The sequence below is a fragment of the Mustela nivalis genome (genome assembly GCF_964662115.1).
Source record: "Mustela nivalis genome assembly, chromosome: 11".
Lineage (NCBI taxonomy): Eukaryota > Metazoa > Chordata > Mammalia > Carnivora > Mustelidae > Mustela > Mustela nivalis.
Window position 1 is genome coordinate 55,152,918 of NC_139030.1, and position 144,179 is coordinate 55,297,096.

Below are 144,179 nucleotides of genomic sequence, written 5' to 3' on the forward strand. Positions count from 1 at the left end.
AAAGGAAAATAACATGTGATCTTCTTTAAGAGAACCTATAATAAGATAAGCAAATAAATAAAAGTTAGAATTAAAAAGGAAAAATTAAAATTATTTACTTGTTGGAGGCATGGTTATATATCCAAAAATTTTAAAATAAGTGTATATGGAAGCAAACCACATGTCCGTTAACTGATGAATGGATAAACAAATTCATGTGAAAAATACATACAATGGAATATTTTTCAGCCTGAAAAGGAAAGAAATTTTGACACTTGCTACAACGTGGATGAACCTTGAAGACATTATACTAGGCAAAATAAGCCATTCACAAAAAGACAAATACTCTATGATTCCAATTATATTAGGTACTTAGAGTAGTCAAATTCATGGAGAATGTGCAAAGGTAGTAGCCAAGGGCTAGGGGAAGGATAAATGAGGAGTTGTATACAGTTTTCATTTTGAAAGATGAGGAGTTCTGGAGACTGGTTGCACAACAGTGTGAAGGTACTTTTTAGTACTAAACTATACTAAACTGTATACTTTAAAAAGATTATAAATTGTATATTGTATTTTACTACAGTAAAAAATAAATGTACAGTTAAACTATTAGAATCGTAAGTGAATTTAATAAGTTCACTTTAATTGCTATGTACCACCACTACTACACACACAAAAAGCAAATACCTAATCTAACAAATGGTGTGCAATACCTCTACATGAGAACCTTTAAAACATTAGTATAGTAGGTTTAAAAGAATCTAATCAGTGGGATATACACTGTTTTTGTACCAGAGGTTCAGTAATGTAAATATATTTATTTTTTCCAAATATATTCTTGGAGTTAATAAAATCCTAAGCAAAATCCCAACAGCGTTTTTGTGTGTATGAGAGTATGGTATTGACAAAGGGATAGACAACTTACACAAATGTAACAATAGAATCCAGAAACAGATTCACATGTATATGAAAACTTGAGTTATGGTAAAGCACTACATACTACTTTAGAAAAGAATGACTTCTCAATACACGGTGTTTAATATATCCACAAATAAGTGTATTTTGATTGACATCTTATATAATATTTATAATTAAATTCAAGGATGCCAGATGGATTAAAGGCTTTAATATAAAGTAAGAAAGCCTTTAGAATATTATATAGAAACATATCTTTATGAACTTCTGCTAGGTTAATTTTAAAAATGCAACACAAAAAGTAATAATTATTAAAACTACAAATTTCTAGTCAACTAAACACAGTATTAAAAGATTTAAAAACAATAAGGATATTATGTGCTTTTTACCACAGTCTAAAAAAAATAGAGTAAAAAGACAACCCAGAGAGTGGGAAAATCTATAACTGGCAAAGGCCTCATTGAATAATATATAAAGAACACTTAGAAATCCGTAACAAAAAGAGATAAAGCCAATATGAAACTGAGCAATAGACTTGCACAGGCACTGTGAAGAAAAAAAATCCAAGTAGCCAGAAAATGTATAATGACTTGTTCAATTATGTTATCCATGAGGAAAATATAAGTTAAATCTGTAATGAGATACCAAACATACATGAAAATGACTAAAATTAAAAACACTGGAAATTTTAAATGTTGATGCAGATTCAGAGCAATTGAAGAATCCAAAGCCAAAAATATATTCAATATGATTCCATTATATAAAGCTCATAAAAATGCAAAACTAAATTTGAGGTTAGGTATTAGAATAATGATTGACTTTGGCAACATGGGTGGGAGCAATGATTTGGATACGAAGTAGGATTACAGGGTCTTGGTGCTATTCTAGTTCTTGCTATACAGCTTGCTTAAATCATCGTCAATTTGGTGCTTATTCTTCAAGCCATACAAATAATTTATATATATATTGCTTTAAGTATAACATTGTTCAATAAAAATATTTGTTAGTATAATAAGAATTCATTGCTGGAGTACAGATAATGTATATGCTGAGGATAGTAGTTAGGAGAAAATTGAGCTGGAAACATCAAGAAAGGCTGAAATTGGAAAGAAAAAATGAGTTTGATGGTTGTAGATTGGTCAAGTGTACATTTCAGGCAAGGGAAAAGCATGAGCAAAACCATGGAGGTAAGAAAATACAGAGAACATAGACTAGCAATTCTTCAGCTTCATCATAGGTGATGTATAGGGATTTCAAGAAAAATAAGAATGGAAAAATAGGTAGGGATTAGCTTGGGGAGGACTGGTACACTATTATATGAATAGCAGTCTTTCCTTTGGTCAGTTCAGGACACAAATCTCAGGAAAGAATTTAAAATGAAAAATATTAATTCCATAATATTTCCTTAACTGGCCTATTAAATTTACAACCTAAATATAAATTTAAATGTGTGTAAATGGTGACCTCAGGTTTCTTATGAAATTTCTCTAATTATAAGGAGTTCATCCAGGAGTCACAATGCAACAAAGTCCAACTTTCTGGAAAATAGATGTGAATGGAGAAATTAAACATTGTTCTGAGGTGCTGGAGCTTTTCCAGTGAGGCAGTGTGGACCAATGGCCAGAACTCACCATCATCTGTGATGCCTTGGTTAATCTCACCGTTTTCAGCCAGTTCACCACGTAAAATTGTAAATTTGAGGAAGAGCACAGATTTTAAAATAATTGAGAATTTTTACCCAATTAACCATCTTAACTGATACTTACACAAAAGACAATATACTGGGAAGTCCTCAAGCTGGAATCCTTCAGTTGACAAAAAAATTTATATCTTCCAACCACCTTGGAGTTTGTTATAAGAGTTCAAAATGTTGTCATCTGGTATATGGATGAGATAGTTGAAACAATGGAATTAAAGGTGATTCTAATGAAGTAAAGGAGAAGATACAGAAGAGAGAGGGAGAAGGATGGGGAAAGAGACTGAAATCAATGTCTTGGAAAATATGGACCATACAAATCTAAGGATCACATCAGATGTCATCAGGGAAATGCAAGTTAAAACAACGAGATACCACTATGGCCCAAATACAGAACACTGATAACACTAGATGCTTGTGAGGATGTGGAGCAACTATGTGAATGGATCAATAAACTGTGGTATGTCCAGACAATGGAATATTATTGGGCGATAAAAATAAATGAGTTATCAAGCCATGAAAAGACATGGAGGAAACTAAAATACATATTACTAACTGAAATAGGCCAATATGAAAAAGTAAACATGCTGTTTGATTTCAACTATAGGATGTTCTGGAAAAGGTAAGACTGTGGAGAGAGTAAAAAAAAAAAAAAATTAATGGTCGACAGGGGATGGAGAGGGAAGGGTGAATGTGTGGAATATGGATGCTTTTTAGGGCAGTGAAAATATACTCCGTGATACCATAATAGTGGATACATATCATTATCCATTTTTCCAAATTCATAGAATGTACAATGCCAAGAGTGAATTGTAATGTAAACTATGGGCTTTGGATAATTATAGTCTGTTAATATAGTTTCATCAGTTATAAAGAATATACCTCTCTGGTGTAAGAATGTTAATAATGTGAGGCTGTGCAGGTGTGGGGGCAGGTAATATACGGGAAATCTCCATACCTTTCTTTCAATTTGTCTGTGAATCTAAAACTACTCTAAAAAAATGGAGTCTTCAAAATTGTCTAGGGAAAGTCTATATATCAGACTTCTATATTTTAGATATCTTGGAATCTGTTAATTGCTTATTATAGTGATTGTCCACAGAATTCTGCTTAACAGTATTTATTACATTTATGTAAAATTCAAACAGATTTATTCTGATTCCTCAGTGTGTAGCAACATAACATATGGAACTGAGGAGAGAGACATTTCTAGAGGCACACTGAGAAAAGTGATAGTATCAAAATAACAAGAAATAGAGTAACTATGAAAAAGCAGTAATACTTTACAAGCCAAAGCAACTCTATAGTCTTAAGTGTAAGGAGTAAATGGTCATCCCAACAACCTAATAGTTCAAAAATGGATGACTAGGTTCTAGTATGGAACATGGTTGATAGTGAAAACTATACCCAGAAATCATTAAGAAATCAATGCCATTTAGAGGCCTTTCTCTTTATTTGTAGTTTAGGGAGATCACTTCATAACAGAATTCATTACAAACATATCCAACAAAGTTGTCAGCATTTATTCAGACTGAGGTGGAAGTAGAGTGAGAAGAGGATTGAGAGAGAAAAGACTGACCAGGATTGATATTGATATATTGAGATATATATATATATTTCTCTAATATATATTATTCCTAATATATCTTTTATATATTCATCAGTTACAATGTCTATTTTTAAAAACTCCTTTTATGATGGCTTTTATCATTTTTAAAGTAGAGTCAACTGACTAGCATACCAGAGTTGGACCTTGGGAATAATTCTTCAATGGCCTATTTTTATCTCTCAATGTCCAAACAGGGGTGACACCAAAGGCTTTAGACCAAAACAAGAATATGTGTAATATATTTGAGACAATCCCAGTAAATACACACACACACACACACACACACACACACACACACACACACACATTCATTCCTGCCTACCCCCCCCCACACACCCACATTGTTTTGGCACTTAGCAAATGAAACTTTATACAAATTCATTTTTAGAAAATACTACATTCCCCTGCTACTACAATAGTAGAAAAATAAGATCTTATTGTATATATTATCAGTTCTTCAAATAGCTAAACTACTAAAACTTGAGAATATTTATTTATCATAAAAGTTATATCAACTTAAGGCTTAAAATATGATGTTTTAAAATATATACACTAAGGAAATGATTACTACAGTCAATCTAATTATCAAATCCATCACCTCATGTACTTAACGTGTGTGTGTGTGTGTGTGTGTGTGTGTAGTAAGAACACCTAAGATCTACTCTCTTAGAAAATTTTGAGTATATAACATGGTATTATTAGCCATAGTCAGCACAATGTGCATTAGATTTCCAAAACCACCTCATGCCCCATACCTGAAGCTTTGTACCCTTTGATCAGTATCTCCCCATGGGTTTGATCTTTTTGATAAGTGAAAACTGCATAGTTAAAAATATTTTCTATCCTAAAGCATTGTTTTAGTTTATATTTTATTATATATATAATATGCATCAATAATATAAATTATATATAAGGTTTTATGTATTGTATATGATATTGTAAAGTGTTTGCAAATGGCTTAAATATGACTAACTTCCTCTCCTTCTTATTTGGCTTTTTGATCATTAACCAAATAATCTCAAAGCCTAATAAAGTTAAAATTACACAAGAATTTGAACATTATTTTTTCTGCTTTCAAGGTGATATGATTCATAAGTATGAGTCATATCTATCATTTCAGGTATTTCCCCCTAATTTATTATTCTACCCTTAATATTTTAAGAAAAGCTCCAATCTATATCTCTCCTATCATCTCATCCTCTTCCTGCCTCCAAATTTCTTTATTTGAGAAAATAAGTACAATGTATTTGAAATTATAAGGAAAAAAATCATGATTATGGAAAAACTGCGAAGTCATACAGGCAGATTTCTCTGAGAACATATCTTTGAGCTAGACTGAAAGTTTGCTGTATAAAGAAATGTGCCCACATTCTTGTGCTCTGCTAACACTGCATTGCTATAAAAAGTCAGACTAACAAAATCCCAGCAGAATATGTACATTATAGCAGTTGCTAAGGTAACCCCTTTAAGATGCTCTAAATAGAAAAAAGAATTAAAAATACATTGTTTGAGGGCAGATAAGTTAAAGCTATCCCAAGGCTTTCTAAGAGTGTTTCTGTGGCAGCAGTAAGTGACTGTAAAGAAAAATAGTTGGGATCTAAGCTGAGACTGAGTCATGGGTAAATAATTAACTAACCAGTATAAATTAAGATAAAACAGCAGAGGATAAAGCCCTCCTGAAGTTCCCTTTAGGTACCCACAAGGAAAAGTAGCCCCAAGGAGAACTAAAAATGAGGAAATTAAACTACATTGTCATGTTGCTCCCTTAGGGTGAATTCACGATGAAGATGGAACGAAGCTGGGAATAATTTGCTCACTATACAACTCTTCCTATTCAAACTCTATCTTTCCTGTGGGGTGACCTTTCAAACCAGATTTCTTATATAAGAGCCTGGAAATGCACAGAGAACAAGTTTCAGAATGAGATTAAATTACCCTCTTTTCAAAAAGTATGAAGTATCTAAACGCATATTATTTAAAGAGCCTGCCACTGGATGTCATTGTAATGCCATGAAAATAAGTTTCAGAAGTAAACCTTTTATTCCCTAAGTTTGACAGTGTTATTATATTTATATTATCTAAGTAGCATAATTTATATTCAATTTATTTTATATTTTCTATTTATTATATATTTATATATTTTCTAAATTTCAATTTAGATATTTATATCTAAATATATTTATATTATATTAATTATTAATATTACCTAAAACACCAATTTATATTATTCAAAACATCATCAAACATATGTTTTCCAAATTTGTTTTTGGTGGAGACAGTGATGAGGTATTCATTAAAAAGCATAAATACCTTATTTTTTTTTTCTGTTTTGTTGTTGTTGTTACTGTTTATGTAGCCTCCATGCCCTATATGGAGCCCAACACAGGGCTTGAACTCACAACCTTGAGATCAAGACCTGAACTGAAATCAAAAGTAAGATATTTAACCGACTGAGCCACCCAGGCACACTTTTTTTTTTTTTCTGTTTTATTAGTCAATGGAGAAGTAGACTGAAAAAAATTTTTTTTATGATTTTTCTGCTGCAACAATTTGATTAAGTTAGATTAGTTTGTGTTACTAATTAATAAACAAACATATTATTAACGAAGACATTATCATGGTTCAGTTGAACCAGAGATACGATGGGGTTCTGAGGCTCAGCCCCACAGGGTACTTTAGTTTTTTTGAGGCTACTGGGAAAAAAATGATTTATGAGGTATTCTGGGCACTTGTGTAGATGGGACATTGGATTACTGTACCTGCCAAGGATCTTTGCCCCTTCTACTACTTAGGATACCTTGTTCAGTGTACCAGTAGCCCAGAGAAGCTCCGGCTAGGATCCCACAGTTTAAGCACAAATAGTCAAATGGACAGATACACCAAAAGATGGTTTAGATGAAGTTGTTATTATTCTATTTGAAGTCAGACCAAAAACTTAGGTAATTAGGAAAATGCCTAACCTCCATTTTTGGCATTCCTCTCTCTCTTAATGACCCATGATAAATCTGTTGCTTATTTATCTAAGCAAATTTACTAAAGTAAATTCAATAAAACCAGTATTTCAACAAAATCCTATGTCAGCCAAAGAGCACAGTGGTCAAGAATTTTAAAAATCAAGGTAGTTTGTGCACCTCTTGGAACTTTATAATGATTTTTATGATATCAAAGGCCCGGAGAATTCTTTCAGTAAAAACTCTATATAAGTTTAATACAGATTTGTTGCTTTTTGAATCCTATTATAATTCATCAATCTAGTATTTTGTCTCTTTTGACATACTTATAATGTGTGAATAGATTTTCTAGAGAAAAAGAAAGACCCATATGAAATGTACATGCACTATTATTAATCAGTGCCTTAATCACTATTATTAATTAATTATTAAATATAACTGATATTTAATTATTCCTAGACTTAACTCCTGCCTTCTTGAGTAGAAGCATCTAGGTTTCAGTCTAGACCTTCTTCACATTCTGATTAAGATGCTTCTGAATCACTCTGGTGTCAGAGTTGTACTGTTCTTCCTATAATGTGATTTTGCTTTGCCATGTTTGGTTTGGATGCACCATTTCAAATATTGATGTTTTTCCGTTGTTTAGGGCATTCTATTTCCTCCAGGCTCACATCCTGCAAGCTCTGGGGCAGATGTCCTGTTACTCATAACCACAAAGCAGCTGAAGAAAAAATTTCGTGCACTGTGGGCATCATATTCTTTTCTTAGATATCTCGTTCTAAATTTCATCAAGCATCTAATACACTTGGAGCATTGTTAAAACACAGATTGGTAGGCCCACTTTCAGAGTTCCTGATTTAATATCTGGGATGGACCTCAAGAATTTATATTGAACAAGTTCCTCTGTGGTGCTGATACGGCAGCCCAGGGACCACACCTGGAGAACCACTGACTTAGATTTTTCTCTAAAACGATTTGTTCAAACATCAAGCGCTGGAGATATACTATCAGGAATAAAGACTATGTCATAGCATAGACTGTGAAATTTATTCTCAGCTGACTGGATGAGTTAATTGTTCATATAACCTATTAAAAATATGTGGGCCTGTCATGTTAACTAAAGATCTCTTGAGTGAATATTCAAGAAAAAATTTCCCAGTCTTGTACCACTTTAAAGGCAAGTATAATTATATATTTGAGAAAGAAAATATATGTACATCCTTATGTAACTTTGTCTTTTAAAATGATACAAGATGGTAGGAGTAGTAATAAATAGCATCAAAGTGAAGTATTTCATTTCAAAACTGGTGCTTTTGAAATTAACACCTGAGCTTTAGGATTGGAAATGTAATTTGCAGTATATTTGATACAGTATTTATCTATTTTTTAATTGGTTTAACTTGAGATTTAATTTTTTCTTCATTGAATCACAGAAATTCACCCGTGTCTTCTGAAAGTCAAATGTGGGGTGATGGAAATTTGTCATCTGATTGATATTACTTAATGAGACACAAAATAGATCATAAGTTCTTTTAACTTTGAGACGTTCATTATCTTGTTATAAAAATTCATCAGTATGTATGGTCTTTAATTGTATTACCTCATATGTAACAAACAATTATTTTGAATAAGTCTCAATGACAAAATTAAACACAACTTTTTATATGAGTATCTTGCATCTTGAAGTTTGAAAGCTTTTTGGTTGTTCCTTCACAATAAAACATCAAAATGTCTTCAGGGATAGGTATTTAAATCTCATAACTGTATTTCTATGTTCTTTTTGTTTCAAAATCTTATTACAGTGAAAAGTTATAAAAGATATTTTTGACGATCTTTAAGTTCACAAATATAAATATGAACAGTATGTGATTTTTTCAATGCTAATAACTGAGGTGACAATCTTCTCAGATTCTTTATATGCACGTCTAACATAGATATAAGCCAAGGCAACATGCTTCCGTCTTCTGCAAAGAGGTTATTCATAAAGATGTGAAAAAATATATTTGCATTTATTATTTGAAAGCAAAAAAAACCCCCATTAATTATTACATTTATTCAAAAATATTAATCGAATGCTTAATATGTGCCTAGCGGGTACTGTGCTTGATTCCCAATTTGCAAAGATGTTACTTCCTCTTCTGCATCCTCCAATGGTACCACTAATGAAGATCCTGCAGCTGTTAAGGAAGATGAAGATAATGATCGCTAACGTCTGTTGAGTACTCACTATCTCCTAGGCATTGCTCTGAGGGCTTCACTCATTTAATCATTAGAGCAAATGTAGGATGTAGGTACTCTTATCCTCATTTTACAGCTGAGGCAACTAGAGCAGCTTGTCTAGAAGCCAGGGCTACTAGCTGAAGCATCTAGGATTAGGTGATGCATCTGGGACTAGGCAAGTCATCTAGGGCCTGGACCCCAAGCAATCCAGCTCCAGAGCCACTTATGCTAGAACGAGTGTCTCTATCCATCCAGAAGCTCACAGTCTGAAGAAGGAGCTGGATAGGAGTGAACATGAGAAGTGCCAGTTATGAATTGCAAATGCATTGCAGTGAATGCACAAAGACCGATGTGCTGAGCTCTCCTTGGAGATGTGGTGGAGGCTTCACAGAACAGGAAGTATGATACAGGTCTAACAGGAAATCTTAGCATATTTTTATGCTCTGGCAGTCTGATAAAATTTTCGCAGAATAATATTTTTAAACATTTAAATACATAGAAATGTAAGTGAAACAAACTATATGGAAATAGTTATTTAAAATATTTTTTTTGCAAACTAATACATGTACTTCTTTACTGATGCACTAAATAGCAAGATTTAATGGCAGTTCTAGTCATCACCCAAATTAAAAGAAGTGAAAAATCTAAATGTTACTTGAGACATCTGTAGAAACTCTAACCTGTTATGAAAATATCCGTGATATTGGTAGAGTCATAGGTTCTGCTAATACTGAGGTTTACAGCCCACATTTATTTTTAAAAGGTATGCTAAATTTCAGGAAGGTTAGTAAAATCAAAGATATAATTTTTTTCATCCACATTCATAAACACATTGAATTCTATCCATGGTCTACCTGGGGTCCATGGACCCCTGGAAGAATGAAGAAGCATTTATGGTGCGGACAAGACAAGCATAACCTGCTATTATGATTTAGGAAATACTGTATTAAGGGCTATCTTGAGTTTTATCAAAAGCAAAAGTCCTTCCCCACAGGAAAAACAGATCATTGCTTTCACATTCTGGACTGCAAGAATGGCCTGCTGAGAAACACAGTTAATTAGGACTGAATAGTAAGCTGTTTACTCTCTGCAAACTTTGTTCCTCTCTCACTGCCGCCAATTTAGGATATACGTGCTCTTGCCAGCACTCTCCTGAAGATTTCAGTGTCTGAGTCATTTTATTACAAGGTAAATATTTGATTCCAATGAAGGCCTAGTTTTTACCTGTGCAGCAGCCATAGTGTGGAAAGAAAGACCCAAAATGGGATAACAAAAGGAGTCCCCAGTCACCCTGGGATCAGAATCTGGCAGCCAGCTGAGAGGAAGAATTTACTGAATGTCCAGTTTGGGACCCACAAGCCATGGATCCCATGGAAGGACAGATAGAAGGGTCATCACTGGAATGTGACAGCCATCGCTGAGACTGGAGACTCAGATGTCTGTTTACCTCCTAGTCCTCTGCTGCCAGGTTGCAGTGAGTGCTGGGAAGTTTTCCTCAGCACATGCAAAGGCTCCAAGTAGTTCATTAAGGCTTCTCACCTCTTCCTTGCTCACCCTCGTTTTTGGAGGTGTAAATTAGAGAGACAGATGTACAATCTGGGAAGTTTTCCAGCTACATATTTAGAACATCGAGTGTTCGGCACCGTGGGCGTTGAGCAGGGTTTTTCAGTCTGTCACACATCCAGCCTCAGTGCCAAGGAAACCTCCCAAATGGCCCCCAAATGCTTTGTTCTAGAATAAAATAGTAACCTTTCTCAGGACAGGCTAGAGTTTGCTTTTTAATTTTTATTGTATAATGAATAATTATTGAGCATGGCTGGAGAGAAGGATTTTGACTGAAGTCTGGGAAGCCCCGAGTTTTCTCAGTGATATCTGCTAGGTGAAAGCCTTAAAAGGTCCTTTTATTGCACTTTTCAGAAAGTGCTGGTGCACCAAGAATCATATTAAATACCAGAAAGCTCAAATAGCATAAGAGCATACTTACTTATATTTGAAAAGTACTTTTCAGTTTGAAGAGTACTTTTATATATTTTCCCTCATGTTATCCTGACTAAACCTCAAATCTGCAGGGCAGAATTATATTTTTCCAAAATTTAATAGGAAACCAGATTCAGGTTAAGTAGGTCAGCCAATGTCATAAAGATATGCTTTAGTGGAATTAGGTATTAATCCCTTCATTCATGAAACTCTTCACTAACTGTCATTTACCAGGCAAATACAGAGAGTAATAAAATAATATAGAACTCTATACTCATCTAATTTCCTCCACTATCTCCCAAATAACCTGATATGGAGAGCAGTCATCTGAGAAACAGAAATAGTTGACTATAAATGGAGATTAAAGGCAGCCAATAAAGAACACGGAGGGTGGGAAGAATTGTTCCTCTGGGTGGTTATAGTACATACAGATCTGTTTCTACTTTTTTTTTCTAGCTTAATTCAGTTTTTGAGTCCTCCCTACTCTAAATTTCTCTTGCTTCCTTTACTCTAAATTGAAAAGAGTTTGACTCCATTCATGGTGAAAGTCTTCATTTGTCCCTCAGGTGGACAATTTTGAGATGGATTCTATGTGGCTCTTCGGAAGCTCCCAGTAGGACCGAGGGCCAGCTGCCGACAGGGGTAACCATCTCAAGAACGCCTGCTTGTAAGGACTTCTCTTATATTTTGTTTTTCCTTCTTTCCTGCCTCTCACTTCTGCTCTCTGGGATGGCTTCCGAAATAAGCCACTGGTACACAAGCCCTGGTTTCAGACTTTGCTTTCTGGGGAAAGTGTAGGTGAACACAGAAGACAATTATAGGTTTTTGGTCCTGTGTAACCTAAGTTCCTCAGCTGGCTCTATGTTAGAAAAGAATTCTGTTACTGTGTACTATCAACTCCAAAAATTAATAGTTGAACCAAAACCCCCTATGAAAGAAAGTGAATGCCAGATGCCTCTAACTTTGAAGGAAGCCAAAATGAGTAGAGCCCAAGTTTCAACTGTTCACAGCCCACACCACAAAGTTGCAAGACCATCTTCGTATTCTGTTCTTTTCATTTTCCCTAATTAGAGCTCTAAGCAGAAAAAAGAGAAAATACCTCCTGCCCTACACGTTGTACCCAGCACAGACTCAGCTCTAAGGCCGATTCCCCTTTCAATTATGTAAGCCCCCAACTGATGTGCTCCATTCTATTTTCATCATAAAATTCAGCTTACCTCTCTTAGCAAGATCCATTCCAAGTGAATGTGCTAGGAATTCCCCCATCTTCTTTGACTTTCCTATGGCAGTAGAACACACGTGGCATTATTGCCACAGGTACCTCCTCTTCACCACACACTCTGCATGTATCAGGAAGCAATGCCTTCTGCTTTCTTTGCCAGTACATCATGCACTGGCTTTGGGAATGATGGCTGCAGTCCATGATCTGGACACTTCCCCCTCAAATTAACCTAAGGAAAAAAAAAAATCCCAAACCCTTCATTTTGTATTTAAATGATTAGCAGTTAATTTATTTTTTCCAAAAATACAGAGATAAACCATATGACTGACCTGCATAGTGACATCACTCACAAGAAGTTGAAGAGCTGCTCATTTGGCCTCGGTCTCCGTTCATGTGCTCCAGACAAAATTATTATGTGACTGTATTTATTTTCCACATGATCCCAATCTTCAGAAAGAGCATAAAAGCTTTGACTGTGGGTGCCTGGGTGGCTCAGTGGGTTAAAGCCTCTGCCTTAGGCTCAGGTCATGATCCCAGGGTCCTGGGATTGAGCAGAGAGCCTGCTTCCCTTCTTCTCTCTCTCTGCCTGCTTCTCTGCCTACTTGAGATCTCTGTCAAATAAATAAATAAAATATTAAAAAAAAAAAAAAGCTTTGACTGTTATATTTTGCTGTTCACTGGAAGGGAAAAAAATGAGTTTTCACTTAAACATTTTAATTCGGCATAAGGACAATTCCCTTTAATGACGTGGTGGAGCACAAGAACACACATATATATCGGGCAAAATGATGGAGCAATTGCAAAGTTACAATATTTGATACATTTTAAAATATTAGAAAGATATGAAATAGTTATTTGGACGTGATGGTAGTGTAGTTTGGGGTGTGTCAAGAATAAGCAAAACCACTCTTCACCTTAGTTTTTGAACATGTGAAATGACAAGTTTTGAGTCTCTATTTGGGATAAATATAATCATATACACTATTTCTATTGAAAGAAAAAAATTCTGGAAAAACGTTTGCTATTTTTTAAAACTACCACTAGATGGTATGCAAATACTCTTTCTCCAATGCTGGTTCTATTATTTTTCAATTGTTAGAATATGAGATGTATCTGTGTATGTGATGTTCTCATTTAAGTTTATTTTTGAATTTGAGTTGGGGAGTAGGAAGAAGGGATGCTGCTCAGATCAGGAACTGCTCAGTCACTACTGTCAACTCCACAGGACCATGTTTCCCCTTACATGTTAATGTGATATTTTGAAATTTTAAACTTTAAAATTTTCCATACCATTTCCCCAGCATACCCACAAACCAATAATAATATTTAAGGATTGCTTGCAATTAGCAGTTATATTTTGTATCTAGAAGTCTTTGGACTAGAAGACTAATGATATTTTTTAGTGATTTTTTAAAAATTACTTAAAGGTTTAAAAACCTACATAGTTACCAAATATAAATATGACTTCCTGGTCTACAAAAAGAAAAAAATGTTTTTAAGGTGAGTTATCTCATACTCTTAATTGCTAAAATTAATTCCCAATTTGGCCTATTCAAATATCTGTGTTTTTCAATATATGTGCAAATATTTAATGTGTCTGTCCAACTGAGATTCTTATTTATTTTCTTCTAACTCATAAAGAAAATTAATGGACTACAGTTCCCAATGAGGTAATGACATCCATCATTATATAACAAATCTATGATGAGTCCAAATCTTTCCAAAACCAATTATTATTTGGAGTATCAATCAACTCTAACTCCCAGTATTAGGTAGTATGTTCACCATTCCAAATTCTTTATTCCCACTGTAATGTAGGACATCTTCTGTGCAAAGTTACTTACTAGTTATTCCAATCTGTAGCCTCCAATTAGCCATTGTGGTCTCCTTGCCATTCTTCTGAATGGGGGATTAAGAGAAGAACACGAAAGAGTGGAGAGGAAAGGGAAGATGAAGAGGGATAGTCATAAGAGTCATTGACTCAACTATCCATGCTTAAAATTACCCTTCTCTCTGAATGTGTAGTACAGTTGTATGCATTAGCACAATTTCATAGATAAAGAACATCTTATGTCATTACATCATTTAGTTGTTTATATAACTACATATCCCTACACAACCATACACACTACAAATGTAAAAAGCCATCTGCAGCATAACCACATAAATAGTAAGGAATTGCCTCATATCTCAATTTATTTAGATTTTCCCGATTACTCATTCTCTAATTAAGACTTCATCACCACCCTGAACTTCATGTTGATCTTATTCCTCTTCTTGCCATATTTTTTCCTAAATCCTTGGCCTTCTAATCTCGTACTTGTTTTCTCTGTTCTTGTTCTGAATCACACAATAATCCCAAAGGAAGATAGATAACCACTCAGATTTCACACATTACAGAGGCCGGCTCAGCAGCAACTCTCCTGCCTGCTAATTTACTACTGAAGACCCCGAAGTAATTATTTCCTTTGTTCAATTTCCAGCCTCACTGTTTCAACACACACTATTTATGGATAAACTCACCTTTGGCTTCACTGAAAGGATGGATACCCTTGGATTTATTCTCCTTAACCCAATTTTATAATTTTGCAGAAAAATAGCTGTGAGGAAAGGTGTAACGATCTTTGTAATCCATAATCAGTTGCTTTTGATGCCATTCTTTCCTAACTTGTGAGGACTTTTTTTCTATACCCAGCCCTGCACAGTTGTTTATTTCGTGCAACTTCTTCTCCTACTTGAATACACAGTATTCCTTTCCTCTTTTAAAATAAAAACAAACAAAATGAATGACTCCTTCTTTTGCCATTCCACGCAAAAGTTACCAAATTTAATTTTTTATCTCACTGAAAACATGTCAATATTTCAGCATTTTCATTCTTGTCCTTATCAGCTGTAACCTCTGCAATTTTGCATCTGACCCTACTGTTCTAAAAAATTCCCACTTTCCAAAACAGTTGACCCTTGAACAGCACACAGGTTAGGGGTGCCAACCCCACAAAGTCAGATACCTATCTTAAATTTTCAACTCCCTAAAAACTTAACTACTAATAGCTTATTGTTGACCAGAAGCCTTACTGGTAACATAAACAGTTTAATTAACACATTTTTTGAATGTTATATACCTTTTATTCTGTATTCTTACAATAAAGTAAGCTAGAGAAAGAAAATTGTTATTAAGAAAGTCACAAGGAAGACAAAAAACATTTACAGTACTATACAGTATTTATAAAAAAATCCACTTGCAAGTGTACCCTCACAATTCAAACCCATTTTGTTCAAGGGTCAACTGTATTCCATTGATCACCACTTCTAATGACATTTCTTATTTCCCTGGTCCCGAGAACTATATTTATTTTGTTGACCAAACTTTCCTTCATGAACTTTCCTTGGTGTTTGTTGACCAAACTTTCCTTCATGAACTTTCCTTGGTGTTATGAATTCTGTAATCACTACCTTGATTCTCCTCCTAGCATTCTGACAGCATATTCTGAAATCTCCTGCACTTTCTCTTTCTTCTTAATTATAAACACTTTCAGGGACAACTGCATCTTGACCTTCACTTTCCTGTTTGTTCTTCATTTATCTACTTTCTCATTTACCCATTCCTTTCTACAGCTCTCCTATCAGTCTACCTGAACTACTGCCAAACCTGCTACATCTTTTGGTGTGATGGCTCTACATGGAAAAGATCATTAGAGATGGGCTGATTAGAGAATGCAGAGAGAATGCTGGTGTTAGGAAACCATCATTCCGTAACTGCATAAAGTGAAGCATATAAACCACACAATCATTGCAAAGATTAGTTCAGGCAAGAATCATCAATAGATGCCAAATCTAGAAGAAAATTTTGATGTGATATAAGATATTTACATTGTTTTGCATTGTCTTCCCAAATATTAGTAGTTTCAAAAGGAATTATAGGAACTGTACAGTGGAGAAAGTAAGCATCATCTTGGCTAGGTGATAAAACTGACATCACAAAATGAAAGTATGGTGGACATTGTCTGCCTCCAGATGTTACACCCTGACCTATCCACACCTTAGCTTCCTTAGTGGTGTTTTGAAGATATATCTTGTGATTTTAAGAACTTAGCACTGTGCCTGAATTCTTATAAGTATTCAATAAATGTTAATTTCTTTTTTAAAAATTTTCCACAGTATGTCTTCATACATTTCTTACCTTTTACCTCATTGCTCTTCATTATGCTTTCTTTAACCAAGTCATAAGTGGGTCTCTTTTCTCCAACTAGACTGACAGGTAGTGTTCACTATTGCCTGTTACACAGAGTAGATGCTGCTACGTATTTGTTGTTGCCATTGGTATTTAATTACTGTGTGTACTGTTTTGCTTGATGAATTGGAGGTGAATGGATTTTTTCTAATTTATACTAAGTCTGTTGCTATAGACACCACATTTTCCTCTGGGTTTTCATTTTTTTAATTCTCTCTTTGGTACCAGCAAGTTATTTTTTTTCCAGCAGAGTATTTTGATCACATAGCTTTTTAATTAGATTTAGCTACTCAAATAACAAATAAGAAACGTAATAATTTAATTTAAAAGACAAGCTAAATTCAAAGCTTATAAATAACGTCTCTTAATAAAATTTATTTTCTAAAACTAAAATTGGAAGACATATTTATTGATTATGCTGTGAAACATAAGGTAACACTAAATTTTAAAGTAAAGCTCTTATCTAATTGTGGCTAAAGAAGCAAGTCAAAACTAAGTACATGTTGCAATTTAATTAAATGGTTTAAATTTCATCTGTTACATAAAAATTGTGTTGGAAAATCACATTTATTGATTATACAGTTAACTATTGATTTTAAACTAAAACAATCTTCTAATTGAGTGTAAGAAATAATTAAGGTGTTAAGGTCTAAGGAATAATTCGTTTTTATTAAGCCGCCCTGGAAATTCATCTTTTAAATTAAAATGTGCTTGTCAAAATTAGATGTTTGATTCAGAGCCCAACAAGAAATGTTGTTTTAATTCTTGCTATTTATAATATGGAGTATAGAGTTTGTATTCATTAAAACATGTGATTTGTCTATATTGTAGCATAAAATGAGGAGAAAGAATATCCATGCACTCAACACAAATAAAATGGATGAGTTGCAGTGAGTTTAATATTTTGTGTAATTTTCTCAAATGCTTGCTTAGTAATTTAGCAATCTTATAATGATCTAATTTTTTAGCTGAGAAAAGGATATTTCAAGCTTTCTTTTTAGACAAACAGTGAATATATTAAGGTAATAAATGTTTCAGAAATTAAGTTCATATTCTTCAATTTGAAAATCAAATGCTAAATTATCTGCATATACATAATCAGAGAAGCCACCTGATTTGGTTAAGAAAGTCAGAAAAATAAGTAAGCTTTATGATATTCTAGACCACAGTATTTTGTAGCTTTTTCAAAGTACAGAGTAGTGTTGAATCCTTGAGATAAAAAACACTGGATAGCAAATAGAATATTTTTTCTTTTTTTAATGGTATTTAAAGATACAATGCTATAAAAAACAAGAAAATGATGGAAATCTTTTTTTAAAATCTAATTTGTAATTTTCAAGACCTATCAAGTAATGCATGAGAGGATGTGTAAGTACATACATAGCACATTCACCGATCCTGGGGAATAAGGGAAGCACTCCTTACCATAATTCTATATCAATAATATTATTAACTTCTTTTATCAATTTTTCAAATATAAATGGCAACTTGCATACATTAATTTCCACCTCAAATCTATTAGATCTATTTGACAAATGAGAAAAATGACCTATATCATCTTTACTTGATAAATGAGAAAATACAGACTTCCAGAGGTTAAGTCATCTGGCCAAGATCATGAAGCAAGTATAAGTAGAACCAGAATTCAAAAATAGTTGTCTATACTTAAGTCTGTACTTTTAACCAGTATTTGTACTGCTTTCATGGTTATCCTTATATGTGAAGTATGGAGGTTAAATAAGTTTTAGCTTCTATTGTTCTCCTTTGATTATCTCTCCAGAAAACTGGTAAAGAAAAACATGAGACTTTTCATATCATGTGCCATTTTTCTCAACTTTCATTTCATAAAAAGAAACTATTTGGAGGACAAGCTTAAGATAGCAATTGCTATATCCTGATAACTACTTTTTCTTTCCTATTTTCAAGTGAGGAAAATTATATATACCATCAAAAATTGTTTTAAAGAGGGGCACCTGGGTGGCTCCATTGGTTAAGCAACTGCCTTCAGCTCAGGTCATGATCCCAGGGTCCTGGGATCTACCCCAAGTCTGGATCCCTGTTCAGTGGGGAGCCTGCTTCTTACTCTCCCTCTGTTCCTCCCTGCTGCTTGTCCTCTCTCTCTCAAATAAATCAAATCTTTAAAAAAAGGAAAGTTATATGTAAGAGAACTGAAGTGTGCTCCTAAAATGTGAACAGTATTTTTATTTTTCTCTATGTTTTCTTATCAATGCTTGACATCATGAGGTAGTTATGACTTGAAAAAGGAGCTTCAATTTTTGGATAAATAATGTCATAAATAAATTCATAAGTATGGTACACTAAAAAATATTCTGATTTGCCCCTAGAGTATAGGGCAGATATGAGTAATTTAAAGAATCCCAACTGGTACTCTGATAATGTGATACTGGCTGGTTTAAATTATCTGGGGAAACTAAAAATATTTCATAAAATATTTGAGTAGAAAAAGTTTGCATGTCTATATCCCTTGTTTTAAAAATTGTCAAATATATATATATATATGTATATATATATATGTATATTTCTTTTTAAAAAATATTTTATTTATTTATTTCACAGAGAGAGAGAGGTCACAAGTAGGCAGAGAGGCAGGCAGGGGTGGGGGGAAGCAGGCTCCCCACTGAGCAGAGAGCCTGATTTGGGGCTCAATCCCAGGACCCTGAAATCATGACCTGAGCCGAAGGCAGAGGCTTAACCCGCTGAGCCACCCAGACGGCCACATGTATATATTTCTATACAGACACACACACACACACACACATTATATATAATGTGTGTGTGTGTACGTGTGTGTGTGTTTAGGGATATGAGATAAATTGGCTGATGCTCATCTGCTGTAATAAGATCTTCCAAGATGACTAGATCATGCATACTTTTTCTGTTATGTATATACTGACAATCTGTCCAGTTAGAAGGGACCCTCAAAACAGGGATAAAGATCATACTTTAACATTTTTCTCAACAGAGTGTTATTTCTACCACCTGCACATCTAGTATTTAAAGCATATGAATTTCTCTAATTACAAGAAATACTGGCACTCAAATATTGTCACAGAATCCAATCATGATTGTCTGTGATTTATACTTGCCACAAGTTCACTTGAGATAGCTAATATTTTAGAAGTAGTACAGGCATGCATTAAGTATCCATTCCTCTGCATCCTCTCACTTCCCCGTTTTTTCTTGTACTGAGTTAGGCCATTCAGAAAACAATATAGAGTTTTCATAGGTTCTTGTGAAAGACTTTCAAGGTCAGCAAATGGAGCAATATCCCTCTGGCCACATATGACCACTTCCATATTCCTCTTGCTTGATTAAAAACAAACAAACAAACGAAAACAAAAAAACAATAGTTTTCTACCGTGACATGTAAAGAGCTTGGCAGTTGTCACTCCCATGCTCACAACGAGGGAAAAAAAATGAAAAAATTGAAAATCAAAAATGAATGAATCAAAAATTTAGGTTACTATGTAAATTGCTTCCCCAAAACTGGAGAGACAGGCTAATACAGAGAATCAGGATTTACTGGAAGCAGAAGCTGCCGGAGCCAGAGACTGGTGGGAGCATTTACATAGTAACTGGTAAAATGCTGGAGGCTGAGTGTGGGCTAGCTTCAGAGTTGAAACTAGTGGGGCCCAACCATTATCCTAATCACCACTCCCCTTTCATTAATTTTACCTCCAGGAACCCTACCAGGTTCTCATGCTGAAGAACGGAGAAAACTCCTCTTGTGCTTTAGGTAGGGAAAAGTAACCATTTTGAAATACATAGAACATTCTGTTTTCCTTAACAAAGATCTGTCTTCAAAGGAAACTGCTTTATCAAAGCCTCATCTGACCTGGTGGCAGGGGGAGAGCAATAAACCAACTCTTGCCCCACTCTGGTCTTCCTGTCTCATGTAAGTGGAGAAAGAAAAAGTCTAGGAAGCTCTTCTGAAGGTCACAATCTAGGGATTTTGCCCTTCCTTTCCCTGAAAATGGAGACTTAATTGCAGGATTATAATTATAGAATGTTTCCTCTCCGTAATACCTCACACACATCATCAGGGCTCTTGTATATTTGCAGTGCATTACATCTAAGATACTTGTGAGACATGAACTCTCCTTAAGGAGTTTCTGGGGAAATCAAACACAACAGAGTAAACAAAAAATAAGGACACCAGAGGAAATTGAAACCTCTGACACCACTACAGTAAATGTTAAACACAGCCTAACTCCTAGCCGGACAAAACATGGACCACTCACTTAAATCCTATTTCCTTCAGTTACTATTACGCAATATATTATTTCCATCGTTCAACAAAAAAAGTATAAACATGCTAACAGGTAAGGAAAGCACAGTCTGAGGAAACAAAGCAAACATCAAAACCAGACTCAGATGTGGGAGAGATTTTGGAATTATCAGAATAGGACTTTAAAACAACTATGTTTAATATGCTAAGGGCTGTAATAGAAAAAAAAAAAAAGGACAACATGCAAGAACAGATAGGTAATGTTAGCAAAGAAACTCTAAGAAAGAATAAAAAGGGAATTTTGGAAATAAAGAACACTAAGAGAAATGAATAATACTTTTGACCAGCTAAGCAACAGGCTGGACATGACAAAGACCCAATCAGTAAAGTTGAAGATACGTCAATAGATATTTCTTAAACTGAATGCAAACAGAAAAAAAATATTTTAAATAGGAGGAAATAAAATATCCAAGAATACTGATTACAAAAATTACAAAAAGAATAACATGAATGGGAATACCAGAAGGAAGAGAAAGAGGGAAAAGAACAAGAGAAATATTTGATGTAATAATGGCTAAGAATTTTCCAAAACTAATGACAGACCACAAAACACAGATCCAGGTACTCAGAGAACCCCAAGCAGGGCAACAACAACAATATACTGTAAGCCTAGACATATCATACTCAAACTGCAGAAAAGCAAATACAAAGAGAAAATCTTGAAAGAAGGTAGGGTGGGGGGAACACTACCTATAGAGGAAGAGGAATATGAATTACCCTGAACTTCTCTTCAGAAAATATGCAAGCAAGGAGAGGATACAGTGAAATATTTAAAGATTTAAAAGGAAAAACAAAATCACACCTATCTAGAATTCTGTATCCGTGAAATTAGTTTTCAAAACTGAAGGAGAAGTACTGTCTTACACAAACAAAAGCTAGGAATTTGTCATTGTAAACCTGCCTTGTAAAGAACATTAAAAGAAGTTCTTTGATCAGTTAGGTCAGAGAATCAGATTTAGATAAAGAAAAGAAAGTATTAGAGAAGGAATAAATGAAGATAAAATATTTTTTATTCTTAATTGATCTAAAAAATAACTGCTCAAAATAATAGTAAAAATACATTGAGTAATTATATTTATGAATAAACTCAATAAATGACAGCAATGTTAAAAGAGATGGAATAGAGGAATTGGTAATATCCTATTAGATTATGCATTACCCATGGAATGGTAGAGTGTTATTTGAAAGTGTATTAGATTAGTTAGTATACTTCAAACCCCAGGGCAGACACTAAAAAGTGAAAATGAAAGTATAACATCAAAATTTGTGGACTAAAGCAAAAGCAGTGCTTAGAGATAAGATTATTCTTTTATTTTCTTTTAAGATTTTATTTTATTTGTTTATTTATCAGAGAGAGAGAGAGCACAAACAGGCTGAGCTGCAAGAAGAAGGAGAAGTAGGCTGTCCGCTGAGGAGGAAGGCTGATGTGGGGCTCAATCCCAGTACTCTGGGATCATGACCTGGTCATGACTGAACCACCCAAGTGCACCTAGAGGGAAGTTTAAAACATCAAATGCATGCATTAGAAATGAAATAAGACCTAAAGTTCATAATCTAAATTACTGCCTTAAGAAACTAGAGAAAGAAGACCAATGTCTTCTAAAGCCTGAAATGAAAAGAAATAATAAAAATTAAGGCATACATCAATGGACTAGAAAACAGGAATATGATAAAGAAAATTGATAAAACCAAAAGATTTTTTTAACAATATAATTAATACATCCCTATCCAGGCTAACCAAGAAAAGGAGAGAGAAGATAAATTACTAATATTAAGAACTGTGGGAGGATCCATTACTATTGATTCCACAGATACTAAAATAGAACAAAGAAATATAATAGATGATTATATGCCCACAAATTTGATAACTTGGATGAAATGAGCCAATTCTTTGATAGCCAAAATTTACCAAAACTCACACAAAGAGGTAGACCATATGAACAGGCGCATATCATTTAAAGGATCTGAATTGACAACCAATAATCTTACCAAAAAAAAAAAAAAAAAAAAGGTATAGGACCCAGGTGGTGGCATTGGGAAACTGACCAAGCATTTAAGAAATGACACCACTTATCTACAACCTCAGCAAAAAGTTGAAACAGAGGGAATACTTCCTGGCTTATTCTGTGAGGCTAGCATTGTGCTAATACCAAAACTAGACAAAGACATCGCAAGAAACTACAAACCAGTATCTTTCATAAATATAGATGCAAAAATTCTTAACAAAATAACAAATCAAATCCAATAATGTATAAAAAGAAATATATAGGAGTACCAGGATGAGACTTCTGTTTTCCCCCATTTTGCTTCCACAATTAATACATATTCTTTTCAGAAAAGTTAAAAAATATTCAAAAGTAAAAGCATTTTAATTATGCATATCACCATTTAAAAATAATCACTGTTAATATTTTATGGATATACTTCCTTTTTCTTGTGAAATTTATAAATGTCTATTTGTTTACAAAATCTGTTCACACTGTGTATTTTACAACTTACTTTGCACTAACACTATCTTATGCACTATCTTATGAATATACTTCCATGTCAAATATAGACCTCGTCATTTTAATAAATATATAATATCCCATCATATGGATGAAATAATGTGTTTAGCTGTTAATGCCAGACATTTAAATTATTTACTATTATCTGTTTTTACATAAACAATGAAATATATTCTCATATTTTTAAAAAATAAATAATATACCATGCCCAAATAGGATTGATTACAAATACTCAAGTCCTGTTCAACATTCAAAAATCAATCAATGTAATTCATCTAGTCAACAAGCTAGAAAAGAAAAATCACATGACCATATTAATAGATGCAGAAATAACATTTGATAAAATCTAACATCCATTTTGATAAAACTCTCAGGAAATTAGGAATAAAGGAGAATGTTACCAACTTAGTAAAAAATACTATAAAACCCTTTAAGGGTGAGAATCTTCCCTCCCTATAATGCAGCTATGAAAAGTTGGGGTTTGAAATTAGAAACACAGTATCAATTATATTAACACCTTATCCCCAAAAAGAAAGAAATAATTTAGAATAAATGTAACAGAATACACAGAAAATCTATAAGACAAAAGTTACAAATTCTGATTAAATGAATAAAAAAACTAAATGGAGAAATATTCCATGTTCATGGATAGGAAATCCAACATTGTTAAAATGTCAGTTCTTTCTAAACTGCTCTATAGATTGAATTCAATCAATCCCAATCAAAAGCTATTTTGTGGATATCAGCAAAATTATTCTAAAATGTGTAAGGAAAGTCAAAAGGGGCCAAATGCCCAAGACTATATTGAAGAATAACAGAGTTGGAAGATGAACATAAGCTGACTTCAAGACATATTATTAAGTGATAATAGCTAAGACAAATGGGTCAATGGAACATAATAGAGGACCTAGAAATAAACTCCATACAAATATAGTCAGCTGTTGTCTGATAAAGAAGTGTCAAAAAGCAAAATGGAACAAAGAGTTTTTCAACATGTGGAGTTGGGACAGTTGGACATCTACATGCAAAGAAGGAAAATGAATCTAGACACAAATTTTATATCATTTACAAAAATTAACCCCAAATGGATCACATAAGAAAATTTAATATAAAAAACTAAAACTACTAGATGATAACACAGAAAATTTAGAAGACCTTGGGTATGATGGTGATTTTTTAGATATAACACCAAAGCCATGATCTATGAAAGAAATTCTTGATAAGATAGACTTCATTAAAAATAAAAACTGCACTGTGTAAGAGAATGAGAAGACATCCACAGACTGGGAGAAAATATTTACAAAAAACACATCAAATAAAGTACTTTTATTCAAAATGAATAAAATTCAACAATAAGATAACCAACAACTCGATTTAAAAAATGGGCCAACGACCTGAACAGATATCTCACTGAAAAAAATAAACAGATGGTTAAAAAGTCTATAAAAAGATGCTCAATGTCATATGACATTAGGGAATGGCAAATTAAAACAATAATGAGGAAGGACATGGTTAGGAGCTATGAACAGGTGAAGCACAGATTTATAGCTTTGTGAAAGTATTCTGTATTATACCAAAATGTAGGATATATGACATGATGCATTTGGCAAAACCCATGGAATTGTCCAACACAAAAAATAAATCCTAATGTAGGGGTGCCTGGGTTCTCAGTCAGGTAAGCATCTGCCTTTGGCTCAGGTCATGATCCCAGGGTTCTGGAATGGAGCCCTGTGTCAGGCTCCCTGCTTAGCCAGGAGTCTGCTTCTCCTCTCTCTGCCCTTCCTGAGCTCCACTTGTGCTCTCTCTCTCACTCTCTTTCTCTCTCTCTCTGTCTCAAATAAATAAATAAAATATTTCAAAAAAAATTCTAATGTGGGGACGCCTGGGTGGCTCAGTTGGTTGGACGACTGCCTTTGGCTCAGGTCATGATCCTGGAGTCCCGGGATGGAGTCCCCCATCGGACTCCCAGCTCCATTGGGAGTCTGCTTTTCTCTCTGACCTTCTCCTCGTTCATGCTCTCTCTCACTGTCTCTCTCTCAAGTAAATAAATAAAATCTTTAAAAAAAAATTCTAATGTGAACTATGGACTTCAGTGAATGAAAGAAAAATAACTTGATCCTTTGAGTCACTTCTCATCTGACTTATGAAGTTTTACATGCCCTTCTAACTACCAGTTTTCAGCACATCACTCATAGACTTCTTCTACCCCAAGTTCTACTTTTATCCTTCGGAACAGAACAAATTATTCAATAATATGGCTTCTCAGTTCCTGGATCTTCTTGTCATTAGTGTTATTTCATACACCTAAGCTTATGGGTATACCTTGATCATACCATTAGCTGAAAATAAAAGTTATGTCTTTTGAAAGAATTAATTCAAGTATTCCTCTCTCACACCGAAATTTAATTTGCTATTTGCTCTTTCATTTCTTCTATTATACCACAGTTTGATTTCTGGGTCTTTGTATCTTCTATGATGTCTCTACCTACATTTTTCTATCTTCATTCCCTTCCTTATCCAGTCCAATTTTACTGGTTGTGAGGTGAAGAAATTCTTTCTAGTAGTCATCAGAAAGGTTGCATTGATGCTGTGTGATACCAAATAAATGATAAATCACACAACCAGATTCGAATATCCAAACAACTCCCAGAGTTTGTGCCACTGAATTATTCTATACCTGTCAAAATCCCTGTTATAACTTGTAAGCCAGACAAACTTCCATTATTCAAATGACAATATGAATATACCATATTTATTGGCTCAAAGACAGCAGATTCATACTGCTATGGTCACACACAGTTTCACCTGTTACCTGACAAATTAAAAATGGAAAGGCTTTTTGAAATGGAACTGTGTTGATCAGATAGAAGTTATTTTTAGAGCTAATGCTATTGCAAACCTCTTTGCTTGGACTGGAGCACAAGCTCTGTATCAAGGATTTTGGAGTGAAGCAGATATTACTCGGCCTTTTGTCCCTCATGGCATGATCACAGATGGAAAATACTTTTCCTTTTTCTGCTACCAGTTAAATACTTTGGCACTGACTACACAAGGGGATCAAAATAACCCTCCTAAAAATATATGTTGGGGGACACAAAGTAAGCCTCTTTATGAAACAACTGAAGATAATGTGAAAGGTTTTAATGATGATGTCCTCCAGATATTTCATTTTCTACTGAACAGACCAAAAAGAAGACAAATGACAGCTGTTGGAAAACTAGGAAGAAATAATTGATTCAGGACTTTGGGAATACTTCAATTTCACTGAAGGGAAAACAAAAGGAATTTTAATAATGGTAAAATTTCTTGACCACATCTTTATGGCCTATTTTTTTTTTTTTTTTAGTCATATTTACTTCACAACCTCTCCCACTCTCATGCTTTCTCGCTCTCAAATAAATAAGCAAATCTTTAAAAAAATAAAAATGCAAAATTATCATATCATATTATTCGTTAAAAATCCTCTAGTGGTTGCCAATGAATCTTTAGACAAATTTCAAATCCTTTTCAGTAACTTCATGGGTCTTTATGACTTAGGCCCAAGGCACCATTTTCCTTGTCTTTCATGATTTACCTAGTAGAATATTTTGTCCTGGAGTCAAGATGGTGGAGAAGTAGCAGGCTGAGATGACATCAGGTAGCAGGAGATCAGCTAGATAGCTTATCAAACCATTGCGAACACCTACAAATCCAACAAAAGATCAAAGAGAAGAGCAACAATTCTAGAAACAGAAAATTAACCACTTTCTGAAAGGTAGGACTGGTGGAGAAGTGAATCCAAAGCGACGGGAAGATAGACCACGGGGGGGGGGGAGGGGCTCCCGGCAAGCGGCAGAACAATGGAGCACAAAATCAGGACTTTTAAAAGTCTGCTCCACTGAGGAACATCACTCCAGAGGCTAAACCAGGGTGAAGCCCACATGGGGATCACAGAAGGCTCGGGGGTGTCTGAGTGTCGCAGAGCTCACAGGTATTAGAGCAAGGAAGCTGGCTACAGAGACAGAGCCAAGGAGTGAGCGATCAACTTGGGGTTACTTTAAAACAGTCACAGGCTGGGTGAGCGTGGGGCGTGGCCAGAGGCCAGGAGATGGGAGTGATTGAGCACTTTTCTCTTGAGGGCACACTGAGGGGTGGGGCCCCGAGCTCTTGGCTCCTCTGTGCCAGAGATTGGGAGGCCATCATTTTCATTCCCATCCTCCAAAACTCTATGGAATGCGTTCAGGGAACAAAAGCTCCCGAAAGTGAACCTGAGCGGATTACTTAGCCTGGACCCTGGTAAGGGTGGTGCAATTCTGCCTCAGGCAAAGATACTTGAGAAACACTACAACAGGCTCCTCCCCCAGAAGACCAACAAGAAATCCAGCCAAGACCAAGTTCACTTACATAGAACAGCGGAATTCAAGAGGAGGAGAAAGCAAAGCATGGAATTCACAGCTTTCTCCGTGTAATTCTTTAGTACTGCAGTTAATTAATTTTTTTCGATTTTATTTTTATTTCTTCTGATAATTTTTGTTTACTTTTACCCCTTCCTCTTTCAACATTTTTTTAACTAGCTATCTTAACAATACCTTTCATTTAAAAAAATAATCTTTATTGAACCTTCATTATTATAGTCCTATTTTATCCTTCATTGTATCTAACTTTATTTTTTGTATACACATAGGGTTTTTTCTTCTAAAAAATTTGGGAGTACAACTTCTTTTAATAGATCAAAATATACCCTAAATCTAGCTCTGGGCTTGTTCTAGTCTCCAGCCCGAGCAAATTCTTTCTACTTTCTTTTTCTTTATTCTTCCAAACAACTTACTTTATCAACTCCATTTTTATAAATTAAAAAAAATTTTTTTTCATCTTTATAGACATATTCCATCCCTTCATTGTGTTTACCCTTATATATGTTTTTCATTCTTTAAAATTTGGGGAAGTATTTTCTTTTAAGAGACCAAATACTCCCAAAATTGAGAGGGTGACCCTGTTCTAGTCACCAGTCTAATATATATATAAATATTTTTTCTCTTTTATATTTTTTCTTTATTTGTTTTCTTTAAAAAAAAATTTTTTTTCAGAACTTCTTTTTATCCCCTTTCTCCCTCCCACAATTTGGGGTCTCTTCTGATTTGGTTAAAGCACATTTTCCTGGGGTCTTTGCCACACATTCAGTATTTTATTCTCTCATTCATGTATTCTTATCTGGACAAAATGACAAGGCAGAAAAACTCAACATAAAAAAAAGAACAAAGGCTAGGGATCTAATCAATATGGATGTTGGTAATATGTCAGATCTAGAGTTCAGAATGATGATTCTCAAGGTTCTAGCCAGGCTCCCAAAGGCATGGAAGATATTAGAAAAACCCTCTCAGGAGAGATAAAAGCCCTTTCTGGAGAAATAAAAGAACTAAAATCTAACCAAGTTGAACTAAAAAAGGCTATTAATGAGGTGCAATAAAAAATGGAGGCCTTACTGCTAGGATAAATGAGGCAGAAGAAAGAATTAGTGATAAAGAAGACCAAATGACAGAGAATAAAGAAGCTGAGCAAAAGAGAGACAAACAACTACTGGGCCATGAGGGGGAATTCAAGAGATAAGTGACACCATAAGAAAAAACAACATTAGAATAATTGGGATTCCAGAAGAAGAAGAGAGAGAGAGGAGAGCAGAAGGTATATTGGAGAGAATTATTGTAGAGAACTTCCCTAATATGGCAAAGGAAACAAGCATCAAACTCCAGGAGGTGCAGAGAACTCCCCTCAAAATCAATAAGAATAGGTCCATACCTTGTCATCTAATAGTAAAATTTATAAATCTTAGCGACAAAGAAAAAATCATGAAAGCAGTCCAGGACAAGATGTTCGTAACATACAATGGTAAAAATATTAGGCTGGCAGCGGACTTATTCACAGAGACCTGGCAGGCCAGAAAAAAAATAGTGTGATATATTCAGAGCAGTAAATGAGAAAAACATGCAGCCAAGAATACTGTATTCAACTAGGCTATCACTGAAAATAGAAGGAGAGATAAAAAGCTTCCAGGACAAACAAAAACTGAAAGAATTTGCGAACACCAAAACAGATCTACAGGAAATATTGAAAGGGGTCCTCTAAGCAAAGAGAGACCCTAAAAGTAGTAGATCAGAAAGGAACAGAGACATTATATATTATACAGTAACAGTCACCTTACAACGGTAATACAATGGCACTAAATTCATATCTCTCAATAGTTACCCTAAATGTAAATGGGCTAAATGCCCCAATCAAAAGACACAGGGTATCAGAATGGATAAAAAAACAAAACCCATCAATATGCTGCCTATAAGAAACTCATTTTAGACCCAAAGACACCTACAGATTTAAAGTGAAGGAGTGGAAAACAATTTACCATGCTAATGGACATCAGAAGAAAGCTGGGGTGGCAATCCTTATATCAGATCAATTGGATTTTAAGCCAAAGACTATAATAAGAGATGAGGAAGGACACTAGATCATACTCAAAGTGTCTGTCCAACAAGAAGATCTAACAATTTTAAATATTTATGCCCCTAATGTAGGAGCAGCCAACTATATAAACAAATTAATAACAAAATCAAAGAAACACATGGACCATAATACAATAGTAATAGGGGACTTTAATACTCCCTTCACTGAAATGGACAGATCATCCAAGAAAAGATCAACAAGGAAATAAAGGCCTTAAATGACACACTGGACCAGATGGACATCACAGATATATTCAGAACATTCCATCCCAAAGCAACAGAATACACATTCTTCTCTAGTGCACATGGAACATTCTCCAGAATAGATCACATCCTAGGTCACAAATTAGGTCTCAACTGGTATCAAAAGATTAGGATCGTTCTCTGCATATTTTCAGACCACAATGCTCTGCAGCTAGAACTCAATCACAAGAGGAAATTTGGGAAGAACCCAAAAACATGGAGACTAAACAGCATCCTTCTAAAGAATGAATGGGTCAACCAGGAAATTAAAGAAGAGTTGAAAAAAAAAATGGAAACAAATGATAATGAAAACACAATGGTTCAAAATCTGTGGGACACAGCAAAGGCAGTCCTGAGAGGAAAGTACATAGCAGTACAAGTCTTTCTCAAGAAACAAGAAAGGCCTCAAATACACAACCTAACCATATACCTAACGGATCTGGAGAAAGAACAACAACGAAAGCCTAAACCCAGCAGGAGAAGAGAAATAATAAAGATCAGAGCAGAAATCAATGAAATTGAAACCAAAAAAACAATAGAACAAATCAACGAAAATAGGACCTGGTTCTTTGAAAGAATTAATAAGATTGATAAACTCCTGGCCAGACTTATCCAAAAGAAAGGAGAAAGGACCCAAATAAATAAAATCATGAATGAAAGAGGAGAGATCACAACTAACACCAAAGAAATACAAACAGTTATAAGAACATACTATGAGCAACTCTACGCCAACAAATTTGACAATCTGGAAGAAATGGATGCATTCCTAAAGACATATAAATTACCACAACTGAACCAGGAAGAAATAGAAAACCTGAACAGACCCATAACCAGTAAGATCAGAAGCAGTCATCAAAAATTTCCAAAAAAACAAAAGCCCAGGGCCAGACAGCTTCCCAGGGGACTTTTACCAAACATTTAAAGAATTAATTCCTATTCTCAGAAACTCTTCCAAAAAATAGAAATGGAAGGAGAACTTCCAAACTCATTTTATGAGGCCAGTATCACCTTGATCCCCAAACCAGACAAGGATCCCATCAAAAAAGAGAATTACAGACCAATATTCTTGATGAACACAGATGTGAAAATTCTCACCAAAATACTAGCCAATAGGATCCAACAGTACATTAAAAGGATTATTCACCACAACCCAGTGGGATTTACTCCAGGGCTGCAACTTTGGTTCAACATCTGCAAATCAATCAATGTGATACAATACATTAATAAAATAAAGAACAAGAACCATATGATACTCTCAAAAGATGCTGAAAAAGCATTTGACAAAGTGCAGCATCCCTTCCTGATCAAACCTCTTCAAAGTGTAGGGATAGAGAGCACATACCTTAATATCATCAAAGCCATCTATTAAAAACCCACCACAAATATCATTCTCAATGCAGAAAAACTGAAAGCTTTTCTGCTAAGGTCAGGAACACAGCAGGGATGTCCATTATCACCAATGCTATTCAACACAGTACTAGAAGTCCTAGCCTCAGCAATCAGACAACAAAAAGAAACCAAAGGCATCCAAATCAGCAAAGAAGAAGTCAAACTATCACGCTTTGCAGATGATATGATACTATATGTGGAAAACCCAAAAGACTCCACTCCAAAACTGCTAGAACTTTACAGGAATTCAGTGAAATGTCAGGATATAAAATAAATACACAGAAATCAGTTACATTTCTTTACAACAACAACAAGACAGAAGAAAGAGAAATTAAGGAGTCAATCCCATTTATAAGTGCACCCAAAACCATAAGATACCTAGGAATAAACCTGACCAAAGAGGCAAAGAATCTATACTCAGAAAACTATAAAGTACTCATGAAAGAAATTGAGGAAGACGCAAAGAAATGGAAAAATGTTCCATGCTCCTCGATTGGAAGAAAAATATTAAGAAAATGTCTATGCTACCTAAAACAATCTACACATTTAATGCAATCCCTATCAAAATCCCACCCATTTTTTTCAAAGAAATGAAACAAAGGATCCTAAAATTTTTATGGAACCAGAAAAGACCTCGAATAGCCAATGGAATATTGAAAAAGAAAGCCAAAGTTGGTGGCATCACAGTTCTGGACTTTAAGCTCTATTACAAAGCTGTTGTCATCAAGACAGTATGGTACTGGCACAAAAACAGACACATAGATCAATGGAACAGAATAGAGAGCCCAGAAATAGACTCTCAACTCTATGGTCAACTAATCTTCAACAAAGCACGAAAGAATGTCCAATGGAAGAAAGACAGCCTCTTCAACAAATGGTGTAGTGAAACTTGAACAGCCACATGCAGAAAAATGAAACTGGACCATTTCCTTAAACCACATACAATAATAGACTCCAAATGGATAAAAGGAATCCATCAAAATCCTTAAGGAGAACACTGACAGCAACCTCTTTGACCTCAGCCACAGCAACTTCTTCCTAGGCACATTGCCAAAGGCAAGGGAAGCAAGGGCAATATTGAGCTATTGGGACTTCATCAAGATCAAAAGCTTTTGCACAGCAAAGGAAACAGTTAACAAAACCAAAAGACAGCTGACAGAATGGGAGGAGATATTTGCAAACAACATATCAGATAAAGGGCTAGTATCCAAAATCTATAAAGAGCTTAGAAAACTCAACACCCAAAGAACAAATAATCCAATCAAGAAATGGGCAGAGGACATGAACAGACATTTCTGCAAAGAAGACATCCAGATGGCCAACAGACACATGAAAAAGTGCTCCGCATCACTTGGCATCAGGGAAATACAAATCAAAACAACAATGAGATACCACCTCACACCAGTCAGAATGGCTAAAATTAACACTGTTGGTGGAAATGCAAGCTGGTGCAGCCACTCTGGAAAACAGCATAGAGGTTCCTCAAAAAGTTGAAAATAGAGCTACCCTATGACCCAGCAATTGCACTACAGGGTATTTACCTTAAAGATACAAACGTAGTGATCTGAAGGGGCACATGCACCCAAATGTTTACAGCAGCAATGTCCACAGTAGCTAAACTATGGAAAGAACCTAGATGTCCATCAACAGATGAATGAATAAAGAAGCTGTTGTATATATATATATAATGCAATATTATGTAGCCATCAAAAGAAATGAAATCTTGCCATTTGCAATGATGTGGATGGAACTAGAGGGTATCATGCTTAGTAAAATAAGTCAATCGGAGAAAGACAACTATCATGTGATCTCCCTGATACGAGAAAGTGGAGATGCAATGTGGGGGGTTTGGAGAGTAGGAAAAGGATAAATGAAAGAAGATGGGATTGGGAGGGAGACAAACCATAAGAAACTCTTAATCTTACAAAACAAACTGAGGGTTGCTGGGGGGAACGGGGTAGGGAAGGGGTGGTGGGGTTATGGACATTGGGGAGGGTATGTGCTATGGTGAGTGCTGTGAAGTGTGTAAACCTGTCAATTCACAGACCTGTACCCCTGGGGCTAAAAATACATTATATGTTTTTAAAAATTTAAAAGAAAAATTTTTTAATAGTTAAATTAAAAAAATTAAGAATATTTTGTCCCAGACATTACAAATGTTTTAGCTTAATTCAACCCTTTCTCTCGATTTTAGGTCTTCATACATAATTTTCCTATGATGTGAAGCAATTCTAATGTCCTCTTACTTGACTAATTCTTATTCAATCATCTGCTTTCAATGTAAACTTTTGTTCTACAAGCTATTCCAACCACATATTCTGTTAAGGGCATAAAAGTTATAATATTCCACTCCTCTTACACTATACTTAATTACTTGTTTATTTTTCTGTATTTCTTTCTAGAGTTAAACATGTGATCTGAAAGATCATATGTTTCTTGTTTATAATAATACCCACAACATCTACAACAATCCATGGTCCATTTTAGGGTCTCAATAAATGTGATTATTATTACTAAGTCAATGAATAATTGAATGAATAAATTGAATGATAAATGAAATAATGGGTGAATACTATATTCCTGGCCTTTAAAAAAAAAAAGTCATTTATAAAACAACCATTTAAAGAATAGTTGGATACCATTCACAAACCTGGAACTCAGAGTCTTATCCATAAAAGTTTCACATATGATGATATTTGTCCCCTTTGTGACAGTTGGTTTTAAAAACTTCTGACCAACACAAGGCAAGAGAGTCTTATAACAATTTCTACTAATGATTTCTGGCACAATAAGCAAATACATTGTGAGAAGGTTAAGACTAATTCTGTCCCTGTATAACTAAGGCATAGGTTCTCCTGTAATAATAGCTACTAAGTAGTTAAAAATAAAAATAAACAGTTTATAAGTCAACTTCCCAAAGGGAAACTCAGAGGAAGCAACATAGTTAAATTAATATCCTTTCACAAACCATCTCAATTTCTAATTAAAACAAAATCCCCAGTAGAAAATTTGAGATGCAATTCATGGCACCTATCAGGTAATAGAAGAAAGCACAACCTTTATTTCTTATAATAAATAAATTATTTCTTATAATTTTATTGCCATGTTACGCCCTCTCTTTATTTGTTAAAGCCTGTCTTTTCTGAGTCTAAACCTGGTGAACCCATCAGATGTAAAAACATTTGAGTGATAAATAAAACTTTTAAATAATTGCATCATTATTTTTTCCAATCTAAAACATTTTTAGATCATTTTAGTTCATTTCCTTTAGTTACAGGTTATAATGCTATTAGTCAGCCTTTGCCAAGTCGTTATTATACATCAGGCAATGTTCAGTTACTGATTTACTTACAGGTAGAAATATATCTGTAACATATTACTGGGAAATATAACACTATTAAAAAACTTACTGAGTAATATTCTGGTTATTTAAAATTATAAATACACTGTGTATATGTGTGTGCATGTAAAAAAGCCTAAACGGATTTCCCACCAAAATGTTGGCAATGATTTTGTCTGTGTGGTGGGATTTAGGGTGATACTTAATTTAAAAAATTATTTACTGTATTGTAAAAAGGCATCTTAAAATGAGCACATATTACTTCAATTATCATCAAGCTCAACTCTGCCCTTACATACATGTTCACTTTGAAGAGATTAAGATTAGAATTTTCACCATATTTAAAATTTTCCTTCTATTTCATGTCCAAAAAGAGAAGCTTCCTATTTAAAGATTTAAAGATTCAGAGTTTTTGTTGTTGTTTGTGTTTTTTCCTCTATTCCTTATGTTTTAACTATAATATTCTGCCAGAATTAGAGGGGGTAGAAATGGCTCATTGAACAATAAATGAATCATTTTAAATGGAATAAATAGTAATTGTGTCTTAACTCTTTTTCTCTTCTTCTTGGTATAAAGATAAACAAATTAGTTTAGTTTTAAAGTATATTGAATTAAGACCACCAAAGACTAAGAATATAAACAATAATCACTTTTCTTTGCTCTTAAATGGTAGAATGCACTTAAGAAATTATTTGAAAAAAATATTTACACATCAACTACGACAAAAGCTGAGTATTTTCAGAACAATTTTCCACTGTTCAGACAGACAATATAAAATTATTCCATCCAGAGTTTACTCAACAATTATGAAGCTGCAACTTGAGACTACAGCTTGCAGCTAACGTTTTCTAGCAGGCTCAACAAAATCTGTGAACTTCAAAATCAGACATTCTACTAGAGCTATCTAGAGATTTTCTTATTGCTTATATTTGCACCTAAAATTCTGTAGGTTTTAAACTCCTACTTCTCAAGCCTTTGGGGCAATTTTTAGAAATTATTTTGAGAAAATATTTGGAACTTGTTCCTACAGTCTGTCTTCCCACATGAGTACCAGGGCACCATGCCTTCAAAAACATAATGTTGACACAATTACTTAATGAAATGGTATCTAAAGCAAGAGTCTCTGTCCAACGATTTAAATACTTCTGCTCTTTCGACACTGACCAGAGCACTTCATCCTTAACTGACTCTTCCAATTCTTGTCAAATATTTGAGACAAGTGTTCCTCAGGAGAGAACATCCAAAAAAGATCCTATTTCTACTATCAGTAAATAACTATACTCACTTTCTCATGAAGGGCCTCGTCTATAACCAAATCACTTGGAGATATTTTTCTACTTCTGATGGGAAACTTTACTGAATATAACCTAGTGAAGATCATGTCTTAGCTCCGGATGACTAGAGCAAGTAAAAAACTGTAAATCCATCATGGCTATTTTCTTGATTCTTTAAGACCTGGTTCTATTCTTTAACCTTGAGTTTTGAATTAGCAACTGGTGCTCAAGACAAAGAGGTACTATGTCTCATCCTTTATCCATATGTAGAATATCTTATCTTAAAATTAAAGATGGTCTAAGAAAATACCTTGTTTACAACCGAGGGTGAGAAACGGGAAGAGATGTTTGTGAGGCATGATTCACATTCTTTATAACATCCAACAAACAGGCTCACTTTTTGAAGATTTTGAATTTACTTATTTTAGCATTAACAATTGGTTATTTCATAAAATTTGCACAAAATATTGGGTTCTAGACCATTGTGATAGATAGATTCTTATTTCACCCTTTATGCTTTGGACTGGCATGGAGAACTTCTTCAGAAATGTCTACTGATAGGAAGAAAAAAATTTTCCTTGACTTTTATCAATGATCAACTGAATAAATAAAATTTTAAAAAACCTAGTTTTTTCCATCATATATAAATATTTGATGCCCCTTAAATAAACTGTTATTTTTCCTAAAAGGAATAAGATAAGGAGGAATGATAAATTACTTTTACAATTTAGGGTAAGAAAATGTGTCTCTCTTGACAACCTCTTTCCAAATTGCTCTACGGACTACAATGTGCATTCTTTACTAATGATACTATATCATGGATTAATATTTAATCATTACATAAATAATTTAAGAGACTTATTACAGTATAATTCCATTTATAGCTCTCTTATTCATTGTGCTATTTTGTCATGTTTTAACACATATGTTTTAAACACTCCATATATTATTATTATTTGTAATTAAGTAATCTACTTTTTATTTTATTTTAGAGAGAGTGTAAGTCAGGGGAGAAGAGAGGCAGAGGGAGAGAGGGACTCTTAAGTGAGTTTTATGCCCAGCATGGAGCCTGAAGCAGGGCTTGGTTTTAAAACCTGAGATCATGACCTGAGTCAAAATTGAGAGTCAAAAACTTAGCTGACTGAGCCACCTAGGCACCCCTAGAATAATCTACTTTTAGTGAATTTAAGAAAAGATATACACATATCCTTTGGTGTTTATCTACACATTTACCAATTCTAATGTTCATCATTTCTTCCTATATATAAAAAATTTCCATCTGGAGTCATTTACCATAAGTCTGAGAACTTTAATTAGCAATATTTCAGTGTATACCTTCTGTGACAAGTTCTAGCAGCTTTTGTTTACATGAAAATGTCTTTTTTTTTTTTTTTGCCTTAAGTTTTTAAAGATATTTTTCCTGGATATAGCTTTTTTTTCTTTTGCAATTTTTAGAGAGTATTATATTCTCTTTTGATTTATATTGTGAAAAGAATATAAAGAGAAATAAGAGAAATAAGCAGTATTTTTATGGAAGTTCCACTGTATTTAATTTTTCTTTGCCTTTGGCTGCTCTTAGGATTTTTCTCTGGTTATTAACAATTTGACTATTATGTGTCTAGGTGCCTTTTCCTCTTCATTTATGCTGCCATGGGTTCGCTGATCTTCCTGCATTTGTAGGTTGCTTTTTCGGTCAAATTTGAAAATTTTTCAGTCAACATTTTTTTAATTATTTTTTTCCCTATACTTTCCTTCTTCTCTTTCTGGGACCCGAATTACATGCATGTGTTACTGTTTGATACTGTCATATTTGCCTCCGAGCCTCTATTCATACTTCTCAGTCATCTTTCCCTCTATATTTTAGTTTGGATAATTTCTGTTGACTCGCTTTCATGCTTACTTATCCCTCTTTTGTGCAATTTGTCGTTAATTACATGCAATGAATGTTTAATTTAAGACATTGTGTCTTTTCATGTCTTTTCAGTTTTATATTTTCCATTTGTCTCTTCTTCACAATTCTATAGCTCTTCTGAAATTTTCTACTTGCACCAATTTTATCAGACTTCTCTATATTTCCTTTAATGTATTTGTCATAGCTGTATTACAATCCTGACTACTAATTGCAATATCTGGGTCATATGTAATTTTATTTTAATGAATTACATTTCCTATTATCTCTACATATCTGGGATTTTTTTTTGTTTTTGGAGCTGGCATTATGTATTGTAGAGACTCTAAAATCTGCTATTGATTTTAAAACCCTGAGATCATAATCTGAGCCGAAATCAAGAGTCATACACTTAGCTGAAAAGTGCTGCATTTTATACAAGTATGAAAGTAAATTATAACCAGTTTACTTGATCTTTGAAGACTTTTTTTTTTTTTTTTTTTTTTTAGGAATTCTTAAGAGTGTTCAGTTTTGGGGTTTTGTGTGTGTTTTGCTTCTTATTTTTGTTTGTTGGTTTTTGAGTTTTATGACAAACTCCTTACTCTTTGGATGTAGTCTTTACTCCTAAAGATGTGACCCTTATGTTGTCAGTTAAGACCTTGAGGTATTTATCAAATGGTGAGATTCACACTCCAATCCATTTCTTCAAATAGTGAAATTCATACTCTAATCCTGTTTCTCTAGTAGTGGGCAGCTATTAATATCTCAGTTCAACTTTTTCAGCTTTCCAGATGTTGTTTTTCCAGAAAGATTCATTGTTGTCTTACTCTATGCATATACAGTTTAGGAGTCAATGATTTGAGAATCTCTGTGGTTCTCTCTTTTTTGGGATTCTCCCTTCATATTCTGTCTACTCCTAGATCCATAAATGTAATTTGGATCTACAGTTTGACTCCTTAAGCCAATAAGATAGTAGCTTTTTTTCTTGAGTTCTATCACAGTCATGTCATGGGAACTTGAAACTTCCCTTAAGAGAAGACTCCGTAAATGAAAATCTTACTCAGAGTCTTTCTATTCTTTCAGGGAAAACCTCTTCCGGTTTGTACTTGTTTTTGTCACTCTCCAGTAATCTTAAATATTTATATTTTATATTTTGTCCATGGTTTTATTGTTGTTAATAGATAAATTAGTCCACTATGCATTTACCCATCATTGATGAGATAAGAATTTTCCATTACTTTTATTTGCTTGATTTGCAAATGATTAGTAAGCTAGTAGGCTTTTGAAATATTTTTACTAAAATTAAATTTATTTACATGCAAATTACTTCATAGTTGTGTGCAGTTGGTACAACATATGAAGAAGAGCCTCAGAAATTAGATATGCATTATTTTAAAGTGTAAGTCATTATGCAATGAGAATACTAAAGTTCACACAAACAGATACTTGAAAGATGCCAATCAGAACTCTCAAGTCATCTTTATCCAAGTATTTATTGAGGTTGCTGACATGTTTTTCTAATGTCTATTGATATTACTCTTGCATTTTAGCTCAAAAATTGTTCAGGTAAATTTTCTTGTTTAAGTCAGAGCTAAATGACTTGGGAAAGCACTTATGAGTTTGTTCAACATAAATGATTTTACCTAAGGATATCTTACATTCATAAATACTCCAGAGTTGGAAAACAAAATTCACATACGTTTACCTGGTTTAACTTTCTTAACTACCCTCTGAGGTAGTATGCCAAGATTTCCATTTTATAGATTACAAAATCAGAGTTTTAGAAGAATTTCGGTGACTTTCTAAATAGAACACAGATAGGTGATGAAGTCAGGTCCTTGACACAATTATTCTGCCTTTCAGTAAAGTTTTGTTTCCACTAATCCATAGCTATGTCCTTAACAGGGAAAATGCTCTTAACGGATCTCAACGCTCTTTTTTTGGACAAGTCAAATACTTTATGTTATCCTTGATATTATACAGAGTAACATGGGATTTTTGATGGCAACTTTGAGACAGACTGCCTTGATGAGACAATAAAATTCAGAAAAGGTTAAGTAGTATATAAAGATCACATAAATTGATAAAGCCTAGATTAGGATTTGGGTATTCTGTCACATTGCTTCATGCTTGACATAGTTAAAGAAATGCTTTCTGGCTCACTGTTTTCCAGTGTTTATATTTTTAAATCTTGATCAACTTCAAGTTTAACACAAACAATACATTTGTACTTGAGCTGAGAAAACCTTATAGGAAAAAAATTAGTAAGTGCAATTTCTGAAGTGAATGTTAGACTCGAACCTCTTTCTTAGTATCTGATGGTTTCTATCAGGTCTGAGGACAAAGTTTTAAAAATTTACTTGCAAATGACCTTCTATCTCTGCAACCTATAGTTAGTCTATTTTAACCTCTTGAAAACAATGGAAGATGAACATAATTTAATTTTTAATCTATAAATCCCATTTATTTAATCACACTTTTAAATTATTATTATTTTTTAACTTCTAGATCTGAAAAATAAGACTTCAGTGTCTGAAGTCCTACACAATGTATAGCATTTTGGTAATGCTGTTGATTATTAAGGGAGTTTTCTTCTATGTGACTTTTTAAAATTGAATCAGACCTAAAGAAATCTGCTGGCTGAGTAACTATTTGTCTTCTCCTTCTTCTATACTGTAATAGCACCTCACCTTTGATTGTTAGATGTCCTATGCAGAAAACAAAACAACTTCTGGAAAGTTCTTGCCTTACTAATACACTGAAGACATATGATTGCCGAGATGGAGCTCCTGAAGAACTGGTATGTGATTCTTGTTACTAGGAAACCATATTCCTAGATTAAATATCTCTTTCATGCAGCCACTGCTTAATATAGATATATATATAGACATATTATACATGCATATGTATATGCATATCCAAAACTTAGCACATACATAAAAATCAAGTTAAAATAGGAAATAGCCTTATAGAGATATGATTTCTACAAATCTGATTGTACTGAAAACAGGTCATTTTTGAGATGCCAAATAAGCATATGATTGATCCTAGATCTTATGTTCTTGACTTTAGATATATGCAGGATGGAAATTTAGAAAATAAAACAAGCTAAGTTAAAATCTTTCCAGTTTCTTATTTTTCTATAATGAAAATATGTGTGAATGGTAGTGAAAAGAGGCATTTGGTTAAATTGTTAGAGCTGACTTTATATTACAGGATTTATAAATGTACTTTCTCTTAAAAGAGTGAGAAAGAGATATGTATATCAACATAGTGATTTTCCTGGGTCTAAAAGAGTGTTATAGCCCATTCAATCACATTTTACTTCTATTTCTACATTATTTGGTAAAACTACAGAAAACTGCCTTTTGCAAATTGGTATTAACGGTAAAGTGCATCCTCCCAAGTACTATTGCTCAGAAAACTTCTCCTTAGTGGACATTTGTCTAAAATTAAGCCTGATATGGAGAAATATAAAAAGGAGAATTATTTTGACCCAGTGGCCACAATGACCACTAAGCTTCTTAGGACATAAGGAAAGCTCCACTAATGGGAGCTATTTCGGAAAGCAAAATAATGATTAGCTCAACTCTATTTGAAGTAAGTATATTAGACTGGTGGCAATGTTTAACCCCTCCAGATTTGTAGGTCAGGTCACACACACCCTCCCAACCCTTAAGGAAATTAAGAGACTTCATCTTCATCATAGTGTATTTTTGAGTAATAGGGAGTTCACATGATATTGCATACGTATTTGTGCCTTCAACTATTTGTGTAATGCACTTGAGTGAATGTACACACACACACACACACATACCCACACGCATTCACACATTTAACCAGAAATGCCAAGGCTTGTAGTTGACCTAGAAAAGTTGGTTCTATAAAAGTCAGTATGCAGTTAATACAGACTAGTGCATAAAACCAAAGTATTGTGGGATTTGAAAACTTGTGTCCATTATACAAGTATTTCTGTGGCCTTGAACGAGAGTCAAGGGAAGAGTTTTCTCAGAAAAGGGAGCCGGGCTTATGACTTCAAGAAGTACAGGTAGCTGAGGAGATTCAAGTGGCAGTAAGGCCAGACTTGTGAAGATACCTGCTTGAGGAGGACTGACAACTGCCAAATTGTGAAGTTTCCAGTTTGGAAGATATTTAATCAATCACAATTCTTAGATTTCACAAATGTGCCTGTTGAATACCAGAGTGATTGCCAAAGCTCTTAAGATGTAATGACAGAACCACAACTATATCTCTACTCTCTTGATTCTTCTTCCAGAGTTTTCCCATTATACTGTGCTGTATTCACATATGAGCTCTCCATAGGCTCTCATGCAATTGCATTTTTATTGCTCCTATTACTTGGAAGCAAAATAGTGCCCCTTGATTGAAGGTCTGGTCATATACTAATAAAAGCAACCAGGGACGCCTGGGTGGCTCAGTTGGTTAAGCAGCTGCCTTTGGCTCAGGTCATGATCCCAGCATCCTGGGATCGAGTCCCACATTGGGCTCCTTGCTCTGCAGGGAGCCTGCTTCTCCCTCTGACTCTGCCTTCCACTCTGTCTGCCTGTGCTCATGCTCACTCACTCTCTGACAAATAAATAAATAAAATCTTTAAAAAAAAAAAAAAAACAACCAGATCCAGAGGAAAAAGCCTTTACCTAAGAGAATGGGAGGACCATGAGGGATCATGGGAATAGAAGAATCTCTGGCCATAAAATTGTGAGGTTAAACATATCTACGGGAGTACCTGGGTGGCTCAGTGGGTTAAGCCTCTGCCTTTGGCTCGGGTCATGGTCTCAGGATCCTGGGATCAAGCCCTGCATCGGGCTTTCTGCTCTGCGGGGAGCCTGCTTCCCCCTCTCCCTCTGCCTGCCTCTCTGCCTACTTGTGATCTCTGTGTATCAAATAAAAAACTAAAATCTTTAAAAAAAAAATGAAAAGCTAAGTAATTTAACAATTTTAAAATATTCAATCATTGAATATAACTCAAATGCTCATTTTTTCCTTTTTAGGCTAAAAAGTGAACTGAAGGAATTGAGACTTGGCAAATTGACAAAAGCAAAATTAAATCATCTGCTAAGACTAAGATACCTTTTAAGTATTTCTAAAATCTTTTTAAGTATAAATGATCTCATTGGACTAAATGGTCGAAAACTGCAGAAATAAGCTTGCTATAAATACACACACACACACACATACATGCACACACACAATGTATACATAATGTACACATATAAAATCAGTCAGGAAATGTATACATAATGTACACATATAAAATCAGGCAGGAAAGGTAATTATGTTGTCTTTGCTCTGGAATTTGATTGGTTTCAGCACTGTTTCTGCATTAATCATGGGTGACTCACAGGGACTGAGGAGACAATTCCTTTTTGGAAAAACTTGTCTTAAACAAACATTGCTTGGGTCAAAACTTATTTGGCTTAAATAACCATTGCAGCACTTTGAAATTAATGAAAAGCACATATAGTAGGCCCATTTTATGAGTTTTGCATTTTTAATACTAATTTTCTTTTGATATAAATTAGGTATGAAACAGAACTGAGAGACAAGAGAAAAGATTGATAACTTCAACAACAAAAAAATAAAATTGCAAAACATAAGAAGGACCATAGACAAAGAAAAAAAGGACAATTTTCCAAAAATGGGAGGAAATGTTTGTGACATGCATTATAGATTAGTGTATCTTATATGTAATGTGTGAAGGATGCTTCAAAAGTGAGGCTAGATCAGAAATTTATTAGACAAATGAGCAATTGGAGCACGTGAGTGGCTTAGTAGGTTAAGCATCTGACTCTGGATCTCAGCTCAGGCCTTGATCTCAGGGTTGTGAAATAGAGCTTAAAATTCTCTCCCTCTGCCTCTATCCCTTATCCCCCTTTTTGTCCTTCTCCAAAAAAAAAAAAAAAAAAGTAAACAAATGACATGAACAAAGATTTCCCACAGGAAATATGCAAATGGCCTTTGAACTTACAAAAAGAATTCAACATCACTCATAATAAGAACAACACTAAATAAAATTACCTCATGATACCATTTTTCATCTGTCAGATCAGCAAAAATTGGAGAGTTTGACAAAATACTCTGTTGCTGATATTGTATGCCAACTGCTGATAGAATATAAAAATGTAAAACCATTGTAAAGAAGAATTTCCCATTAGCTAAAGAATAATTACATGAAATTACTCTTTAACCCAGTAATCTCACTTCTAGAAATTTACCCTTTTTTTAATATAATTTTTTATTTTTTATAAACATATATTTTTATCCCCAGGGGTACAGGTCTGTGAATCACCAGGTTTACATACTTCACAGCACTCACCAAAGCACATACCCTCCCCAATGTCCATAATCCCACCCCCTTCTCCCAAACCCCCTCCCCCCAGCAACCCTCAGTTTGTTTTGTGAGATTAAGAGTCACTGATGGTTTGTCTCCCTCCCAATCCCATCTTGTTTCATTTATTCTTCTCGTACCCACTTAAGCCCCCATCTTGCCTTAAAGTTCATCTCCAAAAAGAACAAAACAAAGCTAATATTCACAGAGATACTTATTGCAGCAATATTTCTAATAGCAAAATATTTGAAATAAAATATTGAAACAAGTAATTTATAGAAAATTGGTTGAATAAACTCTGTGAAATCCACATGATACAAAAAAAAATTATCTCTATGCATTACATCCAGGATATATTATGAAGTGAAAAAAACAGGTGAGGAAAATATATTTAGGCTTCATTTAAGAGTAAAGGGTGGGGGGCACCTGGGTGGCTCAGCGGGTTAAAGCCTCTGCCTTCAGCTCAGGTCATGATCCCAAGGTCCTGGGATCAAGCCCCATGTTGGGCTCCCTGCTTGGCAGGGAGCCTGCCTCCCCCTCTCTCTCTGCCTGCCTCTCTGCCTAATTGTGATCTCTGCCTGTCAAATAAATTTTTAAAAATTTAAACAAAAGAGTAAAGGGGGAATAAAATATTTATTAGTACATATTTTTATGATATCTATTTTTTAAGAAGGAAATTCAGAAAAGATCAACCAGGTGCAAAAGAAGATGGTTACACAGAGGGAATGGTGGGATTGAGTGGAAGGGAAAGGGTAGAGTGAGACTCTTCTAACTTCATGTTTTACTTTGGATCTATGTAAATAATTTACTCTAAACTGTGTAAATAATTTCCATGTTTAAAAGTAAATTAGGGGGGTCTTCAGTCAGTGGAGCATAAAACTCAGGGTTGTGTAGAGATTACTTAAAAGTAAAGTCCTTAGAGATTCTTGGGTGGCTTAGTGGGTTAATCACATCTTTTGACTCAGGTCACATCTTTTGTCTCAAGTCCCACATTAAGCTCCCTGCTCAGTGGGGAGCCTGCTTCTCCCTCTGCTTGCTGCTCCCCTTGCCTGTGTTCTCTCTCTCGCTCTCTCTCTCTCTGACAAATAAATAAATTAAATCTTTTTAAAATCTGATTTATATAAGGAAAATGGAAAAGAAGCAAACACCAACATGAAAAACAAACGGAAACAAAAGAATGTAACACTAAAATGTTGACAACATAATCATACAGAAGAATTATTTCCCTGCTTGTGCTTTCTCTTTCCCTAACAAATAAATAAGCAAAATCTTTTTTAAAAAATTGGGGGGGGGGGTGTGGAGGGGATGCCCGAATGGCTCAGTTGGTTAAGTGTCTACCTTCAGTGCAGGTCATGATCCTAAGGTCCTGTGATTGAGTCCTGTATTGGGCTTCCTGCTCAGTGGGGTGCCTGCATCTCCCTCAGATGCTGCTTCCTCTGGTTGTGCTCTTGCTCTCTCTCTGTCTTTCTAACAAAGAAACAAAATATTTTAATCAGACAAAAATCATATAAAATCAATACAATAATCATACAAAAGAATTACTTACATAGTTAGAAGTGGAATTAATAAACTTTTTTCTTCCAAATTTTTATTTAAATTCTAGTTAGTTAACATATAGTGAATATTAGTAGAAAAAATATATTATATATATTAGAATATTAGTAGAATTTAGTGATTCATCACTTATATATACCACCAATGTTCATCCCAACAAGTGTCTTCCTTAATCCTCATCACCCATTGAACTCATCTCCCACCCACCTCCCTCCATCAACCCTCAGTTTTTTCTTTGTTGTTAAGAGTCTCTTATGGTTTGCTTCCCTGACTCTCTCTTTCCCCCCTTCCCATATGCTCAACCTTTTTTATTCCCCAAATTCAACATACAAGTGAAATCATATAGTATTTGTCTTTCTCTTACTAATTTTGTTTAACATAATACACTCTACCTCCATCCATGTCATTGCAAATGACAAGATTTCATTCTTTTTGATGCCTGAGTAATATTCCACTGTATATACATACACCATATCTTCTTTAACCATTTATCATTCGTTGGACTCGAGCTCTTTCCATAGTTTGGCTTTTATTGATAATGCTGCTAAAAACATTGGGGTGCATGTGTCCCTTCAAATCAATATTTTTGTATCCTTTGTAAATACTTAGTAATGTAACTGCTGGGTCATGAGGTATTCTATTTTTAACTTTTTGAGGAACCTCCATACTGTTTTCCAGAATGGTTTTACTGCTTTGCATTCCCACCAACAGTTTGAGGGGTTCTCTTTTTTCCACATCATCACCAACATATGTTGTTTCCTGTGTTGTTAATTTTAGCTACTCTAACAGGTATGAGATGGTATCTTATTGTGGGTTTGATTTGTTTTCTCTGATGAGTGATGTTGGACATTTTTTCATGTGTTTGCTAGCCATCTGGCTATCTTTTTTGGAAAAATATCTATTCACATCTTCTTCCCATTTCTTGACTGGATTATTTGGTTTTATGGGTGTTGAGTTTGAGGAATTATTTCTAGATTTTGGATACAAACCCTTTATCTGATATGTCATTTGCAAATATCTTCTCTCATTCTTTAGGCTGTTTTTAGTTTTGTTGACTATTTCCTTTGCAATGCAGATGCTTTTTCTCTTGATGAAGTTATTCATTTTTGCTTTTGTTTCCCTTACCTCCAGAGATGTGTCTCATAAGAAGTTGCTGCAGCCAAGGTCAAAGTGGTTGCTGCCTGTGTTCTCCCCTAGGATTTTGATGGAATCCTGCCTCACATTTAGGTCTTTCATCCATTTATTTTTGTGTAGGTATAAGAGGTGGTCCAATTTTATTCTTCCCAGGACCATTTGTTGACGATTGTCTTTTTCCATTGGATATTCTTTTCTGCTTTGTCAAAGATTAGTTGACTATATAGTTGTGGGTCCATTTCTGGGTTTTCTTTTCTGTTCCATTGGTCTATGTGTATGTTTTTGCCAGTATTATACAGTCCTGATGACTAAAGCTTTGTCATATAGTCTGAAATCCAAAATTGTGATGTCTCTAGCTTTGCTTTTCTTTTTCAATATTGCTTTGCATATTTGGGTTCTTCTGTGGTCACATACAAATTTTAAGATTGTTTATTCTAGCTCTGTGAAAAATGCTGTTGTTTTGATAAGGCCTGCATTAAATGTATGGATTGCATTGGGTAGTATAGGCATTTTAATGATGTTTGCTCTTCCAATATCTGAGCATGCATTTTTTCCCTATTTTTTTTTTTGTGTGTGTCTTCTTCAATTTCATTTATAAGTGCTATAGTTTCTGGAATACAGATCCTTCACCTCTTTGGTTAGGTTTATTTCTAAATGATTTATTGTTTTGGGTGCAATTATAAATGGGACTGAATCCTTGATTTATTTTTCCTGCTGCTTCATTATTGGTGTATAGAAATGCTACAGATTTCTGTACCTTGATTTTATACACTATAATGTTGCTGAATTCATGTATTAGTTCTAGCAAATTTCTGGTGGAGTCTTTGGGTTTCTACATAAAACACCATGTTGTCTGCAAGTAGGGAAAGTTTGATTTCTTCCTTGCTGATTTGGGTGTCTTTTATTACTTTTTAGTGTCTGATTGCTGAGACTAGAATTAGTGCACTTTTAAACATAGCTCTCTGATGGTACCTCCTTGGTGGATATAGTCTAAAGACCCTCCCCCAAAAAATACCCAGTAAAAACTGCAGAGAAAACAGAACATAGTAGGTTTGATATTTGTAGTAGTTGGAATGTAGCAATTGTAAATTTATCTAGGTGTATTTTAAGATTGAGCAAACAGATAATGATACTATTGATAACGAGGTTCTTACTATAGAAGAAGTGAGTACAAATATGGAATAGAAAAGGAGACAAAGAACCTGGTGGGTGGGAATAGAGGTGTCAGTATAGCTGTTTAAAAAAAAAAATCTATCTATCTAGATGCTAGATAGAAATGCATTTCTTAACAGTGCCTTTGACAGAAACTAGAATTCTAGTAGCTATCTAGTACCCAGATCTTGTTTTGTTTTGTTTCAATATTATTCTCCACTAAAAGAAACAGGGCTTCCTAAAGAAGTGACTGGGTGGAACAGGAAAACTACCAATTTGGAACATTCCACACAGAAAGTAAAGAAATTCTTCAAGACACAGAGAGATGTGGAAAGCACATAGGAACCAGCTTAAAGGAGTGGTCATTGGATAAATTTAACACAAGTTGAGTATCAAAATAAATAGCGACCTAAATAGTTTCATAGCACATTGAATAAAAAGGAATTCATGGGTTTGTATGGATACATTAAAAAGAAATATTTCAGGGAGTAGAAAAGAGAAAGTTCTTTACAGAAAGATGCTGACCTATAAATATAGAAAGTTTGATGGAATTGTGACATCATCACCATAGTAATAATTGACTCAGGCAAGAATCACCAATGGATTTTAAAACTATTACATGAAAGTTTTTTTGTGGAACATGATTTTCATGCTGTGTTGCTACTTAAGAATTTCAAAAAATAAAATACACTTTAGGAATCACAAAATCTGACAGATACCACCTTGACCAAGGCCTCAAAGTTAGCATTGCCAATAATAGGATATACTGACTTATAAGCTTCCCAATACAAGGTACTAAGAAGGACCAATATGGTCTGTAAGGTATTCCTTCAAAGTGTTTACCTGAATCTGACCAGGAGGAAATAATCAGAAAATTAAAATCAAAAGACATTTTCCAAAACAACTGTCACAGATGTGAAAATGTCATGTTAGAAAACATTGTAAAAAAACAAACGAAAAGCAAAAAACAAAAAAAAGAAAACAAACATAAAACAACCCTGGAGAAATGGCTTAAGTTATATACAACTAAATAGCTGTAATGACTAAATGCAATGTGTGATCCTTAATTGGATCATGGATTGGAAAAAAAAAAAAAAAAGAAAGAAAATGGGCATTATTGGAACACTAGGGAAAATTTGAATATGGAATGTTTTCATTTGGCAGAATGAAGTTTGTATAAATTGAAATTAATTTAAATGAGCTATCTAAGAAGTAAAATTACTCAGGAAAGGTGATCTACTTTGGCATTATTGACAATAGAACACATCCAATATAAAACTCATTATGAGAACACAATTAGTTAAATAAAAGTAAAAATATATTAAATGAATATGTGATAAGGAATAGTAAGTATTTACTTTGGAAAGTACAAAAGAATACAAAGATGGAAAGTACAAAAGAATACAAAGAATAAAATGAAAACCACCATCAATTTCTTTCCCATGATAACTCTTCTTAATGTTTTAGTATATGTTCTTCCAATTTTTTTTCTGTTTTTTGTTCTTTTCTTTTCTTTTTTTTTTTTTTTTAACACAGTTTGGCCTCTTTTTTGTATACTACTTTTCTTTTAACACAATACCATTTCCACGTATCCCTGCGTATTATGCAATAACTTTGTTTTTACAAACAGGATAGTATACTGTGATGTAGCTCTACATCTGTGTGGTTTTCATTCCTTCCAAGATGGAATAAGACAATAGTCTTACTATTGTCAGCCTAAGTTTACTTTTTCAGTAGATATGTTTTTTTCCTGGGGTCTGGTGTGCACATTTGTAAATAAAAGTGGGCATTAGTTAGACAAAATAATTTAAAATTTAGAAAAAGTCCATTTATTTAATAAGTGAAACCAGCAGCCATATCACACTAACAATTTCACATTTGATTGCTTTTCTTTGTAAATACTTAAGTCTGGGGCTCATTAGCAGAAGACACACAGCATCAGATAGAAATACTACTTGAAATAACAAGAATATTAGTGCTGGAACTTTCTTTGCTACTCTCTGTGCTGCTTCTGTTAAAAGAAATAAGGAAGATTCTTTTTTTTTTTTTTTTTAAGATTCTATTTATCTATTAGACACACAGAGAGAGATCACAAGTAGGCAGAGGGGCAGGTGTGGGGTGGGGCGGGGGGAAGCAGGCTCTGCTCTGAGCAGAGAGGCTGATGCAAGGCTGGATCCCAGGACTCTTGAGATCATGACCTGAGCCGAAGGCAGAGGCCCAAACCATTGAGCCGCCCAGGCATCCCAGGAAGATTCTTAACCTATATAATTGGAGGCATGGTTTAGGGACTGCATAGAAGTAGGGTAACTGGCAAAGATTCTCTCTCAGACTCAGTTTTAAACTGAACTTATGCATAAAATATACCTCTTGCCCTGGGCGTGTGGTCTGACAGGGCCCTCTCTCTCTCACCTCTGGAACATTCCCATCATAACTTGTTCCCTAGTTTCCGAAATGAGATTCTGTTTCCTCACACCTCATCCACACTGTGCTCACGCACTCCCACAGTTCATGCTGTGCTGAGCGCTTCTGGCCATGAAGTGTTTATTTCCCCAATGAACAGGTAAGCATAATTTATATGTGCTTACTTATAAACTTATAATCAATACAAATCCAGATTGCTAATTCACCCCCCCAAAAACAGAAAACCACTCTTTAAAATGTTCCATACACAAATTAAAGTAAGAACCTACCTTTACTACAAACATAACAAATTTACTTGGATAATATTTAGACATTAAAATCCGTTTCTTTCTGTATATGTGTAAAAACAACATGCTCTCTCCACATATTATAGGAAACTCAGAGCAGGGCTTTCTATTTGTGTTCACGAAGCCAGCAAGACAGAATTCGAGCATTAATACGTTTTAATTTTTTTTTTCATTTAAATTAAATTAAGTGTGAGAGAAGCAAAAAAGTAACTCTATTTTCCCCATATTTTCCTCCCATATGCCTCACACCCCTCCAACAGGAGGATAATCAGTCTGTCCAATAAAGTTGGCTGCATTAATTATTGCTGCATCACTCTGGCTGCTCCAAGAGGCCCAATGCAGTGATAGCTGGCTGCCTGCTTTCTTCTCAGCCTTTCTCATTCTTCTCTCATTATCCGCATGTGAAATTGTCACATATATTTTCATGAGAAGTCTTTTCTGAGAACCTAATCCATTCAATATTATATCCAGCTTGAAATTCTAGGCATCACATGCTTCTCTGTATTTCAAGAAACTTTATTTTTAGCTGGTCCCTTTTTGTGCCCTGTCAGCACTTCCGGCTTTCCTCCCTCTGTAGCTAGGCATTTAGTAAAGGCTAATAGCGGAAAAGATATATCCGTTCAGAAAAAGAAGGGCCTCATGAATCCTTGCGATGACTATACCCATCCTGCTATGCCAAATATTTCGACAGCGGCCTGTAAATGACCATCATTCTGTTGGGGTTATTGCCATTGTTACTAAAGGTCAACACTTCCTTTTACAGATTCTGTTCAAATCCATGTTGACACTCCTAAAGCTCTGATTTTGTTCTCTACCCCTTGAGTATTCAAAATGATCCAGGAACAATGTAGTTTTAAAATTTTGGTAGAAAAGTCCTGATAGACTTTAGCCATAGCGCAGTCCATAAAATTGGCAGGTTTTCTTGTGTCAGCCTCTGTGACTCTTACTCCTTGAAAGTAATTTGTCAAACTGATCCACACACTCAGAAAATGGGTGTAGGGGGAAGGAGAAGAATTTACCACAGTCAGTGTGTAAGGGCCTATTTAGCCAGAGCAATTCCATCTGGTTAAACAGTGATTTTGTTGTTTATGTAGTAAAACTTAAACTTATCCTGACCCCTCCTCAGGGAACTTACTTAAAAGCAAGTACCGGAAGCCAGTCCCAGGTAACAAAGCCCAAATACAAGGGTGGGTCAGGCCAGGTGGAGACGTCCAATCAGTGGGGCGTGCATACTGTCTCCCTAGCTACCAAGGAATGTGGGTCCTGTCTTTTGGGTGCCAATTCTGACCAAGGTGATAGGTTAGTTCAAATATCTACTAAGGTAAGTTGTAATTCAATTGGTCACTTGTGTGTGACCTAGCATGACTGGGCAGCTTTCTCTGTGTGTTACAATTTCATTGGTCACCTGTGCGTGGCCAGGCCCAACCACATAGCCTTTGCCCTTAAAAGCTAGTCTGTAGGGGCGCCTGGGTGGCTCACTGGGTTAAGCCTCTGCCTTCGGCTCAGGTCATGATCCCAGGGACCTAGGATCGAGCCCAGCATCGGGCTCTCTGCTCAGCAGGGAGCCTGCTTCCTCCTCTCTCTCTTTGCCTGCCTCTTTGCCTACTTGTGATCTCTCTCTGTCAAATTAAAAAACAAAACAAAACAAAAAAAAAACTTAAAAAAAAAAAAAAAAGCTAGTCTGTAAGGCAGAGAGGGATTGCCTCTTTGTAAGAGACAGTCCTGACCTGTCGGTTTGATTCTCGATGCCTGGCGCGAAATAAAGCTTTGCTTGACCTTTGCTTTGTATCACTCTCGCTCCTTTGATCACGAACCCATTATTGGGGGACCTTTCAAGTGAAAACTAGTGTTGTTATTACTTTGGGGAATTGATTTGATTTGAGCCTCATCCTTAATTTTTAAGAAGAAGCAGATTTTCTCACTTCATTTTCTTTGTATCTTCCTTGGTCTGAAGGACAAAGCCTAAAGGCCCTGATTAGTAACTTTGCAAACACAAGATTTGAGATAATCACTGGCAGTGCTCTTTGGTGAAAATAATTGAGAGGAAATGAGTGGGTATGCTCACTCGTTTCCCAGTTCCAGCCTACCACAAATCACAATAAAGAACCAAGTATTTGTCTAAAAATAGTTTTCTTTCTCATAAATTGAATTGGTTTTTAAACCAAGAAAATCAAAACTAGCTAATTACTCTCTTCCTTTGTTGTCTATAACTATACACCAGAAGTAAAATTTTCCATCAAAACTAAATGCTATGAAATTCTAAAAGGCAGTGAGAAGGAAGTCTCGAATAATCTTTGTTTTTCATTGGCTGTTGAAGTGGTCAACAGAGCAAGTTCTGGAGGTAATCACTGGTCGCCAATGAAAGGAGGAGCAGATGATTTCTTTCAGCATAGAGGCAAAATGCTGATCTTATCAACACTTTTTGCTGTGCAAAAAGGGGTGCGAATAAGGAAATTTCATTAGAACACTTAGCAATAATAAATCTCCCAGTGGTCTATGTTTGGTGAGCTTGTTTCCCTTGTGCTTTTTCCTTCCAGCCATTTCTGATAAAATGGTATATTCTTTCTGTTCTTTGCGTGGTTATCCTTAACATTTTAACAGGTATACTAAAATAAATTTAAAGTTAATCATTATTTCTATCCTAAACACCCACCCAACAACAAAAAACATAGAATTATTTAACCTGAATATTTCCTTTTACCTTATAAGGTATTTTTTTCTGGTATTTTTCTCTTTTTTTAATACCACAAATAAATCATTATTATTTTTATAGAGTCACTGTTAATATAAACCTAACCACATATTACCAATAATTATGCACATTCTTCTATTCTACATCTTTTACTTTCCTTAAATAATTTTTCAAAATTTTTCTTAAAATACATCTTTATAAGTTTCTTTAATGAAGTTCTATTGAAGGTGGGCTCCTTTCATTTTATCTAAATATGTATCTTACTCTTAAATGTAAGTTAAAATGGGTTTACAGTCTTAAATTATAGTTATTTTCTTTTAGCAGAATGAAGCTATTTTCCCATTAACGTCTGGCTTCTGTTCTTATTAGAAGGTTGCCTTCAATCTAATTATTAATTGCAGATAATCTGTCTTTATTTTTAACAACTTCTAAGATATTCTCTTTGTCTTCGGAGTTCTACAGCTTCACTATGATATATCTAATATTTTTTCCCCTATTTCGATTTTGTTAAGATTCCCAAGTCTGAGAATTCATGTCTTCAGGTGTTAAAAATATTCAGCCATTTTCTCTTCACTACTGCCTCTCTTGCATTATATTTTCTCATTTTAGAAGTTTAAAATGTATTAGATGTTTTTATTTTTGTCTAACATCTCATGTTTTCTATCCCTTTACTTCCTTAGACTTTAGATTAATAGCTCAGTTTACTCATTATCTTCAGTTGTGTCCATACCTGATGCTTCTGTGATCCACTGAATTCAATAATTTTATGTCTATTATAGACATTCTATATATGATTTTGTTTTGCTTTTTGTTTGTTTTTAATATATGACTACTTGTAAAAGTTTCTTGTCCCTTGAACTCAATCTTTTTTTTTTTTTTTGAAGATTTTATTTATTTATTTGACAGACAGAGACCACAAGTAGGCAGGCAGAGAGAGAGACGGGGAAGCAGGCTGAGCAGAGAGCCCGATGTGGGGCTCAATCCCAGGACCCTGAGATCATGACCTGAGCCGAAGGCAGAGGCTTAACCCACTGAGCCACCCAGGTGCCCCACTCCCTTGAATTCAATCTTAAGTACAATTTCTTCATAAGCTTTATTTGATTTTTCTAAAATCAGAAATATTTATGAATCTAATTCTGCTGATGGTAGTTTCTGCTGAGTCTTACTCATGGTGATCTACTTAGCATATTTGATAATTTTGGATTATGACTTCATATTCAGTTATTCTTTATTGAACTTCTGTAAGACTAGATTGAGGTGCATTCTTCTAAAAATAATTTGTGTTTGATACTTCCATATACTTGAGATATCACAGTATGTTTTCAGCTGGGGGTTTCTTAACCCTAACACCGATACTCTAAATGTTGATGTTTAAACATTGAGCATATGAACAATGAGCAATATATCTCTTTCAAGAATTTGGTTTTCATATAGGGAAAGCAGTCTTACTGGATTCTCAGGTCCAGATTTTGAGGCATTATAATATGCTTTAAATATCCATGTCTGATCACTACTATGAATTATTTGAGGTAGACTTTAGATAGCTCATTTGTATTTGTATATATTTAACACTTTTCACTACTTATAAATCTTCCTTTTTATCAAAGAGAAAGCAAGTCCCAGGCTTAAAGCCTAATGTATCAGACAGCATTATCCAATTAGACTTAAAAGCATTATGATTGTGTTATTAGATTTATTTTAAAATTATCTTCTATTTATGACAATGCTATTTTCTTTTTATAGTAGTAGATATAAGGTTTCCTTATATATCTGAGTTTACAAAGTGAATCAATTTAAAAATAGTAAGTAAACAGTAATATTTGTGAGATGTGAACATGGTAAGACTTTAAAGATGGCACTCAGAAGACAGAGATGATAATCCTGGATCAAACATGTGCTCTTAGCCACTAGTCCATCAGTAACCATGGATTTGACTTGATCCTGACCTCTCTAGTGTGTTTTCTAGGAGACAATAATAGTAAATAAGCCACATACTTATAGACTCTTGGTAAAAAATTGAGGGGCAGTATATGGTGACAGAATAGGATTCTAATTTAACTTACACTTTTTTTGGTAAAGATTTTTTTTATTTATTTGACAGAGAGATATAGTGAGAGAGGAACACAAGCAGGGGGAATGGGAGAGGGAGAAGCAGGCTTCCTTTTGAGCAAGGAGCCCAAAGCAGGCTCAATCGCAGGACTCTGGGATCATGACTTGAGTGGAAGGCATGTGCTTAATGACTGAGCCACCCAGGCACCCCTATAGCTTACACTTTAATATTGTGATTATCTACCCAGCCAAAGTAATCAGATTATAATTAGTTGGTAACCCACATAATTAAAAAACACCCCTAAATCCATAAAAAATTAAATTAGAAGTCAGCCATAGAGCACAGGAGGAAAGTTAAATTATCTTAAGAAGTAGTTGCTAAATCATCACATTAGAATCATCTGGGGAACTTGTTTGAAAATTCATGCCTAAGGCCCACTCTGAAGAATGAATTAGAATTTTTCATGGTGGATCTTCTTAAAAGGGATTGTATACAAATTACCATAGTCAGATTATTTTGACAATATATTCCTGAAATCCATTGGGATAAATACAATATATAGTTTATCCCAGAGGGATAAAAAGATGTGTCACAGAGGAAGAAGGAGGAGGAGGTGAAGAAGGAGGAAGGGAAAGAGAAGAAGAAAACAAAGGAATAGGAAATTAAGAAATGAATTTTAGATTTAACACACATAAATAAGTCATAAAACACTTGGTCTTTTTCTTGGTTAGTATTATTAGGATACTCTATGGCTAGGAAATAGAATGATTTCTATTTCTAGAATGGTTTTGCCATCCTTATTGACTAAAGATAAAAATTTTAAATTCTGAACCAGACTGATGTATCTTCTAAGTTTTCTTTGAAAAAGTTCAGTCATATGGAATATTTCTAGTCATCCCTATTCAATGAAAGACTTATTTACTAAAAATAGTTTCAAATGATTGAAAGACTGGAAACGTTGAGAATAGGTTGTCATTAGGTAAGAGTAACCAGCTCCATACTACTGATGTATAAAAAAATTTTAATATATTGACAAATATATAAGAATATAAATCATATGAAATCTACAGCTTTCTAAGAAACCCACATGAAATTATCCTCTGGTGTTTTTCCAAGGCAAATTGTCTCATTTTTTTTCCCCACTATTAGTGGCACATTTTGGTTACACCATGTACAATTAAGTTATTTTCTCTAGGCCTCAGTTTTAAAAATCATCTATAAAATAAAATAAAATATAGATAAAAAATCTTATATAGTTTTTAAAAAGATTGGATATCATAATGAATGTCAGATTTTTAGTCCTGATTCAGAGTTAGCAAGAGATCTCTTACTTTGGGGAGATTTGAATTTAGACTGTAAACAAACCTAGGTTTTGATGTGAAAATTTTTTTAGCTCTAAAACATGATAGATCACTGGGGCACCTGGGTGGCTCAGTGGGTTAAACCTCTGCCTTCAGCTCAGGTCATGATCCTAGGGTCCTGGGATCGAGCCCCACATTGGGCTCTCTGCTCAGCGGGGGGCCTGCACCCCTCCTCTCTCTGTCTGCCTCTCTGCCTTCTTGTGAATTCTGTCTGTCAAATAAATAAATAAATTCTTAAAAAAAACATGTTAGATCACAGTTTTCAGGACCAAATAAGTTAAATTTCAAAACCGTAAGAAAAAAAGTTTCTTTCACTTTCTTGGAAGGAACAAAATTGTTAAAATTACCATCCATGAAAAATCTGATATTTGATTTAAAATATTTTGAGCAGTGCCTTGGGGATATGTAAGCATAATATAGCCCTATTTTTACCATGCTAATATTCTGTCCTAATATTGTAAGATCCTTATAATTCTTCCCAGGTATTAGATGAGCTGATTTCAGTTTATGGTAACTATTGAGTATTAGTATTATTTCAAGTTGACCATTTGAATACATTATATCTGGAGCATCACAGGTAAACATGATAATACCATCACATACAAATAAAGGCAAATGAAGTCATTTTGAAATGAACACTATGTTGAGATGGCAGTGAAAGAAGATAGGATGAATAAAATAATATATATCATCTGGAGAATATTATGCATTTACACATTATGAAAAATCATGCTTGTTTTAGATTTATCAAATGTCATGAACTCATTTTAAAATGGTAAGTTTGGGGCACCTAGGTGGCTCAGTGGGTTAAGCCTCTGCCTTGGTCTCACTCAGGTCATGATCTCAGGGTCCTGGGATGGAGCCCCACATCAGGCTCTCTGCTCAACAGGGAACTTGCTTCCCCCTCTCTCTCTCTGCCGGCTGCTCTGCCTACTTGTGGTCTCTCTGTCAAATAAATAAATAACATCTTTTAAACAATAAAATAAATAAAATGATAAGTTTGATAAAATACTCAATACTTATAAAAACTCAATACTTTTAGGTTGTGCAAAGGTTATTTTTTTTACAAATTATTTGAACTTCTTTTTAAGATGCCATCAAGTGTTCCTGAGATACTTTCAAAGAAACCATTGAATCTATCAAGAACTTTTTTTCTTTAAGAATTTTTAATGAAGTTCTTTTAGGCCAATTTAAAAAACAATCACACACACACAGAGCAACAACAGATCCTGAATGCAACTTTTTGCTATTGCCACGAATTTCTTTGGAAAGCCAGTAGTCATTATTTTGTAAGGTCCCCAGATCCTAAGGAGATATTCTCTTACTACTAATTCTTGTGCTATTTCGGGTCCTCAGCTACTTCTAAATATTCTTGAACAAATATTATTGTTAGGAAGACAAGGAAACGAAGGCATATGCAATGGTATTAGGTTCTTTTTTCACACCACCTGGGATGAGAACCTTGGCACATAGTAACAGGAACACATAATAACCTTGACACATGATAACAGGAATGACACCAGGAAATCCCATTGACATTAGAGTCAGGGATTAAATGTTAAACATATTAGAAGCAAGCAGGCAAGCCTGTATGTTTAGTTAGGACTGCAGAAGCAAAGTGGATGTGATGTAAATAGGATCAATGGTCAAGGAGTCTGTGAGTTTTCTTACTTCAGCAGCAAGAGAACTAGTGACAAGTTTGAACGGTTGTCTTTGATAGTCATTAAGAAATCATAAACAACATGCAGGAAGGCCAGCTTGCTAAAACTGTTCTGCTGGCCTTAGCTGAATCAGGAGACATTCAGCTGTTGGGTCCCCCAAAAATGGTTAAAGGAGTGAAACTGATACAAAGCGAAGCTTTATTTCACGCCAAGCATCAAGAATCAAACCGACCGTCAAACAGACGGGTCAGGGCCACCCCTTACAGAGAGGGTGACCCCACCCTGCCTCACAGACTGACTTTTATAGAGCAAAGGCCATGTGGTTGGGCCTGGCCACACACAGGTGGCGAACAAGATTATAACACACAGAGAAATCGGCACAGTTATGTTAGGTCACACATAAGTGACCAACTGAATTACAATTTACCCCATAGTAGCTATTTGGACTAGCCTATCACCTTGGTCAGAATTGGTGCGCAAAAGTCTCCCAAAGGGTGGGGCCCATTCTCCTTGGTAGCTAGGGAGATAGCATACACGCTTTACTGATTGGATGTCTCCACCTGACCGGACTCATCCCTGCTTTCAGGCCGTTATCTCCACTTGACCTGACCCACCCTTGTATTTGGGCTTTGTTACCTGGGACTGGTTTCCCCAACTTGCTTTTAAGTAAGTTCCCCTAAGGGGGAGGGCAGGGTCAGTTTAAGTTTTACTGTGAAAACAACAAAATGGCTGTTCAACCAAGGTGGGACCACTCGGGCTAAATAGGCCCTTACACAGCACTCCTTTGAAACCTATCAGAATCAGGGATATAAAGGACCTAAAACAATGTTTCCTGCAACATAGAATACCTGTCCACCTAGAACCAAATTTTGGTTGAATCTACCTTGCAAAACCTTATTCTCTGACCATATAATACATACACATATAAAATATTTTTAATATAGCCTACATGCAAAACAGGAAGGTTGTTCAGAATCAAAATAATTTTAAGAGGATTGGTTCAGAAATTAGGCTGTGTTAACATAGAAGGCAAATTACGGCTTCGTTACTAGTACTGTCTACATCTACTAAAACTGGAAAAACTTGGCATTACATGTTTAATTTCATGGATAGAAGCCTTGCACTTGATCTAATGATTTTCTCTAACTTATCTCTCATAAGAAAGAAAATAGAAAAGATAGAAAAGAGACATTAAACTTTAGTATTCCTTTCCACTCAAATAAATCTCATGATGTTACAACTGGTGTATATATTCCAGAATTGCATATATTTTGGGGAATCTTAGAATTATAAAATAGAATATAATAGAGTCATCCTGCCACCAGCCAACTATTGAACACTTCTACATTTTCTTTTACTTCTTCTTTTGTAAGAAACAATGAAGAAATAGATCTTAGATAACTAACATGAAAGGTGAACCTCCCTACTATAGATTTTTTGTTTATTGTCTGTTCATTTATTTTGGGTTCTTGGGTGATAGAAAGCAAATCAAAAAAGGTGGTGATTACTCGTGCTGCCATGAAACTGTAGAAGCAATAGAAGTTCTCTAATATTGATTGAGTGCAGCAATAACTGTATCTTGAAAGCCCTACCTGCAGACACACATTCTGAAAATATATCCCTTGATATATCCCTTGATAGTGTTTTCAGACAATATCTTTTGTTTCAGTCAGCTGCAGGAGGATCCGAGCTCTTACGTTCATATTTTTGATTTGTTAAAAGAAATGAACTATATCCAAGATGAATTTTAGTTGAATTCTACCAAATCCAGGGTTTTTCAACCTTAAAACATTTTGCATTGAAGTTAATTGGGTATTAGAGAATAAAATGAGGCATCAGTTTTTATTATCTCCCTTCAGTCACCCTTGATATGAAACCAGGGCTTAAGAACACTCTCCCAGTTATTTTCACTCTTTACTTGCACTGCCTGCATTTTTCAAGGAATGGACAATACTCAAGCTAACTTTAGGGGACTTTGAGACCCACCAGGAAAAGGAGATTATAGCAGTTAGGTAAGCAAGAACACTGAGACAGATGCACATTAGTGCTAACTCTTACAGGTGTTAAGAAAAGGAAAATGATTTGAGTGGTTTGGAAAAGGTGAAATATAGACTCCCTTATGGTGACATAATTTAAGGATGGGTGAGGAAAGGACTTTATGGTCAGAGGAATGGAGATGAGCATTTAGACGGAGGAAACCAAACTCATTGGCCAGTATCAAAAGCCCTATTTAGAGGTTGAAAAAATGGAAGTAGGGAGAATGTAGGAAATTTGCCTGGGGTCACACATCTAAGTGACACTACCTGAATTTCAAACACTGACACCCTGCTTTTCCAATGAGGAGCCGTGTGCCCTGGCAAGCAAGGAGAGATATTACCATAGGTGGGAGGGGTAGGGCTCCTACTTAAAATCCATTCCTCCAATAGAGTCATAATCTGGTCCTTTAGTTCCACTTTTCAATATTCATCGTTTTCTGTTTTATTTATTTATTTATTTATTTTTTAAGGTTTTATTTATTTATTTGACAGAGAGAGATCACAAGTAGACAGAGAGGCAGGCAGAGAGAGAGAGAGAGAGAGAGGAGGAAGCAGGCTCCCTGCTGAGCAGAGAGCCCGATGCGGGACTCGATCCCAGGACCCTGAGATCATGACCTGAGCCGAAGGCAGCGGCTTAACCCACTGAGCCACCCAGGCGCCCCTCTGTTTTATTTTTTATTCTCAAATTTTCTCAAAATAAAATTCTCATCCTTAATTTGATCTTGGGCCACTGCCTCAGAAACACAAAAATTTTTCTCCTACTGAGCTTTTTGGGTGTGCCTCATTCAGAGATTTTCTCTGGGAATGAATGACAAAGAGCAAGGGAAGGGCTGTAGACAAAGCTGGACTGGCAAATTACCATTTCAAAGGAATCTGATGAGAGCCCCCCTGGACAGAGCTGAGCTTTAACCTCTAAGTAATTTTACACACATTCAGTGCCAAAGAAACAGCTCCCCCTAGATTTCCCACTTCCTGTTCACCTTCTCCGCCTTCTCTTACACTTCCCTAATCTTTAAATTTTTTTTCCTCCACCTCTTATCTTTTTTTTTCTCCACCTCTTATCTTGATAGATTTACCTTTCTTTCTTATTTTTTCCTACTTTCCTTCTCCCTCAAAAGTCTGAAATGCTATTTATTTATGTATTGTTAATGTAAAATACTTTTTGCATTTATTTAAAAAGATCTTTTAAAATTTTAAGCATGGCTTTCTTTACCCTTTTACCTCTCAGAAAGAATTGATCTTCTGTGGGTGTATCTTGGAACTTTGTTAAAAGATAAACTGAGGCATATTAAAATTCTTAAGAGTTTATTTGAACAAAAATTGATTTGAATTGGACAGCACCCAATCTAGTTGGTTGAAAGGTGCTCCAAGGAGCCATACGACATGAAAAACTTTTACTGGAAGAAGGAAGTGGGAGCAAGGAAGTTATACAAGGCAAAAAAATGGGTTGGTTATTATAAGGTCACTGTTCTGCGGGGTACTACGGGGACCTATCAGGCAGATTGCCTAACTAGTGCTAATCAGATAATTCCTGAGTGACTGGTTTAAGATTCCGTTTCTGGGAAAGCTAAAACTATAACTAATCTCAGTGTGGTGACCTAGGGCTTAGCCTAAGGGTTTTTAGTTGGGGCCTGTTTTGTTTTTAACAACCAATCCCCTGTTCTTCAGTATTTTAATTCCCTACAAATAAAAAAAAAAATTTATTTGCAACTTTTTTGGATAAATAAATACATAGATGCTAAAAAGTAGTATCCTTTCCATATCCTCTTGAAAGTTTATTTTTTTTTTTAAGATTTTACTTATTTATTTGACAGAGATCATAAGAAGGCAGCGAGAAAGCAGGAAAAGCAGGCTCCCTGCAGAGCAGAGATCCTGATGCAGGGCTTGATCCCAGGACCCTGAGATCATGACCTGAGCCGAAGGCAGCGGCTTAACCCACTGAGCCACCCAGGTGCCCCCTGAAAGTTTCTTCTTAACTTCTACTCCTATTTTTAAACACTGTTTTATCTACATATCTTTCCATCCTAAATAATTATTTTATTTGGCCTTCAGTTTTTCTCCAAGCATGTATCATTGAGTCCATGTTAAACACACACACACACACACACACACACACACTTTCACAAAATAATCATGTAATTTGTAAAGTTATACAGGAGGAAGCGCTGCAGACTGATTCATTTTAAGACTTCTCCAAGCCTTTAATGTGTTCATGTGAATTTGTTCTTTAATATGTTCAATGTGAATTTAATTCTTCATTTTCTTTTTCTCACATTTCATGATAGAGCTAATGCCCCACAAATGTGCTGTGGGAAATATCACTGTGGTGTATATATTATGAAATATAAGCAAATTTCTCTCTGTAAACTGCATTTGTTTTCTTTGACTGCATAATAATAACAAAAGATTCCATTAAAGATCTGTCAGGAAAAAAATTGAATCTAAACCAAGAAGTGCTGTATTGATATTCTAGTGTGACCTAGAAGTACCTTAGAGAATCTATTCTAGGTTTCATGCTCCCTTGGTTCTTATGTTAAGAGTTAAAATATAGATTTGAGTTATAAACAGAGCTGACACACTAACAAAAATAGAACTTAAAATGGTCCATACCTATTTTTCCAAGACACCTTGAGAGGAAATTTTACACAGTAAAGATTTTGAGTTTGATTTTGAGATTTGATTTTGAGATTTAAAAAATGGTAACATTTATCTATTAATAATTGGTACATCTGACTCTCAACGTTTGGTAGTTATCTTTATAGCACCTGATGTCTTTTTCCCAAAATGGAATTAAAATCTGACGACCATGGGTTCTCAGTATAAACACAGATATACACAGACATACACAAGGGTTGTAGCAAGATTGCTTTACTGCCTTCTGCTATCTCTGTATCAACTGGAATCTAAATTTTTTGAAATTGTTAAATTGAAAAGCCAGATAATTATGTGGAAAATAGTATTTTTCTAATCTATGCACTGTTGATAAAACAGCATTTCTTTTAGGCATTCTTTTGTTAATACACATCCACATTTCCTCCTCCTTGAAGGAAATTAAGTGTTTATTTGTTTTCAGTGATAGACTCAGGTTGTGTGTTTGCTAAGGGTTAAGCAGATCTTTAATAAATGTGCCATCTTCAAAATTTGTTATCTTTCAAATCAATTTAAGCCTCTCCTTGAAAGTGGAGGTCTGCTCCTGGTTTCCCAGTTTTGGATTCTTAATCTACATTACAATTGACCCTTGCCAAAGCTGGTTAAGGAATTGTAACCTTCAGAAAGAAATATCAAGCATGGTGCAGGAGGGATGTTGACCTAATTTTTGAAACTTCAACAACACCAGTGACATCTTTGCAATTAATACAGCATCAAGCTTCTTTCAAAGGGCTTCAAAGGGACATGATGCTAAAATCTGCAAAGACCTTCCAAAGTGGAAATTAGAAAATTAATAGAGGTGACCATGGGTTCAAGAGATTTTTTTTTTTTTTTTTTTTTTTTTTTTGCTCCTCTCCCAGGTCCTATTGGGAAGTCCCACACAGAGATGTTAATCAAAATTCCACCAGAACTTGCCTCAATATTTTCACGATGACTCATCAACGAAAAGTCTGTACAGTATAAGGTTTGAAAGTTAGAGTGGTTATCTTAGAGCTGGAACAAAGGGTAGAACATTTCCTTAACATTACTCTATCCTTTGATACTGATACTTCAGATTTTCATCACAGTTTTATATCCAGGGAACCCAGTGTATTTCAAATGTTTTATGTCTTTTTTCCCCCTTCTTCACAGCATCATTTCAACAAGGGCATGAAGTATTATTTCTGTTGTAAGAGAGGTCACATTGCACCAGGGAGTTTATAGAAAAGCTGGTCCTGTGCCATTCTAAATTTAGCAAGAAGATCCCACTGTGCACAGACATTTGGTCTATATAATTGCCAGAGAGTCTCCAGCTTTGTTACAAAAGCTTGTGAAAACAAACATGACCCTTCACCACAGCAACAACGGAGAACTCTAGAGCATCTCTAGACTGTTTAATGGAAGCTTTTCCCAGCAAGGCAACTGCCTTAAACATGCAAAATTCTAGCCGTATCTACACGTAGTAATCAGGCTGCAGAGGGAAGAAGGGGTGGAGGCAGTCCTTAAAGCAGCATGAGTCCTGTACAGAACCTAAAAGCTGGTACTTCTCCTGGAACCAGAAATAAAGTATTCCTTTGACAGTAATAACTGGGAATAGCTGCTGAACTGTGTCCTCCTGAAAATGTATTTCAAGGTTGCCTTCAGCAGCAAGAAATACATGATGTTAATAAGTACCAAATGATAATGAGACAACATTTTATAAGTAATATAAAGACATAGCATAAAAGACAGATATAGAAATTATGAATCAGGAGACTAAAAAATGATTCCCATAAGCAGAATTATTTTGTCCATCTAACTTACCTTATTTTAATTTTGAGCTAGTTTCTAACTTCTAAAAATTGGGAGAATTTCACCCAAAGACCCATTTTCTGTCATTTCTTTAAAAATTGGGGGACCTGGGCACCTGGGTGGCTCTGTTGTTAGGCGTCTGCCTTCAGCACTGGTAGTGATCCCAGGGTCCTGAGATTGAGCTGTGCTTTGGGCTCTCTGCTCAGTGGGAAGCCTACCTTTCCCTCTCCCACTCCCCCTGCTTGTGTTCCCTCTCTCACTGTGTCTCTCTCTGTCAAATAAAAAAAATTAAAATCTTTAAAAAAACAGAACAAAACTGGATGACCTGAACAAGTGTCTGTTAATGGATGAGTAGATGAAGAAAATATGGTGTGTATATGTGTATATGTGTACACACTCATTTCAGATATGAAAAAGAAGGAAACCTTGCCATTTGTGACAGTGGATGGACCTTGAGGACATTATAAGTGAGATAAATCAGACAGACAAATGAATACTGTATGACCTCACATGATCAATCTCATAGGGAAGGAGACTGGACCGGTGGCTACCAGAAGCTAATTGTTTGAGGAAATGAGTTGTTGGTCAAAGAGTATGAAATTTCAATTATAAAATGATTAAGTTCTGGGTCTTCAGTCAACACAACTCTATTGCTGAAAGTTGCTGTGAGAGTAGAACCTTAATGTTCTTATCATGACAATAACAAAATGGTAATGAAGTAATGTGAAGAATGGGTTAACTGTTATTATAGTAAAACTTTTGTCGTAGATATGTATATCAAGTTGCCACATTGTATATTCCTAAACTTACACAATGCTGTATGTCAATTTTATCTCCATAAAGTTGGAAAAATATTAAAAAAAATCAAATTGGAGAGCCTGGAAATAGTGGACCCACATTACCTAATGTCAACAATCTGCTAAAGTCTACTTCCATCACCCTACTCCCTATACTTGGTCTGTTGTGCATGTTATTTGGACATCTGAATTTGCAAATTCTGCTCTAAGAGATGTTTGAGACATAAAAACTGCCCTGGAAGTCACCTAGAGGCTCCAAATGGTATAGATAGTGACTTCTAGAAGATGGCATCTAGAAATACCAGTTTTTCAGTAATTGTAATTTGTCATATAAAGAGCTGAAAAAGAGGTAATATAATATAATATGAGCATATAAGTACTGCAAAGCCTACACTCAGGAAAGACCAAAGCCCTGTGAATCCATATTCCTCACCAGGAACACTGAAGATTGTCATATCCACTCATCTGTTCCGACTTTTTGAAAAGCCCTAGGATTTATGGAAGGCTCCTGTGCAATATAATGATCTGTCTGCATTATAGTTTGTGTCCTGAAAAAGGCAGGAACTTCTCTTCATGAAGAATTTAAACCAATAACTACTTCCAATGACATAGAAGCACTTAATCTGTGAAATTATACACATTATATTTTCATAATACTTTACACTTAATGTGTTCTTACCTGAATTAACTCCTTCATTTCTGAGAACAACTCTGAAAAGTAGGAAAAGCAGATCGTCTTGATCCTTTCAATAGTTTTGACAATAGAAATGACTTTTGTCAAAGAACAACAACAACAAAATTATTTGAAAAGCTATTTTCTGCCAGTAATAAAATTTTGGAATGTGTTCTTTAAATATCTAAATTATCTGCAACTGAGTAAATGTTATAAAGAGGTGTAGTTTGTTAAGAATGCAGTCTCTTAACATTCTTACTCTGGATGCTACTACCCCAGGTGTGTTGCTTAATAGTCCAGACCTTGCCAAGTTAGTATATATTAAGTTTTATTTTTCTCATTTGTATAATGCACATAATTGTGGTTCCCTTACACAATTATTGTGAAAAAAATAAGATACCGCCCATTAAGTACTTGTAACCATGGCTGGCACATAATAGGAATTCAGTAAATAATACTTAAAAGAATTCTATTAAGATTCATGAGAAAATAGAGAATTCAAATTTACCTGCCTGGCTGGAACACTGATTTAGGTTATTTTAATGTGACTTTCTCAATAGCATATATGGGGGGGGGGGGAATATGCTCAATGTGAAATTTAACTTAGATAACTAAATATGTATGTGCCAAGACTCCTATAAAGATGCCAGAATGGTACTTGGAAAAAAAAAAAGCTGTTGGATTCTATTACTCTTTTCTGTACTGTGAAAAATTTTAAATCGTTTTATTTTTATTGACAGGATATTTTTAATACTTGACGTGCTCTCAAGCATGACTTTTAACAGTTTATTTCACATTTGCATTAACAAGTAGAAACATTCTAAACTGATGCTTTCTCCATTACAATTGTGAGATAGTCTGCAAAGCTCTTAGAGAGTTGCAATCTTCTTTTTAGCTCACAACAAAGTTGATTTTTTTTTCTTTCTGTCCTTCTCAATTGCTATAATTCTCTTACTGCGTAATGAGAAACAGGTGTACATGAGTCAAAACTCATTAAGATGAAAACCAGCCCCGGCTCCTATTTCTCTGGGTACTATGTTACAGATACAGTGTTCTCATGTTCAAATCAGTATAAATGCATAATTTGTTCCCTGACTATTGTTAATTAGAAATGGATCTTGACAACATTGCACTATTATTGACTTTTAATCTATGAACTACATTCTTACAAAACACAACCATTTTCTTTATACTGCATATTTCAAATTTCACAAACTTCCAAAATCACAATGGTAATAATGCAGGCACCTCTAAATCATACTCACAGCCCTGGGTTGACTATCATGTATTTTGTTATCTTCGGTATCCTAAGACTTCACGCAAAATTCTACTGTTGAGTATTTAAAGCATCTAAATAAAATTGGTAATGGTTTTGGGTCTTGGCTCAATTAAAGAACCAAAGGTTTAGGTAAACCCATCCGGTTTGCAAGGTCTTCACTTGTGGTATGCTGATATTTTGCGTGCATTTTTTTTTTTTTGCAAAAGAAAAATACCAACTTTCAAGACTTGATAGTTTTAAGAATTATTTATAAGGGTAAAACCAATATGTTATTCTCCATTAAAAATGTTCATTTTTAGCTAGGAAATAGATTTTGACTCTGTAGTCTCCTTCAAATTCAGACTGTAATTACACAGCAAAAGAAAAGAGAAACTATAAAATCCTCTTTCAAGCTGGTGCTAATGTTTTAATTGCCCTTTTAACTTAGCTCAATAATTTATACTTCATTGCATCACATTTTTAATATGGCAATTTTTATATAAGATTTGATTGCTATATCTATCTATTTTATTGACTCAAGTCATTTTGCAGTTACTAACATATGCAAATTAGTTACATAAATACATATTTGGTCTTCTCCTATGTATGCAGATGTCGTGTTCTTATCAATAGTTTATATTAAATCTGTGGTCATAATATATTTTCTGAAAAAGGATAACATATTAAGTAAGTTCTTAGGATCTTTAATCTTGCTCAAGCAATTTTTGAAATTTATCATTAGCTATAAGATATTTATGCATATTACCAGAGGAAAAAATATTTCATTGTATACAAAATTTACCCAATGGGACAGCATTAAATTACTGTTTATTCTAATACATTGCAGAGTTTGCTTATAAACATTTTTCACTTCATGGCTAGTAAATGGGGACTAAACTAAAAGTTACATAGAGAAAAATTAGTAGTCAGAGATTGAAATTAGCCAGAAGTAAAAGAAATAAGCAATGGATCCTTATTGACAGATGCCTATGAATATATAATACAAGTCACTAGAAGAGAAAGAAAACCTTTATGAATATTAAGTATGCACATTATTTTGTCAAAAATATGTTTTTTAACAGTTCAGTTCATTACAGTGATTACCTCACTATCTGTGATAGAAAGTGTAAGTAAAAAATAATCAAAGTGCAAATCACTGACATATTATAATCTAACTTCATTTTTATATACATGGCATTCATTTTTATAGAAGTTATATAACTAACATTTCTAATTGTCATTTCAAACTTGTTTATAAATAAAAAACTACCCACTTCTTTGCTTGGATGATAGGAAATTTGCCCCTGTGCCCGCTATGGACAAAGAACTCAGGAAGGCTCAATATCTGTTCTTCACAGAGTCTTTAGGATAGTGTAAACTCCTAACTTAATTGCTTCTTTTAAAAATAATTTTTTGTAGTACCCAATTTTAAGTCTGGAAACCTTTAAATTCAGATTCTAATAAGAAAACATAGCCATGTATTTGAATCCCCAGCCCATCTCAAAAACTTAGGCGTCTGGATATTTGTTTTCTGTCTCACAATTCTCCATTGCCAGTTACTTTTTACAGTCTTTGCTCCAAAAAAGACAATGCATATTATTGACTAAGTTAGAATAAGTCAAATTTCTTGAATTTCAGGAGATAATTTGGGCTTCAAATTTTCACTAGTGGAGATACTTTAAATGATACTGGTATGATTTTCTTAATCATTAGCATTTATGCACTGGAACAGGGTAAGTTGTTAATCGTTACCAACAAATGTATGATCGTTAACAATACTATCATTGCAACAGCTAGTATTTACAAAGCACTTTCTATATGTTCACCTTACATCTTACAACAGTTACTTAATTTAATCCTTGCAACATTACCACCATATTTTACTTGATATATGATGTCAACAATTATAAGAAGCATCATTGCTTTTGGTGTCACTAACAGAAAATGATGCTTCTGATCAAGTTCTGTGCAAATGCTAAAACGTCATGGGCTGTATGATACCTCCTAGTTTTGGAGATGATGAAATACAGGAGGAATATGCATTTAAAAATCTATCCAACTATTTTATAGAAACAAGGATGCTTCCATAATTATTTCAGAAAACACACACTCATAAGCACATCTCTTACAGCATTTATGAAATGAATTATAGCCCTCTATCTAGTTGACTTTCCAGTTATCTAGCAGTTTGATGACTCTGTGTATCATGACATCATAGGCATCTGTTGCTTTGCCACCCACTTTCTATTCCTTTTTCTTGTGCTAATGGCATCCTAAATTTACCTTGGGGATCTAAATGATTAGATGAAATCTACTTGGCATTGGAAGTATGAACAATGTCAAAGACACTGACCATGATAGCACCCTGAAGAAATGGTCAGTTCTTTTCCTCCCAGATGCTGAGAGCTGCCTTGGACCTGGCATTTCCAGACCCAGTGATTCAATCATTAGGTTTTTCCTTACATTCTATGCGCTATTTTACTCCTTTCCAAATGATTCCCTTTCTGCTTCACTTGTTTGCAGCTAATGGACCTTGAATGACAGCTACCATGACAGCCAAATGATCTTTCATGCAACATGGTTCCAGGGCCATTTAGATGTTACAACACCAGAGGAAATATCCCAATAAAACTAACAAATATGGGGTGCCTGGGTAGTTCAGTCAGTTAAGCATCTGCCTTCGGCTCAGGTCATGATCTTGGGGTCCTGGGATGAGCCTTAACGTTGGGCTCCCTACTCAGTGGGGAGTCTGCTTCTCCCTCTCCTACCCCCCCCCCCCCGGCTTGTGTGCGCTCTCTCTGTTTCTCTCTGTCTCTCTCTCCCTTACTCTCTCTCTCTCTCTCTCTCAAATAAGTAAAAAAAAAAAAAAAAAAAAAAAAAAAAAACCTTTAAAAAAAAGAAACTAACAAACTTAATCTACCTGCAAATGTGTATCTATCAGCTTGTTAACTTTTAATTAACTAATCACATTTTAAACATTTATATTTGGAGTATTTTGTTGTTTTTAGGAGTCCTTAGAAGCAAACGGGCATCTGGGAGCTTGTCAAAAATACAGATTCTCAAGCTTCACTCCACATATATTTAATCAGAATCTGCATATTTTTTTAAAGGCCACCATTCTCAAACATTAAAGTTTGAGAAATATTGCTTTAAATCTTATTCTGTTTCAAACACATGAAAATTGGAACTCTGCTAACACAGATAAAGGTCATTCTCAAAGCTATTATGTCTGTTACAGTGAGAAACATCCATGATTATTGTACAGTGCACTTGGAAAACCTACAACCACAAGTGGCTAACATTCAATGAAAAATATCTTGTCTGCTCATGATTTTTTAATCATAAAATTTACTTAACCTTAGAGAACAATGTATCATAAATTATACATTTGAGATGGTGACTATTTTAAACTTATTTTTATACAAGTCAAACATGAATATTCATTCTTATATCCCAATGATAAAAATAAATTTAGCAAAAAACTCTAGGTTCTTTGCATACTGCCTAGCTCAACAATTCTTTATTTCTCCTAGAGTTAATAAATAGTTAAAGAACCTTCCAGATATTTTTATTCTTGTGTGTGTGTGTGTGTGTGTGCAGTCTATCTACACCTAGATAGATGAATGTTCTATCTATAATTTTATTTAGAAAGATAGGAACTAAAATAGGTAGTATGTATAAATCTATAAAATGTGTCATACACTTTGTTTTAGAGAATGTTTACTTTTTTATATCTGGACTCTAATTTTATCTCCATTTTCTCCAGTAATGGGAAGCTTATTTTTTTTCCAATTTTTGGTAAACACAGTCAAATCAGGCACTCCACAGTTTATACAGAGATAACTTTAAATTTCAAGGGCTTACATAACATAATAATATCAGCAGGGGGACTCCGGTCCTTTTCACCACTGCTCCAGGTAGTGTTTACTGAGATGCTCATGCTCCCATTAGGTATGAGGTCATACCCAGGACTGATGGCTTTCGTTGCTATCCATTCTCTTTTCTGCACTGGGGTTTATGAGGTCTCTGAGATTGGAATAGATCTGCTCGCCAAGGCACCCTCAGTTAGCCATTTCTACTGTTCTAAATGGTAACATGGAAAACTTTAAGGGCACATGCCGCTCCACAGGTCCCAAGGCAGGGGCTGGAACTTGGACCTTTTCTAATATCAGGTCTTAAAGCTTATCCAGGAGTTTTGCTGATCATCTCTAGTCTGCCCAAGGGGGAGGCATAGGGTCCTATCTCAGCAGATTTGCCAGAGTTTAACATTCTTGCAACTTTCTCTAGTGCAGTAAATTTTATCTCGAGAGGTTCTCTCCTAGGTTCTATTCTCTTTTTGTTATCTTATGGGATCAGCTACAGCCTCTCATATATATTGAATATAGTGGTGATAGTATCATTTTGCTTTCACAAGTCAGTATATGGGGTTCTCTATCTTTTAAGAAGATGCCGCTTTATCAAGTTAAGAAAATTTCCTCCTATTTCTGACTTACTTTTTTTTTTTTTTAAAGAGCGAGACCACAATTCTGCATGCTTGCAGTGGGTGTGTGTGGGAGGGGCAGAGGGGGAGAGAGAATCTTAAGCAGATTCTACCGCAGCACACAGACGGATAAGGGACTTCATCTCACACCCTGATATCATGACCTGAGCTGAAATCAGGAGCTTAACCCACTGACACCCAGGTGCCCCTGGCTTACCATTTTTTAATATCTGCCAAATCCCTTAGGCTGGTTTTCTCTTAAACAAGTAGGTTCCCTAATGACGAGTTATATTTTTAGGACAAATCCTACCTGGTTACAATTCCAAGCCTGTTAGTACACTGTTGGAGTCAGTTTATAATATTTTATCCAGAAATTTTACATCTATGTTCATAATTAAGATTGGCCTACTTTTCTCCCTCTTTCAACTTTATGTTTTTATTTCAGTATTTCAGCCTTTTTATCAATGTTCTTCATGTAAGAAACATGTCACTATTGAAGGACTAATGAACAATTGTCTTTTTTTAAATTCTTATAGTCTTACTCAGTTGTCCAGATATTTACGACTCTTATTTGCTCTATATTTGATCACAATTAACTGAGCTTAGTATATTATTACCTTGTGCTAAAACTCCATATTATTTAAGTAATAGGTAGGCCATCAATGCCACTAAAATCTCAAACATTTTACATATAATTGCTAAAGTAATTTTCTCAAATCTTTTCATTGCCACATATTCTTCCCTTTTCAAAAATCCATTCCAATATGAATTCACTTATGAAAATTGTGCCTTGGGGCATCTGGGTGGCTCAGTGGGTTAAAGCCTCTGCCTTTGGCTCACATCATGATCCCAGGGTCCTAGGATAGAGCCCCGCATCGGGCTTTCTGCTCAGCGGGGAGCCCGCCTCCTCCTCTCTCTCTGCCTGCCTCTCTGCCTACTTGTGATTTCTGTCAAGTAAATAAATAATATCTTAAAAAAAAAAAAAAGGAAAAGAAAATTGTGCCTTAATCAGGAAAAGGCTGAATAAATTTATTTTCTGATGTTGACAATTACAACAAAATATGGTTAAAATATACATATTAAATAATATAAATAAATAAGGTATTAGTGATACTTTAATATTTAATTCTGAATGTACTTTGGAATCTGTTAGAATAGTATAGGAATCTTCTTGAAATAGTTTATCTTTGTGTGATGCTATAAAATAGGAGGAGGACTCTTATGGTTTGGGTTTTTAGAGAAAACAGTTTTCTCTCAGAATTCAAGGGGGAAAAAATTACAAATGTTTAGAAAACACCAACAGTATATTCGTTACTCTACGTGAACATATGTGGTATTTGTGTTTATGATTTAAAGAAGCAAATATTGTCATCTATAATTTATAAAAGAAAATGTGTATGATTGTCAATCATCAAAAATTTGGAATGTTTTAGTTTATATATCATCTTGAGAAAATTAAATGAATCTTAGCTAAAGATAGATCTCAAGTTTCATTGATTCTTCTGTGTCTCATCTGTCTTTGCCGAATGCACAGCTTTCACTCATCCTTGGAATAGATGCCTATCATATATATATATATATATATATATATATATATATGCACAGAGAAATGGATCAAGTTTCTCATATATATGTGTGTATATATATATATATATATATATCCCATGTACTATATATTGTCACATAAATCAACCAAATAGAAACTGATGTGGCAAACATCATTCAGCTTTAGGGTGAGACCAGAACCCATGAAAACGTAGAGTGGTGGAAACAGGGTGACTCAAATTTCTGAAATGAATATTGGACAATGTAAATTGAAATAGCACTTATTTCCAACATCAGAAAAATATACACAAAGCTGTCTGGTTGGATCTATTTTGGTCTATAGGCTGCATTCTTATTTATATGCCAATGTAGCTAAGTTTAGTAATCCTGTCTTCTCTGTTACCAGCTGTAAAACAACACTTTTGGAGTAAAAATATGTTTTTACTGTAACCTGTTTAATATGCATTTTTCTTAAGTTTAGTTCTATCATGATTCAGATGTATAATTTCTTTCAGGCAATAACTAGATTATCAACCCTACTATCTCCTTATGCCATTGTATTGTGTACTAACTCCAACAATTTACATACATTCTCAGCTTAGGGGGTGGGACCCTGAAATTAAATATCATATAGTTTTTGGAATAGGGGCTTGATATAATAATTAAGTCGATTTATAGAAATAAAATATAATTCTTATAGACATAAATTTTTACACTGAAATTCATGTTTTATATATACAGGTTGTTATTGTTTTGAAAAGGGGAATGCAAAAGAAAAAACGTTCCAAGTGGGAAGATCAGCCTATGGAAAGGTGAAAAAGTTAAACTGAATGTCTCATATTGTGCCTAGAGAATGCAGGGCTCCTGATACAAAGTAGCAACAAAATTTGAACATGCCAAATTAAGAGCTGACACTCATAGCTAAAGAAAAATTTTGTTTTTCTTCATAAAGAAATTGTATCTTTGGGATGCCTAAGTGTCACAGTCCCTTAGGCATCTGATTCTTGGTTTCTGCCCAGGTCATGATCTCAGGGTTGTGAGATGGGCCCTGTGTCCAGCTATGTGCTGAGCACAGAGTCTGAAATTCTCTCTTCCTCTACTCTTCCAGCTCCTGCTCTCTCTCTCTTTCTCAAATAAATTAATAAATCTTAAACAAACAGAAACAGAGCTTATATCATTAAGTCCAGTGTATGTAAACACACTTCAGAGGCCTACCTGCTGAATTTCCCCATACCTTTCATATATTCTCACTTGTGTTTCATACCCCAAATATAAAATCTAAACATCGCAAATGAAATCATTTACTTTTACCTCATGCGGTCCAAATTAACTGCAATCTCTCACTCTTTCTGCATCAGTTTAATTATAGGATACCAGGTCCAGATGTATCTGCAACCCCTTGGGACTCCTAATCCAAGTGTGTCTCTATTTCTGTAGCCATCCATCTACCAGGACGGACCTTCATTGGCTCATTGTCAGATATGTATGATTCCAATCAGCTGATTTTGTTTGTGAGTTTTTTCCCCATCTGGTGCATCTACAGTATTTCTGTTATATAATATATGTATTTCTCAAGAATCTTGTCAGTAGTGTAAATACATTCAAGGCTTAATAAACAGTTTCAGTAGCAGTGCCTGGGTGGCTCAGTTGTTTAAGCAACTGTTTTCTGATCAGGTCATGATCCCAGGGTCCTGGGACTTAGCTCCACGTTGGGCTCCCTGCTCAGTGGAATGTCTTCTTCTCCCTCTCCCTCTTCCTGCTGCTCCCTCTGCTTGTGCACGCTCTCTCTCTCTCTCTCTCTCTCTCTGTGTGTGTGTGTCAAATAAATAAATAAAGTCTTTAAAAATAACTAACTAACTGAATAAATAAATAGGTTCAATGTTATAGACCTTTCACATTTTTCTCATAATTTTAGTTTCAAAAAATTTTTTAAATCATGTAACCTCTAAATTGGTCCTCTTTTTTTTGTTCTTTTTTAAAGATTTTATTTATTTATTTGACACAGAGAGAGAGACAGATAGTGAGAGAGGGAACACAAGCAGGGGGAGTGGAAGGGGAGAAGCAGGCTCCCCACTGATCAGGGAGCCAGATGGCAAGGCTCTATCCAAAGACCCTGGAAACATGACCTGAGTGGAAGGCAGATGTTTAATGAATGAGCCACCCAGGTGCTCCTAAATAGGTCCTTTTTCCTATTTTCTACACACTTACATAGAACTGACCACAATCTCTTTACCTTTATAAAAATGTGTTGAGATTTCTATTTTCATATTTGAACTTCACTGACTTTTTGGAAACTATTATTTTGTATTAGTGACTCAAACCTAGTTAGCTCTATGACCTCCTAACACTCCTAATAAAAGCAAATCGCTTTTCTCAACACATAATTATGTGTCCTAATTAATTAACTCAGTAATTTTTTTTATGGTAGTTGGAATAACTTTGCCCTTCACATTTTACTTTTTATTACTAAGACTTTAAACAAAATGTTTCAATGGAAGTTCAAATGTACAGCAAGTACATTGTGAATCTTGTGATGCCACAGTAAGGAATTGAAGCAGGAACTACCTCCATGGTAAATGAAGGAAGTGATGTTTAGCAAAGTTGGGCAATTTGTCAAAAGCCATTTAACTAATGGCATATTCAAAAAGAATATATAGTTTATTCTGAACATTTGTTGTCCAAACTTCTGTTTCTCAACTACAACAATATCACACCACATGAATAGAAAATTAATCATAAATTCAGATTGAAGAGGATTTACATCTTAAAATAACCCAAGTGGAATTCTACTTAAGTAGCATCTGTTCCCGCCCACCTCCTTTTCTGATTTTTTCCCCCAAAGTGCAAGGAAGTGGTGATTGAGAATATTCAGCAGTGTTCTTATGTGCTTTACCTCCAAACTCAAGGCTTAAATTGACCTTGTGATGTGAGCTACATTGTCCTATAAGGAATTGATTGTATGTTCTAAAGTTAAAATTTCTTTAAACCAAAATAGACCTCATATTATGTTTTTAAAAGTGGAATTTTAAATTCAGCTAATAATTTCTTATGGTAACATTATAACAAGGTTTTACTGAACATGGATTTGTATATTCGTATTTATGTCACAAATCTGGTTTGTTTGCCAAATACATGATCTATTAAGTTTTGTTTTCCATTGCAAGGTTTTCTTTTATTTGAATTTTGCACAGTATGATGATCCAAATTTAGGCATATTTATCACCTACTAAGCAGTAAGTACCAAAGCCTTTAGCTCATAATATCACACACAATTTCCATTCTTTTTAATATTTATTACCATTTATCCCCTGTCATTAAGCTCAATAGCACTCATAGATGTTAGGAAGCACCTAGAAATGTATAAACTATGGCCAGCGATGCAAGTAATGAAAATAAGCCACCATATGGCGTCTGCTGTGTTCATCTCTGTCTGATACAAATTCTTGCTTTCTCCTGCCAACAAAGGAAGCAGATTTGGATATTCATGGATAGTTTCTTGGGGTTTCATGGAGGTAGAAAGTGGAGGGTTGTGTTCTTTTAATTTCTGTATGAGTAGCACAAGCTTACCCAAGACTGCAAGGTCTATGCTTCTGTACCCAAAAAAAGAAAAAAAATGTTCTTAGTTCTTGGTGTTCCCTCGATGGTTTACAAACACACTTATGTAACCTAAAGAATAGGGCATTGCTTCCCAGTAGCCAGCATCCTATTCTAGACAGAAATAGAGATGGAGTCCCAATCCAGACTATGGGCCATAGAACTGTCCTCCTTGTTTCTCTTTCTTCTATTTATTTCTTACTTCTATCTCTATTTCCAGCATCTTCTCCCAAAACATTTAAAAGGTAACAGCTATTTTCAAGTAGGAACTTATATGATATGTGTATCTCTAATTGAAGCATGTTGGAGTCATATTTGGCCTAAAGGGCTTTTATGTTAAACACAGCTTCTGAGGCCTCTCAGAGTTCAAAGTTTCCAGTTTTTCTGGTGATATTATTAGAATCACTGAGTCAATCTCATTAAACACATTATAGCCAAGATTTAGATTACTTATTGTACTTGACCCCTTCCAAGAGTGGTATGCATGTGTGTGTATGTCTGTGGGTGAGTGTGGGTGTACCCACAGTAGCTTTTAAGAAAGCATTAAGTCCTGACAGGGTATACATGGCAAAGATCCAGGACTGACTGATTTAAGTAGCCATAAAAATGTAACCATTAAGTCAAATATTTACCAAGAAAACCTTTTTGTATTTGTGATTATATAGCAGAAAAAATAAGATCTCAATAATTAATTCAATGGGCTAAGAAACATACCACTATAAAATTCAAGTAAAGAGCTATGAAATGGTGTAAGATTTAGAAGCATTTGTATGTTTCTCTTTTGTAGTAAATATTTATAGTCTTTTGTTGTCATAATCTGTGTTCACAATAGGTTTCTTATTTCTAAAAAAAAAAAGCACGAATGCTTCAATAAATGTCTCCCTGTTTCAGATTCTAAATATCGGAGAGGTTTCAGAAATTATTTTTGGCGCTCTTGACCACAAGAAAGAAGGACCTATAAAAATAGTTTTTACCCTCATTTGTGCTATTACCTCTGTCCAAAACAAGAGCTGTGTAAACAAAATCAAGGTTAGTACAGCATATGTCCCAACAATAGCTAATACTTATTAAGTAGTTAACAGTGTGCTAGATATAATTCCAAGCATTTTACGCTTATTAATTTTATCATCCTCACAATAACTCTAGTAGGTTATTATAATTCTCCAAGTGGTTCATTTTGGTGGCAGTTTATATTAATTCCTGTTCAGTCCAAATCAGCTTACTTTTACCATAGCAAAGCTCCATTATGCCTTATGTCTTTAAGTGCTATAACCATTGAATTATAAACAAAAATAAAATCAGTTCAATTCAATTAAACCAAATTAATTGAATCAAAACAAATCTGTTAAAAGTGATAATATCAAGTGAAATTTGGCATCATTAATCAAGTGATGATGATATTATGGTATTATAACCCTTTTCAACAGTGCTTCCTTTAGAATTTCCCTGAAGGTCAGGCTATTTTATTCCATAAACTGATTATTTTGCTTTTAATGAATTGAAAATTTCGTCCATATGCAACAATTTTTTTTCTGTAAGACACAATTTATTTAAGAAATTGATAGTCCTTATCACCTTGAGTGCAACTTGAATATATCTTCACCTTGAAATTTCACTGCAATTTCTTTGTTGTGAGTCACTTCACTAACTGGAACAATTATTGCTGCCTCCCTAATTCCACTAATTCCACTCTTACAGCCCTTTAGTAGTGCCTCCTTTCAATTTCTAAAGTTGACCTTTTTTGTTAATAACCTTCCTGGAAAATTGTCCAAGTATAGAGAATAATGGTGACTTCTTAAATCTGAATCTCTTCCAACAACCTTCTGAAAAAACCCACAAGATCAACAATGATAAAATGATGTAAGTGAACAAAAAAACAAAAATAAAATTATAATTGGCCATAGTTTAGACATTACTAGGGGACACAAATGCCACAAAGTTCTAATTCCTATAAACAGAGAAATAAAAACAAAATTCCAGCAAGCTCTCATAGCTGGTGAAAGTCTACAGGTACAAGGAGTGAAGGATGGAGAACTTTAAAGATTTTGTAAGAAAGAAGAGTAGAAAAGAACATATACCTAAAAGATAGATGAATCACTTTGAGAAAGAAATTATAAAAGTATGTACCAAAATACCAGAAACCAGACAAGAAATTGGTAGTTCCCCACACCAGCTACAAGAATAGGCCTTGAAAATAGGCAGAAATTGAGGAATTAGACTTGGGGAGCATTGCCTCTTATGGGGAGAATCTACAAAATAGAGAAAGGAAAAGAAAGGAGAGGGAGAAATTGAAAGCTAAAGATCCTAGAGAAACAAAAGTGAGCCACCATTCATCCCTTCTTCTTGACATCAACTCCATTATAAATGACACAACCAATTTTTTTAAAAAAGATTTTATTTATTTATTCATGAGAGACAGAGAGAGGGACAGAGGCAGAGGGGGAAGCAGGCTCCCCTCTGACAAGGAGCCCAATGGGGAATTCTGTGGGACTCAGTCCCAGGACCCAGGGATTATGATCTTAGCCAAAGGCAGATGCTTAATCACTGAGTCACCCAGGTGCCCCATAACCAATTCTTAAGAATTTTTACTTTATCATACTGGTAGAAAAGGGCATTCTTGAGCTAGGAGATTATCAACAAAATGCCAAGGATTAAAAAAAAAAAACACAAAAACAAAGCAAAAAACAACCAAAATCAACACAAAAGTACCCCAAAAAGTAAACAGAAAATTCAAATTAAAATATTTCCTGTAATAATTTTTTTCCAAAATTCAATAAAGAAACAGAAGAACACTGTGTGAAACACTCTAAATTTTATTAAATAGTCTTAAACAAGCATTTAGTTATAATTCTAGAAAAGCATTAAACTAGTAAGTTCAAAAATGGAAAAAAAAGGACACAACACAGGAAAAATTTCAATGAAAGTCTAACTCACAAAAGAAGTTGAGGATAAAAAGGAACTAGGAAATAAAGAAGAAATTAGAAGCTACCAGAGGAATATAGATTGGAATAAAAACTTAGTAAGGGGGGCGCCTGGGTGGCTCAGTGGGTTAAGCCGCTGCCTTCGGCTCAGGTCATGATCTCAGGGTACTGGGATTGAGCCCCACATGGGGCTCTCTGCTCAGTAGGGAGCTTGCTTCCCCCTCTTTCTCTGCCTGCCTCTCTGACTACTTGTGATATCTCTCTCTGTCAAATAAATTAATAAATAAAATCTTAAAAAAAAAACCAACTTAGTAAGGGACTTTGAAGAAAGGCAGGAAAACAACTGAGGGGGTACTTTTTTTTTTTTTAAGAATAAAAAGTTTAAGAGGAAAGTGGATGAAATGCCAGGTAGACAAGGAAAAAAATTCTGTTCTTAATATGATTAAAGTCACTGCAATATAAAAAGAATGATCAGAAATGAACATTGGAACTGTAAGCCAAGAAAACTATCCAGAAATTAAAAACAAACAAACAAACAAAAAACCCAGCTTAAATCTTCATTTTGAAAGGACCTATCTTGTACCTGGGAAAATGGTCTGAAACAAATGATTTGGAGAAATATGCTAGGAAAACTATCTACTTTAATACAGGGGCCGGAGGGGGGGGGGGAATCATCAATTCCTCCAAACAAACTAAATGAAATTATCTGTAATGGAAAGTGTATCAGCCTAACATCAGCCTCTCAAGAGCAATATACAACAGAAAGCAACAGTGGTGCAACACTTTCAAAATGTTCAGTAAGAGAAAAGTTAAGGGGCTTCTGTGGGGCTCAGTCCTTTGGGCATCTGCTTCAGCTCAGGTCCTGATCCCAGGATCCTGAGGTTGAGCCCTGACTTGGGCTTCCTGCCCAGAGGAGAGTCTGCCCTTCTTCCTCTCCCTCTGTTGCTCTCCCTGCTTGTGTGTTCCCTTTCTTTCTGCTAAATAAATAAAATATTTTCAAAAAAAGGGAAACAAGCTAAACAAAATTTTTATATTCAGCTAAGTTGTCTCTAAAATTTTAAACTATAGAAAAATAGTTTCAACTGTGCAAGAACCCAGGGTCCATTGTATGGGTGAGTCAAGTAAGAGGAATCGACTACAGGATGAGTTTGTGTAACCAAGACATAGTGCGCATTCCTTAGTAAATGAATTTATAATGATTTCATATATTTGTTTGAAAATCACAGACTACCACAAGAGTAGGTTAAATGATAAGAGGGTAATATTTAAACATAAATGTTCTATGTAGAAAGAATTCCATTAAAAATGGAAGAAAGGAGAAAGAAGTGCAAAATCTGAAAAAAGTAATTGACTATTTGCATATGTGAGTGTCAGTGACAACCACATAAAGCTGACAGACTAGGGGTGTCTGGGTGGCTAGGTCAGTTAAGTGTCTAACTCTTAATCTCAGCTTAGGTCTTGATCTCAGGGTTGTGAGTCCAACTAAGCCCTGCACTGGGTTCCAAACAGGGCATGGAACCTACCTATAAACAGAACAAAACAAAACAAAAACCTGACAGAGCAGTGAAAGATTTTTTTCTTTTTTAAGATTTTATTTATTTATTTGACAGACAGAGATCACAAGTAGGCAGAGAGACAGCAAAGGAAACAGGCAAAAAAACAAAGAGGCATGGAATGGGAGAAGATATTTGCAAATAACAGTACAGACAAAAGGTTGATATCCAGGATCTATAAAGAACTCCTTGAACTCAACATATACAAAACAGACAATCATATCAAAAAATGGGCAGAAGATATGAACAGACACTTCTCCAATGAAGACATACAAATGGCTATCAGACACATGAAAAAATGTTCATTATCACTAGCCCTCAGGGAGATTCAAATTAAAACCACATTGAGATATCACCTTACACCAGTTAGATTGGCCAAAATGAGCAAGACAGAAAACAACATGTGTTGGAGGGGATGTGGAGAAAGGGGAACCCTCTTCCACTGTTGGTGGGAATGCAAGTTGGTGCAGCCTCTTTGGAGAATAGTGTGGAGATTCCTCAAGAAATTAAAAATAGAACTTCCCTATGACCCTGCAATTGCACTCCTGGGTATTTACCCCAAAGATACAGATGTCGTGAAAAGAAGGGCCATCTGTACCCCAATGTTTATAGCAGCAATGGCCACGGTCACTTCCCTATGACCCTGCAATTGCACTCCTGGGTATTTACCCCAAAGATACAGATGTCGTGAAAAGAAGGGCCATCTGTACCCCAATGTTTATAGCAGCAATGGCCACAGTCACTTCCCTATGACCCTGCAATTGCACTCCTGGGTATTTACCCCAAAGATACAGATGTCGTGAAAAGAAGGGCCATCTGTACCCCAATGTTTATAGCAGCAATGGCCACGGTCACCAAACTGTGGGAAGAACCAAGATGCTCTTCAACGAACGAATGGATAAGGAAAATGTGGTCCATATACACTATGGAGTATTATGCCTCCATCAGAAAGGATGAATACCCAACTTTGTAGCAACATGGACGGGACTAGAAGAGATTATGCTGAGTGAAATAAGTCAAGCAGAGACAGTCAATTACCATATGGTTTCACTTATTTGTGGAGCATAACAAATAGCATGGAGGACATGGGGAGTTAGAGAGGAGAAGGGAGCTGGGGGAAATTGGAAGGGGAGGTGAATCATGAGAGACTATGGACTCTGAAAAACAATCTGAGGGGTTTGAAGTGGCGGGGGGGTGGGAGGTTGGGGTACCAGGTGGTGGGTATTATAGAGGGCACGGATTGCATGGAGCACTGGGTGTAGTGAAAAATAATGAATAGTGTTATGCTGAAAAAAAAAAAGAGAAAGAGTACATATTTTTCCATAAATACAAAAATCAAGCCAAAAAAAAAAAAAAAAAACCCACAAGTAGGCAGAAAGGCAGGCAGAAAGAGGAGAAGGGAAGCAGGCTCCCCGCTGAGCAGAGAGCCCGATGTGGGACTTGATCCCAGGACCCTGAGATCATGACAGGAGCCGAAGGCAGTGGCTTAACCCACTGAGTCACCCAGGAGCCCCTAGTGAAAGATATTTTAAAGAAAAATTAGAATTACGGGAACTATAATATAAAAAGTAGTTACTAGACTTATCAGAAAATTTTACAAAACCCAAATGAAATAATAAAAAAATAGTTTGTTATATTTGTTGTAAATAGAAAATGATACACATTATCAATTATAGCATAAATAATATACCAGAATTGAAATAATGTCACTCATAACATTAAAAAGTGTGTGGGCAAGAATGTCCTCTCTCACCACTTCTATTTCACATTATACTGAAAGTACTAGCTAGTGCAACAAGACAAGAAAAAGAGACAAAAGGTACACAGAATAGACAGAAGAAAATAAAACTGTTTTTATTATATATTTATTATTATGATTATGATATCTATGTAGAAAATGCCAATGAATCTTCAAAATAACCTACTAAAGCTAAGCTATTAGAATATGGTAAGTAGCAGATATAAAGTCAATATATAAAAATCAATTGCTTTTCTAGGTACCATTATGAAAAATTGGAATAAAAATTATAATAGCATCCAAAAAATCAAACACTTGGCCATAAATTTAGCAAAAAATACACAGAATCTGTATAGAGAAAACTGCAAAACACTGCTGAGACAAATTAAGAATGGTATAAAGGAATGGATAGATATTCCACGTTAATAGATTGAAAGACTCAATATAGTTAAAATGTCAGCTGTTTCCACTTGATCTACAGTTTCATGCTATCCCAATCTAAGTTCTAGGGAACTGTTTTGTCAAAATTGATAAACTGATTCTAACATTTATATGGAAAGGCAAAAGACATGCAATTCTATTCAACATAATATTTTTTCTTCATCACATACCATGTTTCCTTTTAAAATAAATTGTTTTTATTCTTAATGCCAGACTTCCATATTAGTAAAAACATGTTGTTAATATCTCTGCAAAAGTAGACTGGTTATTGGAAAATTCCCTTGGAAACAAACTCAAGCGTGTCACCATGGGATGTACTTTTGCCACGCTCAAGGAAATTGACAGTTGTTTATTTGGGTTACTCAGGGATTCTATGTTAAACTCTCCATCATCATATACCCTACAGGATTTCACATACCTGGTGGCAAGCATGCTGAGTATGTAGAGTATGTACTATTTGATTCACTTCACTGCTCAATGAACAATGAACATTGCTCAGATGTTTGGTACACATCATGGTAATGTGCAAACTGAAAATCGTAATTCTCCTCTTGCTGAACATAAGCGACTTATCAATACAGATGATTCTTCTTACGCAGGCTTCTGTCCCTGCTGAAATCTTTGAGACAGCTGATCAATGGCTAGGCGCCATTTAAAAATTCATTATGATCCCCAAGGAAGATGTGATGTTGTGTTTTCTTTTTATAGCTCAGGAAACGTCTAAAAGCCTGAACCTACTCCTCCCTTTCATTTCTTGAGTGAAGGGTGGCCTATTTAGAAAATATGGACTACAAAGCTGGAGAGAAAGAAAACGAAAGAAAAAAGAAGGTTCTTTCCTACATGACAAAATTTTCCAAAGTTGTAATAGATTTCCACAGAACAAAGCTAGAAAGTTAAATATCATGATGGAACTAAGTAATCAGGTAAAAACTTATTAAATAAAAACAAAATGCAAGCAATTCACTAGTTTAGTCTGGTGAGTCTGTAAAAATCAGATGACTGAAATTCTGTCCTTATCTAATTTTGTACATGTGCTGATTAATTAAAATGTATGGAATCTGCTATTACTGATCGTTATACTTTCCTAGCAGAGTGGTTCTTAAATTTTGATTGACAATATAATCCCCTGCAGAATTTGACAAACTGATAGATGCTCAAGTCCCTCTTCTCCAAGATTTATTCCAGAGAATCTCTGGGGGTTGGTCATTTGCATTTTTAACTAGTTCCCCCGGTAATTGTGATGCACATCAATAAGAGAATGAATCATCGTCTTAGCACATAGTAGGTCTTCTAATATGTTGTATAAAAGGAATTTGCTATTGATTATTTTTATCAGTGCCCAGTATTTAAAAGACCGATTTCTTTTGTTGCAATCATTCTTCTCTGTCACCATTTTCTTGGTATTTTACTTTACATTAATATATCTATCCTGTAGTTGTAAGGAAGAGGAAAAAAGAGATGAAAGAAAAATTTGTCAATTTTTCTTCTTGAAGGTTGTAGTAAAAGGTGGTGTGAGAAATAGATTAAAATTGATTTTAAGATTATTCTGGGGGACGTTTCTATCTATATTTTCCATGTTTTTGTTGTTGTTCTCAAAGATTAACAGAGGTGATTATATTATCTTTGATCCTAAATAAATCCTAAAACAGATTCAAGAATCACAAAAGTAAAGAATTAATAAAGGCCTCAGAGATTATCTAAGTCATCTCACTTTCTTGATATTGAACTTGAATGATTTTATTTATTTATTTATTTTTACTTTCAAACAAGCTTTCACTTCGCTGATATTTGCAAATCAGCAATATAGTATAGGGCCATTAACTTATAACAAACAACCATAATGTGTCCATGAAATCAACCTTATAAAATGTGTGTAGTCTTGAGCCAACTAGTTTGAGATAAAGGGAAAATCGGAAGAACAATTTACAAAAAAGGATATGTTTTAAAAAAAATAAGAAAAAAGAGGAATCTAAAGGACTTATAAGGACTACCATGCAGAGAGTAAAACTGTGTTTTCTATTTCAGTGGAGAATAAAAGGAATGTTTTAAATTTCTTCAGGAAATATAGGTCCTAACTTCTACCTGTACTTTCCTTAATCTAAGCACACTAGGTCATGCCTATTGCACATGCTATTTGTGCTACTTGTAATATTCTTGTCTTGCAAAATTTTCTTGACATCACCTACCATAAAGTTTTTCTTCTCTTGGCTTCTAATAGGGTGTAGTACCCTTGTTCCTGTGCTTGGCTGCTACATCTCCTCCCAGGCAGAGGTCATATTTTATTCACCTTGAATTCTCCATTTCCATTGCCTTGTATATATTGTACTGGTACTACACTGATGCTGGATAAATGTTGAATAAATGAAAAGTTAAAAGGAAAAAAAGTCTCTTGCTTAAAGAGTTATGGGTTAATCTAGGAAAAAGTCATTTGGGGGAGTTATGGTGAAATTGTCTTCTATCAGAATTTGTCAGAGGGTAAATGTGTGAAGCCTCTGTTTTTATTCTTCAAACCCATTCTCTCTAAGGCTACGGGGGAGACAAGTGAACAAGGCATCTCTGGTGGCTTCTGAGAAGCTTCTGCTTTAGCTAGACCTACAACTTGAAAAACCTGAGCACAGAATTTGGGGCCAGAATGCTTGCAATGATACTTTACATTGAAATGGCTGAATGACATGAGCTATAAGGTACAACCTTCTATACCTGAGCAGCAACTTTATAGCCTGCAACCAGAAAGCCTAAAAGCCTAATTGCTGGTTGTAACCAGGAAAAAGGGTCAACTTGCATCACAATAGATAGATAAAAAGGTATCTTGCATTTTGTTTTAACCAGAGCGTCACAAAATTAAAGTGTATAAGATTCATTTGGGAAGCTTGTAAACCCACATTCCCATGGGCAATTGATTCTGTATGAGTAGGAAGTTGCCCAGAATTTAAAATGTAAGTAATGCTCTGTGGTTCTAATGCAACTGGCCTCGGAAAATCACTGTTTCATATTAGCCACAGAAAAAGTTTTCGGCTAATGACATGACAAAACCCTAAAAACTTGCCCAAATGAATTAAAGTGATTTTTAAAATACTTAGCCTTTATGGAATTAATAAAAAAATGTAGGAAGTTTATTTAGTTCCTATTCTCTGCAAGACAGAGACAGATAGTATAGTAGTTCAGGGCGTGTGCTGTATGTTCTTATTGTGCCATTGGGTAACAGGGCATTTGTGGGAAAGATACTTAAATGTTTTGGATCTTAATACCTTCCTTTTTTAGGAATGGAGAAAATGAAAGTCTCACAGAGTAGCTGTAAGACTAAAATAAAATAATATGAAGTGCTTAGTACTATGTACTACTTTTAGGGAAAGCTAAATTCAAGTTTTCTGTTGTGATGATGGTGCAACTTAAGAGTGGTTGGGCAAGGTATGAAATAGTTAATCCCATAACACAAGTAAAGATAAATTCTGTGGAATCTAGAAGACAGAAATAGTATCTTCTACCATGGACAGGCATTGTGGATGGAATGGCAGTTGGTTTGGGATTGAAGAATCTGTAGCCTGTAAACATATGGACAAGAGCATCTCGAATACAGAAAGCTTTGAGCAATTTTTGGAAGCACTGAGGCACAGTGTGTATGGGTAAGAGAAGGCTTCTATTTTGTTTTATCATGGGAGAAATGAGAAATAAGATTGAAATGTTACATAAGTCTGAAAAAAGCCCTAGCAATTGAAGGCCTTTGCTTATTTGATAGCTTTTTCTATACAGGTGTGTCTAACATGAATAGAGCAGCAGACACTTTTATTTCCAGCTTGAGAAGCAGTCCCAGAGGTGGTAACTGGGATGTCAATATGACTGCCTTTTCAAAATGCAATGAGTCAACTGGAGTCTAGAAGAAAGGTCTCTATTAGTCACAGATAAATATTCAACCGAGCCTGTCACATGAACCTAACAAGTAAGGAGGTGCCAACAATATTGAACAGATGCAGCTTTTTCACACAAAGGTCACCAGGCTTTTCCTAAAGGGGATGTAAGGAAATAACAGTATTCAGAACTGAAGAGGACACCACAGCCTTTGGTAATGAGCCCCACAGTGTAAGGAGGAGCGTCTGAGTCCAGTCTTCACTCCAGTATTAACCCTCTCTGTGGTCTGGGGTAGATTCTAAAGCAGCGAGGGCGTTCCCTTTCCAAGGCTGCGATTCCTGACTAAATTGAAAGGAAAATCATGATCTTCAGATCTTGCATTAGGCCAGCAAGTAAGAGGTGCTATTTTCAAGAAAGAAATATTAAATTAATACTATCTTTTTAAACATAGAGTAAAAAAAGGAGTGTTATATACTCTCTTAATTCCAGCTGTGCTGTAAAAATTGAAACTGAGTTTTTTTGAACTTTGCAAATAAACAATAACATGAAATCTATATGTTAGCCATTCAATTGTCTTTTGAATATCAAGTTTCTAGAAGATAGAGTCATACCTACAATAAAGATTTTCTAATAGTATAATGTACTTACTTCTTTCTTCAAAGAAAGTATATAACCAAAAAAAAAAAAAATCAATAATTATGGACCTGAATTCAGATATTGTAAAATATCTGTGTTGCCTGTGTTTTTCTACATTAAAAACTCATACACTTGAAATATATGTACATAAGCATATATGTATATATGCTTAAGACATATATACGTACATACAAGTGTGTGCTTAAAATAAGAAGACAAATGTTCATAGGATCCCTCTAAAAAGATTTTCATTAATGTATGCTAATATGAAATGGAAAGAAAACCTGACCCCATTAAATATCCAGAATTGCACAAGCTGTCCATATACCAAAAAAGATATTATTCAGGATGTCTCTTTGAGTAGACAAACCTAGATCATTTCTACCACATGATAGGAATGAGCTGGCCTCATGTGAAGTGTAGGCCACATTATTGCTCCTGAAGGTAATATTAACATGTTGAATGCAAGGAACATGGCTTGTTAAATGACCTCTAAAATTCAATATGGCAGTTGCTCTGACAATTTTGCTAACTGACATGCTAGATACCATTATTGGCTTTTCTGACAACACATCATTTATACTTTCAAAGTGTATACATCTATTATTGACAATATCATCAGAATGACAATATACCAATACAATTTCACTATCTAGGTGCCACATAAAAAAATAACAACCTACTTATACCAAAATTATCATTAGAAGAAGGTATTAATCTGAAGAATGATAATAACATGAACCTACAGACAAATGGAAGGGTGATTTCTGTAAACATTTAACTTAATCATTAGTATAAAAGAATGAGGGAACTGGCTAAGCAGCTCAGAAATGAGAAATCCCAAATAACCTTTGATTTAAAGTATTTAATGAATTCTTTGATTTTGCTCTTGTTAATGTTTACGTATATAGAATAGGCTTGTCGTATTAAGTAGCTGGGCACTCTATATACTAGTGATATTTTTAAAATCATCACTTATGTTCTAGAATGTAAATGAATGAATATTTTATTTCAGAACATTTTATGTGCAGAAGTGATTCCAAATCTTCTTATCTTAATTGATGAAATATACTGCCTGTAGAAACATGAGCCTCTTTAAAATAAGATTAGGAAAATCACAACCTGTTTTGTTTTTAAGTAATACACTTCTGGTCATGATTTTGGCTAGCATTTCCCAATGAATAAATTATATTCTGAGGCAAATTCTCACGCTTTGGGATTCTGCCTGAGTAAACTTACGTAATGTGGCTCTTGGTTCCTCCTAGAATTTGATCCTCAGACTTGCAGGCCATACTAAAATGGTTAGTTTTTAATGATGTACCACCTATGTCATTTTATTGTTTTACTCTCTAGGTGTACATGCTCTCTATAGAGTTTATAGGGAGAAATGATTTACTACGGCTTAGAGAAATCCTCTTCGACCATAATGGGCTACATACCTACTGTGTGTCAAGAATTACTCACTTGAATTTTTGATGATTTGTAGGATTCAAGAGTTTTAAGCAGAGAAATTAATCTAGATGCTGTAAGGAAGATGATTTTGGGGCAATCATCCTATTAGCAAGATGATGCTAGAGTTCAGGCTGGAGATGTTCACATTTTATTCAGGCTGTGAGAGAGATAGATGATGTAGACAGAAGTAGAGAAGAATCCATGGAATATGAAAACGTAAATTGGTTCCTTCTCGTGATTAATTGTATGTGGAAAACCACCAAGGGAAAGAAACGAGTTGAGGGTGTTTCTAAGATTTTTCGCATATGTGGGATGATTAATGACATCACCAGATACAAGAAAGAACACAGGAGAAACGATTGATTGGAGGCAAAGGAATGCGAGGGGTTAAGCTTTGGCTATATTCATTTGGAGGTTCTTCAAGGCATGCCAGTAGAGCTTTCTATCTGAGATAGGAGAGTCTGAATGAAGCTCAAGAAAATGTCAGAGCTGAATATAGACATTGAGTCAGGATCAGCAAATGATAGAGCCCATGAAATCTCATTAGCAGAGAACAGAAGACAGTATCAAGAGTTCCATGGCAAAACTTTATTAATGTCAATGTTTAAGGCACTGATAGAATAAACAATTGCTATAAAAGAAACTAAAAGGGAAAGTCAGAAATGTAGAAGAACCAAAAGAATGGTTTTCCTGAAGCAGAGGAGTTTTATGAATAACCAAACTTTGTATTCACTTAAAACATCAGCTTCATTACAGTAAGGAACCCTTCTGACTTGTTCACGGATGCATCCCCTGCACTGGGAGCAAGGTCTTCACGTTCATGGACACTCGGAAAAACTGTTAAATTAATGAATCACCAGTGGTGTGAAATATGCCACAAAGGTTTATTCAAATAAACACTAGAAATTTCTCATATGTATGTATATGTATATACATGGAAAGGTAAAAAGAAGCAGTTCTTAAGATGACAAAAACAGTGATAGAAGTGAAAGCTTGGGAAACAGAAGATTATCAAGAGAAAAACTTCCTCCAGACCTCAGCATACAAAGGATTGGAATCAAGTCATCTCACAGTGGAACACAGAAAGGAGAATCCCATCACCAGATTGCAATTTCTTAGTAAGAGATGGTATCTCACTCTTTGTTATTACCATAGTTTCCGATGTATGCTTGTTGAACCAACTACATCTAAACCAGTTTTACTCCAGGATGAAACCTCTATTAGTTTGCATTTCTGTTCTTGTCCGTCTCCTCTTTTCCTCCCACTCCGCTCCCAGCTTGGCCACAGAGATAGTGTCTCAGGAGTTTAGCCCGCACTCGAGGGTAAAATGATTGGAAATGGTCAGAGGAGCACTATTTGCGAATGGGCTTAATTATGCTCTAGCCCTGGCAGCTCTGAGGAAATAAGATGAAACCATTGCTCCTTATCATGAAATTAATTTTCACTCTTCTAGACATCAGATTTGCTATACAGTATTTGAAATTTTTTTTGCAAGATTCAAAGGCTTTGAATCAGATACAAATACTGTAGAATATTGGTGATATATATATTTTATAGCTATTTGTTAGCTCAAATAGCTAAATAGATAAATATCTATTCCTGTAGATACAATTAAATTTCTTTCATATATTCACCTGAATATTGGAAAATAATGATATTATTATTATTTTTTAAAGATTTTATTTATTTATTTGACAGAGAGAGATCACAGGTAGGCAGAGAGGCAGGCAGAGAGAGAGGAGGAAGCAGGCTCCCTGCTGAGCAGAGAGCCCAATGCGGGACTCGATCCCAGGACCCTGAGATCATGACCTGAGCCGAAGGCAGCGGCTTAACCCACTGAGCCACCCAGGCACCCAATGATATTATTTTAAACTTGGAATTTGTCCTTGTCCTTCCTTGCTTCCTCCCTCCCTTCATTCCTTCCCTCCATCTTTCTCTTAGAATGAATATATGTGGAAGCTGCAATATTTCTGATTTAGGTGATTATATTTGTTTTGTTCCATGTGTCTCTCTTACCACTACGCAGCTAGTTTACAGTGTTTGGATACATTCTTTGGTATCCATAGTGATTTGCCAAAATACTAGTTGTAGGTAGACTGTTGTGTAAGTTCCTGCTGCTCTGCAGACTCTCAGCATTTGGAGCTCTGTCATTGACAGTTGCACTTATTGGGAGCTGTTTTATCTAGACTTGCAGGATGTCTCGGCGGATCTTTAATCTGATGTGATCGTGCCAAAATAACCTGGTGCCATGCATGCACAATATGTCTGTGCTAAAAATTCCCACAGAAATTTTGGATGAGTAACCTCCCAGGCAAAGTAACTGGGATCTGCTATTTTAAAAACAGAATTAATGTGATTATGTTTGTTGTTTTCAAATAGCGAGGAGTATATTATCACTAGCTGTGCTCAATCGCTCAACATCCCTTGCGTCAATGTGTGTTATGCTAGGTCTCCTCTAGAAAATATCGATTTAGCATACAGCTTCAAGGGCTTGTTTGTTTTTCCTCATGGGCATTACAGTAGAGCCCCTATTGCCAAAATCAAAGTTCATATGTGAGGGGAAACTCAACTATCTCTTTTTTTTTTTTTTAAAGATTTTATTTATTTATCAGAGAGAGAGAGGGAGAGCGAGCACAGGCAGACAGAATAACAGGCAGAGGCAGAGGGAGAAGCAGGCTCCCCGCTGAGCAAGGAGCCCGATGTGGGACTCGATCCCAGGACGCTGGGATCATGACCTGAGCCAAAGGCAGCTGCTTAACCAACTGAGCCACCCAGGCGTCCCTCAACCATCTCTTAAGACTATTTTTGACTCCAAAACTTTGTGATATAATCAGCTTCAGAATCAGCAGTAAAGATCAAATAATTATAGAAAGGGGTGGAAAAGCACAAGAGTCAACTCATGTTACTGTTTCTCAAACTTTCATATACTTAAAAGCCACTTGGGAGATTTAATAAAATTGTAGGTTCATGGGCTCTGTTTCAGGTCTACTGAACAGGAATCTATAGGTGTGAAGCCTGAGCTAAAGAATTTAATAACTACCCTCGGTGAATTTTTTGTCCATGGTCCTAAATACATACTGTGTCCAGGTAGTTTTAAGATTTTCTGGGATTAAATATTAGATTTTTAAAACTCTTAGCTGGTTTCATATTTCCTTTCAGTCTTTCTTTATATGTGAATTTATATTTTTTATTTATATTTAATATTATATTTTATATATTTATTTATATTATTTATAGTTGCTGTGGGATTAGCAATATACCATCATGAGTCTGGCAACCCAGAGAGGGTGAAGGTCAAGAGAAGAGAAAGTACTGTGCCTCCTCATCCTCTTTGTATGAGACATAGTGATAAGGCATCCCTACTCATACAGCAACACACTTAAAGGAGGTAACTGACCAGTGAAGTGAAGGGAATCAGGTCAGTCCCCGAGCAGGTAAATTTGCTATTAGAATAATCTGGGGAACTGACCTGATTTTCAACTTTTTCTTGTCAATGGAGACGTGGACTAAATTTGTCCTTCACTGCGTGCGTATCAAGAATGATATATAGTCAGACAAATCCAAACGGTCTATGTGCTTTTAATACATTTGCGTTAGACTTTCATTAGCATTGACACCATAGCCAATTGAATTTTGATAACCCTTTGGATATCATAAAGTCTTTTTTATGTATGCTATATCATTTGAGCTTAAAAAACTACAGGACAGGATTTCAGTTCTATGTTACTCCTTAAAAGATAAAAAGCCTAGAAAAATCCAACAGCTTGTTATTTGAAAATAAGAGATAACAACTCTGTTTCCCTGACATATTGTTCAGTATTATATCCTTGGTTGCCTTTGATTTCTTTTTTAAATTATTAGTAAGTAATTGCTGCTAGATATTAATATGAATCTATTAGTATATTTTAAGTTGCAAGTCACAAAAAGTCCTCTCAGTTTGGTTGAAACATTAAAAGCGATTTATTGATTCTTCAAAACAAATGCTTGTGTAATTAATATTGCGTCAAGAGAGGTTTGATCCTTGAACTTACATAAGGAACTCCTTGCTTTTTTACCCACCTTAACCACCGTTGACACCATTTTCCAGCATGATCTTTCCTTATAGCCATAAAGCAACGGACAGTGGTAGCAAAGCATTCTCTCTCTCTCTCTCTCTCTTTTTTTGAAATTTGATGGTACTCAAATCTATTAAATATTTATTATAGCTTCACAACCATAATATTATAAGAAACATGGGTTTTTAAAATGCTAAAATCATTTTTTTGTTTCTTCCAGAAATTGTTGAAAGTCTTTGGCCACAGCGTTTTTCAGATAGACAGTTTTGGAGAGGAGCCTGTAGGTTCATTCGTCAAAGTACGTTGTTTTAAAAACATATTTTGATAGTCTTATTTGTTTCTTATCCTTGTCTGCACACTTAATTTATTATCTTTCTTCCATTTATTTATTTATTTATTTATATTTAAGAATGTCGACACACAATGTTACATTAGTCTCAGATGTGAACATAGTGATTCCAGAGCTCTATACTCTATGCTATGCTCACCACAAGTGTAGCTAGCATCTGTTATCAAACAAAGTTATTACAGTATCATTGACTATTTTCCCTGTGCTGTGCACTTTATTCCTGGGACTTAGGCAAAGCTTCCCTCCTTATCTGCCAGGAGAAAGTTTTTGCTCTTCTGGTGGATTAAAATATCACCAGTCTGATTTAGATCATATGCTCAGTTCTTCAGGCAGAAGAGATGGTATCATGATTGGCTTAAGCCAAACACAGGTCATACTTGAAGGTAGGTATACTTGAATTCCGATTTCAAATTCCGATTTTCAAAAAATCAAAAACTACTGATTTTTAAAATATTTGCCTGGTCAGTTGGACATTTGTGATAATAAAGTAATCAACTGGATAATAAAGTAATTTGACTAGCTTTATAGAGGAAAAATCCCATTATTCTCCTAATTCTGATCAGTATTTTGGCAAAGCTTTACTTCTGATAACAAAAAGAACCAAGAGAGTAGGCATGATTCAGTATAATTTTTTTCTTCCATTAATATATAAAATAATATTACCATTTACAATTAACATGTACAACCATTAATATACAATAATACAATATATGTAGTATGTATATACTGTACCAGTAAGTTTTTAAATCATTGATCTTTTGATAAACATAGTGGGGAACTTCTATGGCTTTATTCTAACCCTGCCCTCTAAACCATACTGGAACAAGGAAGTTAGTATTGGCATTAATTACCAGAAATACAACAAGAATATATCAGTGGAAGAAAAATATGAAAGCAAAAGGCAAATAATTAAGGAGAAATTTTCATAGTTCTCCGTTAGAAATCTCCAGAGCCAGAAGAACTTTTTAAAGTTTAAGAAGATTAGCTTATCTTGAGAGAAACCGTTTCAGTTTTAACAGTAACATGACTTTACACGAAAAAGTGTTCAAGTACTTCATTCCATGAACAAATATTTCTTAAGCAACAACTCTGCAAAGGATTTATTTAAGCATCCTATTCAATTACTATGGAGGATAGATTGTGTTTGTTGGATTTTAGTTCTGTTTGTTACATTTGTGGATTGACTAGCCTCTAATCCCAAACTTTCCTTAGAAGGATATTGATTTACTTTTTGAAAATCACAGCTCTCTAACACTCAGATCATCTAGTTGTGACATATTAACCATACCACAATTCTAGCAATGACCACATGAATTTCCCCTTGGCCAGGAATAGATTTTTTTTTTTCCCCTCTCCACGGTAATTGGTTCAGAGATTTACCCAAGCCAGATCGATGGCAGTCATTTCAGGGAATTTTGCTCGAACTATTAAGAAAGAGAAACTGGTATACTTTTTACATGAACTACCCAGATATAGACATCAGTCTTCTGGGGGCCACCACAGGGAGAGAACTGTCTGGGAAATAATAATAATGTGGAAGAGAGCTGGGCTGAGAGATGCAGATGGATATCTAGTCTTGATGATAATATTTGAATGACTATTGTTATCATTTTTGAAACTATACTATATGCTTTTCAGTTAACTGAGCCAATAATTATTTTTTCTTTAAACCAGTTTGATTTGTGATTCTTCACAACTACATTATGGACTAACATAGTTGCCAATGCTAACAGGTTTATAAATGTAAACTCTTACTTTTAAACTAACAAAGAATTAAATAATTGAAAATATATTCAATATACATTGTGTATATATATATATATATATATATATATAGAGAGAGAGAGAGAGAGAGAGAGAGAGAATGTAGCAGGTTATAGTGGACATTTGTTAAATAAGAGTTTGTAGAAATGATCAAAATCTTCTAAGGGTGGACCCAATTTAATTGCAGTTTCCAAATAGATACCAAGCCCCTCTTTTACCGCAAATGGTGTGAGGCTTCATCCAGTTCACAGAAAGACTAAGGCAGAAACAATATTTCTGCATATTTATGTTGTTTTCAAATAGGATGTGCCTAGTTCTCAGAGAAGACCACTCCAGGGTCAGGGAAATTTTAGAATAAGAGGACCTCGGGTACACTTACAGTTTAATTTTACCTTAGGAGTTAAAAAAGGAATTTGAAAGTTGTAGATTTTTGGTCTAGCATGTTCATCTAGGTGACTTTCTTTTTGCGACATCTGGAAGTGCAAAGCATGAAATAACTGAGTGTTTTGATAACTCCTGAAATAAATGGCATGGTAAGAAACCATAAGAATGTGCCAAATTTCACACTTTATTTTCAGTCCAAATGGGGGAAATCATTCTTTCTTTCTTACTGAGGAAAAATTTACATACAACAACAAATTTTTTAAAGTGAATAATTTGATGAGTTATGATAAATATATACACCATAGTAACTACCACATGAGTAAAAATACAAAAAAAATTCCTATCACCCCAGAAAATACTTTGGTATAGGACTCCAGTCAATTAATGTCCCCATAAATAGTCATTTTTTTATTAATTTTTTATTTTTTATAAACATATATTTTTATCCCCAGGGGTACAGGTCTGTGAATCACCAGGTTTACACACTTCACAGCACTCATCAAAGCACATACCCTCCCCAATGTCCATAATCCCACCCCCTTCTCCCAAACCCCCTCCCCCCAGCAACCCTCAGTTTGTTTTGTGAGATTAAGAGTCACTTATGGTTTGTCTCCCTCCCAATCCCATCTTGTTTCATTTATTTTTCTCCTACCCACTTAAGCCCCCATGTTGCATCACCACTTCCTCATATCAGGGAGATCATATGATAGTTGTCTTTCTCTGCTTGACTTATTTCGCTAAGCATGATACGCTCTAGTTCCATCCATGTTGTCCCAAATGGCAAGATTTCATTTCTTTTGATGGCTGCATAGTATTCCATTGTGTATATATACCACATCTTCTTGATCCATTCATCTGTGGATGGACATCTAGGTTCTTTCCATAGTTTGGCTATTGTGGACATTGCTGCTATAAACATTCGGGTGCACGTGCCCCTTTGGATCACTACTTTTGTATCTTTAGGGTAAATACCCAATAGTGCAATTGCTGGGTCATAGGGCAGTTCTATTTTCAACATTTTGAGTAACCTCCATGCTGTTTTCCAGAGTGGCTGCACCAGCTTGCATTCCCACCAACAGTGGAGGAGGGTTCCCCTTTCTCTGCATCCTCGCCAGCATCTGTCATTTCCTGACTTGTTGATTTTAGCCATTCTGACTGGTATGAGGTGATACCTCATTGTGGTTTTGATTTGTATTTCCCTGATGCCAAGTGATATGGAGCACTTTTTCACGACCTCTGCCGCAGCAACATCTTCCTAGGAACAACGCAAAAGGCAAAGGAAGCAAGGGAAAAAATGAACTATTGGGATTTCATCAAGATCAAAAGCTTTTGCACAGCAAAGGAAACAGTTAACAAAATCAAAAGACAACTGACAGAATGGGAGAAGATATTTGCAAATGACATATCAGATAAAGGACTAGTGTCCAGAATCTATAAAGAACTTAGCAAACTCAACACCCAAAGAACAAATAATCTAATCAAGAAATGGGCAGAGGACATGAACAGACATTTCTGCAAAGAAGACATCCAGATGGCCAACAGACACATGAAATAGTCATTTTTTTAAAACTATAAGTCATTAGCCTTTCTTTTTGAACACCACATAAATAGAATTTATAGAGGATATACTCTTTTGTGTTTGATTTTCATTTGTTCAACATATTTTAGAGATTTATTTGTGTTGTTGAGTGTGTTAGTTGTTGAGTATGTAGTTCAATGAGTTTTAGCAAATATATGCAATCACGTAACCATCACCCAAACCATGATATGGAATATGTCCATCATCCCAAACATCTCCCACATGTCCCTTTTATGGTAACACTTCTCCCTACCCAGAGTCTCTGCCAAACCCTGATCTGCTTTCTGTTATAATAGCTTTGCCTATTCTAAAATTTTATATAAACGAAGTTACAAATTGTGTAGTGTTTCATATCTGGCATCTTTTACTTAAAATAATGCTTTCAAAATTCATTCATTTTGAAATTCATAGTTTATTCATTTTCATTGCTGAATAATATTCATTGCATCTCATTATATGGATATTTTATGATTTGTTTGACTATGGGCCAGTTAATGGATATCTTAGGTTTTTTTTCCCCCCTCACTTTGGAACCATTAGAAATAAGGTTGTTTTAAACATTCAAGTGCAAATATTTGACGCATAATTATTTTCATTTTCCAAATGACACAATTAGCTAGGGTTTGCATTGATGAATTGTATAAGTGCACAAATAACTTTATAAGAAACAAAGCAAACTGTTTACTAAGGTAGCTGTACCATTTTGTACTCCTGTTGGAGAAGGTCATCAAGAGAATGTGACACTGGTTGAACTGAGAGCTGGACTCTGGCAACTAAAGGCTCTTCACCTCCTCCTGTGTCCTTCAAATGTATGTTCTGCCCACCATTCCCAGACTAGCAGCTGTTCCGAGGACATAGCCTTGAGACAGTGCGGTGGTGTTAAGATACTCTGGACAGATTGTGTGACTCAATCCAGCTAAGGCCCTTATATAAATCTCTAAGATTTTAATAGGTAGGTGAGAACATCTACTTTTTTCACATCTTCTCAAGACAAGTTTCATATATAAGGCCCCTTGCTTATTAAAACTGTCACCTACCACTGTAGAGTGGCTTACCTCTCTTTGGTCTCTCTTTGCCCTCCTTGTGTAGGGACCAGTTTCAAACCAAGAATGGGTAAGCTAGCTACTAAGACTGAAGAAAAAGATCACGGGGGAGAGGCATCCTTGGGTAAATCCCAAATTAGCCACTTACCTCTATATAGGGAGGGGTGGCCCATATGTTAGATGCTTGTGGACCATGGCACGAGTATGTGATGCCTGAAAAAGCCAGCTGTTTTAAATGTATTTGTTCGAGGACCTAGACGTAGCACACTGTGACAGAGAAGAAAAAGCAAATGGCTGCTGAAGTGGGCAGCACTTCTCCTATGGGCAGTTTGGCCACTGATACCCAACTAGAAGCTGAAGTTTGAGTTAGAAAGTTGAAAGAAGAGCTGAGGTTAGAGAAGTGTGGTATTCACTACTCTGCTAGCCTTGGGGTTGGCTGACAAGGTGGGAGAACAGAATAATAAGTTAAAGATCTTAACCTGCCATTTTGCAAAGCTCGGAGAACAAACCGCCCAGGATTAACATCCAGGTTCTTGGGCCAAAGCCCAAAGGGATGCTATGAAGTGGAATTCCTGGGAAAGGGTAGATGTGAAGAGGATGTTGTGATTGTCAGTGAGACACATGAAATGCCCTGCACTGTCTGACCTCTAATACAAAGGAAAGTAAAGGTACAGCAGTAGCAGCACTAGCCAGTGGAGCAGCCCCTAATTTAGGACACATTTATGAGAGAATGTACTTTCACTGAGCTTACTGAGCTAGCTCTCACATTCTGGCAAAAGGCCAAGTAAAGTAGCCACACGTGGTTAGTGGGGCTGCAGGATGGGGGTGGGGAACAGGGAGTGAGGGAGGTGGCACTGGTATTTCTCCGAGTGACAGCAGGCAGAGAAAATGAATAACATCACCACACACCTGGACCGCTGGCAGCATTTGTGTGGCACTAAAGGGGTTCAAAGCACTCACTACCTTATAGATCGGATCATTCTAACCTGCGGGGAGGCTTGAGCCAATAAAGGAGATGTCTATGGGCATTCGTGTCCCTGGAGATCTAGAAAGAAGATACAACAAGGGAGTTGGAAATGATCTATGCCCCAGTCTTGGAAGGTCCTGATGGGTCCACAGTCACTGTAAGATACTCTAGTCCACCCCAGCAATTACTAACCAGTGCCAATATCCATGCTGAGCTCAATCATGAGACAAGACATTTATGACATTGAACAATCTATTTCTGATTTGGGGGAAACTGACAAATCTCAGGAATGAGAATGGGTTGTGGAAAATACTTGAGACAGAGAGGGAGCTCTGAAAGCCAAAAAGTTATCCCAGTGAGCTGTAAAGTGTCCAATAAAAATAACCTGGAAGCAGGTTACAAAGTGGTTTGACCTCATTGCAGTTGAGATCCCACCTGAACATATAGACCGATAAACCAGCACTGTGTCAGTCGTCCTGTTGAAAACCTTAAAGCCTGAACAACAGTTCATAGCTGCTTCACCTGTTTCTGTCATACCTGAGCCCTGCTAAAACCAGCAAGGCCTCAGGGATATTGTCTTGTTTGGGGTGGGTTCCTCTCATGTCCCAAGTATAGGATACAAGCCAAGATTACCTCCAGGTGAGGGCCATTGGAGTCTCTTGGTGTCCTCATATTGACCTATTTACTGGTCCTGTAGAAACATTTTCAAGACCCCAAGGGGACAGTACTGAGACCACAGATAGTACTGAACCACCTATATACTATTTTCCTATACATACATACATACATACCGATGATCAAGTATAATTTATAAATTAGGCACAGTAAGAGATTGACAATAAGAACGACTGCAAAAATAGAATAATTACAGCAATATACTGTAATAAAAGCTATGTAAGACTTCCCTTTCAAAATACCTTACTATACTCTACTCACCCTTTTTCTTCTTCTCCTCCTCCTTCTTCTTCCTCCTCCTCCTCCTCTTCCTCTTCTTCTTCTTCTTCTTCATGTGATGATATAAGATGATAAAATGCCTAAGTGAAAAGATGAAGTGGGATGAATAATGTAGGCATTGTGACATGACCTAGTGTGAGGTCACCTATTGACCTGGCAATTCCTCAGGAGTAGCCCTTGCTTCTAGTTCATGGTTGACCACAGATACCTGAAACCACAGAAAGCAAAACCATGGATAAGGGAGGACTACTATACTGACTTCCATGGTAACTCTCAGAAGTTTTCTCCCCTCCTCAGAACCATTGGTGGTTACAGAGGGCAAAAGGTTATGATCAGGAAGTTTTCTCTGGCACTTCATATTGGGTGTTCTCCCCCCACAAGAATGTGTTTTTAATTTTTCTGATACCTGAGAATATATTGGGCACTGATATTCCACAAGATCAAACTCTGGAAAATTCTAGCAGTGAATTCTACCTCCAGGTTAAAATAACCAGACCAGACATAAGGTAAAATGCCAACTGGGGATCAGTATGCATGTGACCCACACAGAGTAGTAACTGTTAAATGATATAAATTGTCTGGGGGGGCATAAGGAAATAGGAGAAACTATCTAAGAACTGCACCAAGTGGGTATTGTACACCCTGCCCATAATGCTTTCAACAGCCGGGTATGGCCAAAAAAGCTAGATGGCTCATGGTAGTTGATCGTGGATTACTGAGAACTGGATAAGGTATGCCACCATCCATGTGGTTGTGCCCCACGTTGCCACCATCTTAGACATCTTCGCTACAGTCCTGGGAGTATATCATGCTGTACTATTCAGATGCATTTTTCGGTATACTTCCAGGCGCTGAGTCACAAGATCAGTTTTCCTTCATGTGGGAAGGGCAGCAAAGGATCTTTCAAGTCCATAGCCAAGGTTACTGCACAGCCCCATAATATGTCACATGATGGTAGCTCTCGATCGGTCACCATTCTCCTTTCCTCTATCAAAAATGGGCTTATTACCTTGATGATACAGTGTTAACATGTGAAGACTTGCCTCTAATGTGGGATACTCTGTAGGTTTTGCTGGAACATCTACAAGGGATTTCTGTGGTGAACCTACAGAGAATTGAAGGCTTAGGGACTGCTGTAAAGTTTTTAGGAGTCACTTGGTCAGGTAGGATGTGCATTATTCTAGAATCTGTGATTGATAAGGTATGAGCCTATCCAATCCTTAAGAAAACGAAAGAGGTGTTAAGTCTTTGTAGGGTTTGGGAAGGATGAATGGCCCACCTGGCAAAGTGCCTCTATTCCTTATCCCAGCTGGTAAAAGGGACATGTGGGACTGGGGATCAGAGCAGCAAGCCACCTTTGAAAATATAAATATATTAGCAAAGTAGACTAAAACTCTAGGCATTTTCCAAGAAGGGCTACAGTTTGAATTAGGTGTATCTGTAATTCCGTAAGATATGGGTTGGACACTGTGGCAGAGAAAACAAAAGGGAAAAGTATTGGTGGGATGTGGGCTCTAGTTCAAAAAAGGGACAGCACCCCAATATACCCCCGCAGAGCAATGGTTTCTGGCAATCTACATAACAACACTCCTCCAAGTAGAGCATCTCGGGAAGGAATAGCATTTCACAGTAAAAACTCTCTATCAAAAGGTGCATTGAGAATATGTTCTGTTGACCCACCCTGAAGTGAGTGTTCCAAGAATGCCTGGTTTGTGGGGTCACCGTACCTGGCCAAACCCAAGCTTTCCTCTGTTACTCCACAAACCAAGCTGCCACCATGAGGGGTTTAGAGAAGCTGAGTACCATGTCTGGGTACTCTCATTGAACAGACAATAGACAGGGACTGGGAATCACATTTCAAAGGTCGGGAACTGCCGGACTAAAATACATAACACTGAATGGAGCTTCTAGTTGCACTATAACTCACAAGTAGGAGAGCTGGTCGAGAGGAAGAATGAAATATTAAGGCAGCAGATTACATTACTAACAGATAAAACCAGCTCTAGTGGGTAGACTAAGGAACTATTCCAGGCTTTCGTACATTTCAGTGATCAACCAATAGGGCCTGTGGTCCCACATGTTTGGATTGGGGACCCCTGCCGAGACACCGAATACCACGAAGGTACAGAAGTCACAGGAAAAAGTCATTTCCCCGACTCTCAATGTGGATCACGTGCTGTGCTGCTGAGAATGCTAAAGCCTGTCACACTCGAAAACAGCATTTTCTACTGGTATTTGCAACCGGATGTCCCATTTGGGTGGGTGAGTTACTCTACGGCTCTGGGTGAGGGGGTAGCTACCCAATCTCCATTGGTGTCCTATTGCCCTGCTGCAAGCCAGACCTGATGAAAACCTACATCTGGAATGGAACATGCATTGAAAAGGGAGAATTGGGGGATTCTGGTCTGACATTACCAACCCCCAGTGCATTTCCTCATGGCTGACCGTGCTGCCTCCCTCAGTGAACATATATATGGGTTGCACATGCAGTTCAAATTGCTACAGCTGCCAACCTCTGTCTCCTTAAGGCCAAGTGGGCACATTCTGTTTTCCACTGATAGATCATTTGGCCAGCATCTTTATTCTCTCCATTGGTCTGGCGGACCTTATACATGGGAGTCCTTACTAAATGCATCCAGAAAGCCTTAAATCATAGCCAACAAAACTTAACTTTACTGAACACTGGAATCTTCCTAATGAGAAAAGCTGTCCTTCCAAAATAGAATTGAACTGCATTTCTGTCTTGCTAGGAAGCACCTGTGCCATTATTCAGATAAAAATCTGTGTGTTCATAATGATGAGTCTGCTAAGGTGTCAACTTAATTAAATCACTTAAGACACACGTGACCACCTTGAGGGATCCCACCCCCAGTCTGGAGGAACTTAATAACTCAATGGTTCATATCATGGGGCTCTTGGTAGAAAAAATGTTACTTATTTTGGGAATGATTATCTTAATCCATGTTTTCTCTTGCATGTGCCTGTATTACTACTGTGGTGTCTGCTTCCAATTAGCCCCCTTCCTGCTAAGGAAACCCCTTGCTGACTGCTCCAGGCACATTTCAGAGGAGGGGCATCTCAGACTGTCAGAGCCAGTCACGGGCCGTTGTCTTCCAGGAGGTCACTGAAAGGACATCACCACCAACTGACCCGCCGGTTAGATCTGGGCACCGGGAAGCTCCTCAGGCCCCCACCCTACCTCACTCCTCCAGCTTTGGAATGTTCTGTCCACCCACCATTTCTGCATAAGGAGCTGTTCCAAGGACGCATCCTTGAGAGAGTAAGGTGTTGCTGAGACCATCTGGATGGGATACGTTACTCAACCCAGTTAAGGCCTCTATATAAACTTTGAAGATTCTGGCGGCGGGTGCAGAGACCCACTCGTCTTGCGGCGGCCGTCCTAGACAAGCCTGGTAGGTAAGCTCCCTGTTGGTGAGACGGGCCCCCTCCGAGCTGGGGTGGCCGGCCTCTTCCCTTGCTCTCTTCCTGCCTTCTGTGTAAGGGAGCCACTTTGGGAACCAAGGATTCCCATCAACAGCATGGAAGAGCTGCTTTGCTCTGCCTCGTGCCTCATGACTCGTGCTTGGTACCGTCCCTTCTGTGCGTGCAATGTTTGTGTGCGCCTACGCATGTGGCTTTGGTTTGTTTGATCAGTTCTCCTATCTGGGGTGTGCTAATGTTTTTATCTTGTATTTCCCTAGTAATGTGGTGTTCAGCATTTTTTTTTCATGTGATTATTTGCTATTACATTTCATCCTTCTTTGGTAAAGTATCTGTTAAAAGATTTTGCCTATCTGTATATTGTTAAGTGAGTCTGTCTACTCAATATGTTGTAAATCCAAGTTATTTATGAGATATATGTTTTGTAGGTATCTTCTGCAAATCTGTGGATTGCTGTTTCATTTCTTAAACAGTATATTTTAAAGAGCAAAATATGTTGGAGAAGCCCGGTTTATGTATATATACATATGTTTTGGTTCATAATTTTATTTATTTTTGAGAAAGAGAGAGCAGAAGTGTTGGGGGGGGCAGCAGACTCCCCGCAGAGCAGGGAACTCAATGCAGGATCCATCCCAGGACCCCAGAGATCATGATCTGAGCTGAAGGCAGATGCTAAACTGACTGAGCCACCCAGGCGCCCCTGGTTCATAATTTTGTAAGAAATATTTGCCTAATGCAATTTTCTCCTGGCTTTTGTTTTTCCTCCAGAAGTATGGCTTTAGCTCTTACATTTAACTTTATTATTCATTCATATCCAGTGTTTATAATGGTGTGGGATAAGATATGAGGTTTGCTTTTTGCATATGGTTATACAACTCAGCACCATTAGTTGAAAAGTTTGCTAACCTCGTTAGTTTCCTATTAGTGCTATAATATATTATCAGAAATTTAGTAGCCGATAATAACACAAATTTATTATTTTATAATTTTGGAGGTCAGCATTCCAAGGATGGTGTCACTGTGCTAAAGTCAAGATGTTGACAATGTCGGTTCCTTCTGGAGGTTCTAGTGTAGCATCCTTTCCTTACCTTGTCCAGATTCTAGAGGTTCCCTGTATTCCTTGCTCAAGCCACTTCCTCCGTCTTCAAACCTAGCAGTATACCCCTGTAGAATCTAGTTTACTGATTTCTGTCTTAGTCATCACATTGCCTTCTCTCACTGTGAACCTCATGCCTTCCTCTCAAAAGGACTCTTGTAATTCCATTGGGCCCACCGAGAAAATAAAGATCCTTAACTTAATAACATCAGCAAAGTCCCTTTTGCCATATAAGGCAATATCTTCATAGGTTTAGAGATTAAGACCTATGGACATCAGTTAATGTGTGCGGTAAAGTCCCTATTTCATTCCTGATATCAGTAATTTGTATTTTTTAATCAATTTATTTTATTCACTATTGTATTTTTCAAAGAACCAGCTTTTGAATTCATTGGTTTTCTTTATTTTTTTTTGTTTGTTTGTTTTCCACTTCATTTTATATTTCATTGATTTTTGCTCATGTCATTATTATTTCCTTACTTCTAGTTACTTTGGATTTTGTTTGATTTTTATTTTTCAATTTTTTTAAGTTGAAACTTAAATTACTGCTTTGAAATATTTCTTCTTTCTTAAATAATCATTTAATTTAATGCTGTAAATGTCCCTGTAAGGAACAATGTAATTGTGTACCTCATATCTTTGTATGTGGTGTTTTTTTTTTCATTCAGTTCAAAGTGTTTTATAATTTGCTTTATGATTTATCATTAAACTATGAGTTCTTTCAAAGTATATGTTTTAATTTCCAAATATTTGAGAATGTTCCAGGTATCTTTAAGTTTACTTTTGTTTTGTTCAGATAACATACTTTGTATTTATTTAATCTTCTCAAATTTATTTTGATTTTTTTATAAGCCAGAATATGGTCGATTTTGATGAATGTTCTGTGTATACTTTAAAAGAATACTTGTTTACCTAGTATTGAATAGTGTTCTCTAAATGTCAGTTTGGCAAAGTTGGTAGCATTGTTCCACTTCATCTGGATCTTTGTATTTTTCTATTAATTTTTGAGAAATTGATAGTGTATTACACAAGTGAATTAATTACACATAATCAACTTAATTGTTCAATTGTTACAAGGACTCACAGGTCTCAAACACTTTTTGTTCACAAAAAAATCTTATTATTGCAGGTCTCAGTGAGATATGAAGTTCTAGGTATTCTTTGTGAAGATAGGGTCCTCAGCACACAGGATTAAAACAAGATGGGTTTCAAATGGAAGGAGGCTCTTAAGAGAGGCTTCTAACTATCTCGTGGGTGTATTCATGTAAAATTTAAAATTTGTCTATACTTACAAATTGTACAATTGGGTTGTCTTATTCTGATCTATGATATTGCCAGAGATGTTAACAAGACTGACATAAAATATACTCCCCATTTGGAAACTTATATTATTTAAGGGGATCTGTATACTTTCCATAAATGAACTAGTGTTTTGGCAGTTGTATGCCAGGCCAATGGGATTGCTTATGTTTGTGTCTGTTTAAGTAATATATCCAAAATTCCTGCCTGTGTTATGATATAAAGCTTTTTCTAACTGTTGTGTATGAGCATGCTGTCTTAACTTTGTTTCCTTTGCAAAAACTATTTAATTAAAACTGTATTATCAGAACAAACAGCTTGCAGTCAGTCTTGTGTCTGCTTCATGGAATTTGAATATTCCCCCAGCCACCTTTTTTTCCAAGATCTTTTTTTCTCTGGTAACTCTCTTAATTAAAGCAAATTCCATTTATCTAAATATTCTAGGCTCGTTCTTTATCTCCCTAAAGCTCTGTTGATATGGAACTACGTGTTTTTTACATCATGTTTGTTGTGCCCACTGTGTGCTAATTGTTCATGTGTAATTGGGAAACATATCTTATAACCAGAAGTGCCATATTTTCCAGGACAAGGTCATATGGAAAATTAGTGTGTGTATATGTGTTCTTGCATATAAATATACATGTATATTCATACACTATGTACATACCAGAATGTCCTTCATAACTAGTCTCCAAATTTCCAGGTATTGCATCTCTGGTATCTCATACCAATAGGCTAGACTGATTGATCTCAAGAACCCACATGTTCTTTCAGTTTTTCTTTAAAAGTGTAACACTATGAGACACTAGACAAGTAGTAGAAGACATCCTGTCATTCTGCCTTTTCTAAGCAGTTCATTAAAATTGATGGTTACACAATAATCTTCAGTTTTAATACAGAATAAAGTGCATGAGTTTTGGCCTATGGAAAGAAATTCACATAGATATAGTCCCATTTGGGGTCACAGTAGTAAATATAGCCTGTTAATTGAGAGCCAAGTGACATACCGTGTTAGTGTTGTTCCATTTAAATGCCATGAGGATTTCTGTTCTTTCATGGCATAAGATGGTATGACATAAGCCTTTCCATTAACCGCTTTGCATGATGCTATCTTCCCGTCATGGTGTTTTGTTTTAGTAATGATGGAGCTCAGCAGGAAAAAGTATATCCTTACAGGCATCTGAGCCAAAGCTAAGAGAGAAAATTACTTTTTTGCTGTTTTCTTTTTCAGGGTACCAAAGTAGTGTTTAGTTTTCCCGTATGAGTAAGTCCTTTGTTAATTCCTTTACCCTCAATGATTAGTTTACATTCTTTCCACTTATTTCAACAGAAACTTCTCCTCCCCAAGTGTGCACCCAGGTTTAGCCAATGTGTTGCTCCACATTGGTAGAAGAAATAAGAACCTCACGAATGACTCCTCCTCTAGCCATTCCTATTCATTTAAGGTAGGTGTTAGAAAAATACAGATTTATGGATCATCCAGTAGGTAATAAGGCACGTGACACTGTTGAAGCTAGTTTTGACTTTAGATATTTGACTTACTGCATATACATTTAGGATCTTATGTCTCCTTGAAATATTAACCTTTTCCCCCAGTTTGATTGAAATATAATTGACACACAGCAAAATGTAAAAATTTAAGGTAGATGTAGCCTAATGATTTGATTTGCATGTGTTGTGAAATGATTACCACAATGAGTCTAGTTAACATTCATCATTTCATATATAAAAGAAAAAAATTATGTTTTCCTTGTGATGAGAACTTTTAGGATCTACTGTCTTAGCGACTTTCAGATATACTACACATCAGTGTTCACTCTTAGTCATCATGCTGTACATTATATCTTCAGGCTTATTTATCTTATAACTGGATGTTTGTGCCTTTTGACCACCTTCATCTAATTCAATTATGAATATGGACCTTTAACATTATAAGACATTAGTATTCATCCTTTATATAATACTCTTTTCTCTGAAATAAATTTTATCTAGTAATTCTTAAAGCCATTCTAACTTTGTTTTGATTTGTGCTTATATGATATATCACTTATGTCCTTTTGCTTTTAGCATATCTTTGTATATACATTTAAAGTAGATTTTTATAGACAACATAAAGTGGTCTTACTCTGCTCCATTTTACATTTGGAGTGCTTAGGCCTTATGCATTTGATGTAATTATCAACAGTCTTGCTCTTTGTTTTCCATTTTGTCAAGTGTTTCTTTTTCTAATAGTAGGCAAAATAATTTTTTTGCTTATTCAAAGTTATATATATATGTGTGTAAATATATATATAATGTGTGTGTATGTATATATATAGAGAGAATAGTTTTCCAAATGACGGTTTTTGGCAGCAAGTAAAGGTTACAAGTAAAAACAATAAGCCCTAATTTTCCATAGCAGCTTTCATCTTTTCCTGAAAAGAAAGTCCATTTTTCTGATCGCCATTTAGATGTATATTCTTAAATACATGGGATTTTTTTCAAAGTGTCAAAATATATGTAATCCCCATTTTTTCAGAGGAGAATTACAATGACCAGAAGAATGCATGAACTTAGATTCTCAAGGTCATCTCAAATCCTGAAGTCCCTGGTTTCTGTGATAGGGTAAGAGTTTTGCTAGCAAATAGTTGAACTAAATTCCAGTAAAAAAATACTGTAAATCTTTATCTTCTTATACTTGATTTTTTTAAATATATTGAAACAGATTATTTAATTAAAGCTAAATATGTGGAGTAAGACCCGAGAATGTTACCTAAAAATTTATTTTAAAAATATCCTAGATAAACTTCATTTATCCATTTCATATTCTACTATTCATATTTTTTTTTTTTTTTGTTTTGTCTGTCTTTTCTTCCCACAAATTGCCATGGACAATGTGTAAAAACTGTTCATCCTATTATTTGGTTGGAAGAAGGTTAATCTCCACTAGTGGATACCTAGAGTATAAATCCAATGCACCTAGATGGTCTCCTGTGGCTAGAGCAATGTATTAGCAAGTGGTCTGGTTCTGACCAGAACCCTACCAGATACAGTGCCTCCAGGATCATGACACCGAATCCACCAAGCCACTGTTTGGTGTTTCTGTTGAGCCACAGTGCTGTGGACTTCAGACTGTCTCTTTTATCTGGATGAACATGGATAGTATCATATATTATTGTTGTCACAATTCTAGAAAATAAAGCATCAGATAAATAGCTGGATTACAGGAGCCCTTGGTAGCAGACCATCCAAGTAACAATCCCCAGTTAAAAGTCAGCTCCAAGACTAATTGAGGCCTTGTATATAATTCTTTTTGTTCATGAGTAGGTGATCACATGAAGTAGGGGTGCTGCTCCCAGAGCTATGCTTTTTATTGTCATCACTGCCTCACATGTCCCGAGTAGTTCAGCTTGCTCCAATAGCAAAGAGTTATTCTATGTATGAATCTGAAAAACGTCCTGGTTCACAGGCCAATTCTGTGCTCCAGATTCCACTGGACTTGTCCAACTACATGAGGACTATGAAGCATTGTAGAGGGTGGGGTGCCAAACCCATAACCCCCAAAGCCATGGGCTGAGAGACTGCTGGGCCTAATGGCTACCTTAGTGCCTGGATACCCCTGAGGGTGCCAGGGTCAGGGAGCAACCCTGAGAGTCCTACAGCCATGCCTGCTTCATGCTCACAGACTCACATGAGTCTGCACTGAGGAGCCTAGGAGACATGGTGCCCTTATCATGTGTTCTTTGTTCCTCTTTTTCTCATTCCCTGCCTTCTTTGGGTTATTCAGTACTTTTTATGATCCCACTATATCACCATTATTATTTTATTAGATATATATATAGTAAGAACCAGAGAAGCAGAACCAATAGGATATACAAAAAGATTGATTCTTATGTGGTTGGGAGGGCTAATTAGTAGGAAATCTGGATGCTCAGGCAGGAGTTGATGTAGCCTTGAATCTAAAATCTGTAGTATAAAAGGCACCTGACTAGCTCAGTTGGTAAAGCATGTGACTCTTCATAAAATCCATAGTATAGATCAACAAGCTGGAAATTCAGGCAATATTTCTATGTCACAATCTTGAGACAGATTCCTGCTTCTCTAGGAAACCTCAGATTTTGTCTTAATGCCTCCCACTGACTCAGAACATATTCATCATTACAAGAATCCCTCATTCTGCCATTTTATAGCCATACCCACTTCTCTCCTGGCCTTACTCTCTTCTTAACCCCCTATAACAACCATAGACCTGTTCTTTATTCCTATCTTTGTCTTTTCAAGAATGTTATATAAATGGAATCATACTCTATGTACCTTTTGATATTGCCCCCCCCCCCCCGACCATCCAGGTTTCATTATGTCAGGTAATTCTAACATTTCTGTCATTTAGATCTGAGTATCCATTGATTTTTTTTTTTTTTAATTCAGCCTGGGATCTTCTTGGTCTTTGATATGAGGAGATTTTCAGTTGAAATCTGTACATTTCATGTTATGTTCTGAGACTTCAGATTTCATGTAAAATTCTGATTTGGTTGACTTTTTTCTGATACTGCTGCATCAGGGAATGGGAAGGGGACGTTGCCTCAGTACTTCCAGATGGAAGCAGAAGTTCAGGTTCCCCACTTGGTCTTTGTTGATACCCAAGAGAGTGGGGGCTTTGTTGCTTTTTGCTGAACATTCAGCTCTTAGCTCCCCATGTGGAGTCCACTGATTTTGTGGTGGGAATGGCCGTATTAGCCACGAGTGAGAGACCTGACTGTAATCTAGACCTGCAATGGCACCTGGGAGGAGCAGTGCTTTGTTACTGCTGGGTGGGTGTGGGATCTAGGCTGTGTGGTCTTCATTAACTCTTCGGTCAGGGGACTCATTACCCGCTGGTGGAGATGAAAATCCCAACTCTTACTTGATCTTGTCTGACACCACACCTCAAGGGTAATGACAAGTGGAATAAGGGGAAATTTAGCATTCCATTCAGGCTTTGCTGGTGGAGAGAGTGTGTGGCCATAGTTTTTCTTTGTTTTTTTATTGGAGTAGATGGGTTGTTGTCTAAAAATTATTTGTCTTACTAGATTGCCTATTCCCTGTCCTTTGACTAGAGAGATGTTCATGGTTTGTTTTTTTGTTTTTGTTTTTGTTTTTTGTTTTGTTTTTTTTGGACTGTACTTCCTGACATTTCTTGGCTATCATCTTCTTCAGCAACAAGTCTGCGATTAAAAAAAAAAAGAAAAATTCCCAGAGAACTCCCACTATGTTGTCCCTTGGGTCCTGAGGTTGACCTTCTTGCTGCCTTTCAGAGTCTTCTTAGAATTTTACATGTACATGCACACACAACTCTTTTTGTCTTTCTGTATGTCCATCTACTATATCTGTTTATCGTCTTAGTTTTCTAGGGCTGTACTACACACTGGATGGCTTAAACAATGGAAATTGATTTTCTTAAATTTGTGGAGCCTAGAAATTTATGATCAAGGTGTCAGCAGATTTGGTTTCTTCTGAGAGCTCTCTTTAAGTTGTTGATGGCTGTCTTAATCATTGTCTTTCCTCTGTGTATGCATATGTCTGGTGTGTGTGTGTCCAAATTTTCTCTTCTCATAATGGTACCAGTCAGATTAAATTAAGAGCTCCTCAAATATATATGTATTTAGTTGTACTTGGAGGAATAGGGAAAGTACATATACTCCATCATCCCAGAAGTAGAAGTCCTTGTTACTGGTTTTAAAATGTCATCACCTTAAAAATTTCATTATATTCTGACCTCCATTAAATCTACTGAAATGTAAGCCATGATTTTTAAGAGTTGTATGTCTCTTTGTAATGTACATTGTTTTTTTCTTTTGGCTTTCAGCAGTTTGACTGTACGTGGCTAGATATGGCCCAGTTTGTGTTGCCCTATTTTGTACTTGCTGACCTCTTTGTAATTTATTTTCTTTACCAAATTTTGAAAATTCTCAGCTCTAGTATCTTGAAATATTTTTTTCCTATCCCCATTTCTCTCTGTAGTTCTTTTGGAACTCCCATTACACATAATAGATCACTTGATTTGTGTATCACAGATCACTGAGGCTCTTCTGTTTTCTTGTCATTTTAATTTCTATTTTTCACATTAGATCATTTCTATTGAACATTTTCTTTTTCTTTCTTCCTTCCTTTCTTTCTTTCTTTCTTTCTTTTTTTTTTTTTTAAGATTTTGTTTATTTGACAGAGACACAGCCAGAGAGGGAACACAAGCAGGGAAGTGGGAGAGGGAAAAGCAGGCTTCCCGCCTAGTAGGGAGCCTGATACGGGGCTTGATCCCAGGACTCTGGAATCATGACCTGAGCCGAAGGCCAACGCTTAACGACTGAGCCACCCAGGTGTCTCCATCCATTGAACATTTTTTAAATACATGGATCCTTTCTTTGGCCGTCTCCAGTTATCTGTTGATCCCTGTGTGTGAATCTTTTATTTCAGATACTGTGCTTCTAAATTCTAAATTCCCATTGGGTTATTTTTATATTTCTCATATCTCTGCTGAGAGCCTCCATTTATTCACTCATTTTGACAGTAGTTTCCTTTTGATCCTTGAATATGCTTTTAATAGATGCTATAAAGTTCTTTTCTGGAAATTCCACTTCTAGGTTATCTTGGAATCTCTCTTATTGAGGTCTTTCTCTTAAATATGGGCCACATTTTTTTTCATGTAGCTAGTAGTTTTTATTTTATACTGTATATTGCAGATGATACTTAGTAGAAATTCCGAATTATATTATCTTCCTCTGAAGAATGTTGATTTTTTTTTTTTTCAGACTGTTGGCTTTTAAACTTGAACTATTGAATCTTGGTTTTATACCTGATTAGAAAAGGTGTTTTGCATGCACAGGACTGGAATAGATTATGCTGAGTGAAATAAGTGAAGCAGAGAGAGTCAATTATCATATGGTTTCACTTATTTGTGGAGCATCAGAAATAACACGGAGGACATGGGGAGATGGAGAGGAGAAGAGAGTTGGGGGAAATTGGAGGGGGAGATGAACCATGAGAGACTATGGACTCTGAAAAACAACCTGAGGGTTTTGAAGGGGCGGGGGGTGGGAGGTTGGTGGGGAGGTGGTGGGTATTATGGAGGGCACATATTGCACAGAGCACTGGGTGTGGTGCATAAACAATCAATTCTGTTAAATTGAAAAGAAATCTTTTAAAAAAGGGTGTTTTGCTTTTATCTCTGTTCCAGATATATATTTTAATCCTGCTATATCATTGATAGTTTTAAGACATGACCTCATGGTATTTCACTGAGAACCCAAACTCAAAATTGTATCTTCCTTCTGTGGGAAGAAACTGAGATACTGGCCCACTTAAATCAGTCTTCCACTTGATGTTTTTCACTATTATCTAATGATAGTCTTCTCTGTGCATGCACAGCTTAGGGAACAGCCAGTAATTTGAAGATAGTTATACATAGATTTGGGGCATACCCCTTCAGTGTCCTCTTTTTTCCTCAGGACTTTTACACTCAATCTTCAGCAACTCTGACAGCCCCAAACTCTGTCCTCTGAGACCTTAAGCTACTGAGACAACAATTTTCTGCTCAGGTTCTAGTCATCTCATGCCAGGTGGACTGAAATATGCTATTGTAAAATGGGGAAATTAGTTTTAAGATATAATTCCCTTTAATTCTATGTGTCCCTTCATTTGATCTCCCATGCCTTCATATATATATATTTTTTTTAATATTTTGTTTAGAGTTTGTATTTGTTCTCTGGAAGAGGGTTAAGTTATACCAATAAAAGTTACTCTACCAGGGGCACCTGGGTGCTCGGTGGGTTGAAGCCTCTGTCTTCGGCTTGGGTCGTGATTCCAGGGTTGTGGGATCGAGCCCTGCATTGGGCTCTCTGCTCTGGGTGGGAGCTTGCTCCCCCCCCGCCCCCGCCTACTTGTGATCTCTGTCTGTCAAATAAATAAATAAAATCTTTAAAAAAAAAAGTTACTCTACCAAACCAAAACCAAAACTCTTTAATATATATTTTAAGCAAAGGAAAATGACCAGTTAAATGATGATAAGAAGATAGAATGAAATATAAATGATAGTAATTTGCTGGTTTCTTAGGATGATACATGAAAATGGCTTCCAGTGGGTCTTTGAATTTTAACAACCTGATTTTGATCTTATTTGAATAAAGGTTAGGAATATCAAATAGTTCAATATGAAGTAAGTTGATAAAAACAAAAAGTCAAAGATAAAAAATTTGGTTTTCAGATCCCATTCTAAAATCTGATTTTTGGACTGAATCTCATGCTAGGTTTGCTAAATCTAAGGCTCCATAGGACAATTTTAGTTATATCCAAGATTTCAAAGAACAAATAGTAACAAACTTTAAAATTTTTTTATCAGATTTTTGAAAAGTAAGATTTTTCTCCTTATGACTAACAGAATTATTTTATCAATAATAAAATGCCAGGTACTGATCTTTGTGTGCTGCTTCATTTGCTAAGTATGTAAAAAGAATGTGTTTAAGGGATATGCACGATGTCTTCAAAAAAATGATGTCATTTTTTTGTTCTTTTTCAAATTCCTCCTTATATTCAACAGAATACTTGTGAACAGCTTTAACTGTCAGGAGTAGAACAACCTGCTAGTTCAGCTTGACTGGGAGGCTCAGTTTCATAAAGCCAAATTTGTAATCTTGTGGCTTCAGGGCAATTTTCTTTTACTTCCATATCTAATTTTAAGAATCAAAATTAATTCTTCTTATAGCTATCCCTATAAAATTTGTTCTAGCAAACAGAAGTAAATTGAAATACATTTATCTTCAAAGAATGAAATAATAATGATCTCAGCCTAAATATTCGATTTCCCAATTATGCTCACATTGTGGCTTACCTTTTCTATTATTTAAGCTTGGTCCTTTGTTCCTAAGCCCTCTTTTCTTGTTTTGCTTGAGAATCAGTGGAAAGGCTGCCTTATTAAAGAGTAATTTTCTGGGAAAATACTTTCACACAATTAAGAACTTCTTTTAGAGATAAACATTAAGCATTATGTGCATGATTATAGTCTTTTAAGCTAAGCTACTATATCCCATTGGGTAAGTCTTTATTCATACTTCAGTTTTTCAGCCCAACATTGTTTACCAAATAGACCTAAAATATTATGGGATTCAAGTTTGAAATGCATGTTACCAGGAAAAAAATTAATGTTATTAAATTCATTACACATGAAGTTTTATCTGCATTTTTTCCTCTTGTTTGTATACATTTTTACTTCCTTGCTTCCTTCCTTCCTTTCTTTATCTGAAATACAGTTTAAATATTGACAGTAACTCAAAATGGTATATGCTAAGAATTCTTCAGTATTGGTCAGTTTGATCAGATAGTTGGATATCATCTCTCTCTGTAGCTCCATTATGGCATTTCTCTCTGTAAAAATGGGAATGTGTGTTTATTAGTATTTATTTTACATATAATGTCTATACATATGTATGTATTTCTCTTATTGCTTAATCATATGCCTTGCGCTTTTCCTTTCTCCCTGGCCCTTTCCTAATCAATCTATCATTTCAATTGCACAGATATTTATTTTACTAGTGATCTTATTTCATCACTCTGTGAGCAGGTGTTCATCACTTGTGTTCTCTTGCAAAATACAGGTACTTCTTTTCAAATCCTGTATACTGTCAAATACATTTTCCCTGTTTGTCAGTCAGGTGGAGTATATTGGACTTCCTGGTATTATGTTGCATTGACTGGTTGAGGAAACAGAGTGAAAGTATGTATTGATGAAGACATGTGTACCTGTCCAACTGTGGGCTCTTTTGGGGAATTGCTCAACCATGTCCTCATCTTTTTAAATATTTATCATGCTTGTTACTGCTTCTGCTAAACAATTTTCTATAATGTGTATCTTGTTGAACTCTTATTGAAGTATATGGGATACAGGGGATTGTAGTTATGTTTTGCCTCTTATCTTCTGCTGTGTATGTTAATGACTGTTCTATTTTATACTTTAGAATGGTCTAACATATTTTATCTAAGACACCTAAAGCAGTTGTGTTATTTATATAATAACAGTTCCATTAATAAAATTAAGCAACAGCAAAGTTTGATTGAACATGATTCTATCCCCTATTCCTGTCCCCTGACTGTCCCATATTTGCCCACTTTTGAATTGCATTTAAATAATATGATTGAATATTTTATGAATATATCATTATTGAATAAATTTATGAGAGTTTTCATACAAATGCCACAGCAATATGGCATTTTATTATCTGTAGCTTCCTTAGATTTAAGTAGGTGAAGTTTACTCAATTCATAGTTACTCAACACCCACGGACACGTACATGCCACTTATTGTAATCTCTTTGCCATAATACTGCTTGCAGATGTAGAGACACATTCATTATTTCGCTCAAATCCTTTAAACTCATTTAAATATTTGAGAGGCTGTATGTTAGAGGTAATGTCAACAGTGGTTCAATTAAAATTACACTAGGGGCTCAGTCAGCTGGGTGGCAGACTTCTGATTTCAGCTTAGGTTGAGATCTCAGGGTAGCGGGTAGCGGGGTCAGTGGCCTTGGGCTCCTGCCCTTTGCATTCAGTGTGGAGTCTGCTCGTGCCTTTCCCTTCCCTGCCCTCCCAGATAAGTAAATAAATAAAATATTTAAATAATAATAATAATAATAAAATTACTAGATCTTTGACATGGTATACACTCTAGATTACAATTAGATTTCATCTCTTGATTAAAGGCCATATCTACTCCCTTCTCATTGGTTCTCTACTGTACTGTTCTGTATTGCATATGATGTCAAGGCCTTTTCTAGCTCAAGGGGACAGAATAATCAATTAATGGTCAAGGGACTAGGAGTGACAACCCTTTTGCTGTACCTTTTTTTAGCATTGGTTTAGACCAAAGCACTATTGATATACACAATTCGTTTCCTTTTCTACAGTAGGAGCCTATGGCCCATGACTGTAGTTATGCTTTAAAACAAATTATTCCCAGATGGTATAACCATCTTCCTAGGAGACACTACAAGACTCAGGGAGAATATTAAATAATCTTAAATGTGGTAAAATTTTTTAATGTGTAAGGCCAAAGATAGACAAGTATGTATTGTAAGAAAGGGTTTTCCAGAGTGAGAAATGATCAAAAGAAAAAAGAAGTTGCAAAAAATGTTCATTTAACAGATGTGAAAAATGATTGTTCCTTGGTATTCCTAAACAACTATTAGGGAAAAAAATGATAAAATATATATAAATTCAAATTTTAAAAATAGGAGAAATGGCAATTGAACACTGAGTTGGAAATTGTTATCATTCTTACCTGATGATCAGTCATTCAGCTTCTGTTTGGACTCTGACAATAATGAGAAACTTATTATCTCAGGAGCAAGCCTATGCCCTTGTTAGACAAATGATCATTTTAAAAATATTCACCAACATTTATTTCTAAGAAATGTCCACATATCAGTAGATTTTTGAGAATTAAAGGCAAAGTACAAGCTAAAAATATCATGCCTTATCATAATATTAATCTGCTTTTGTTGAAAATAAAATTCTTCTCTGTTTCCAGCTGCATGAAGGCACCAATATTAAAATAAATAAGAATAGAAATAAGCTAAGACTGAGACTTTACTCTTTCATTCAGGTTGGGGCTTGTTTTAAGTTTGAGGTAAAGTTATATAAAAGTTATACTCTTTTATTGTGACCTTTCTTATTAATAAAGAATTCCATAATTTTCCATCCCTTTACCAGATAAGTATAAGTATACTAAATGTTAATCTTCTGGCTAAACAAGTTTTAAGAAATAGCTCTAAGGGTATTATCAATCTTGAAATCTACTTTGCAGCCTTATTTGTTGGCATGTGTGTACATATAATTTAACTTAGCTCCGTTATGAAACACTTTTAGCTACTGTTCTGTCTTTTCTTACCTTACTTGACTGATTTAAAGTGACTTTGCAATGGTGGATCAAGTGGGGGTGGGGGTGAGTGGATTATATTGTGTTCCCTTCTTTGTCCCTGCTTCCATCCATAGTTCTCTAAGTATCAGTTCTTCCTGAGAACGTTCCAGAGTTATTCTTGTTGGGATTTCCAAAAGGTTCTCCATAAAGTATCCTTTTTCTTCCTGATTCTGAATAATTTAAGAAGTAAAAAAAGGAATGATAACAAAAAGTCAAAATATTGCCTTTGCTATTGATAGTGAACAGATTGTGGTGTGGCATTTAGTTTTGTTCATTTGGTAGACTCCTATCCCCATCATCGCTGCCTTGCAGGTTGCTAGCAACCCTGGATAATTAGACCTGGCCACCACCCCAAAGAGAAAATACCTCCCTCTGCCCCCCCCCATGAGGAGCAATAGTGGAATGGTGTGTTTCTACAGCAGACATCTTGCTTCTAAGAGCAAGGAAGGCAGAGATGAGCCGAGCATGCCTGGTTAATTGCCTCAGATTTATCCATCAGATAAATCATCTTACATTCCGAATGACAAAGGGAGGTGAACGGTATGTTGAGAAAAAGTTTTTCCTCAGGGAAGCCAGGAGTAGGCTTTGGGGACCCTGTTCCCAATGAAAATATTCAGTGAAAAGAAATCATGTGGGGAGTCTTTCTTTACTGGTCACAGAAACTACTGCTTTCTTGCAAAAGGGATATCACAGAGATATCAGATGAGGCTAAAAAATATAGTTTATGCTATTTTTAACCCTATTTTAACAAGTTTCTTTTCTCATTTATACATTTTTTCTTCTAAGGGCAGGCAAAAGCACCCAGAATTCCTCGGTCCTTTGCTCAGGGTACTCTGAAGCCAGATCTCTCTTAATTTGACAAGTTATTTTGAGTTGTGCTTTATTATATTGGGTCATAATAGAAAGATAGTATACTTATTATTCTGTCATCTTTATTAACTGCACTGTTTAAATCATTCCCATTTTTTTCTTCTTACAAAGCTTTGGAGCACTTCCAGTATTTCAAAATCTCTCACTGAATTTCAACATCTCAGTGTATATCTCTTCATTAGTGCTAATAACAGGACGGATGCAAAATGACCTTCTTTGACTGATACGTTTTACTTGGGGAGTTCTCTTTTGCTAGTAGGATAGGCCCAGCTCTGCTTTTGCCTCCTTTGTTTCATTTTTCATCATCGTACATCCTTTCATTCTTAGATTTCTTTATTTCGTTCTTTTTAATGTTTCTTGTCAACTGTTTATCTTTAGTTTGTTTGTCTGTTTGTTTGCTTGTTTTGAATTCTTTCTCCTGGTATACCAGAACTTACAGTCCCATTCCTCAGTAACCTGTTGATCTCATGGCCAGTTCTGATAGTCTCACTGCATAGCTATGCTGGTCTTCTTGCTATTCTTTGAATAGTCCTGACATATTCTCTCTTCTATATGTACTGTTGTCTAGAGTATTTAATATTTACTTAATTTTTCTTGTTGATCATCTGGCTCTTTCAGTAGAATGCGTGCTCTATGAGGGAAGAAATTTGTGTCTGTTTTGTTAACCACTCTACACAGAGGACCTAGAATATTGCCTAGCATATAATAGGTACTCAAAAATTTACTTTTGGACTGAATGAATTGAACAAATAGTGCTGCATTTTAAATCTATAATATTTAATTTTGGCATGTATTTCATTTGTTTTGAAGTTCCTACCTGTTCCTTTCTCTAAATAAGTGGTTTTACTTGCTTATTAGAGTCCAAAATTGTTTCAAAGTTAGCCATATGCTTTTTAGTTATATGAATGGTTTTCTCAAAGTTTTTCTGTGAAATTCATAAGCCAACATTATGCCATGAAATGTGGAGATTAAAATCAAAGCCTTGCTTCAATACCTCCCAAATGTGTGACTTAAGCAAGTTGTTTAACTTCTCTGTGACAGTTTCCTTATCTACAAAGCAAGAGTCCTCATATTTCTTTTTTTGAGAATTAAATGAGTGTATATATTTACAGCCCTTAGCATGTCTTAAGTACTGTACAGTTGAAAATAATTTTCTTAGACAATTTGGGCTGCTTATACCAAAGATCACAGACTAGATACCTTAAACAACAGATTTATTTCTTACAGTTCTGATAACTGGAAATCCAACATCCAGGTGCTGGTAGACTTGGTGTCTGGTGAGGGCCCTCTTACTGTTTTATACACTGCCTTCTTCTCCTTGAGTCCTTTTCCATGGTGAGAGCAGCGAGAGGGTAAGCTCTCATGTCTCTTCTATAAGGACATTAATTTCATTCATGAGGGCTCCACCTTCATGAACTAATGACCTCCCTAAGGCCCTGTTTCCTAATTCCATCATAGTAGGGGATACAAGTTCAACATATGAATTTTAGGGGACACAGTATGTCCATTGCAGCATTATGAGTATTACTCTCATTGCAATTATATCATAAATATCAATAACAAATCATAAGAGTTTCTCCTTCCTTTTTTTAAAAAAAAAGTATTTAAATTCAGTTAACATATAATGTATTATTGGTTTCAGAAGTGGAGGTCAGTGATTCATCAGTTTTATATAATACCCAGTGCTCATTACATCATGTGCCCTCCTTAATGTCCATCACCCAGTTATCCTACCCCCCACTCTCTCACTCCTCTCCCCTCCAGCAACCCAGTTTATTTCCTATGCTTCAGAGTCTCTTATGGTGGGACTCTTGGGTGGCTCCGTGGGTTAAAGCCTTTGCCTTGGGCTCAGGTCATGATCTCAGGGTCCTGGGATTGAGCATTCCCTCCAGATTACTTACTTTTCTCTTTTTATTAATGTTGGGCTCTCTGCTCAGTGGGGAGACTGCTTCCCTGTCTCTCTGCCTACTTGTGATCTCTGTCTGTCAAATAAATAAATAAAATCTTAAAAAAAAAAGAGTCTCTTATGGTTTGTCTCCACTCTGATTTCATTTTATTTTTTTCCTCTCTTCCCCTATGATCCTCTGTTATGTTTCTTAAGTTCCATATACAATGGAATACTACTTATCCACCCCAAAAAATGAAATCTTGCCATTTGCAATGGCGTGGAGGGAACTAGAGGGTGTTACGCTAAGCTAAGTAAGCCAGTCAGAGAAAGACAATTATCATATGACCTCACTGATATGTGAAAGTTTCCTCTTCCTTATGGAAGAAAAAGAACATAATCTTTCCTTTACTACTGTTTTCCCATTCTTTGTATCCTTAATCCAAAAATACAATGCTGTTCTCCTTCTTCTTTTTGATTTAATAAAAATTTGGTTTTATGAGTAGTTAATTTTGCAAGTGCTAACTCATAGGCTAAAAATAGTAAATTAAAATAGACACAATCGTAATGGTATGGAGTTTTGTAAGAAAAGATATGGTAAAGAGGTGAATAGATAAAAATAAGTAAAAATATCAATAAAACTTAAGAAAAATATTCTGATTATAATAAACTTGTGCTGTGATAGAAAACACTAGGAAGGAACCTTGGTTTCTGGTTGTCAGACAAGAGCTCTAAGGTGGTATGACTAAAGTTGAGAACAAACAATGGAAAAGGCTGGGAATATTGGCAATAGGGAAGCAGGGGCACCGGAAGGTTCAGGCAGAAGCAACTGCATTTGCTCATAAGATTATTTATATTTAGCCTTCAAAAATCCCTCCAGAATACTCACTTTTCTCTTTTTATTAATGTTATTTCAAAGAGTTTCCTCTCTCAATTTTTAGACTAAGTTTTTTTAGATACACTGTTTTTTATTTTATTATTTCAGTTGATACTATTTTAAAATCCATTTTGGTAGGATGGATTCTACGGATTCTGACCTATGTTTCCCCTATGTTTTTTTTTTTTAAGATTTTTAAAATTTCTTTATTTGACAGAGATCACAGGTAGGCAGAGAGGCAGGCACAGTTGGGGGGGTGGCGGTGGTGCAGGGAGCCAATGCAGTCTCTATCCCAGAACCCTGGAATCATGACCTGAGCTGAAGGCAGAGGCTTTAATCCACTGAGCCACCCAGGGGCCCCTCCCCATATTTTATTTTTAAAAATTTCCCTTTTTGCACTTTAAATTTTGGGGCAATTTCTTGAAATTGACAACTTTAGTCATTTGATTTTCTACAGCATTCATTGTCTTCATTATTTTTTAAATGTAATAGTTACACTTAAAATTCTCTTTAAATTCCTCATAAAGTCAAATAGTCTCATTTTTATACTTTCATACTTCTTGTTTATAATTCAAATAGGCAAAATCTTTTTTGAACTTTATTGAGGATATAAATCATTTGTTTCTTATGTGTTTTCTTTTTCTGTTTATTTAAATAACTTTTCATAAGAATAAACTTCTGTATCTTTCAAAAAGTCACCTTCTTTTGAACTAAAGAATCTTTTAACAGGCCTCATAGGTTTTTGTTTTGCTTTGTTTTGTTTTCTGTCAATAAGAGCTTTCTGATTGCTCAGTATTGGCTGGTCATCAGATAGAATTAGACAAAGGTCAGTGAGGGTCCCTACCTATATCTAAAGATATTTGTTTCAATTTCCGTGTATTATTATACAAGGAAAAGTGAGATCAAGTGGTAATTTGAGTATAGATAATATCCTAAAAATACTTAAATAATGATATTAGTGAGAAAAGAAAAAAATGCCATACAGAATCTGTTTAGTTTCATAGTTTTGTGTGAAATATATTTGAATTAGTGAATTCTAGCTCTAAAATTGTATTGACTTTTACTATTTTATTAAATTTTTCCAGGGAACGTAGCTGAGTAAGAAACTCTGAAATATTCAGAATAGGCAAAATTGTGGAGATGGAAAGTAGATCAGTGGTTTCCATGGGATAGAGGAGAGGAAAATGGGGTATAACTACTAATAGGTATGGCGCTTCCTTTTGGGGTGATGAAATGTTTCAGAACATGATAGTGGTGATGGCTTCACAGCATTTTGAATGTACCAAATGTCACAAAATTGTACACTTTATTTTTAAAAAAATTTTTTTAAAGATTTTATTTATTTATTTGACAGAGAGAGACACAACAAGAGGGAATACAAGCAGGGGGAGTGGAAGAGGAAGAAGCAGGCTTCCCGCTGGGCTGGGAGCCAGATGAGGGGCTTGATGCAGGGCTCAGTCCCACCTGAGCCAAAGGCAGATGCTTAATGACTGAGCCACCCAGGTGTCCCAAATTGTACAGTTTAAAATGGTTAGTTTTTATGCTATGTATATTTTACCACAATTAAAAAAAAAAAAAAAGGATCTGCCTACCAAAAAAAGAAAAAGAAAAGGCAGTGCCTTTCTCTTAAGTAACAGTTTTGATTATGCTGTACAATAGGATGTTTCTTTTTCTGATGGTCCAGAACAAGAGCAGCAAAATAAGAGGCGAACCCTGGCCCAGGGGGAGGCAAGTATGGCTAGCACATTGTTCTTTGTTGGGTAAGACCTTGCAATATCAAGTGAGCCACCTCCACAATATATGATACAGCACTATGAAATGGAAACAATTTCCACAAGAAAGGCACCTGCTTCAAGAAAGAGCAGACTAGAAAAAGCGATGATCTTTTATTCCAGAGCAAATAGTTCCTGCTAAATAGAAATAAAGACTCCCTGCCGACCAATGGAATAGGCTTCTGTGTTGGCCAATCTAGAAGACAGTTCTGCTCTCCAGGAAGAGGCTTCTTCTCCATTGTCTTGCATGATCACAACAGAGAGGGACCCTTTCTACATCCTTACTGCTTAACAGTTCACTTCCTGTTGGCCTTTAGTTGGTGGTTTTAGGATTGAACATTCATAAGTCATTAAGTGGCTTTGTATCAGTGAAGTCCCCTCAAAAACTTAAGTCTTCTGTAGTACTTATTTGTTGGTCTAATAACTACAACCAAGATTTTTACTTCACTGAACTCTATATTCTTCCCACATCTAAACCCTGGTTTAATGGACACTACCTTGAGTCAGGAAATAATAACCACTAATCAGATTTTCTTCTTAACCAAGTTTGTTCATTCTGTCTGGTGGAGAATACCTAATGAAAGATCCCTAGAGTAGGCAAAGGTCTCACTCTCAACAATTATACTTTCTTCAAATTTGTTTACTTTCTGATTTTCTGAAAGTATTAACTTCAGGTCAAGGATAGAGAAATTGGTCTTATAAACCCTGAAAAGCACAGTATAAAGGGATTCTGTCTACTTAGAAAGCCTGTTATAGACAGAAAGCATCTTTATACTCAAGGCTGCTTTTTTTCCCCCTTTCTTCTTTAAGCTTGACATCCCTTAGACTAAATTTCTCTCTGTTGTAATGTCCCTGGTGGAAAGCCACAAGATGAAGCCAACACACAAGTATTTGAAATTTTTCACATTATTAACCTTTTCTAACTCTGTATTTCCCTAGTAGGAGACTTGTTATGCAAGAAATAAAGCAAAAGTAGTAGGGGGAATGTGGAGATAAACAATAATTGTTGATTAAAATAGCAAAGTCTGTTAGATTCAGGGCTTAATAAATGTTTATTGAATTATTGTCTGTGGGTTCTAGTTGTTTCTGCTTAGTTTTTAATATTAAGAATGTTTTCTTATTTTAGAAATCTTTCTTTACCTGTTCTTTTTCCCTCCCTCTGATTCTAAATACATCAGTATTATTATGACCAGGCTGCCGTATAAAATACCACAGAGTGGCTTAAAAAAAAAATACAGAAATCTACCTTTTCACAGTTCTGGACACTAGATGTCCAAGATCAAGACGCCAGCAGGGTTCATTTCTGGTGAGATCTGTCCTCTGACTTTCAGATGTGTTCTTGCTGTGTCCTCATGTGACTTTTTCTTTTTGCATAAATGGGGAGGGGGGGAGCTCTCTGCTGTCTCTTCCTTTATCTTCTAAGGACCCAAGCCCTGTTGATTAGGGCCACTGTTATACCCTCATTTAACCTAAATTACCTTCTTAAAGGCCATATCTCCAATACAGTCACACTGGGGATTATGGCTTCAACATTTAAATTTTGGAGAGATACACTTACATGCATAAAAGATGACATTTTTAAGAAAAATTCTAATAGTAACTACATTTCTTTTGGAATATCTGTTATTCTCACTATGAAAGGTATATTACGACTTACATGTCAGGCATTGCTCAGTACTATTGATTAGATAGGAAATCTTTCAGGTTGAAGCAGGGAAGTTTATTAGATTAAGAAAATTTATATAGAATGTATTAGCATGAGGTCTAGAAAAGCATAATCATGTGATTATGTGCTTGCAAGTATATGTTGAGTTGTTAGAAGTAGTATATGCCAAATTGATATACTGAATAAACGAGGTCTTGGTAAGATATAGGGAGACAAAAGAGAGTAGGAAGAAACTGTGAGAACTCTGCATTCTTGTAACCATGGAAATGAAGCATCTTGGGAATATTGCTAAGTTTGACTAAGAGGAGTAAAGATTTCAATTAAGAATGAACTGGTTTGTCTTCATTCCTGGGTCTCTTCACAAAGGGGTCTGTGGAGCCCTTTGCAAGGTAAGTCATTTGTCATGAGTGTCTAATACTTTGTGGACACTGAAGGTGCAGCCATGAATTAGACAAACAAGTGGACTAGATGCAGGTGATGCCACATCTTGTGTCACCTTAGCCTCTGGCAGTAGACAACAATTTTGATGTAGGCTGACAGATTTTCCACTCACGTATTTTTGCTTCTCAATCTAAATGCTAGGTTTTCTCCAGAACTCAGGAAATTGTTTATCCCATGCAACGCACAGCTCAGCAGAACTGGGCATTGAACATTATCAGGACTAGTTCCCTCAATGGGAAGATTCTGAGGTACAATCAATGCTGCTGTCATGCTTGTTCTGAAAATGTGAATTTGTTCCAACACAATCGATATATTAAGGAATGATTTGAGCAGAACCCAAGTTTTATACTTTCTTATGCATGATATCTTCCATGAGAAACATTAAATTAAATTAGGGAGTGGGAAACTTTGGCCCATTGCCTATTTTTATAAATCAGATTTTATTGGAGCACTGCAGACAATATTGTTTTTTTCCTAATCCTCCTTTCTCTGACTGTGGTAGGGTCTGTAGAGCCCTCAATACTGAAAATGTTTACCAACTGATCTTTAAGGAAAAGTGTGATAATTCCTGATCTTGTTGAATGGACAAAACAGCATGAAGCTGACCAAAGCTATATAACAATACAAAAAATAAAAATTAAATTTAAAAGGCACGTATTCACATACCTGAAACATCTCCCTGTGACCTCAGAGCATGACATATATTTTGAGCCACACCCGGACACAACTTGTGTAAGAGATTTCCCTCAGATTTCACATAATTGTTCTTCTACCACTTTGCAGTAGCTCAAAAACTGTAACTCTTCCAGCATATCCATCCATCAGCAAACACCAGGCTCTCCTCAAAGCCAAGTGGCATAGTTATTGCAGGTTTGATGTATTTCTTAACCATTTAGCATGTGTGACACTGCACTACCATGTTTAAGTATCCTATCTTTTTTATATGTGACTGATAAAGGTTTTGAATATTGTTCTGATTTCATTTGTATTCCCACAAGCCCTGCAGTTTTATTGCATATTTTTATATAGTACACTACTTTTTTTAAGGAATACATGTGCCACACCATATCAGAACTGACTGTACTTTCTACACTAGGTTCCTCCAAAGGGCCCCAGAAGAATGAGCCTCAGTTGGCCAATCAGTGACTTGCTCATTAATAGATGGAATAATTAGCTTCTCTCGCTTCCCTATCTCACTTCTCCCAGGCCTTTTTTGGCACTTCCTTAGATGACTTTTCACATAAACTACTTACTCTGAACTCCTTGTCTCAGGTTCTACTGTTTGTTTTTTTGGTGTGTGTGTGGGGGGATTAAGACAACAGATTCCTGCCCTCGTGGAGCAGATGTTCTAATTTGGGAGAAAAAATATAATCAGATAAACAAACAATAAGCAAGCAAGATAAATACAGATTGTGATGAGTTTTGTGTAGGAAATAACGATGGTTATGAAGGAAAGATGAATTGGAGGAGGTCTCTTGAGAGAGAATTCAGGGAATGCCTTCTTGAAAGATGATATTTGAATTGAGACATAAAGAATGAAAGTAAACCAATGGGGTAAAAATTTTAATGGTGTCATAATGGAAAGATTAGAGAAAATCACTCAATGGAAAAGGACCAGAGTGGTTCATGATGATGTTATATCAATACCTGAGGATGTGTTGAGCACTGCAGTGCACCCCATTCTCCTACTGATATGGGAACAGCCAGTATAGGTGCATTATGTCTCACAGAGCCATGTTATACTCAATGTATAGAAGGGACCACACCTGGAAGACTGAAGTCCATATTAGCATTTGGGAATCAGCATAGGTAGGTAAAAACTGTAGCAACTTCCTGCCTTAATTGTTCTCCCTGATCTTTACACAAGTAAGGTTTTCCAAAAAATATAAAAACCAGTAAGGAGGATGAGAGATCAACAAATATGGTGAAAAATAAACTATGTGGTACAAATAAAGGCTTTAAAGTAAGAATCCAGGGCACCTGGGTGGCTCAGTCAGTTAAGTGTCTGACTCTTGATTTTGGCTCAGGTCATGATCTCACAGTCATGAAATTGAGCCCTGTATTGGGCTAGGCTCTGGGTGTGGAGCCTACGTGAGGTTGTCTCTCTTCCTCTCCCTCTGTCCCTCCCCAACTCTGCTCATGTGCACGCGCTACCTCTCTCTCTCCAAAAACTAAAAATAAATAAATAAATAAATAAATAAATAAATTAATTAATTAATAAAAATAAAGTAAGAAGAATCCTCCAAGTCTCTAGTGGTAGGCTCTCAAGGAATGGTGGTGGTGGTGGTTTTGACACTGATGCTGGCAGCTATGACAGAGAGTGTGATAATCATGACACTGATTGATTATCAACTCTAAATGCAGAAAAAAATTAAATAGTCTCAACCGTTAGGCTTCCTGACATTTTGGAAGAGAAACAAATTGAACATTCTTTGTAAGAGTGGCTCTTAAAACTTAAGGCATCTTATCAAAAAGAGAGGAATGAGGGAGGAAAGGATGGGTCAAGAGAAATGACATTGATGAATCTTCTATACATGATCACTCATTATCACATTTTATATTACCTTACTCATCTTTGCAATAACCATATGTGAGTGATAGTTAATAGTCTACCTAATTTTTACACACAAGGAAACAGAATCTTGGAGAGGTTCTATGATTTGCCCAAGTTTACAGGGCTCATTCAAACCAATCTAACTCCATGTTAACAGAGAAAAAAATAAGTTGCTCATATAGGCTGAATAGGTATCTGTAATTTTAAAGAAAAGAAAAAATATGGAAAAAACAAATGCCAGTTTTGAGTTGAAATATTTTACTTAGAAGAGATTGGAAAGGCGAGAAGATAAGAAGTGCTACAGTGGGACATGAGCTCTCCTCACTCATTGTACTGTCTTTAGCAGTGAATTCATTCTTGTGGATCTTCACTAAGATATAGGGTATTGAGCTTACTATCAGTAATTAAATATTTGTGCTGATTTTGAAAAATTTTATGAATACAGTAGGGAAGCCAAACTGATTTAGTTGTTTTACTAAATGCAAATTAGCTGAAGTATAATGGCAGGTGTTTGTATGATTAGGAAGAGGGTCAGAATATTATTCGGAAGAAATACTGCCCTAAAATTTGAGATGTGAGAACTATGTCAGCTGACCAAGTTCCATACCATAAAGCAAATGGTTTTAAATTTTTTTATGTTTTAAAAGAATATTAAGATTTAATGCCTTTCAATTTCCCTATCTTCTTCTTTTTCTATTTATTTATTTATTTATTTATTTATTTATTTATTTATTTATTGCGTATTTTAGGAATGAGGCTGCTAATGGGTTCATGGCAATTACTTAATATGAAAGAGTATGGAACTAAAGGAAAACCCATCACAGCAGCTGACTCTCTCATCCCCCATTCTCTTCCTTTATTTTTGCCTTTCAACTTTTCCTACATTTCTCTTTATAAATTTCTATTATAACTTAATAAATTTGTTTTTCTTAAATTTATCTCCATTATTTAAAAAGTCTGTTCTTTTATCTTTTAATTTTTTTGAGGATAGTTGACACACAATGTTTCCTTAATTTCAAGTGTATAAAGTGATTCAACATCTCTATTTGTTACTCTGTGCTCACCCCAAGTGTAGCACCATCCGTTACTATGCAATGCTGTTACAATATCATTGACTATATTTCCTATATTATGTGTATTATTCCCATTATGTATTCATTTTATAACTGACAGTATATATCTCTCACTCCCTTTTACCCATTTTGTCCATCCTTTCAACCCCCTCCCTGTGGCAACCATCAGTTTGTTCTCTGTATTTGTAAGTCTGATTCTGCTTATAATTTGTTAATTTATTCATTTGTTTTGTTTTCTAGATTCCACATATGATGAAATTATATGGTATTTGTCTTTCTCAATCTGACTTATTTTACTTAGCATTATACCTTCTTAGGTCCATCCATAGTTTCAATGGCAAGAGCTCATTCCTTTTTTTATGGCTGAGTAATATTCCCTCGTGGTAAGCCACATATTCTTGATCCATTCATATATAGATAGGCACTTGAGTTGCTGCCATATCTTGGCTGCTGTAAATAATGCTATAATAAACATAAAGGTGACCATATCTTTTCAAATGATCATTTTCATTTTCTTTTGGTAAATATTTGTTAGTGGAATTGTTGGATCCTATATTTCTATTTTTATTTTTTTAGGAAACTCCATATAATTTTCCACAGTGTACAGTTTACACTGTAAACTGTTTACACTGTAAATTAGTGAACTAATTTACATTTCCACCCACAGTGCACAAGGGCTCCTTTTTTTTCCACATCCTTGCCAGAACATGTTATTTTTTGTTTTTTTGATTCTAGCCATTCTGACATATAAGACACCTCATTATGGTTTTCGTTTGCACTTCCCTAATGATTAGTGATGTTGAGCATCTTTTTATGTATCTGTTGGCCATCTATTTGTCTTCTTTGGAAGAAAAAATGAGGAGCATCCTTATTAATAATGAGGAAGTTAAACTGCCCCATTTGCAAATGACATGATAGTATATATTAGAAACTGTAAGACTCCACCAAAAAACTACTAGAAATAATAAACGAATTCGTTAAAGTTAAAGGATACACTATTAATACCTAGAAATCAGTAGCACACTGACACACTAATAACAAAGTGGCAAAGGAGAAATTAAGAAACTAATTCCATTTACAACTGCACCCAAAGGAATAAAACACCTAGGATTAAACTTAACCAAGTAGTTGAAAGACCTATACTAAGAAAATTATAAAACACTGATGAAAGAAATTGAAGATAACACAAACAAATGGAAAGATACTCCATGCTCCTGGATTAGAAGAATTAATATTGTTAAAATGTTCATACTGCCCAAAGCAATCTACAGAATCAGTGCAATCCCTATCAAAATACCAACAGTATTTTCCACAGAACTAAAATAAAATTTGTGTGGGACCACAAAAGACCCCAAATAGCCATAGTGGTCTTGAAGAAGAAGAACAAAACTGGAGGTGGCATAATTCCAGATTTCAAGATATACTACAAAGCTGTAGTAATCAAAACAGTATGGTGGGGGCACCTGAGTGGCTCAGTGGGTTGGGCCTCTGCCTTCAGCTCGGCTCGTGATCTCAGGGTCCTAGGATTGAGCCCCGTGTCTGGCTCTCTGCTTGATGGAGAGCCGGGGAGCCTGCATCCCCCCCTTCTGCTTGTCTCTCTGCCTACTTGTGATCTCTCTCTCTATGTCAAATAAATAAAATCTTAAAAAAAAAAAAAACACAGTATGGTGCTCGCACAAAATAGACTCATAGATCAATGGAATAGGATAGAAATCTCCCAAGTAAACCCATGCTTGTGTGGTCAATTAATCTATAACAAAGGATGCAAGAATATATAATGATGTAGAGACACTATATTCAATAAATGGTGCTAGGAAAACTGGAGAGCTATAAGCAAAACAATGAAACTGGACCACTTTATGACACCATACATAAAAATAAACTTGAAATGGATTAAAAACCTAAATACGAGACCTGAAACCTTAAAAATACTAGGAAAAAACACAGGCAGTGATTTCTGTGGTATTGACCATAGCAATATCTTTTTTTTTTTAATACTCTTTTTTTAGATTGTATTTATTTATTTGACAGAGATCACAAGGAGGCAGAGAGGCAGGCAGAGAGAGGGGGGAAGCAGGCTCTCTGCTGAGGAGAGAGCTTGATGTAGGGCTTGATCCCAGGACCCTGGGATCATGACCTGAGCCGAAGTCAGAGGCTTTAACCCACTGAGCCACCCAGGCGCCCCAGCAATATCTTTCTAGATAAGTCTTTTAAAGCAAGAGATGCAAAAGCAAAAATAAACTGTTGGGGCTACATCAATGTAAAAAGCTTTTGTATAATGAAGGAAACCATCAACAAAACAAAAAGTCACACTACTGAGTGGGAGAGATACTTGCAAATGATATATCTAATAGGGGGTTAATATCCAAAAAATATAAGGAACTCATGCACTCAACACAAAAAAACCCTCATAAAAACCCCAGAAACAAATTTTTAAAAAATCTAATTAAAAAAAATAAGCAGAGGATCTGAACAGATGTTTTTCTAAAGAAATCTTGTTCTATATTATATTACACACTTTTATTATACCTTTAGTTTAGTCTTAACATTAACAAATTCTTTGTGACTATAAGGATTCTCTGTACATAAATCTTATTACTGATAGAACGTCCTACTGGCAAAATAGGTTAATCAAGATTTCAAGAGCTTTGGGGAAATTGCCACAAGCATACTTCATTATATAAATATATTTTTTGTAGCTTTATTTCATCAGTATGAAAAAGGAAGTAATTGTGCTAATCTTTATCTGAATAATGTGCTTCTAGGAAACAATGATTGTTAAGAAATGTTCTAATTATTTTTTAAGATATTTTATTTATTTATTAGAGAGAGCAAGCACAAGCAGGGGGAACTGCAGAGGAAGAAGGAGAAGCAGGCTCCCTGTGGAGCAGGGAACCGGATGTGGGACTCAATCCCTTGGGATCATGCCCTGAGCAGATACTTAACCGACTGAGCAACCCAGATGCCCTCTTTTCACCACTATATTTTCGAAATTCCCTCATCGTTTTGTTTCAAGAAATGGTTAATCTAAGCATAAAAATCCTTTTCTCTTTCTCATATCCCACCCCCACCCAATAAAGAGACTTAACCTTCGCCTCTGCCTACTTGTAGTGATTCAGGTTAGACCCTCTCTGTCCTCCTTCATGATTCCCATAAGATTCAGAGATAATTTCTTTATTTCCTCTATAGAATTTCATAAGTGAACATTCTCACTATTGTAATAGCCTTAACAGAATCATCTAGTACCAGTAGAATTGTCCAGTAACTTTTGTTTCTCACAAAAGGTTGAATGACTTGGAGAGCATACTTGAAGTTATACTTGACAAAGGTTTTCATCACATCCAGTCTTTGTCAGTTAGGTAGCCAGATGGCTGAAGAACATTGCACATAACAACTAACTGCTTCTGTTCACAAACTCTTAGCCCAAATATAGCTACCTAAAGCAGCAGAGACTGTGTTTTAGTTCATCACCACCAAATGATACAAGTTGAGTATCATGAGATGACCTTCCATTCAAACTATCTTATTCCTACCTTATTGACATATACTTACAAACCTATCCAAAACAAAAACAAAAACAAACAAACAACAGAAACAAAAAAAAACATGCAAGTTTTAAGTCAGTCAGTGCATGGTGCATAGTGAATGCTCTATAATTATTAGTCATGTTTAGTCTTATTGTTAACTAAGTGCTCACAGTTTTTCTTGTAAGTTAAACTTTCATTTCTCTGGCTTGGAAGGTCTTCCACAACTGAGGTATTCACTAGTAATTGGCAAATCCAGTTGGAATGGGTAACATCTGAACCTATTACTGGAAAAGCTCTAGATTAGTATGAATTACAACAAAGGGGCCAAAGCATTCTCTGTAGTAATGGGTGGGTGGCCAAGAAATGAGGAGGCACTATAAACAATCTATTTATCATTTGGTCTTATCCTGATCACTTAAAGTCATGGCAGCATTAGAGAATTTGGTCTTATTTTTAACAGGATAACAAATTTATACTCTATCCTCAAATATACAATCAACAACTTTGCTGAGGCAAGTTTGCTTTGACTCAGCCATTAAAACCATCTTGTAAGGGCCACTTGCCCTTGGTCAGAAAGTCCGCCCACATGGTGACTGCTTTGTCCTGATCCCAGGCCTTTGCATACTCACTATATTTCTCAGTTTCTCTGTAGTTCTTCAACCAAGGCAAACAAAACATCTGAATTCCTTATAGTTCATACGGGGCTTGAGAATGAGACACATTTCCAAAAATTTTTTTTAATAGAAAAAAAAGTTTTTTTTTCTTTTTCTAGAACTTATATTCCCACATCACAATAAATGTGACTTTGTCGAGCTACATATAGAGATTTCCTTCCCAGGAGAATATGCCACTGGCTAGTGCTAGCACACTCTAGTTCCCCAACCATTTCAGAGTGTTTCTCCCATTTTATTTTTTAAATCCTTTATTCCCACTTTGAAAAATGGGAAGCAAGGACATATATCTTTCTACCCTTTCCACATGTCTGGTGCTCCCCCCCGTCCCGCCATTCACTAGTGTGATAATGGGAGAATTCTCATTTCTTTATTATTTACCATCCCATTCAAGGCAGAAAACACCCAACATCCACCTCCATGTTTCACTTTTTACTAGAACAATGGATTCTAAGAATCTCAAGAAATCCTGCTGGCTACGACAGACGAGCATCTCCATGATAATCAGTACGAGAGAAAACTAGAGGGATTACCCTCTAATGTACTATTGGAGACTTGGTGTTTTATATGACTCTCTGGAGTAGAGGTAACACCAAAATAATTAAGCTCTGACGTCCCAGCAGACCTACTGGATGAGAACTCTTATCTGACCATTGCTGAACTTAAGCAGATTAAAAGAAGATCAAGAAACGTCTCTTGCCAACTTTAATTTGTGGACAACTCATATCTGCTACATAATGTTGTTCTGCTTCACTATAAGTTCAAAATTTTCCGTGATTTGCTTAACATTCACAATGGTACGGGTTTAGAAATTGATACTTTTAATGTAAAATAGATTTCTTCCTCTTGAAATTGCAATTTTAATGGATTTAAACCTTGCATACTTTGCATAGACTGTAATACTTATTAATTCTTCTATAGGTAATTGAACTTTTGTAATGTATTGCACTTGAATATCCTTGCGTTTCCCCATCATCATATGGTATGGCAAGTATATCATATTTGCAATATCTATATTGCTAACAGTTGTGGCTTTTAAGAATTTGAGTATCTTAGAGATAAGACATACTCAACCCACACATTAATTCTTTATGCTGTGAAAAGTATCTAAATCAATATACATTTTAGAAGGAAAAAAAAAAATCAATACTGCCCGAACTCTAGCAAGTAGAATATGTCCTTGTGCGTCAGGTGAGTGTTGAAGATCTGTGAGGAGACCTATAATTGGATTGATTTTTTTTTCTGGCTTTATAATACATCTTAATTGACCACGTTATATTACTGGCATCACCCTTTGCGCTAAATCTTGCATTCAGGATCAGAGCCCGATTTTCAGTTGTGTATGTTTAGTGTGTGACACCTGAGGGACATCTGGGGTCATCTGCTTAGGGATGGACACAAGGAAACGACTATAAGGACAAAATGTCAAAGAGGATCTGTAAACTGATTTTTTAAAATTTGTTTGTTTATTGTTTTTACCAAGGCCATTACCATAAAGAAATATAGCTTTTTGCCTTACCCTGGAAAAAAGAATGAATATTATAAATAATTCAGTTCTAATTCCCCAGCAACAGACCAGTTGAGGGCCTTCCTTTGACCTTTACTGAATTCAATGAACTTAAAAGAAAATAAATAAATGAGACATTTCCTACAAACTTAACTCAAAATGCTAATGTAAATATGTTAGAATTAGATAAAGGAGTACATAAATGATCCCATGAGGTGTTATGGATAAAATCATACTTCATCAAACACTAACATTTTTTTTTTTAAGATTTTATTTATTTATTTGACAGACAGAGATCACAAGTAGCTAGAGAGGCAGGCGGAGAGAGAGAGAGAGAGGGAAGCAGGCTCCCTGGTGAGCAGAGAGCCCCATGCGGGGCTCGATCCCAGAACCCTGAGATCATGACCTGAGCCGAAGGCAGTGGCTTAACCCACTGAGCCACCCAGGAGCCCCATCACTAACATTTTTATATTGTCTGTACTTTAATGTCAATTATTTGCTTAAAAAGTTAGACATCCCTGACTTTCCAAGCTAGAGTTTGCTTCATGTGTTCTTTTCAGTTATGCTTAGGTGCTGAGATGCACCCAAGTGGATCAACTGGTTTTCCCATTATTCTTCTTCATCACTTGCTGTGGACTAAGTTGTGTCCCCTCCCAAATTCCTGTGTTAAAGCCCTAACCTGCAATGTGAATATGTTTGCAGACAGGGGTTTTAGAAGGTGATTAAGGTTCAATGAGGTCCTATGGGTGGAATCCTAATCCAATAGGATTGGTAGCCCCATAAGAAAGAGAAGAGAGACAGAGAGAGATCTCTCCTTCCACATGCATCAAGGAAAAGCTGTGGGAACACACACTGAGAAGGCAGCCACCTGCAAGCCAGGAAAAGATCCCTTACCAGATCCAACCATGCTGGCACTCTGATCTCAGACTTCGAGCCTCTAAAACTGTGAGAAAATATTTTTGTTGTTTAAGTCTCCCAACCTATGGCATTTCATCATGACAGCCTGAGATAAGACATTAGCATTTTGTAAAAATACCCCAGCCTCTTACCAGTTCAGGTCAGTTGCCTGTGGTAATGTAATGTTGACCTTTCTTGCCTGCTGTTTTTGGTTTTTGTTTGTTTGTTTGTTTGTTTTGTTTTGTTTTGTTTTTAGTACATGTTCTGAGTCCTAAGTTTAGTTCTGAATGATGACGCCATATCCGTGAAGACTATTGCTTCCAAGCTAGCACTTTAACATTGCCTTCAGTAGGCCATCGCTATATTAGAGGAGACCACCTTCTGAATGTTGCAGTATGTGGTATAATCAGTGGATCCCATTTTTATAGGCTCACTCTTGCATAATCTTTGCCGTAAAATGGGTCATTTGGTTAAATGTGATATTACGTGGAATTTAATACCTGAGACCAGGCATCACTAAACGCATGGGTAGTGTTTCTGGCTCAGGTTGTATAGTCAGGAAAGGCAAATCCATACTGAGAGAAGTATCCATCTCTGTAAGGATAAACCACTGGCACTTCTAGGACAGAAGGTTCAGTGTTGTCAACTTTGCATCAAGTGGCCAGTTGGTCTCCTTGAGAAATTGTGTTATATTAGTGGCTCACTATTTGTCTTTGTTGTTTACAGGTTGAACATTCAGGGCAGCAGTAGATAGGCTACTCCTGAATGGAGTAGTTATATCATAGAAATTTTTTTAAAGCTTATACCCATATGCCATACTGACTCACTAGTAAACCAAGCTTGACCAATTTCTTACTCTTTCAGCTTGCCATTTGGACACCCCTCCCCCCGCCCCTGCTTCATAAGGAGTGAACAGGGATGGTTGCTTATGTACCTTGAGGGGTGGCTGGGTACCTGATCATGCAGCTTACTTGTGCTCTCTGGTCCTCTCCAACCTCCATTCCAGATGTAACATTTCCATTCTAATGATTGCTGCTGGGCCTGTTCATCTTCATGAATTGATGGTGCTAATAGAATCCAGCTACTTGGTGGGGGATCAGTGGTCAAGTATAAATCTGTCTTATAATGGGTCAGTAACATTCCAGGAACTGGTTTTTGAAAAGTACATCATTATCCACTGTGGATGGCATTGCCTTGTTCCAGAATCTCAGAAGCTTACACCATGACTCTTCGACTTGGACTTATCATAAATTCCACACAGAATTTTTTTTATCACTAACACCTCCATCACTAGATATCATGGCCCAAAAGTCAATCTGGACTTTCTGTGGCACCTTCTCTACTCTGGACCTCACTCAGGGCTGGCAGTCTTCCATGTCACACAGTATGTAGGTTGAAGCAGTATTGCTGGACTTGGAATGTTTTGACTCTAGAATCTGAAGAGTTCTAGCAGATGCTATGCTTCCTTGTCTGTAATAGGGGGGACGAGTGGCAATTTGTCTTTTAATTTAGAATGAATAGCCTGGCATGTCCTTGATTATGGAGACTCTAATATTTTTAATGAAATGGAAGATCTCTGAATCTCTCAATTTTTACAGGGCTTAATCCCCACTTTTTCAGTGCGTTTACCAAGCCTTCCAGAGTACTAACCACTTCATGCTGAGTCTGCCTGATCACTGTGATGTTACCAACAAAATAATCAATGTCATGTTCTATAAAAAATTCAGAAAGCACATATCTCTTTTGAGTATATTGTGAAAAGGAATGGAAGAGTTTGTATAACCTTGGGACAAAACTATAAATGAGTATTTTTCCATTCTATGTGAATTCAAATGATTTCTGATCCTATTTTCTAGCTACAGACTTGACACTTTGAAAGGACAGAGGGATTGGATAGGAAAAGCTTCAGATTGAAGTGCAATTAAAAATCTAGGCTAGGATCAAGGGGAGTCCTCAGAAAAACTTTCCAGGGGTGGGGGAGTTTCAATGTCAGACAGAAATGACCTGGCTCTATCTGGAAACCTCCACTGTTCAGCATTGCTGACAGCAGTCTAGGGGAAGCACAGTCATGGCATGGCTTCTTTGGAGGAAGAGAAGATGTCCTGGAAAGTCAGGCAGCTATGCTCTCTATAGCATATTTTTCTGAAGGGAGATCCAAACTAAGCAAATCCATGCATGGTTGCCACCAAAAGAGAAAAGAAAATATCTGTTACCTCTGATTTCTCCATAAAGATTGTGAGTTGAAAAAATGAAACAAGATGGCATCAGGAGGGAGACAAACCATAAAAGACTCTCAATCCCACAAAACAAGCTGAGGGTTGCTGCGGGGTGGGAGGGTAGGGATAGGGTGGTTGGGTAATGGACATTGGGAAGGGTATGGGCTATGGTGAGTGCTGTGAAGTGTACCTGATGATTCATAGACCTGTACCCCTGGGGCAAATAATATATTATATGTTAATAAAGATAATTTTTAAAAAAAGATTGTGAATTTGAGATTTCAAATTTTCAAGTTTCGCTTTCACAGCATTTGACAATCCCTCCAGTGGAAACAAAGAAATCACTTCTCACAGTACTCATCCTTACCTCCCTAAATAAAAGTTGAACAAATACATAACAAATATCAGATTGAAGGGATCCTGAGTAATTATTCTGCTCAGGCTATTTCAGTCTAACTCCACATGTATGTGGATCCTGTCACTCCTCCTTGTCTCTCCCCATCCCAGCCCTGCTTTGTGCTCCTACATCCTGGGTGTTAGAGTAGGTGATATTTTAGGTGACTGGCATACAGGGATTTGATCACTTTCTTTTTTTTAATTATTAACACTTTTTTCCAGCCAGTAGGTATAAGTTACGGAATTATATCTGATTTCTAGTGGTTTTAAAAAAACTTACCATTTTAGCATTCAACCTGACAGAATAATAGCCAAACTGAAGGATGTTATGCTAAAAAGATTTATAGATTGTCAGAAATATAGAGGTTTTGTGCTTTGAAGGAAGAAATGTCACAAACTGACTGGGTGTGCTTTGGGATCTTTGTGTATGTTTTGCCACATTAAAATTTGTGTAAGAATATTCAGTCTTATTCTTAGAAGTTCTGTGAAAAATATTACCTAGTAAATAATAAGACATATTTGTTCTGGGGCACCTGAGTGTCTCAGTGGGTTAAAGCCTCTGCCTTTGGCTCAGGTCACGGTTCCAGGGTCCTGGGATTGAGCCCCGCATCAGGCTTTCTGCTCGGTGGGGAGCCTGCTTCCTCCTCTCTCTCTGTCTGCCTCTCTGCCTACTTGTGATCTTTGTCTGTCAAATAAATAAATAAAATCTTAAAAAAAAATAAAACATATTTGTTCTGTTAGTTTTTAGATGTGAATACATGATATTCTAATGACCAGTAATATTAGATACAGAAGGCAGGTTCTTCTTATCTTTGTGGTTATCCACTTTGATGAAACAGTCTGTATGGGGGTTTTTTGGTGTGTTTTTAATAGGGATTCTTTCACTCTATGTTCAGACTATCTGAACTTTAAATTAGTCTCAGCACCCATCTACAGGGTTCTTCACTATTTATAGTTTTCTCCATAGATTGTTTCATTCATCTGTGACAATCTGTTTTTCTTTAGCTGTTTTTTTCCCCTGAGATAAATTTTCTTCTTTCATTAGAGTAAAAGTCATCAAAATAGATACCTCATTTAAAATTTATAGGTGGTAATGTATATCCATCATTCTTCATCATTATACAAATTGAATTAGTAATACTACTGTGCATATACATTTGATTTATTACTTACAAATACATATGTACAAGTATAATATAGTATTTTAAATATAGCATGCTTTGAATATCTGTTAGTAATTTAAAATCTTTTGTTTGACAGTTAAAGATAACTCTTAAAAAAAAAAACACTTTGATTCCTTATGAAATCCAGAAATACTGTTGCATTTAAATTCAAGTAACATGGCTACAAACTAATTACTGTATTATGTGTTTAAGGAAAGATTTTTCTTACTCAAAATTGAGAACAAATACATCTCTTGAGGAAAGAGTTGTCTATAAATAAAATCTCCCCTTCATCTCCCATTTATTTTTTATTGCATTCCTTTCGGAGTTTTCCCTGTACCATTCAATTTAATTACCTTTGTCAAGGTCACAAATGTTTACCAAATCCTATGGTAATTTATCAGTTCTTATTTCACCCAATGGACTTAGGTTGCATATTTAAGCACTTCTTTCAGAATTCCTTTTTTGTTTTGGCTTTCATAATGTCATATCTGACTGTTTTATTGTTCTCCTCTCTTACTTCCCTGGACACTATAACTTGATCTCCATTACTGACTAATAAAAACATGGTACAGTACTCTGTGAGACCTGTTTTGGTTTTATCTGCCTTGTCAACTATAGTATTCAGCTACTGCTGTATAACAAACAAGAACAAAATCTCAATAGCATGCAATATTAAGTATTTGCTTCTTATATGTCTGTAGTTGGCTGAAGTGGCTCTGCTGATCTTGGTTGGGCTTACTCATGCATCTATAAACTGGAGGTTAGGTGGACTTGATAGAATCAACTGGGAAGCTTTGATTAAAATTGAAAGTCTGTCAGCCATGTGGTTCTGCTTTATGTGTCTTCAATCTTTCTACAGTACTGAGCCAGAAAGGATATGTTCTTTTCACAGAGATGACAGATACTTTGAGGCAAGCTAAAGCATACAATGTTTGTAAGTACTAGATTCAGAATTAGCACAATACCAATTTCATTTATGTTCCTTTGATCAAAGTAATTCACATAATTGAGTCCCACGTCAGGAAGCATAGAGATCTATTCTGCCTTTAGTGCAATGAAATGCACTATTACATGGCAAAGGGTGAAGAATTGCAGCCAATAACTTAACCTACCCCACTGATCTAACTTACTAATGATATTGATTATCTTCAGTTCCACAAATAGATTACATTTTTTTCCCCATTTCAGGATCTTTACACGTAATGTACCCACTTTTTGGAATATTATTCTTTCTAACATTTGCCCTACTGCCCCTTATGTAAGATTCATCTCCTTAGAATGATATTTTCTTACCATTATAGTACAATCAATAATCTTCTCTCACTTTTTCACAGTACCATATTGTTTCCTTATAGCAATGTATGTTGTTCTATATATTTTGTTTTTCGCATGTTTCTCCCTCCAGAATTCAAACTTTGTGAAAGAGTATATCATGGCCACCATTGTTGCTCAGAACCTAATGCAAAGTTTTGCATATGCTATTTAATCAATAAATATTTGTTGAAAAATACAAATAAATAAAAATAAAATAAAATAAATATTTGTTGAATGAATAAAATGGAAAAATATGATTAGGGCATTTTTTAATTTAAAAAATGTGGAATACAGGTAGAATTAGAAGTATTACATCTAGCTCTTTATGCTGTAGAAATGTCCTTATTGTGGTCAAAAGGGGGAGGCTAAGAGAATGGTTATTAAGGATAGTGAAATGTTTTCTTTTTTTTTTTCCTTTACTTTCCTATTCTTGTCTTTATTTTCCTTTAATTTTCTTTCATTTCACTTTGTTTTGTTTGTTTTTTGATTCAGAAATCCTGTTACATTTCTACATTAGAAAATGAACTTACAGTGAAATAACATCACAAAAGCAGAGGCTAGTTAGAACATCATTGCAGTGGTGCAGAAAAGATGATGACTTGGAATAGCTTGGCAAAACAGATATAGAAGATTTGAGAGGAGGTTGGTGAGTTCAATATCAGATATATGGAGTTTAAGGGTTTTTTAAGAAGTGAATGGAGATATCTAGTAGGCCATTGGAAATGTAGGCTAGAAGAAAAATCTTGTTAAATGTTAATGCATAGTATTTGTAGCCACGACAGTGGGTAACATTGTTTCCAGGATCTAACTGAAGGGCAAGAATGACAGGCATCCTAGAACTTTGTGCTTAAGGAGCTCTAGCATTAAGTTTGTTTAGAGGAGATGAAACAGTACATGAAAATGAGAAGGTACAATTAGAAATGTAAGAGGAATGCTATGACATCACAATCACAATAGAAGAAACTATTTTCTGAAAAAGAAAATACTGTTGAAAGATTAAATAAGATGTAGCAAGTATAGTACCCAGCAGAGATGGATGTGTGGAGGACCTATTTTCCATAATCAAGAGGAGTTCAGCAGTGCTCTGTTGGTGGAAGCTAGAACAGACTAGACTGCACTTTAAATAAGGAAAAGAAGTAAAGTCAGCAGGTACAGATTTCTCTTTAAGAAATTTCTCCAAGAAGAGGAAGAAGTATCAATATAAAATTATGATTCCCACTGTATAATCCCAGTTCTGGAATATCTTTTTTCCCCACTTTAGTACGTGAGTAGTCAAATACCTAGATGTGGAACGGCTAGTCTTGAGTTTGTATTTTAGCCTCACCAATTACTAATCATTTTATTTAACCTCTAATCCTCAGTTCCTCATATTTAAAAATGGGGATAATGATACCGAATTTACTGTCATTCGTAAACAACAATGAAATGATTTGTGAGCATATATGACTGTTGGAGAGGAGATGCTTCATAACAATTTGATTTTGGAAAGGCAAACTTTAGAAACCTAATGGCAATAAGCACACTTTTAAGATATTTTTCCTATTAATTTACTTCCTTTTTCTTAAGTTTAGCACTATGATTCAATACTTTGTTTTGCTATTCTTTAATTGTATTTTTCTTTTATTTTTTACTCTCTTTGTCCTTATTCATTCTACCAGTGTTTGAAAACACTTTATGCTCTTTGTTCTCCCTTCGACTTCTGTTGGTCTGAACTCCTCTCCCTGGTCTACTGTGCACTTGATTCTTGACAAATGACATCCTTACATCATAGTTGCAATTATACAAGGATGTGGATGATTCTCCAAATGACATCTTTTTTTTTTTTCCTGATACCATAAATTTCTGAGCAGGTATTTGTTTCTGTCATTTGTTACTTACCTCTTGGGGGCTTCTTAATATTAGAAATTAAACAGTTTAGTAGCTCGCTCTTACATACTATGCATGTATGTATGTATGTATCAAGCACTTACTCTGTATCAAGCACTGTCATATGTGACATTTTTTTCTCATGATAACCCTATGAGACATGTGGCTAATAGCAACCTCATTTTATAGATGAGGAAACTAAAACATAGGGAGTTTGAGAAACTTGTTCAATACACACAATTACACTGTACTTCACAGGTCCATAGGTTCTTGTTGTGGTTCTAAGATCCATATATTTTTTAGCTCATTTTCTGGTGACAGAAACTTGACCTTAAAATGATTTAATCCAGATGCTTA

General features: G+C 35.6%; 2 long non-coding RNA genes and 1 pseudogene across 7 annotated transcripts; 2 read left to right on the forward strand and 1 right to left on the reverse strand.

Annotated features, from left to right (window-relative positions):
- Positions 1 to 12,556: 12,556 nt before the first annotated feature.
- On the reverse strand, positions 12,557 to 101,421 carry LOC309844570. Its single transcript, XR_014300766.1, has 4 exons — positions 101,351 to 101,421; positions 45,911 to 46,039; positions 12,899 to 13,016; positions 12,557 to 12,798 (listed from the first exon to the last, which is right to left on the reverse strand). It is a non-coding gene; the product is annotated as an uncharacterized lncRNA (long non-coding RNA).
- LOC309843447 (large ribosomal subunit protein mL65 pseudogene) lies at positions 26,092 to 26,837 on the forward strand (annotated as a pseudogene). The gene has a single exon. The product of its transcript is annotated as a large ribosomal subunit protein mL65 pseudogene (transcript).
- A 140-nt stretch (positions 101,422 to 101,561) lies between the features above and the next one.
- Positions 101,562 to 109,808, forward strand: LOC309843490. Of its 5 annotated transcripts, none has more exons than XR_014300162.1 (6): positions 101,562 to 101,634; positions 103,431 to 103,626; positions 104,384 to 104,785; positions 105,804 to 105,879; positions 108,535 to 108,649; positions 109,723 to 109,808. It is a non-coding gene; the product is annotated as an uncharacterized lncRNA (long non-coding RNA). The 5 variants fall into 5 exon arrangements; XR_014300163.1 differs by having other exon boundaries at positions 105,809 to 105,879; XR_014300161.1 differs by lacking the exon at positions 105,804 to 105,879 and having other exon boundaries at positions 103,431 to 103,630.
- The last annotated feature ends 34,371 nt before the right edge of the window (positions 109,809 to 144,179 follow it).